The sequence below is a fragment of the Gastrolobium bilobum genome, unplaced genomic scaffold (genome assembly GCF_033153095.1).
Source record: "Gastrolobium bilobum isolate Gb01-03AN ecotype WA unplaced genomic scaffold, APGP_CSIRO_Gbil_v1 utg14646, whole genome shotgun sequence".
In the NCBI taxonomy this organism is placed as follows: domain Eukaryota; kingdom Viridiplantae; phylum Streptophyta; class Magnoliopsida; order Fabales; family Fabaceae; genus Gastrolobium; species Gastrolobium bilobum.
In genome coordinates this window covers 27222-132207 of record NW_026896570.1, presented here as the reverse complement: position 1 = coordinate 132207, position 104986 = coordinate 27222, and the positions used below count along the sequence as shown (strand labels likewise).

The 104986-nt window shown below is 36.3% G+C and overlaps 1 protein-coding gene across 1 annotated transcript; it reads right to left on the bottom strand.

The window, feature by feature from the left end:
* Positions 1 to 29224: 29224 nt before the first annotated feature.
* On the bottom strand, positions 29225 to 90943 carry LOC133300640 (187-kDa microtubule-associated protein AIR9). The gene is made up of 36 exons (XM_061500217.1): positions 90155 to 90943; positions 89625 to 89696; positions 88701 to 88766; positions 88540 to 88611; positions 88347 to 88412; positions 88171 to 88233; positions 88024 to 88089; positions 86397 to 86496; positions 85867 to 86201; positions 85665 to 85779; positions 67653 to 67773; positions 67350 to 67525; positions 66796 to 66931; positions 66464 to 66564; positions 66327 to 66374; positions 60983 to 61164; positions 60731 to 60848; positions 60431 to 60558; positions 59166 to 59334; positions 52441 to 52559; positions 49780 to 49948; positions 49546 to 49630; positions 49364 to 49437; positions 49154 to 49276; positions 48095 to 48287; positions 47885 to 48006; positions 47411 to 47618; positions 46695 to 46768; positions 46421 to 46559; positions 45349 to 45530; positions 44048 to 44203; positions 32569 to 32700; positions 31739 to 31797; positions 30802 to 30834; positions 29777 to 29908; positions 29225 to 29669 (listed from the first exon to the last, which is right to left on the bottom strand). The coding sequence occupies exons 1-36, from the start codon at positions 90941 to 90943 to the stop codon at positions 29493 to 29495; spliced, it is 5100 nt and encodes a 1699-aa protein (XP_061356201.1). The 3' UTR covers positions 29225 to 29492.
* Between the last annotated feature and the right edge of the window lie 14043 nt (positions 90944 to 104986).

Below are 104986 nucleotides of genomic sequence, written 5' to 3'. Positions count from 1 at the left end.
GAAAGAAGGGAGGGGGTTGTTCTTTTTTTTTAGATTTTTTCATTCTTTAATAACAGAATAATATAATAAATTGACCATTTAAATTTAAGTGGTCCTAAAAAATATAATAAATTGTTCTTTTAAATTTACAAATGCAAAATTTATATAAAAGTGTGCATCCAACAAATATAGAGTAGACGACCAATTTTCTTCCATGTCTCACTGACCAATGGCCAAAAGCCATTTCAGTCTAACTCAAATAATTAAATTTATGGATTTCTAAAAGAATAATCTTAAGTCTTATTTATTGGTAGTGTTCGTTTTTTTTTTTGGAAAATTGTAGTTAATATTCGTTTTAAATAGGCCTATTACGAAATATGAATGTTTAACTATGTCTGGAAAGATACAACCAAAACATTTTAAAAACATTAGTCTTGGATGAAAGGGAAAAAATGCCACAGCAGTCAAGGAATTGTGTGCAATGTTTAACCCCAAAAAAATAAAAACATTAGTCTTGTCGGACACGGTCAAATTCGCGTGTCGAAATGGTCAACGTGTCGGAAAAGTTGACCGCGTTCTGGAACCGTGTCGGAGTGTGTCGACGCGTGTCGGACACGACACTCCCTATTTGTTTAGGTGTCCATTCTTCCTTGTGCATAACCTTCTTCCCCATGTTGCCTTTGCACTCTCATCTCACTTCACCATTGCATAATTCACTCTCTCCCCTATGTCATTTATTTCTCTAAAAGTTCCTATATTTTTCTCATACTTCGAGAATGAGTTCAAATTCCCAAAATTGTCTATCATAGTAGGGGTAGCCATTCAGGTCAGGTTGTTGGAATCGTGTTTGGGTCTGTTATGGAATATAAAGATCCATATTCCGAAAAGAGGAAAATAGAGGAGATGTTTCTAAAAGATATTAGACCTCAAAATTCACCAATGCTTCAAAATTTCTCTACTCACATGTAAACTCTATAAATAAGAGGTAAAGCATATACGTACATACAGTTACTCTCTCTATTAGCTGGCACTGTGCACACACCGCACCAGTTACTCTCTTTATTAGCTGGCACTATGCACACACTGCACGTCTTAGCTATGCTTTTCCATTATTGTACACAATAATCTGTTAGTTTTTAAGGTATCTCCCTGATAGATATCTGAGATAGGGCAAACAAATGTTATATAAACTCACCAATCATCATATTGGACATCTCTATCCATAGGGTCCACACAAACATGAATACTCTTAATCTCAACACGACATAAATGTTGATTTAAGTCAAAACCCTCAACATTAGTATGACTCATTTACTATGCAGGAACACGGCACAAATAACCTTTTATTTTTACCCTTTTAGTGAAAATTATATAAGTAACCTTAAATTAGTAAATAAAAGTGAGATAAGTAGAGGTAAATATATAATTATATAATTGCTTAATTTAAATGGGTCAATTGTAGGTTAACAAGATACGAATACGAACACGACACGATTTTGTGTGTCGAATTTGGACGACACGAACATGAAAATTTCATGTCGTGTTCAATTCATGCTATTGTGTCAAGCTAAAATTTGCCAACCTATACCACAATTACAACACCTCGTATGTTTAAATATTATATTAAATGTTTAATTGAAGGTTAGAGGAGTTAATTAAGGGAAAATCCTGATATTTAGGTCAAAATACCCATCAGGGACAAATAGTAATTTGCCAATTGTGTAACCCTAGATAGTGAAATGATAAATTGGAGCATAATTTGAGGAAAATAATACCATAAATGGATTCAGAATGAAATTTGGAGTTCGTAGGAATGTTTTGAGAAATTTGATGAATAGTGACTTACACCGGGTAAAACACTGGTGTAATTTTACCGGTAAGAGTGAAATGGGAAATATTGACCTAGGGAATAAAAATATCTAGGGTTAGGGTAAAATTGATGGATTATGAATTTGGTGAATTAAATGGGTAAGTTTAAGCGAGTTAAGTGACAAGTGGGACCCACCTCCCACTTAAATGAGTTAAAACACATGTGGAGGGGTCATTACTCTCTCTCTTCTCTTCTTCTCCTTCACGCTGCCTCCCTCCATTTTTAGGCATTTTTGAGCTTCAAATTTTTACCTCCATTTCTAGCCACTTTTAGAAGAAACGCTTAACTACAAAGTTGTTCCCCACCTTCTTGTGAGTGTGTTTCATGTTGAGTTCATCTTGTGGGGTGCATTGTGTGCGAAGATCTTCTTCTACATAGCTTGGACGAGTTTGAGCTTGTAAAAGGCGATTATGGGTGGTTTAGCTTGATTGGTTGCTAGGAATCACCTTCTAGGATCATTTGAAAGCTATTGGTGGTAAGAATCCTTATTTTCTTTGAGTTTTTATGGAGATTGAAAAAATAGGTTTATGTTTGATATTGAGTAAGAGGGTTCAGGTGGTTGGGAGCATTAAATGATGTTGCTCCTTTGTAAATAAATGCTTAGAATGATAAATGAATGAGATTGAACCCATACAATTTATGGTGATGTATAACTTTGTAACTTAGTGAAAATTTGATGGAACTGTTGGTTGTAGTCTTAAATATGGTTGTCGAAGATTATGTGTTGATTGTTAGTGTCATCAATTATGGAATTAAATGGAAGGTTAAAGCTTGATATAACCATTGGAAATCACTAGGGATCATTGCCTTTACCTATTGGCTATATAATCATATTTGAGAGAAATTGTGGTAAGGTGCCCATTGGCTATATGGGATAGTTTAATGGTGTTGGATTACATGGTGAGAGTTGTTGTGTTATAGAGTTTTGTGACTTATTGATCAAATTGTTGATGATCATTATTGTATGATCATTGTAGGTTCCTTCTCACAAATTCAATAGAGGTGTACTAAACTTGGAGCTAACGTTGGAGAGCTTGCCTTAAGGAATTCTTAGAGATAAACTCTTGAAACTGGGGTTAATTCTCTTGTGTGTTCTATCATGCCCAAGTTAGGGGTGATGGTTGGATGTGTGCTCTTTGATAATGTGTGTAATAGTATATTCATGCACTATTGACATGTTGATTGACATGTGTGTGGTATGTTGTGTGATATTGCAATTGTGATCTATAGCTAGTAGATGTGTTGGTTTTGATTTCTGTCGGTTTATGCTCCTTTGGGGAGTTCCGATCGGGTGCTGTAGAGTCATCTCTGGGAGCGACATTAGGGAGCTCCAAACATGGGACTTTCACTGGATAGGTCTCCTTAGGAGTTCCAGTTGGGTTTGCCATGGAGTCTCTCAACCATAGGCGAGGCACCGGGAAGCATCCTGGGAGAAGTTTGATGGGGTCCGTGAACGGAATCCTTGTTGCAATGTTCTTAGATGGTGCCCAGTTGGTTATGTGATTTTATGTTATACTGTTCATATATGTATCGTTGCATGCACATTGAGTGAGTCATTGGGCAGAGTGATCCTTCAATGCCATTAGTTTATTGATACATATATATATATATATATATATATATATATATATATATATATATATATCTCACTCCTCTTTGGGTCACCATTTCAGGTTCAGGTGAGCACATTAAAGCTTCACGTAAGAGTCCACCTAGTGGTGGAGATAGATTTTGGTGCATGAGATTCATACGTCATTTTGGAAGATTTGTATATGCACATGTTAGCATTCATTGTGTAAAAGACTTAGTATATGAACATGGTATTGCATGTAGTTGTATTTACCATGCTTTTGTTGTTCATATGTAATTATAAGTCTCTTGATAATTAGTTGTATTTTGGAATCCAATTGCATATGCCTCATTTTATTATTTTGGAAATTGGTGAGCATGGGGGATGTCCATGTCATTTGGATTATATTTAAGACTTAGTTGTTGTAAAAAAATCATATAGAGGTGTATAAATTGATAGAAGGGTCAATGACCTATTGGATGTATTAAGTTGTGAAATAGTCTAATAAATATTGGATGATAATTGATTAGGTACATGATTGAAAAATTGGCAATGGTTGAATATATAAACAAAGTGCTGCCCAATTTTCATATCCCATATGATAGAATTGGACCCCTTGACCTTCTTGCTAGTTATAGATCTTTCTTTTATTTTTCCAAGGAGATCAAGATTGTGTAAATTAGATCAGTATAACTCAAGTTATGGGTGAAACACCAAAGTAGGTTGAAATCTTCTATTTTGATGCCTATCTCCAGACCCGCGGTGCTATTGGCGCCGTGGAGGCGCTTTTAGCGCCGCCAAATAGAAGGAAATCGTATCCTTGGCGCTGTTGGCACTCTACCACTATTTTGCGGCACTCTTGGTGTCAGACTGGCGCTATCAGCGTCGAGCTCCTATCGAATCAACACCCATTTTCTTACAAAATTCATAACTTGAGTTACGGTCCTCCAAATTGAGCGTGGTTTGTACCCACGCGAAGTTAAGGGGGAAATATATAACATAGTAAGATATGAGAATCATAGAGGAAGTATAAAATTCTTAGTATAACAAAAAAAAGTGAAGGCATTTAGTGTTGAACATGAACAAAATGATTATTAAGCTTTGTTGGTTTATGGGAACCACTTAGCAACCTTCAAATGCAAATTGTATGGTATTAACATACTGTATTCATAATTTCACTATAAGTTTTGAGTTATGATCATAGTTAGTATTTTGTCTGATACGGTTATTTTAAAAAGTGCAAACGATATTAAAAAGAATTTTTTTTCGTAATTTCAAATAATTGTTGTGATTGTGACTCGCTTAATATGATAATTGATAATAACAAACTGGTCCGGTAACGGGATGTTACAAAAAGGGTAGAAAATTTCAAGGTCATTAGTGATCTGACTTTTTAAAATGAAAAAAAAATAATGCAAATAAAACACGCACAAGTTACCATAATCTAAATAAGATAAATAAACACAAATTTGGGCTCCAAGTTGTAACACCCCCAAATTTCTAAACAAATAAAATATAATAGCGAAATTGTCAAAAATTGCATTTAATTTTTTTTTTTAGATCACATAAAATATTGCGAAAGCTAAAGTAAAACCTATTTGAGGAATGTTGCCTCACATGTAGCACGTACAAATGCAAGGCTAAACTTATCAAACTCTCATGCAAAAAATATGTCTAATTCAATTATTAAAATTTCTAACCATAATCCACACCAAAAAAAAAAAAAAAAAAATTTCTAACCATAGTCTAAGGTTTAGTGTGAAATATGTTTGATACAATTAAGTACATTTTCAAAATAGGAATTGCAATAACTCAAGAAAAATAATAATGGTGTATACCCTAGTATGTGTGTATACCACTGTTGTAAATATCATATTTTAATCATGTGTAGTTTTTAAAAATATTTAAAATAAGAAAATGCATATGACAAAAAGGAAATAATTCCCCATTTCAAAGCCACACGCTTTCTGAAAAGAAGAGGCTTAGAGGAATGATCCTCTTGCAATTATCTAATCATGAAAACATGATGAAAAATGGGCAAAAAGCTTAAAAATTGATATTAGTCTTTAAAAAAGCAAGAAATTTGAGAGGAAGAAGGACACCAGATCTAATACACTAGGAAAAAAGTTTAATAAAAATAATATTAATAATAATAAAGGGTAGGTAATATTTACAACTTTTTTTATTTACAACTTTTACAACCTTGCGGAGTACAAATAATTGAGAGTGTACTTCTCAGAGTACATAGTTGAGGTTGTAAACTAAAAAAGTTATAAACGTAACCATTCCCTAATAATAATAATATATACCCTTATGTATATTATTATATGATGTTAGACATATTGCCTTTGGCATAAAATGATGTTTTAGGAATAGACATTGATATTGGTTGAGTCTTCTTGTCATTAATTGTTACGAATGTGTCATTATTTGATTATAAAACTATAACATTAATTTGTGGTAATTTTAGTTTATAATGTTCAATATTTATTTTTGGTTATCATTTAATTTGTAACGTTCAACAATTATCTATATTTAATTTTGTAACCATTAAGATATGAATTAATGATAATTAAAATAATTATAATTACCATTAATATTTCCTGCAATTAATGCCATTAACAAATCAAATTATTTCCATATTCTCTTCAATTCCCAGCATCTTAATATTTCCCTTCTCATTTTCTGACCTTCTCTCAACCCTTTCAAATTCTATTGTGAGTATTTTCCCCTGTAACAACTCGTATGCATCCGGTCTATTAACATTACATATGATATTATGCGTAGTTACTATCACAATAATTGAATTAAAATTACAGATAAACTTTTATGTTTATATACTGTTTAAACATTAATTCTGTATTCACATAATTCAATTACTTAATAGCAACTCTTACTTTATGCGAAAACATAGTACGTTAACTTAATATCATTACCATGCAGCCTCTATAAGCTAACATGGTGTTAAAATTATTTTTCTGTTTCTGGAACAATTGGTGTTCTTGTTCCCGTTCCCAAGTGACTTTCTATATACGTAAGATGTTCCCTAAATGGGCATTCTCATTCCCTGAACAAAAGACATTCATGTTCCATACTTTCCAAAACAGGTCGTTTAATCCTGATAGGTAGCATATGATATTTTGACAGCATTTGGTTGTCCGGTGGTGTTAAAGGATGTCTCTCTAACTCAATGGTACCTAATTGATCATTCATTATATCTCATAAATCATCAAGCATCTACTTGCTTAGTCTTTCATCGACATCCTTGCATTTCAAGCAAGACTTTAACCTTCACACTCCTACACATTTTCACAATATATCATCCATCCTTGTGAATATCTAATTTCCATACTTACATCTTAACATAAATGTCCAATTATATCTTTTTAGTCTCTCGAACATAAATGTCATTAAATTTAAAATTACATTATCCACATACATTGTTCTCTAAACAAATATACATCGTTAGAATTATGCAAAATATACATAGCCATTCTCTAGGCCTCAAACTATACATTCTCATGTGAATACTCAAAATCTGATTAGATATGCATATATACATAAAAAGGTAATCAAATCTATATGTCATGCCATAAAATCTACATTGACTCTTTGCCATTTGCTGCTCTCTCTCCATTTGTGGAGATACCTGAAATGTGGTTCCTTAAACACGGGATGAGATAAAAATCTCAGTAAACTTAGGGTCCTTAGAGGATAACTCCACCATATAGTTCACTTCAGGTGCATAAATAGTAAAATGAACATAGCATATATACATCATATCATCTTATTTAGTGGAATTTCCAAGAGAGCTCTATTGTGCCTCTTAGGTATTTATACCCCTTAGATGTCCCAAAGGCTGTCCAAGGGAAGCTCCTTCTATTCTTTCTCTAGTTTAGCCAACCATTCATTTCCAAAAGAAGATGCAAAATACCTTACTAAGGGCTATCCTATAGGATGAAATCCCTAATGATGGTATACTTCTAAGAGTTATCCCAAAAGAGCAATCTACAAAGAAGTTATCTATACTTTATACTGTCTATTCTGTCTATTATATAGAACTTCCAAGATAATTCCACTCTGCTTATGGCTTTTAGGTATCTACACCCCGAGGAATTCCCCGTCGGGCTGGCTCCAAGGGAAGTTCATACAGTATGGTCCTTTCATGAGAGGTCCCGAAGGCTGTGTCTCATAAGAATCAAACCCTAAAGAATTCTGCTTATTCCAAGGAAAGTCTACACATATAGTTCACTTTCAAGAAAACTCTGCTTGTTTTCTTAGATATTTGATCTCAAGGATGTCCCTGTCGGGTCCCAAGGAAAGTGACTGTAAACATAAGCATAATCATCATTAACTTAATTCTCATTAAAATCACCTAGCAACCTTTGGCATAGGCTTTCTAGGACCACCTAGCAACCATTGGCATAGGCTTTCTGATGCACCTGGGTGACTGACTTGGATTGGGCTTTTCTATAATTTATTCCATAGTTTAGGGTTTTCAATAATTGTTAATTATTTCCCTTTTTGTTATTTTTAGATTATGTTTGAGTATGCGTTGATTGTGCGTTATCTCCTTTGATTGCGTATGATTATATTTATTTACTGTTTTTGTTATTTTGTTTTGCATATTTAAGGCTTGGAGAACCCTATTGTTATCAGGTTGTTTTTGGTTAAATAAAATTAAGAAAAGAGAATATTATTTTCTCGCAATCCTTGTGTTCGTTCTTCTTTCTGTTTAGCCAATTAGTTACTGCTTCGGCATTACTTTCCCTTACATAATTGCATCTCAAGCAATACATCAACACTTATGATTCATCCATAAGTAATAATATTCATCATAATAATTTTCATATTCTTTCTTCTATATCTTTCTTCTTCTTTCTTCTATATCTTTCTTATTCTTTTTTCTATCTTCTATATCTTTCTTATTATTAATCATTTATCTCATAATTCATCATGTTATATTATGCTACTATCATGCACAATGCCTCAATGCAACCATTCCTCCCAAACGAGCATAGTGGAGCACACAAGGGGATTAGCCCAAGGTTCAGAAGTTTACCTTTAGTAAACTTCTATTACTTGCTCTTTTCTTCTTCAAGAGCTCTTAATCATAAACAACTACAACCAAGAAACCTACGCCAAAATGTGGCAATGTGATCAATACATCACACAACACTTGAATACTAAGCTATTGGCTAGAAAATCCATCTAAAATCTCATGAATACAACCTACCCTCTTCGGGAAATTTTTCAAGAATCTTGGTCTTGAACAAAATTTGATTCCAATAGGTGGTCCCCCACCACAATGTCACTAAGATCAACTCTACTACATGAAGCAACACCAAACAACCATCATTTTTCACCCAAAATCACTATTCACGCTGTTATTATTATCCAAAATCTAGCATTCTCATTTCCCCATGAAAACTTGAAAGGAGTTTGATTTACTTACCACTAATCACCCAAAAAGGGAAGAAAGAAGATTCTTAAAGCTTCTATGATTCCAAACCACTCAAAATCCCAAAATTCAAGATTATATTTGTAACTTTGAGGTGGAGCAATCTCTTTTTACAATGCTTCCCACACAAAAATAAGGGTTGGACTTTGTTCCTCTCAAGATTCTAAGCAAGTTTGGTATAATGACCCTAGCCTATAAATAATGAATTTATGAATTTGTTAAAAAGTGATAGTAATTAATGAAGAATTAATTAGAAGAGAAGTCTAATTAGAAAAATTAAAGTCACACTGTGAAAAAGGTTGAATAGTGATAGTTAAGGGGTAAAAATGTGGGTAGGTAAAGTTACTCGAAAATTAAAAGTAAAATAATAAAAATTACCACAAAAATATTGTAAGTCAATATGTCAAGTTGTAATGAAAGTTAAGTAATTGGGATAGATAAGTTTATATCTAGTAGAATAATGCAACTCACTCAAAATTCCCTCACTTTCTCTCTTCCTCACCCGTGGAGTTGCCTCTCAAGACCGAAGGAAGCCCTTCATTTCCCCCTTCTTTGGTGCTTCATCAAATCCTTTGATAAACAAGAGAAATCACTCAAAATCTTCCTCCTCTCACACTTGTTCATCATCCCTATTTAAGAGTTGATTTGCAAGGAAAGAAACATTCATCTTTCATCACCATTTTCGGACTTAGAGCTTAGGGGAGAGTGTAGGACTTGGTTAAGTGCTTGGATTGTCTTCCACTTTGTGGATTGGAGCTCCCAAGGTAAATACCATAGATCCTTTTTTTTGTAAATTGATAAATACCATGACCTAGGGTTTGTAAATTGGGATTTTGAATAACATGTGAGTTGGGATGTGTACCCATGGCTAATAATAGCATGAAATATGTATAAATGCCAATTAGGTGATGCCATGGACTTGAAAAAGGGTTTAGTACCCCATTATGCAGTAAATAGGGTACTTTTAGCTTCTGTCCATAAAGTATTCGAATACTTTTAGGCAATATTCGAATACTTTTGTTAGGTTAACATGGTTCGGTAAAATGACCATATCTTGGGCTACGGATCCAAATCGAGTAAAGTTTGGACCTATGTGAAGCTATCACCCTATAAAATTCTAGAACCAATATATAAATTTATCAATCGTAGTTTAAGTTTAAAGTCACTACCTAGTTTCTGAAAATATAGTTTGCAGCAGTCAATTTACAGAAGACATAACCTGAGTTATACAACTCCAATTGAGACATATAATATGTCGTTGGAAAGTCTGAGAAGTCTATTTTAATATAGTGAAATCTTTATAATATAATAGACTAGTATATGTACTAACTGTCTTCATATCTTTGAAATAGGCTGTGATATTGGGTGAGATTGTGATCCCTTGGATACGAGGACTATATTGAAGGATATTGCTTGACAGGTAAGCTTTCGATCCTTGGGGTTAATATTCCATTTGTTCCACTAGACTCCAAGGGAGGATGGTTCTTTGATATGATATGTTGTAAATGAATTAAGATAATAATGCATGTATAAGTATGTATGTTTGTGTGCCGCACAAGATAGTTTATACTGTTTTATGCCTGAAATGAACCTGGGTGTGGAGGAGCCCTCCAAGGACCCTTAGTTTGCTGAGATGATTATCTCATCTCGCGTTATGTATAATCTCGTAGATTTGAACTACATATTTATAATTAAAATGAGGATTAAGAAGTAGGATTAGTAAAAATCCTGAATTCTAGGTCAAAATAGGTAAGAAGGGTAAAACAATAAATTAACAAATATATAACCCTAAACTGTAAAGTGATAGAATTAGGCCTCAAATGACAAAAATAACACAATAAACGGATTCAGAATGAAAAATTGAGTGGTTAGGCAAGTTTCTAGAAAATTGATGAATAGTGTTTTATCAGATAAAAATACTGTGGTACAGTTGCACCGAAAAATGTGTCAAGTGAGGTTAGTGCACTAGGTTTGGATATATGTTGGAAAAGGTACTTAGGACCAAGAAATATGATTGTTGATGAAATTTGATGGATTTTAGGGAAGCGTGCCAACGGTGCAGAAATCAGGCTAAAACAATGATTTCACCGAATTATCGAAAAACTCTAGATTCATTGTTCGAGGATAATTAAAGGACTTTAGTGAATGTTGAATTTTGGATTTTATGAATAGTTTATGAATTAATTGGAGATTAGTGGGTTAAGTGTATAATTTGAAATAATTTGAATTGTGTGAGGTGGCATGTAGGACCCCCCACTTAAACAACATAAGAACACATATGTGAGCCACTATTCATCATCTTCCTCTCTCTTCCTTATTGCAAAACCCGTGGCCAACACATCTAAATAGGGAAGATTTTTTCTCCTTCAATCCTCCATCAAATCCACTCAAGCTTCACATGAAATTTCAAGGAAAACACCCAATGAATCCAACCCACGCCTCCATTCCTCTTGAAAGTCCCTAGATTTTGAGATATCTCCCCACAAAACTTGCGAAAATTTGAAGAGTTTGGTGCCATTGGAGCTTGATGCTTGAGTTATTGCTTGGGGAACATTCATAGGAGTCTTGGGCTATGAATTCTGGTAAGTTTCCATGCCTATTGTTGGATTTTCTTTAAGATCATAAAATGAAAAACCTAAGCCTGTGTGTGGTGATTGGAGGTGGTTGGAGACCTCAAAATGACTTTGTGTATTAGATAATTAATGAACTTTGTTAAATGTTAAAAATTTTAATTAATGGATAATTCGTGAATTAAGTGGTGATTAATGGGTTAAATAAGTTGTTGAAGTGGTATTTCGTCTTATTAGAGCCTACGTGGCAATCCAAGTCACTTAAGCATTTTTCCCTTGCACTTTCTCTCTCCTGGCAGCAGCTCCTCCAACGTGAAAACAGCATCCAAAACGCAGCCACTATGGGAAGGAATGGGAAGCTTCTTGTTTCCTTGATTTCACTCACTTCCACTCATCAAATCGAAAATTGTTGAACATCAAAGTTGTTCCCCTCCCTTTTGTTTTGTGAACATTTTCGATGTCATGAAGTCCTCCTAAAAGTGAGTATGTGAGGAGATCTTTTTGTGGTGAGGGTTGCAGTTTTGGAGAATTTCAAGAGCATTAGAGCTTGTTTTGCTTGGTTGTACACTTGAAACTCATTCCTAGGAGCCTTGTGACTTGATTGATGGTGAGTTTTCTTGATTTTGATTGAGTTTTAATATGATCATAAATTGAAACCTAAGCTATGTGTGCATGGATTGATATGGTTAGAGACCTCAAATTGAAAATGTGTATTAGATAAAAGTGTCTTAGAATGATGTTTTATAGTGATTGAGCTCATAAAATTTATTGGTGAAAAAGTTGATAACTTAGGCAATTTCATGAGTGGTATGCATGACTTTGTGAAATGGAATGATTGTAGGATTGTGTAATTGAGTTGTGGAATATTTGTTTGAGATAATTATAGGATTGTATGATGTGTGAGAGTGTTGAATTGATATTGAGATTGTGGATTAGTTTTGATGATAGCTTATGCTTAGTTTTGATGATGGGTTATGTATATTTGGTATAATGGTGTTGAATTAGAAAGGGGTTCTTGATGATTGATAATTACAATTATAATACTGAATTTTCTGACTGAACATAGTTCATATTTTTGCTTATATCTTAAGTTATAGACCTTGGATTTGAACATGATTTAGTTTTTTGAAAAGCTTAGAAATATACCTACAACTTTCATGAAGAAGTCGAAATCTGATTGAGTAGTTAAGGAACCTTTATCGGAGCTCCAATATTCTGTAATGGTACTGTCACAGATTCTGCACTGCTTAAAAAATTTGAACGTATCTGGAGTTATAGATATGGGATTGGGATGTTCTAAATTGCTTTGGAAAGATAAGACCCTAATCTAAAACTTTTGTGAAGAAGTAGAAATCAAATTCTGATGTTTGTGTAGGTTAAATTAGTCGTGAAATAAAGACAATGGTGCAGTCATAGGCTTAGAGAGTAACGTACTGTAGTAAAATGAGCATAACTTGAGCTAGAGAGCTCCAAATTGAATGAGGCTTGAACCTATGTAAAGCTAACTCAAAGATGTTTAATTCTGGAGTGTGGTAGAATTTTTAGATTAGCGAATCAATCCCAGTTTATTTTTAATGTTCTGCACTGTTTCTAAAATTTTATTTTTGGAACATATTCATTTACTAAGGGCATAACATGGGATGTATAAATCCGAACGAGGATCGTAATATACCGTTGGAAAGCTCTTGACATGTAGATTATGTTGGTAAAATATAAAAATTTTAGAAGAACAAATTAAGTATAAATAATTTTATAGAAAGTATAGAAACTAAGGTTAATCTAATAATTTAGATTAATTGCCTATTATGTATGATTTGTAAGAATTAATGAGATTATAGTTATGACTTTTTGGATGGCATGAATTGGAAAATTAATCTGAAAGTTAATAAGGGAGTTACTTTAATTGAAGATTTTAAAGTACACAAGACATAATATGATTTCTTCAAGTTAAAGAAACATGTTTTTAGTGATTGTTAGTAGTAATGTGTATATATTGTAAGTTATGAATTAAGTGGGCAATGCCATTTTAATAGGCAACTTGGTTGAATCAAGTAAGCGTGGATAATCTATTGGTGTCTAAGCGAATTGGAAAAGGAAGCAAGCTTAAAGGTAATCCCTTGGTACTGGTTTTTGATCCCCGTGTGTGCTCCACCATGCCCATTGAGGGTAGTGGTTGGAGGTGTAAGTGAATAATGTAGTATAACATGTTCATGCATTATTGTATGTTTAGTGGTACATAGGATGTACCGAGTCTCTGGCCAGTAGACAGTTGCCTTCGGGCGTTACGAACTTCCACTTGATAGGTCTTAATGAGGGAGTTCCAGTTGACCTGGGGTCATGGTGTGTGATCCGTAGAGGAGCACACTAGGAAGTCTCGGGTGTATATGGATGGAGGGTGCCTTGGTTGATGTTCTGGGAACACTCTTTGGTTTGAAACCCGTAGGCTATATGCCGAGGCCAATAGGCTGGATGTTGCGTGGTTTTGGCATTGACCATTCCAGCTTCGTCGTATTTTGTTTCCCTATGCTTCCCTACTTCACTAAATCTCTTGCTTTATCCCGTTTCTAAATGTTATATTATGTTATTGATATGCATTGAAGTGAGCCATTGGACAGAGTATTCTCCAGAACCTCTGGGTTACTGAGATATATTCGTATATCTCACCCCGCTTTGGGGATTTTATTTCAGGTAGTAACAGTGGGACAGGAGCCGTGGGCAAGAGACCCATAAGATGAGCATTGGAGATTATGCACCTTTTAGCATTTTGAGGCCATTTTGACATAGGCTAGACTTAGGGCATGAACATTGTATATGGAGTGAAATTTATGCGTATTATCATATTTGTTCATGCCATCTTTTTGCCTAGGTCTAGTTGTACCTTGATTATGTCATATTTTGAAGTTAGAGTACTTATGTTGTCATTGGAGATTTATTTGTATTATGTTTTATCGGAGAAATGTAAATTGTAATATTGGATCTTGTGTAATATTGAAGCACATTATATGATGAAAGGGCTATAGGCCTATTTTAGGATTATGATTATGTGTATGTTTAAAGAATGCATGCAAATGGATCAAAGTGATTGAAATAGTTTAAGTTTGGGGAATGTAAGAAATGAAAAGTAAAGTGAGCAAATTGTATATAAATTGTGAAGGGTTGTAAGAACACCAAGGCATTGCTGGTCCTTGTGTGCCACCCATGATTATTAGGTACAAAATTGAGGTTAGATAACACATCTTCAAAGTTGGGATTTATTGGAAAAACAAAGGAAACTCTGGCAAAATTTCTAGAAATTGGCAGAATATAGGTGAACTTTGGGAGAACATATCTCCCCCCCCCACAGAAATCCGATAGGGACGTTCCATACGCCATTTTAAATCTTGAGATGTCCTCTACTTTTTATTAAAATTTGAGAATTTTCTGGTTTGCACGCAGCCCTATAGAAGCCTGTGAACACGAACTGTCCAGAACGCACCTGTGCAGGGGCTGTTTCTGGTAGTTGTTAGGAATTTTATTCCCGTTTCGTTTCTTGGTCAAATTAAGTGTATGATATGTCAAATTGAAGCTTGAGGTGTCAAGTTTACTGTATAAAAATTTTAGAGCAATTGTTTGAGTGGTGTTTCCAGAATCAATGATAGAGTGAGGGCTGTTTGGAGCCTGTTTGAGGTTGGCTGGCAGATTTGCTTGTCCAACTTCAAACGGCGATATCTGGAGCAAACGAGAACTTTATGATTTGTGCGATATGTTGTTAGAAAGGTATTTAAGTGTAGAATAACATATCAAAAGATGGGAGGTTCTTAGAATGCGGATTCTCTGCAGTAATTAAAATACCAAACCATGTTCGGATAGGTAGAAAACGTAAAAGTGAGATTTTAGCTAAGTGAGTTTATGGGAACCCCTTAGTGACGTGAAAGAAGTGTTTTATGATATCTAAGTAGTTTATAATATTATTCCACGAATATTTTACAGTTACGGTCATAGCTTTTATTTATTACGCTTTATTACTATTTTAAATGCTCGCGTAATAAAAAGGAAAAAGTTTACTCCCATTTTTATAAATGAATTGTTGTGATTGTAACTACGCTTAATATCATAATTAATGTTAACAATACTGGTGTACAACGGGCTGTTATATTTATGGTATCAGAGCAGTTTACTAGGGAACTCTGATGATTGTATGACTGTGTTCTGTGTTGTGTAGTTGTTTGTAGACTTGTTATGATTATTGTATATGTGATTCCTCAGTGTAGGTCTGATCAGCTCATTCCTTTGTGTCACATGTACAATTATCATGAGGAGACTTCAGGGCAATCGTGTGGCACGAAATGCAGACCCGCCATCGCCTGTTCCGGTTACTGCAGTATTAAATGCTCCGCAGACGGAAACGGCCGCCAATAGGACAATGACTGAAAACTTGATGAAAGCAAATCAAGAGTTAATGCTGAACTTTATGACTGAGATGAGGGACGAGAGAGCTACTCATAGGAGGGTTGATTCTCCTCCTCACAAAACTATGGTGACTCCTACATCTACGCCTTCTGTTACTCCCTAGCAGGGGGAGAGTGGAGCTAGTCATCACACTGGTGAGGCTAGTCAATGTACTATTTTTGTTGAGCTATCTATTATTGCTGAACAATATGATGAGGGTGCTGCTGAGGAGAGGAGACTTATTTCTTTTTGTAAACACAAGCCTCCTACTTTTCTGGCGTCTAAAGACCCGAAAGTGGTCACTACCCTTATTTCTTGATTTTGATTGAGTTTTAATATGATCATAAATTGAAACCTAAGCTATGTGTGCATCAATTGATATGGTTAGAGACTTCAAATTGAAAATGTGTATTAGATAAAAGTGTCTTAGAATGATGTTTTGTAGTGATTGAGCTCATAAAATTTATTAGTGAAAAAGTTGATAACTTGGGCAATTTCATGAGGCATGACTTTGTGAAATGGAATGGTTGTAGGATTGTGTAATTGAGTTGTGAAATATTTGTTTGAGTTAATTATAGGATTGTATGATGTGTGAGAGTGTTGAATTGATATTGAGATTGTGGATTGGTTTTGATGATGGTTTATGCTTAGTTTTGATGATGGGTTATGTATATTTGGTATAATGGTGATGAATTAGAAAGGGGTTCTTGATGATTGATAATTACAACTATAATACTGAATTTTCTGACTGAACATAGTTCATATTTTCGCTCATATATTGAGTTATAGACCTTGGATTTGAACATGCTTTAGTGTTTTGAAAAGCTTAGAAATATACCTACAACTTTCATGAAGAGGTCGAAATATGATTGAGTAGTTAAGGAACCTTAATCGGAGCTCCAATATTCTGTAATGGTATTGTCACAGATTCTGCACTGCTTCATAAATTTGAACATATCTGGAGTTATATATATGGGATTAGGATGTTCTCAATTGCTTTGGAAAGATAAGACCCTAAGCTAAAACTTTTGTGAAGAAGTAGAAATCAAATTCTGATGTTTGCGTAGGGTAAATTACCTATGAAATGAAGACAATGGTGCAGTCATAGGGACGTGCCATACGCTGTTTTAAAGCTTGAGATGTCGTCTACCTTGTGTTAAAATTTGAGAATTTTCTAGGTTGCACGCAGCCCTGTAGATGTCATAGACACCGGATTGTACAGAACGCCCCTATGAAATGAAGACAATGGTGCAGTCATAGGGACGTGCCATACGCTGTTTTAAAGCTTGAGATGTCGTCTACCTTGTGTTAAAATTTGAGAATTTTCTAGGTTGCACGCAGCCCTGTAGATGTCATAGACACCGGATTGTACAGAACGCCCCTGTGCAGGGGTCTGTTTCTGGTTGTTTTTGGGAATTTTATTTTCGCTTCGTTTCTTGGTTAAATTCGGTGCATGATATGTCAAATTGAAGCTTGAGGTGTCTAGTTTACTGTATACAAATTTGAGAGAAATTGGTTTAGTGGATTTTCCAGAATCGTTGAGAGAGTAAGGGCTGTTTCGAGCCTGTTTGAGGTTGCTGACAGATTTGCTTGTCCAACTTCAAACATCGATATCCGGAGCAAACGAGAACTTTATGACTCATGTGATATCTTGTTAGAAAGGTATTTAAGTGTAGAATAACATATCAAAAGATGGGAGGTTCATAGAATGCAGTTTCTTTGCAGTAATTAAAATACCAAACCATCTTCGGATAGGTAGAAAACGTAAAAGTGAGATTTTCGCTAAGTGAGTTTATGGGAACCCCTTAGTGACTTGAGAGAAGTGTTTTATGATATCTAAGTATTTTATAATATTATTCTGCAAATAGTTTACAGTTTCGGTCACAACTTTTATTTATTACGCTTTATTACTGTTTTAAATGCTCGCGTAATAAAAAGGAAAAAGTTTACTCGCATTTTTATAAATGAATTGTTGTGATTGTAACTGCGCTTAATATCATAATTAATGTTAACAATACCGGTGTACAACGGGCTGTTACAAAGTAACTTGTAACTGAAACAACCTAGCTCGGGAGCTTCAAAGAGATAGTCTATTGGTACTGGGGTTAATCCCCATGTGTGCTCCACCATGCCTATTGGGGTAATGGTTGGAAGTTGTTTGATGCAATAGTGTGAATTATAACATGATCATGCATGTGTATGTTGATGGGTATATGTGAGTTTATACCGTATCTATGGCCAATAGATAGTTTGTCGTATGCCGTAAGGGATTTCCACTAGAAAGACCTCCGTAGGGAGTTCCAGTTGGCCTGGGCCCCTAAAATTGTGATCCGTTGAGGAGCACTCTAGGAATGTCTCAAGAGTTATAGTTGTGGGTGCCTTGAATGATATCCCAGGGATATATTCTTGGATGAGGACCCGATTGATATGCCGTAGGCCATTGGGCCATGTGATTTGTATGTTATGGTTATAGTTATATTATTGTCATTTTACATCTGAGTGAGCCATTGGGTAGAGTGATCCTACAGAACCTTTGGGTTACTGAGATATATTCATATATATCACCTTGTGTTATGGGGCTATGTTTCAAGTGGATGTAGCGGTACCAGAGTTTTGGGCAAGAGGCCCATTGGTTGATGATGATGAGAGCATTTTAGAGTGCATGATGAAAGCTTGTCTTTTTGCATTTTGGGATTTATTTGATATGCTACACTTAGAGCATAAACATGTTGTATTGCATGAGTGATGTATTCCATGCATGTTTGTTGTTCATGTTGTATTTTGGCTAAGTGTAGTGTTATGTAATTATGGTTATTTGGAGCAATATGATTTAGTACTTATATTTGTAATGGATTAATGTAATTGAAGAATTATGGATCTTGTGTCAATTAATGATGAATGTATGTGATGGAAGGGCAATAGTCCTATTCTAGGTTATGATATTATTCATTGATGCTAAATGCATGTAATTGAATCATATGATTGAAATGAGTATCAAAAGGTTTAATGACTAAGTGTTGGAGTACATAGTGAATTAATCAAAGAATTATGGAAATGTTTTGTAGGTTGTAAGAGCACCAAGGTACGTTGAACCTTGTATGCCACCCTTGTCTGTTAGGTACATTTTGAAGGATTAGAACACACTTTTAGAAAATGGGATTAGTTAATAAAATAAAGGAGATGTTGTCAAATTTTTTAAGAAATTATCAGTTTTTAGGCTAACTTTGAGAGACCATATCTCCCTCCACAGATGTCTAAATAGGATGAACCATATATCATTTTAAATCTTAGGATGTCAGTTATATTAACCAAAAATTTGGTACCATTTAGAGTTGTGTAGCGTTCTATACGAGGAAGGGAGTGAGGACTTCTCAAACTGCACCTGTGCAGGGGCTGTCTCGGGTCCTATTTTAAAAAGATTATATCTCTCTAAATTCTTTCTCAAATTAGGCTTATGAAATGCCAAATTGAAGATGAAGGTATCTAGTATTCTGTATAAAAATTTGAGAGCATTTGGTTTAGTAAAACATTAAGAATCACAGAAATGGTGAGGGATGTTTGGTACCCTGTTTGTAGTTGGTTGGCAGCTTTGCTTGTCCAACTTCGAATGGTTATACCGAAGCTAGAGAACTCCAAATGAGGCGTGTGATACCTTGTTGGAAAGGTGAAAGAGTCTAGTTTAACATACTAAAAGATAAGAAATTATTGATGAGTGGATCACGCCCAGTATTGAGAAAATCGAAACGTACTCTGTTTTAGGAAAGTTGCAAAGTTGAATTTTATGTCAAGTTGATTTATGGCCTCTTAGAAACTTAAAATAAGTGTTGTATGATTATTAGGCAATTAGAATACTACTTCCGCCTTAGATTTCAATTGTGATCACAGTTGTATCATTATGTTTTACGGTTGTTTAAGTTGCATACATAATGAAAAGGAAAAAGTTTTTCAGTATTTTTGAATTAACTGTTGTGATTGTAACTGCGCTTAATATCATAATTAATGTTATCACATTCCGGTGTACAACAAGCTGTTACATTATGGGGATTACCATTTCAGGTATAGTAGTTGGTGCTGCTGAGGCATCGCACGACAAGATGCCGGAGAAGAGATATTATCTGACATGATAGTCATAACTTTGGCTGCTATTTTGATATGTACATGACATGTTATTATTTTGAGTTATATTTTCCATGTCATTCTTTTGGAGAGTATAGGGGATGCTTATGCCATGTTGATAATTTGTATATGTTATTAGTGATGCATACACCGGTCTATGTTACTTATGTAATTACATCTCTTTTGTGTAGTTAATGTAATCATTTAAGTAACATTATGGACATTATTTTGAGACTTGTTGGTTATGATATAGCCTAGGCTATGGGTGGCTAGGCAATATGATTTATGTATGTATGTTTATGTTTGAATTATATTAAATTGTTAATCAGGTTGAAATTATCAGGTGAGAATTACTCCTAGTGGTCCAAAATACAGGAGAAATGTCTTCTGTTACATTTTAACCAAAGAGGCGATAAGGATTGCAATACATAAGGAAATGGAAAAAGTTAATCACGTTTTATACTAGACTTAGTAGTGATTTAACAAGAGAGCTTCCACATTAAATTATTTGAAAATGTCATGCTTATTATCATATGTATGTTAATACACCAGGTACACACGGGGTATTACATTTGGCTTTGGAACCACTCGATTTCGTCTAGTGTAGCTCAAGATATGGTGATTCCAAGTTTTTCCCTCTTTCTCCCATGGCTTCCACGAAAATGAGGAAGAAAAAGACTATTGGTGAAATGTGTTTCATGACTTAATGAAGTGGTTTTAATCACTTAAAAATGCTTTGACAAAAGTCAACTAAGGAAAGTCATTTACTCATTCGACCTCACTTTCATATTCTTTTCTAGCCAATCCTTAATATTTTCTAAACATGTGTTCTAATCTCATAATCATCATAAAAATAGTCTTTCTATACAATATTTTTAGTTTTGGGTAACTTTTGTCTATTTGCCTTTTTACCCCAAAACTTTCTGTAATTGCACTTTTATATGAAAAGTGACCTATAACGTTTCCACTCTGGGATCGTTCCCACTCTGGGGTTGTTCCTTCTTTGGGTCCTAACTCTGAGGTGGTGTTTGGTTCAAGGATTTTCCATTGTTTCCCAGCAAAGTGATTCCCACATACCCAATTGTCCATGTTTGGTTCATCGATTTCTTCAATTTTACCCATCAAAGTGAGTTGCCTAGCTATCATGTTTTGCATGTAAAAAGCAACAAAATGACGGTTCCAGAAAGCATTATTGAAGGTGGTATTTGTCTTTGAAAATTGGATAAGTGAAAAGTGGTACAAATGGGTGACACAATTACCCCCACATGTGAAAAGGATAATTGGTCCTATAGGTAATTTCAATAAATTTTTTCATCAATATTTTATCCTCAACCAAACACACATTCAGGAATTTCACTCAAATTTTCCTAGTAAAATTTTGCCCAATAAAACAACTTTTTTAAAACTTTTCTATCTAACTCACTTTCCCTGCAGATCCCTAGTAATTACATTTTCCTAGTAAAAACAAATTACACCTGAACCAAACACCCCCTGAGGTCATTCCCACTCTAGGGTCGTTCCTACTCTGGGTCATTCCTACTCTAGGAACAACTTGTCGTACAAATTAGATTCTACATCCAAATAATCTCTTTTTATCATTGGGAAATTCCCAATTACTAATTATACAAGCTTGGGTTATTATATTAGCTTTCAATTACGCTTTCCCTTTTAAATCACTCTTCTCTTGAGGAGCCTTTGAACACGGAGTTCAAGTAATCGTAATACCTAGAGAGTCATAGATTATTTTTAGACGAATTTTGATAATGTAATCCTCATCTTCAGGGAGTAATAGATTAGTTTTATATGAATTTTGTTTTATGTAATCTTAATTCCTATGGTGTCATATGTTAGTTTTATTTGAAATTTGTTATGTGTAATCCTAATCCTTAGGGTGTCATGGGTTAGTTTTATTTAAAATTTGTTGTATTTAATCCTGATCCTTATAGTATTATAGGTTATATTTATATAGAATTTGTTATATGTAATCTTGGGTTCTTTAAATATGAATTTGTTATGGGTAATCCTAATTCGTAGGTCAATTTTATCTGGATCTAGATAGGGTAATATTAATCTCTAGAAAATCATAGGTTAATCATATAAAAATTTTGTTAGGAATTTTATTGGATTTAATATTAACCTCTAGAAAATTATAAGTTAATTATGTAAGAAGTTTGTTGAGTTTAATCTTAATCTCTAGGAAATTACAGAGTAATTATCTATGAATTTTCTTGAGTATAATCCTAATTCCTTAATGATATTAGATTGATGTGTTAATAGATTATGTGTGATAAGAATTTTTTTATAATTCCTTAATGATATGATTTACAAAGGATATTCATACAAGAAGAAATTCTAGATGCATCCCAAGTCAACAGTTCCAGGAGATTAATGGGGGGCTTCTGGTAATCGTAGAGGATATTATCATAATTAGAGTGTTCCTTTTTCTGGGGTCTTCTTGTTCTTCCCGCGTCAAGTTTATAGCAGCAATAGAATCGCATTCAACCTCCGCATTTCTTATCCCCGTTTCCCAAGCCAACTCCAAACCTTTTAAAATACCCTTGAGTTTCGCATCTAAAGGGTTACAATAACCTATATTATAGTTGAAACCACTCATGAATTTTCCAGTGTGGTCTCTGAGCAGACCTCCACAACTTGTTTTTTTGTCTAGGAAGGGATAATGCTCCATCAATATTGAGGTTGTGCCATCCACATTCTGGGGGCTTCTAACCACTTGAGTTGTGTTCAATAAACTCATTCTCAATGCGTCGATTATTCTTGTCCCGAGATTCCTTTATTTGGTTCATAAAGCTTGTGATTACTTCTGTTCTTCTACAGGGTCTACGAAAGTCACCTTCATGGATATGTTGGTTGCGCCAATTCCATAGGTATCAGCATGTCGGGTAGAAAACATCTCTCCAGTTGGAGGCTTCCTGAATCCTTTTGGACCTTTCCACGTTTTTATGCATCCACTCCTAGTCCTAGAGCTTCGTGTTGTAGCTTATGATGCACCGACACTGACACGGGACACGACACGACACGATGACACGTTAATTCTAAAAAATGTAATATTTCGACACGTTGGGACACGTTTTGATATTAAATAATATTTTTAATATATATAATATAATTTATATTTAATACATATAACAATCTATAATAAGTCATATAACTAATCAAATATTCAAATATTATAACATAAATAAAACAAAAATAATTTTCCGTACCTTGTTAATTTTTTATATAAATTTCATAACAAAAAAATAGATTTATAAATTATTTTTAGTTAATAAAATAAAATTAAGAAGTAAAAAAAAAAAACGTGTCGGAGCGTTGATCGCGTGTCGAAAAAAGTTAATTGCGTGTCAGAACGTTAACCGCGTGTCCTAAAATATTAACCGCGTATCGGAGCGTGTGTCGGATACGTGTCCGACACACACATTTTGAAAAAAGTAAGTATCGGTGCTTCTGAGGCTGTAGCCACTGGATATAAATTAAATATATCCTTGCATAGTTAGCGAGTGGTGTGTTTAAATTCCTATTTTTTTTAATCAATCTTGCTTTTATTTTGAGTGGCATCCTTTCTTTTTTTGTAGACTGAGTGGCAGCCTTTAAATTAATATCGTGAATAATTTAAATTCTTAGTTTAATTCATAAAATAAAAATCTTTCTTTATTATATTTAGGTAAATATTTAATATTAGTTAATTCCATCATTCTTTTTGCGTATAAAATCTTGTATTAATGAGTTATTTTTATTGATGGTGTACTTCTACAATTACGGGTTATTTTTATTTCTAGAAAATTATCTATCAAAAGCTATAATAAGCTCAAAATAGAAATGGAAGTCATGTATCTACCAAAAAAAGAGAAAAGAAATTGAAGTCATGTATTGAAATACATACAAATATATCAAAATCATTATTCAAAATTGAAATATTAAAAATAGGGATAAGATAGGATATGATATTATATCTTTCTTTTTATATCTATTTTACATACTTTTTTTTTCCAACAGTATTATATTATAATCTCGCTCTTTATGCTCCCGAACAGCAAAACTCATGCATTCAACCCACAACAGAAATACATGCTCTATGTCTATCCCAATACCATGTATATCCTCCTCCACGTTCTCATCACCAACAACCACACTTATCCTTCGTCTAATGACTACCACTACTGGGTTGCTGATAACATAAAGGACAAGGCTTTCCGCCATTGCTCCACTGTCCACAACTTCAGTGCCATGCACGTCCCCTTCAATGTGGTTTTAGTTCTTTCGAGCACTACTCCCTCGATAAGGTGGCTCTGCTCAACATCCAACACAACAAGGAAGCCTTGAAGAAGTTCAACGACGAATATTGGAGGTCATTTTTTGACTTGCATGTCGTGAAGAAGACTTGGCCGGGCCCATTGGCTCTAGCATGTGGATCAAGAAGGAGGGTCCCAACGAAGATAGACTCGGACAACATTATGAGCTTAAGAAGGTAACTCCTTGTCTTGGTCAAGCATTTCAACAAACAGTTTATTGGCATGAAAGGTTTGGGAATCAAACACCAAACAATTTTAACTTTATTTTAATTTTTTTATAGCTTATGTGTTGTCATAATTTTAAAATGGATCTAATGTGTAGGGTTTAAAATAATATTAACTTAAAAAATTCGGCCAAACTAGACCTATGAATATTGTGATGAATTAATTCTAACAAAAGAATTTAAAATACACAGCCAACTATTGTAATAGCAATTTTGGTTTAACTAAAAAATAAAATATGCAAAACCATGAATTGAATAAAAGCTTAACCATGATTTTCGGATTCTAAAAGCCTAAGATACCAGACATGTACTTCTTTGTAAAATATACGTGTGTCGAATACGTGTCGGACACCGACACGTTCCGACACGCGGTCAATATTTTAGAACACGCGGTCAACTCTCTGACATGTTTCGACACATTTTTCTCACACGTAATCAACTCTTTCCGACACGCATCCGACACGTTTTTTTTTACTCTTAATTTTATTTTACTTACTAAACATAAAAAAAAATTATAAATCAATTTTATTCTGTTATGAAATTTGACATTAAAAATTAATAAGATACGAAAAATTATTTTTATTTATATAAAATTTGAATATTTGATTGGTTATATGACTTATTATAAACTTGTTATATGTATTAAATATAAATTATATTATATATATTAAAAATATTATTTAATATCAAAACGTGTCCCAAAGTGTTAAAATATGACATTTTTTAGAATTAACGTGTCGACGTGTCGTGTCGTATCCCGTGTCAGTGTCCATGCATCATAACTGAAAGCTAAACCAAACCTTTAGTTATGAACGTTGACTATAATTCCCGCGAGCTATTAATGAAAATAAAATTTAGAGTAAAGACCCAAATTGGTCCCTGACAAAAAACTCGGTGCCCAAATTAGTCCCTCACAAAAATAAACTCGATAAATAGTCCCCAACAAAGTGAAACAGGACCCACGTTAGTCCTTCTGTCAATCCAAAACTGACGGTGATGACGTGTCACGTTAAGTGACATGCTGGAGGCCACGTGGGTTGAGGAACGACGTCGTTTTGAGAGACTCATCCATGTTGGTCAGTATGGTCCCTAACAGTTTTAACAAAGGGGACCAGTATGGTCCCTAACATTTTTATCGGGGGTCCTTTTTAGTCCCTGCTAAAGTTCTGTTAACACCAGTGCTACCATTTGCTATTAACACACCAGTAATGGCATTTCCCCTTGTACATGTTGATATTAGTCAAGCATAACACAATCAACTTCTGCATAATTCACACCATGACATTCTTAATTTAGTCTTTATACATTGTTTCCATTCCTTTTTTTATATCCATCGAGTTTATACAACATTTTGTGCCAATAAACATAACTTCAAATACATAAGCCATGCTACATACATTGCATTAACAACAATTCATTACACCAGCAAATCTCAACAGAACCACATTTTAAATTTCACTCCAGCCTACTTGCAAGATATATACATACTAGAAACACAACAATAATGGATCCAGCAAACACCCTAGCACACCTACACACATGCATCATTTCCTTCTCAACCCTTTCAAAGTCTGCCTGCATCTTCAATGATATGTCTTCAATCTTTATACAGTGCTCATGAAAAAATAACGATTGAAAAAACCCTAGCACACCTACACACATGCATCATTTCCTTCTTAACCCTTTCATGTGGCTTCATGATTGAGCTGTATTTGAAGTGTACACTTATTTAAAGCAGCTAACTTTGGACTTAATTGCATGCAATACATCATGCATTGCAGAGAATGTAGACAAATATGAGTTTGCTACGATAATCTGAGGAAGTAAGAAGGAATCAAAAAACTCTTTAGCACATTATAAAATGGCAACAACCAATGGATAAGTTTCTTTTTTATTGTTATGTCAAGTTGTACCGTTGCTTGCTTAGATGGATATCTCCACCAACCATTGTTATGTCTTTATCCTTTTTGTTATTTTGTTTACCCTCTAAAAAAGATAAATACTTATACTACTCTTTACAACTAATAACAGGGTAAATCAAATATAATGCTACATGATAATAACATGATATTCCTACACGCACAGTTATATAGTCTTATTCCTTAATTTTTTTCTCTCATCTCTTTTCTCTCTTCTCAATTGTATATGTAAAAACATCATGTAACATGATAATGTAACATGCTATTTCATTTACCCAATAATAAGGGTGTTACTTTTTTTTATGTTACAACGGATAAAAATCCTCTCATACACGATAAAATACAATGTGAATTCCACTTTGTGTTTTTCTCTCTCCTCCATATAGTGGAATCCATATTATATTTTGTGTGTCCACAAGAATATTTCTCTCCCATGTAGCAACAAAAATAGTCTATCTGTTTAGTCATATAGGCTTTTCAGTTGCAGTCTTGATATAAGTTCAAGTTTATGATAAACTCTATGCAAGTGGGAACGAAAAATATTATGGCCAGTGGCCACCAATACAAGTCTCATGTGATAAATATGAACACGCATTAACATATTCTTCGTGTATGAATGGTTTCTTTAATAAAATAGAGTAACCATTAACAAAATAATGTCACAGACTCACAGCTTGACTATGAAACCTTGAAGTTATTAACTAAACAATAGCAACCATTCATACATAAAAATATAACTAAACATTGACACAACATTAGAGAAAATAAAGTTATTGTTTTTTTTACGAGGTTTTTCATGTAATCGTATACGTAAGTTTCTATATAAAAATATATTTAGTAGTTTAGGGATGTAGTCTCTTTAGCATTGTCATTAATTTATCTTCACTTCTATCTTTATTGAGAATATATTAAAATCTCATGTAAATTGTAATGCCTTCTCCTTCACCACTATCTGGCACGTAAAATTCAATATCTTGACTAATTGAAGTGGCAAGATTCCTTTTAGTTTCTATGCTTGTTCAGATTTTTCTTGCAAGAAAATTTAAATGTTCCGTAGAGGTGACAGACTATTGATTATTTGACAGACTATCAACCCTTGCATGTGGACTTTGAAAGGGTTGAGAAGGAAATGATGCATGTGTGTAGGTGTGCTAGGGTTTTTTCAATCGTTATTTTTTCATGAGCACTGTATAAAGATTGAAGACATATCATAGAAGATGCAGACAGACTTTGAAAGGGTTGAGAAGGAAATGATGCATGTGTGTAGGTGTGCTAGGGTGTTTGTGTTGGATCCATTATTGTTGTGTTTCTAGTATGTATATATCTTGCAAGTAGGCTGGAGTGAAATTTAAAATGTGGTTCTGTTGAGATTTGCTGGTGTAATGAATTGTTGTTTATGCAATGTATATAGCATGGCTTATGTATTTGAAGTTATGTTTATTGGCACAAAATGTTGTATAAACTCGATGGAGATAAAAAAAAGGAAAGGAAACAATGTATAAAGACTAAACTAAGAATGTCATGGTGTGAATTATACAGAAGTTGATTGTGTTATGCATGACTAATATCAACATGTACAAGGGGAAATGCCATTACTGGTGTGTTAATAGCAAATGGTGGCACTGGTGTTAACAGAACTTTAGCAGGGACTAAAAAGGACCCCGATAAAAATGTTAGGAACCATACTGGTCCCCTTTGTTAAAACTGTTAGGGACCATACTGATCAACGTGGATGAGTCTCTCAAAACGATGTCGTTCCTCAACCCACGTGGCCTCCAACATGTCACTTAACATGACACGTCATCACCGTCATTGACACTGTCAGTTTTGGATTGATAGAAGGACTAACGTAGGTCCTATTTCACTTTGTTGGGGACTATTTATCGAGTTTATTTTTGTGAGGGAGTAATTTGGACACCGAGTTTTTTGTCAGGGACCAATTTGGGTCTTTACTCTAAAATTTATAACTATGATCTGTAACAGCTGGATGCAACCAGTTATTTGCTTGTTACTAAGTTGAAGGATAGAGTGAGCCAGATAGTTCCTCTGGCATAAGGAAGTGACCAAGACTAGCACAGTACAATAACACTTTAATGAGGTGGAAAGAAAGTCAAACAAAGTCAAAGTAGGCTCAACTCAAGTTCAATTTAAAAAGAAATCAATCTCACTTTCTTGGCTTATGTTTGATTCAGCTCAAGCTCATAATTATTTCAGCTTAATGAGTCAACATTAAATCTTATATTAATTGAAATTTTTTAACTTCAATGAATTATATTCAAATTTTTACTTTCATAATATTTAAACCCAGCTAAAAAAAATAAAATAATCAATAAAAAATATAACTCAACGCCATTATAGATTAAACTAAGGCATTGTTCTAATTAAAAAACTATGTTTATATATCGGTTCAATTTACAAGTTGATGAAACCAAAAAATTGAACTTCTTGTATTGATAATGAACCATGCAGAAACAGCAAACAAATTCACTAGTTAACTCACTTCCAGCGCTATTAAGATAAAAAATAAAATAAAATAAAGTTAATTTTTCTCTTAATGAATAGATAAAAACATATCTATTCTTACGTTTTAATAGATTAAAATTATAATAAACTTTAACAAACTCACTTTTCTTTCATAGAAATAGTTAACTTAGCTTACCAAAAAAAAAAAAAAAAATAGTTAACTTAAACTCAAGCATTGTCATAGGCACAGGAATAAGAAACCTGTAGCTAGTCTGCAAACCACTACTGAATAAACCCTACTCGCGTCTCACTCAATTGTAAATTTTAATACCATTCTAAGACGTCCAAAATATACATGAATTTCTTAATGCGAAATCCTTAAATGGTTATTCTCTTGCGTTAAAACGCGCTCGCGCGCGCACAGAGAGAAAGTGTGTGTGTAAACAATGACCTGCAATGATTATGGCATTAATAACTGTTCTCTCACCATAACAATAATGGCACTCAGGACAAGCAAAACGTGAGATAACTGGTCTCAACAACCGGGTTTCACAGATCAAATATGAGTATAAAAGAAATAATTTATGCCTCTATCTTGAGAAGGGAATTGAGCGAAGTACTGTTGAATCGCTGAGCAAGTCCTCGAATCACAAGAACAATAACATCCCGAATGTGTCGGGAGTGCACCATTAAGTCTGCTTCATTCTCACTATCCACTACAATCTTTAGACGGTGTTGATCATTCCTGAAAACCTCCACCTGATACATTTTAAGATCCACACAAGTAAATCAAGGATATAATAATCTGGCAATAAAATTACATAGTGGATGAGGGAAAATTAGTTTTCTAGGTCACCCAAACTTACATGAAATGGAGGGGCATAACTACCACGAATTTCTGTAGTTGGAAAAGAAGTCTTTGTAGCAGGCTTTACCACCTTGATCCTTTTCCTGTTAACTTCAAGGATTCGTCTCTCATATGTGCCCACTGAAGAAATCTAAAATAGCAATAAAGTAAAAAATAGGATTAGTCCTTCTTTTTTTTGGCTTTTGCACCTTTTTAAAAAGGGAAAAGTTAAAAAAATGGTTTCTCTTAAAGTAACTTACCCCCATATGCTTTATTTTTTATCACCTCCCTCTCCAATGGTTTTTTCCAATCCAAATCCAGTTTTAACACCATTAAAATTTTAATTAATTTGTCCATTTTGTCCCGTTAAAAATATACATTGGAGTTATTTTTGGTATGCCTTCTTTCTTTCCCTTATCTGGTGAGGACGCTCTAATTGAATTTTTACACGAAAGAAAATTGGCTCCCAGTAGAAAATTGTAGACTTATGTATTCTTTCTCATTAAAAGGGCTTTTTCATGCTCTTATCAATGTACAATCCCAATAGAAGTGTCGTAGGGCCTTGGGTTTCTTGTTGGTATCTCATTTAGTTGTTTTTGACTTCTCGTTCTCGGACTGAGAGTATGTTCTTAGACGCATTTTATTTTAGTGTTATTTTCTGGTTTTTGGATGAGCTGACAAAAATCATTTGGGCAAACTATATCCTTGCAAACCCTAACATGAACGAGAAAGAAGATGAAAGAATAAAACAACTCCAAAGTGATTTTTTTAAGGGGGAAAATGGACGAATTAGCTAAACTTTTAACCTTGTCAAAGTTGAACCTAGATGGAAACAACCATAGTGGATGTAAATAATCAACATTAACATCAACAACACCTTTATCCCAAATTAATTGGGGTCGGTGGAGTGGATGTAAATAATAAAAAATAAAATATAAGGGATAAGTGATTCTAAGAGCAACTGCATGGTAATTTTGAACTTTTCCTTTTAAAAAGTAATACATTCTAATTCCAAATAAAAACATCATAAGACTATTCAGGTACCTTTTTTGAGGTTAGGTCCTTGTCGCACAATACCTGCCACATAAGACAAGCAATGAGCTGATGAAGGATAAAAACATAGGTAATGACAGGAAAAGAAAGTGTAAAGAACCAATTCAATCCAAAAGTTTAAACTATTAGGTGAAGCTACGTTAATGGTTTTATATATCTAAACACGCCCCCTCACACGAAAGCCCACTGGGCTTGAAGGGTGGACAATATACAGGCTCACCTACCTGTGCGAAGAAAGAAATTCCACTTGAAAGAAAGTAAGGGGCGGTGAGGATCGAACTCGGGACACGAGGCTCTGATACCATGTAAAGAACCAATTCAACCCAAAAGCTTAAGCTATTAAGTGAGGCTACGTTAATGGTTTTATATATCTCAACAGAAAGGTTAAGAAAAAAGTATGGCATAAAATTGAGGCGAACCAAGATTATGATGCAAAGCTATCAAATTTTCGATGAGATTATTCAATGAATAGCATCTCAAACAAAACTAGTCAATGAGATACAAGAGGAACTCCAAAGTTAAGTTTAACATTTTAGATACTTGAACAATATGGTTTTACTGACAAGGCTTATTCTCCCAACTCCCAAGAATTATGAAAGGTTTCCTTCAGACAACAAAACAGCAGCAGAGCTACAACTTGGAATATTAAACCATAGATATGGCTACACTCAAGTCACCATTTATATTCTTTTTCTTCCTGTTTAACTTTAAGATATTTGTGACATATATATAGGTTTTTGTTCTAATAAGCGCAACCCTAGATGGACTAGAATCCCTGGATAATAGTTAATAGCTAATCATCCAGATAAGTATATCACAGTTTTTATTATATTGTTGTACCTTGTGGTAACGGTAGAGAGAACATAATCAACAATAGATTTTCATAATATGGTAATGACAATAAAACAAACGTATAGATATATCCCACCTCAAACTTGACTGAACCAAGATCAAGGTTCTGCTTCACTTCTTTAAGAACATCAGGCTCTGCATGGAATTAAAGGTCAGATATAATTTCCAAGTTCAGTGTAGAAAATCCCAGAATAATGCTTTAACCCAAAATTCCAAACTATATAGTGTACATTGTACACAAACCAAAGAAGCCAAACTGCAAAAGAGAGCACAAAAAAGGGACATGAAAAGATATGCACAGAAAGAAACGCACATGTATTTTGAATAGTTTGCAATTACAATAAAAGACCAGCCCACAGTTTTCCCCGCCATTATTTGGAATTTCCATACCTTGTAAGTTATAACAAGGATTATTACCAACTGTTTTACCCAGAAACCAGATATTTGAGGGAGAGCATCAACCCTTGAACACATAACCCTAATTGGTTTTGGGTTACAGATGATATCAGAAGAGAATTGAAGCAATACAACCAAAGAAGATTTAACAGATCAAATTCACAATTTTCTTAAGAAATAGAGATTAGAGGAATTGAAGTCTCATACAGGACATGTGGGGTGAGGTTGGTTAGTGCAAAAGGTTAGGGATTTAAAGGTATTAGTTTGGGTACCTGCAAGAATAGGATTTGATGGGAATACTCCAACACCCATTTTTTTCATGGGTACCGAATCAATTGTTAAATACTTATTACTTATTAATTCTATTTAATGCTTTCATAAACATTTATTAAAAATTAGCAATTAATAAATGTTTGACAACTCACCCTGAATTATTACATAATAAAATGTCAAAAGATAATTTACGTATACATTAAACCACTATCAATTAGATAAAGAATTTCAACTTACCAACTGCAATTGGTTCTGTCGATACAGAAATTGATTGGCCCTCTACTCCATCCTCTCTTACCGGAGTATAGATGGCCACCAACCTATAGCCAACATCATCAACATTTGCTTCATACATTCTGCTTGTTTCTCCTGGAATTTAATCATCGAAAAAAAAGCAGTTGGATTAATGAAGATACATAACAACATAAGCAATGGAACAAAATAGGGTTCTTGTATGATTTATCCAGGAAGCACGGGTATATCTTCGGGGCTGCCATATGTTTTCTTGGTATGTATGTATATGATACCAGTATGCATGCCAATATATATGCAACAAAGATAAATGCTAAAACTAATAATGATTAAGTTAACCAATTAGTAGGTATAAATAAAACCACCCTGCTATCAAGCCCTTTCAATGCACTGAACATTGATTATTTGCTCCACAACTGTGATGGATCAGTTTTAATAAATTAACGAAGAATACGAAATAGATATTGTTTAGATTTGCATATTCTGCATATATTTTTCTCTTCTTTTTGATGTAAATTGAAAAAGAAATATTATCAAACAGAAATTGGTAAAGTACAATGTTAGAGATATATAAAAACCATTAATGTAGTCTCACCCACTAGCGTAAGTTTTTGGGTTGAATTGGTTCTTTACATGGTATCAAAGCTTCAGTGACCACAAGGTGACGAGTACGATCCTCACTTCCTCCACTTTCTAGTTGAATTAAATAAACACAAGATAAATAATAAATTGGACTTGTGCAATATCCACGCTTCAAGTCCAAAGGGCTCTTGCGTGAGAGGGTGTGTTAGAGAATAATATAAACCATTAAAAAGGCCGTCACCCAACACCTTACGATTTTGGGTTGTCTTGGTTCTTTACATGGTATCAGAGCCTTGGTGTCACGGGTTCGATCCTCACCGCCCCCATTTTCTCTTGTAGAATTTCTTAACACAGGTAGGTGGGCCTGTGCATTGTCCACCCTTTAAGCTCAGTGGGCTCTCGCGTGAGGGGGTGTGTTAGAGATATATAGAAGCCATTAATGTAACCTCATCCACCAGCTTAAGCTGTTGGGTTGAATTGGTTCTTTGCATACAACTAAGAAGAGTAAGATATCCTCCAAACTAGGAAAAGGAAAAAGCAAGGAATAAGAAAGGGTATTTGTGTTAAGGGCCTCTGATTTTTCCCCTCCTCCATGCCATAAGGGCATTTGTATAACAGGTCATGTGAGAAATAAAAAGACTTACAATTCTTTAACCCAACTCAAAAGCTCACTTCAGCAAATGGAGGTATTAGGACTTCAGAGTCTCTTTATGATTGTAAATTCTTTTTCGTATTTCTAAAACTCTCTCAGACAGGCAATTTCTGAGGTTTTTAAGAACTCAGGTTCCTTCTACGGCATGGTCTTTTATTTGGAAAGCAATAAAATAATACACATAATTCGCAGCAAGGTCACTGACCGCATGACTTTCTCCCCTTATGTTTCCGTTTATGGGTTATTATTTGAGACTAACAGACACTGCTCTACTATGTTCACAACTAGATATCTTTGGTATAGACTTCACAGAATCTTTAGTGAATGTAAAATCCCCTCTGACAACGAGGAGCATTTTCTGTAAAATAAATTTAGGAGAAGGAGAGCGATTCTTTGGCATTTTCCAGTGTTTCCAGTTAGTCAAGTCAGAGTTAACGATTGGAGTAAAATGCCAGAATTTTCAAGCACAATTTTCAGCTGCTCCTCAATGTAGCACTCAACTAATTTCTTTTCAGAAGATGTTTCTTCCCCATTATTTTGAAGTACTAATTAAAAGGATTTCTTAGTTCTGCCTTATTAGAGTTCATGATACAGACGGAAAGCGAGAGAAAATGAAAAAAATAAAATAAAGGAAAGTGTAAAGAACCAATTACACCCAAAAACTTAAGCTGTTGGGTAAGGTTATATTAATGGTTTTATATATCTCAACACGCCCCTTCACACGAGAGCCCACTGAGCTTGAAGGGTGTACAATGTACAGGCCCACCTACCCGTGCGAAGAAAGAAATTCCACTAGAAAGAAAGAGGGGGGCGGTGAGGATCGAACCCGGTACACCGAGGCTCTGATACCATGTAAAGAACCAATTCAATCCAAAAGCTTAAGCTGTTGGGTGAGGTTACATTAATGATTTTATATATCTCAACAGAAAGTCAGAGAGAGAGAGAGATACAAGGAAGGACATGTGTTCTGAATCTGAACTGCAATTCTGTTTTGAATCACATATACAGAGAACAGCTCTATAATATAGATCAGACAGATAACTATGACTGATAACATGCACATTAGATACAAACAGAATCCACTAACAGAGTTTGACAGTCAAGTCTAACAGCTAACTGTTAACATCAAAATAGCTACACTAACATGTCTTCGCATCTATTTTTTTCCTGTTCCATTAAGACAAAAAATCATGGGATCTATTGCTGTAATAATAATAATTATTTTATTTATTTATAGTTGTATTCTAGAATCATCCTTGGGCTTAGCCCATTAGGTCATTTAGCCTCTTTAAATAGAGAGCCCTTGTATAGTTGTAATACACAATTTGTCAAATAATATTATACTTCCTCTTATCAAGTTGGTATTAGAGTTCTCGATTATGAGGGCTTTGCTTTTGCGACTGCCGCCTTTAGAGCGGAACTCTATAGGTTTGCCTCTCGCCGCAACCAAAAAATTTTCTGGGGACCTTTTGGACTGAAAGGACCTTTGTTTGACTCTCTTTTCTACGGATGTTACTGTTCATCGCCAGAGTCAGAAGTTGTTTGGGTGTACATTTGGTTGATTTTGTAGCTGTTTTTGGCTTATTCTTTGCATTATGGCCGATTTCGATGTTGATTTGACTGTTACACAGCCTACACATGTCTCTCCATATGTGAATATTCGGCAAGGGGAGTTGGAGCAGCTTAAGACCGCTATTGATAATCTGTGTAAGCCATCTGAAAGTTCTTTGATCTTGTCTGGAAGAATATACATTCTACATCTCTTCTTGCTTCTTGCACTGATTTTAAAACCTCGTGGATTTTGGATTCTGGTGCAACTCATACTATGACTTGTCTTGCTGAGTCTTTGTTTCTTATCATCCTATTGTTGGTCGTCATACTATAACCGTAGCCGATGGATCCCATAAGTCAGTTATTGGTTCCAGTAACATTCAAATTCAACCTTCCTTATTTCTTCAAAATGTTCTTTATATTCCTCAGTTTTCCACTAATCTTATCTGTAAAGAACCATGGGATACACCACCCTAAAAGCTAGCTCAAAGGGTGAGAGTGCCCAAGACCTTATAAAATCCACATTAGTTGCTTATACAACCAATGTGGGACTATATTATATCTCAACATGTTAGAAATAATATTAGTTTTATTATTATTAATTTATTATTCTAGAAGGTTATTTGGGCTTAGCCCATTAGGTCATTTAACCTCTTTAAATAGACGACTCTTGTACAGTTTTATATAATTGAATACAATACATTCATACATTATAATTTGGTACCAGAGCTCTTTGTTCTGGGGATTTTTCGCTTCCGCTAAAGCCCTAAGCCCACTGCTTAGGCGTTCTCTCCTTCCTCTAACGTTGTGCTTCCCTCCGGCTTGGTTCTACACTGTTCACGCGGGTTTTCAAAAAAAAAAAAAAACTATTGTCCACCGCGTCTGTACATATTTACTGTTCATCGTCTGTACGATCCACTGTTCATAGTGTCCGTACAGATCTATTGTTCATCGTCCGTATGGGTTTGCTGTTCATCGCGTCCGTACGGGTTTGCTGTTCATCGCGTCCGTATAGTTTTACTGTTCACGCGTCCGTACAGGTACTGTTCACGCAAAAAAATAAAAAAATAAAAAAATTCGGCCATTCCGGGACAGAACAGCTCGCCTTCCTCTCCTATTTTCAGATCTGGTAATCTCCTTTATTTTATTTTGTGATGTAGGGCTCAAGTAATGCATCCAAAAACACGACTGGCATCATCTCCAGTACTACCCCATCTCCATTCTTTTCTCGAGCCAGTGATTCCCATTGGAACAGTGGACGCGGTCACAGACATGGCCGCCGACAGAGGCCTCGTTGCAATTATTTCCAGAATCTTGGGCATTTTGAAGAACGCTGCTATAGGAAGTACCCACATTTGAAGCCATCGACTGTCAACTTTGCTCAAACTGATGCTACACCACCTACTGGATTAGTAACTCTTTCTAGTGCCGACTATGAGACACTTCTCAAGAAGGTTTCTTCTCAGCATCCTACTCAAGACACTGGTAATCATGTTGCTTGTTTTTATCAATCATCTCTTGGACCCTGGATAATAGACTCAGGTGCTACTCATCATCTTTGTGGTAATAAAGATCTCTTCATTTCACTTTCTTATTCTAATAACCTACCCTCTGTCACTCTTGCTGATGGCACTAAGGCTCTTGCTCGTGGAATTAGGGAAGCCAATCCAACTCCCCTTTTAACTTTGCGTTCTGTTTATTATATACCTGGCATTCCTTTTAATTTAATCTCAGTTAGCCAGTTGATTCATTCTCTTTCATGTACTGTTACCTTCTCTAAACAATCCTTTTCTATGCAGGATTCGGATACGGGGAAGACGATTGGAGCAGGCATTGAGTCACAAGGTCTCTACTATCTGATTGCACAACCTTCTCCAGTAGCCTGTTCTCTCACAGAGTCTCCTGAGCTAATTCACAGTCGTCTGGGTCATCCAAGCCTCTCCAAGCTTTGGCATATGGTTCCTTTTTTATCCAGTCTTAAGTCTTTAAACTGTCATTCTTGTCAGCAAGGAAAGCACGCTCGCTCCTCCTTTGCTAATAGAGTCAATAAAAGAGCTGATGCTCCTTTTTCTATTGTTTATTCTGATATTTGGGGTCCGAGTCGAACAATGTCTGTTTTGGGTTTTCAGTATTTTGTCACCTTTATTGATGATTTCTCTCATTGCACTTGGGTTTATTTAATGAAAAATCGTTCTGAATTATTTTCAATTTATCAAAAATTTTGTGCCGAGATAAATACTCAATTTGGTGCTTCTATTCAAATTTTGCGCAGTGATAATGCAAAAGAATATGTGTCTCTTGAGTTTTCTAATATTTTGGAGAAACGTGGGACTTTACACCAGACCACTTGTCCACACACTCTATAACAAAATGGAGTGGTCGAACGTAAGAATCGGCATCTGGTTGAAACTGCTCGTACCCTACTAATTCATATGAATGTTCCACTTCGTTTTTGGGCAGAAGCTATAATCACCTCTTGCTTTCTCATCAATCGCATGCCCTCTTCCGTACTCAATAACGAAGTTCCACTTAGTGTTTTATTTCCAGGAGCACCTTCCTATACTCTACCTCCACATGTATTTGGATGTACCTGCTTTGTTCATGATCTTACTCCAGGAAAAGATAAATTAACATCCAAAGCCTTCAAGTGTACTTTCCTTGGATATACACGTTTTCAAAAGGGGTATCGTTGCTACTTTCCTGATCTCAAGCGTTATATTGTCTCGGCTGATGTCGCTTTCCTTGATCAACAACCTTTTCATTCTATCCCATCTCAGATAACACAAGTTGATCAAGTTCTTCCTGTTCTTTTTCTTGATTTGTCTTTACCAGTTGCAAGGGACTCTATCTCGGAATACTTGCCTCCATCCCCGCGGACCGTCCTTTTCTCACCTATCAGCGTTGTCAGCCTGCGCCTCCAGCGGATTTGACCCTTACTGACTCACTGCCTGCCGCTGTCGACACTTCCCCTCTGGATCCTCCATCAGAGATTACTCTCATTTCCCTTCGCAAAGGTATTCGATCCACTCGTAACCCTCATCCACTTTATAGTTTCTTGAGTTAAGATAGACTTTCTTCATCACATTTTACTTTTGTTTCTAGTATTTCATCTATTTCTATTCCTAAAACCTCAGGTGAAGCACTCTCTCATCCGGGTTGGCGTCAAGCAATGATTGATGAAATGCAAGCACTTCAATCCAGTAGCACATGGGACCTTGTTCATGCTACTCCTAAAAAGTCAGTTGTCGGTTGTCGATGGGTATTCACTGTCAAAGTTGGTCCTGATGGCACTGTTGATCGCCTCAAAGCTCGTTTGGTGGCCAAGGGATACACTCAGATATTTGGTCATGACTATGGGGATACTTTTTCTCCTGTTGCCAAGATGGCATCTGTTCGCCTATTTCTTGCACTTGCTGCCATTTATCAATGGCCTCTTCTACAACTTGATATCAAAAATGCATTCTTACATGGTGACTTGCAAGAGGAAGTATATATGAAGCAACCACCAGGTTTTGTTGCTCAGGGGGAGAGTTCTGACATGGTATGCAAGCTTCGTAAATCTTTATATGGCCTGAAGCAGTCTCCTCGGGCCTGGTTTAGTCTTCTATCGGCATAGCTCTTCTGGCCAACGCATCTATCTCCTGGTCTATGTTGATGACATCATTATTACTGGCAGCGATCAAGCTGGGATTGATCAGTTAAAGAAGTACTTATTCAATCAGTTTCAGACCAAAGATCTTGGCAGACTTTGATATTTCATAGGAATCGAAGTAGCACAGTCTAGGAAGGCATTTTCATTTGTCAGAGGAAGTATGCACTGGATATCTTAGATGAGACTGGTATGTTGGGATGTAAACCCATTGATACACCTATGGATCCTAATATTAAGTTATTACCTGGACAGGGGAGCCATTTGCAGACCCTGGTCGTTACCGCCGACTAGTTGGAAAGTTGAACTAACTTACTGTGACAAGACCAGACATCTCTTTTTCAGTTAGTGTGGCAAGTCAATTCCTTGACTCTTCTTGTGACTCTCATTGGGATGCAGTTATCAAGATTCTTCGATATATCAAAAAGGCACCAGGAAGAGGTTTATTATACACTAATAAGGGGAATGCAGAAGTGTCTAGCTATTCAGATCCTGACTGGGCAGGTTCTCTTTCAGACAGACAATCCACCTCGGGATATTGTGTTCTCCTCGGAGGAAATTTGATCTCTTGGAAGAGTAAGAAGCAAACTGTGGTTGCCAGATCAAGTGCAGAGGCAGAATATCGGGCCATGGGAAATGCGACCTGTGAGCTCATCTGGCTAAAGCAATTGCTTAAGGAATTACATCTCTGTAAACAATGGCCCATGAAACTCATTTGTGACAATCAAGCCGCATTGCACATATCCTCTAACCCAGTCTTTCATGAGAAGACTGAACATATAGAAATTGATTGTCACTTTGTTAGAGAGAAGATTCAGTCAGGTGAGATCGAGACAGCATTTGTCAATTCCAGTGATCAACTTGCAGATGTTTTCACCAAGGCTCTTAGAGGTCCCCGAATAGATCATATATGTAACAAGCTGGATGTTATGATATATACGCACCAGCTTGAGGGGGAGTGTTAGAAATAATATTAGTTTTATTATTATTAGTTTATTATTCTAGAAGGTTATTTGGGCTTAGCCCATTAGGTCATTTAACCTCTTTAAATAGAGGACTCTTGTACAATTTTATATAATTGAATACAATACATTCATACATTATAATTTTATCTCCACTCAAAAAGCCTTACAACTGATTTGAATTGTTCTACCACTTTTTGCCCTTCTCATTCTGTTATTCAAGATCTTACCACGAGGAAGACAATTGGAGTTGCTGAAGAGCAGGGTGAGTTGTATTATCTCCTTCAAGAACATGTTACAAATGATACCAAAAATCAGCTATTAATGACATGTCATACTTCTACGGCAAAACCTATGATTTGGCTCCATCACAAGTATATGTGGCACCCACAATTTAGTCTATTGAAATCAATGTTCCCTTCTCTGTTTCTAAATCAATCAGTTGAGACCTTTCATTGCGATGTTTGTGAATTTGCAAAACACCATCGAGTGTCTTTTCCTTCTCGTGCTATCAAAAGCATTGAGCCTTTTTCTCTGATTCATTATGATGTTTGGGGCCCTTCTAAAGTGCATAGTATTTCAGGTGCAAAGTGGTTTGCTTCTTTTATTGACGATTGTACTCGGGAGACATCGATATTCTTGATTAAAGACAAGTCTGAAGTACCAGATATATTTATCCGATTTTATCACATGGTCAAGACTCAGTTAGGTAAGAATATTAAAAGATTAAGATATGATAATAGTACTGAGTACGTAAACTAATGTCTGTCGCAATTCATTTCAAACAAAGGTATAATTCATGAGCTCACATGTGTTGATACCCTCAATAAAACGGAGTTGTTGAAAGAAAAAATCGTCACCTTCTTGAAGTCGCTAGAACGCTACTTTTCCAAACATATGTTCCTAGTTCTTATCGGGGAGAAGCTGTGTTAGCTGCAGCCTTTTTGATCAACCGCTTACCTTCACGGGTCTTTAACAATACCTATCTTATTCATTCCATGACTTTCTTCTTTCCTTTTGTTCCCATTTTACAGAGTTTTCCGCCACGAGTGTTTCAGTGTGTTGCCTTTGTTCATGTTCATAAACAACATCGTAGAAACTTGGATCCTAGGGCTGTTAAGTGTGTCTTCCTTGGTTATGCCCCTGATAAAAAAAGCTACAAGTATTATCATCCTCCAAGTCAAACTTTTTTTTGTTTCTATAGATATCACCTTTCATGAATCTAAGTCTTTTTTCCAGGGTCCTCAACTTCAGGAGGAGAGCAGTTCTTCAGAAGACTCGTCCCCTTTCTTCTTTGAGTCTGGGTCGTCCTTGTCTACTCTCACACCTCTCCCCCTAGTGTCTACTCCTGATGACTGATGTGTCAGAACCTTCAAGTACACCTGATATATGAAAAATTTTGACACCTGAATTGGTATATCAGAGGAGGAAACAACTCATAATGCTTCACTAGCAAACTCGATTGTCTGAATCACTAGTAAGTCCTGAATCTCTTGTTTCTGAACATTATATCATTGTCTCTGTTATGATAATTTACCCAGTGTCTCTGATGACTTACCTATTGCCTTAAGAAAAGGAAAAAAAATTTGCACCCAACATCCCATCTCTCAATTTTTTTCTTCTGCTTAACCTCTCTATGCAGCACAAAAGCTTTATATCAGCACTATATTCCATTTTCAACCCAAAATCAGTGAACGAAGTATTAAAAGATGAGAATTGGGTTTGGGCCATGCAAGAGGAGATGAATGCCTTAAAGAAGAATAAAACACGGAAGATTGTTGATAAACCCAATGAAAAAAAAAAGCAATAGGGTGCAGATGAGTTTATACCCTAAAGTACAAATCTGGTGGAACTCTTGAGAGATATAAGGCTCCATTAGTCGCCAAGAGTTAGACTCAGACCTATGGCATTGATTATGAAGAAACTTTTGCCCCAGTTGCAAAGATGAATACTGTGAGAGCCAATGTTTTCCGTAATGATGAGTTAGAAGAAGAGGTCTACATGAAAATCCTGCCTGATTTTGGCTCTATGGATGGAGGAAATAAAGTTTGCAGGTTAAAAAAGGCCTTGTATGGATTGAAACAGTCTCCCCGTGCTTGGTTTGGTAGATTTACTAAGGTTATGCTGAGATATAAACAGAGTCAAGGAGATCACACACTTTTCTTTAAGCACTCCCAAGATGGGAAGCTCACTGTGCTCCTTGTGTATGTTAATGATATTATTATAACAGGTGATGATATGGGGAAGAGACATATTCTGCAAGCAAGACTAGACTCAGAGTTTGAAGTTAAAGACCTTGGAAAATTGAGATATTTCCTAGGGATGGAGGTAGCTTATTCAAAGAACGAAATTTTTATCAGCCAGAGAAAATATGTCCTTGATCTTCTTAAAGAATCAGGAAAACTTGGGTGTAAACCTTCTAGTACACCTATTGAGCAAAATCACAAGATGGGTTATGAAGAGGAGAGTCCTCCAATGATAAAGGACAATATCAACGGCTAGTTGGGAGGCTGATATATCTGGCTCATACTAGACCAGACCTAGCTTATGTTGTTAGTATTCTCAGTTAATTTATGCATAACCAACGGAGAAACACATGCAGGCAGTGGAGAGAATTCTTCAATATCTTAAAGACACTCTTGGTAAAGGACTATTATTTCGGCGAGATGGCAATCTTTCTTTAGAAGTTTATACTGATCCGATTATGCTGGATCTGTGACTGATCGCCGATCTACCACTAGTTATTGTATGTTTCTATGTTGTAACTTAGTTACATGGAGGAGTAAGAAACAAGATGTGGTTGCCAGGTCAAGTGCAAAGGCTGAGTTTCGAGCCATGACTCAAGGCATTTGTGAGTTATTGTAGTTGAAAATCATACTGGATGATCTCAAAATAAGATGTGAAGGACCTATAAAGCTGCTATGCGATAATAAGTCTGCTATTTGTATAGCTCATAATCCAGTTCAACATGATCGGACTAAGCATATTGAGGTCGACCACTATTTCAATAAAGAAAAACTTGATAGCAGGTTAAATGTCACTCCATACATTCCCTCTGGGCGTCAATTAGCTGATATTTTGACAAAGGGACTTCTCTCAGATAGATTTCAAGAACTTACTAAAAAGCTGAGAATGATAAATATCTATTCCTTAGCTTGAGGGGGAGTGTTGCAAATAATTATAATTATTTTATTTATTGTTGTATTCTAGAATTTTCCTTGGGCTTCGCCCATTAGGTCATTTAGCCTCTTTAAATAGAGAGCCCTTGTACAGTTGTAATACACAATTTGTCAATATAATATTATACTTACTCTTTTCAAGTTCTACCTATAAGCTTATGGCTCTTAGGTTTATTGAGAGGTTTGATTATCAAAAAATCTTTTTTCTGCAAGAAATGATATGTTGTTAATTCTAAGCAAACAACTGAGTAACAATATATATGTAGCTAGACAGCTTTATCTTGTTGGATGATAATATACCAAGAAATGAGTGGCAACAAACAAGGAGAAAATTCTAATACATATATATAGGGGCAAGATTCTTTGACACCAGTGTCAAACTAAAGTTTGATACCAAATCTTAACTGTTCATTTCCAAAAATCTAACTGTTATAATTTATTGGGTCGCACTTATTAATTAATTATTAATTTTCAATAAATTATAACCGTCAGATTGACAAAAATCAACGATTAAGATTTGGTATCAAATTTTTTAATTTGACACCAGTATCAAATGATCTTGCCCCGTGTATATATATATATATATATATATATATATACACACACACGAAGACCATTTAGTTTATTTAAGTTTGTAGGTCAATTAGGCAAAAAAAAAAAAAAAACTTCTGCGTCAATCAAGATATTCACAGCAATAACACCAAATATTCTCAAAACCAAGTGATCTTTAGTTTGATCCTTGTCAATCCCTCCAAGTTCCAATTATCAAACAGCAGGACAAGGTAAAATTTCAAAATATACAGAGGATGTATTGAAATTCAATCGCAGTACTACTCAACACCTTTAACAGGAAACAGATATCAATTTTAAGGTAAAGGATTCAGCGTACCTGGTATAGAGATCAGGTCAGGACTTCCAACCATTGATCTAAGCCACTGGACTCTACTTTTACCTTCTTTACCACCACTATAAATACCACGAACAGCATAGAGATTGGTATGAAATCCCCTTCCCTCGATTTCTAGCTTGTGTATTCTAGGAATCCCTAAGAATGCACATATAACATTTACAGGGAGGCAGAAAGCACGACAAAAAATGTAAGAGAGAATTAATCATAAAAAAGGGAGAATCCCATGGTTTGGCATCAGTCAATCCAATATCAATTTTCAAATGGTAAATCCATTGCGTATTTCCGTTGAGAAAGGAAGAATGCATGAAACCTGAATGCCCATAAAGCATTTCAGAGCACCTAAAATCTGTTGTAAATATAAATTCTAGATTGGTTTTTTTTATTAATAGGACATATTGGTAGGGCAAATTCATTTCTATTTGTTCCTTTAGATTTAGCTCTATATCAGGCAAGTAGTTATTGATATAGGTCTATATAACGTAAATAGATTCTGCACATTTATACCAATCTATTTCCCACTTAGTTTTGTTTTATTACTTTCCCCCACGGCCCCAAGCATGTTTTGGCCAACCTCTTCCTTTCTCACCGAAGCATCTAAAGTTTTCGAAGAACATTTCCAAACCATCTCATTCTATGTTCTCTCATCTTTTCTTCCATTGGCACTATTCCAACTTCTTGTCGAATGTTTTCATTTCTTATCTTATTCTTCTTTTATGATCACACATCTACCCACACATCCTCGTTTACCCTACTCCCATTTTGTGCTCATGTCGTTTCAAAGCTGGCTAACATTAAGTTTCGCACAGCATTGCCAATGTCTTTGTGTTTGTTTGCATGTTGTGCACAACTTATTCTTTATTGTTCTATACCATTAGAGATGTAATATAAAAATCATTCATGTCTCATCACTTAACAACTTAAGCTTTAAGGATAATTAATTCATGATATGATATCATAGAGTCACTATGACAAAATGCTCTAAAGTTTGATTCTTGTCATCCCGATTCTCCTAATAAAAAGTTGAATTTTAGCATGACGTAGGTGGATATGTCCATTATCCACGTTTCAAGCCCAAAGGACTATTGCATGAAGAGCGTGTTAGAGATGTAATATAAAAAGCATTCATAAGTTTTAACCTAACAACTTAACTTTTGGCATAGTTGGTTCATAACATAGACAAATTATGCACAAGCCGACTTGAAAAAGGGGAGGGAGTGTTTGAAAACACAAAAAAGGATACAATTGCAAAGCAAGAATATTTATGTAATCAAAGCAATTACCTGGCAATACAGGTGTCGTCTCAATGCATACCGCCTCACTTGACCTTCCAAACACATCAGTTACAACACACTCACATTTCAAACGATGACCAATGTCCTCTAACCGCACCCTATAGGAGCAAGAACTCTGATTGGGCAATGGATCACATGAAAAATTGTCTCCCTCTTCTGATGAACAAAACCTGCATAATCATTTGATGCAAATAACGAGATTTGATTAGAAGCATTACAAGTTTGCAACTAGTATTCTCCTCATAATAAAGAAACAAGTAAGACCCCAAATATAATTGTTACATGAAATTGTAAAGAACCAATTCAACCCAAAAGCTTAAGTTGTTGGGTGAAGTTATATTAATGGTTTTATATATCTTTAACATGTCACATTATACGAGAGCCCATTGGGCTTGAAGGGTGGACAATGCACAGGCCCACCTACCTGTGTTAAGAAATTCCGCAAGAGAAAGTGGGGGGGGCGGTGAGGATCAAACCCGTGACACCGTGGCTCTGATACCATGTAAAGAACTAATTCAACCCAAAAGCTTAAGTTGTTGGGTGATGTTACATTAATGTTTTTATATATCTCTAACAGAAACTATTCCCGAGCCATCACCTAACAGCTTAAACTTTCAGGAGAATTGGCCATTGACATGGTATGGAGCATCTGACATAGTCAAGAGTATGATCCTTGTTGCCCCACATTCTTTTAAATAATAAGAAATTGAAAACAAGGTAAAGAAAGCATGTATATCATACACACTTCGATTGTCCTTTTTGTTAGGTAATTGACATCGTTGTCCTTAAACTTCTTAGTAAATTTTAAGCTTTTTCTTGTTCAAACTTTGTTTTTTGTTCATTTATTTATGGTACAGAATTTTCAAACAACCACGATTACACATTTTTTTTTGAATTATTATCATTCTAGCTGCTATCTCTAGTGCAGCAGCCACTCCAAGATCTTTTGTACTGCAATAGTGTTATATGGTAAATGAATTTCTCTCAGGAAATAAAAAGTAAATTTGTTCAATGAGATAAGTATTACAATGCTGCATCAATGTAAAATATAAAACCATACCATTGGTATCTTATATCTTTCTTGTACTTGCTCCAAACATCATGTTGAGTCTCACTATTTGGAATCACTTCAACAGCTGTAAGTATGTCGCCTTCAACTGCTTTTCCTGTTAGAGCAAGCATCTCCACATATGGAAGCTCTAGAAGGCAATGCAGGAACCACATTTAATTTCCAAGAACAACTTTAAAATCTTGAAGGAGAAAGGAGCTTTATTATTTAAAAATAAATGCAACTTAGAAAAGCACAGGCTTGCACAAAGATGGAAAATGGTTACCTGGGAGAACAATGTCAGTTGGGTCAGATAACCTGGGTTCTCCCACAACTGAATCTGAGCGAACTGGGGTATATCTGGCAAAAGAAAAAGGAACAGGAAGAAAATGTTAATATCAACATGATATAAATTATGAGATACATCTTAATTGTTTTGAAATTACATGGCTTAGGTGGGGAAGAAGGATAAGAGACAAAGGAGGCACTCAAAAATATGAAATTTGATTTATATGGTATGTAAAGATGTGATACAATACAAATACAATCATCCTCTTTATAGTGATAATTAGGTGAAGCACTACTTTAGCAATACTACTACAAGTCCAATCCACTAATAGAATAAGACTATTAACCCCAATTAACTGAAGAAACAAATTAGGAAACAACTACTATGATTGCTTCTTCAATTGATTCCACAACGTATGCTAAAGATATTCTAATTATTAATTATTTTAGATAATATGGTAATTTGAAATTTAAAAGGTGAGTTTAACTAAGAATATCTAAAAAAGTTTACACGTTTGAAACAATTCCTTCAACAATCAATTCTCTAATAAATTCTCGAAATCTAAAGAAACAAGGACTTGTAAGATGAAAAATTCTCTCTTCTTTCACACTTAGAAGTTGAAGTTTAAACAAGCGATTATGTTTATCATGGCATATCATACACTATCTTCACAGTAAAACCTGAAAAGCAAAAGAGTAATACAGAATAATTACCCAAACAACAATCGACAATTGTAATCCGAATCAGTAACTTGGTAGGTTTTAGAATTTGCCCCATTAATCAGTTGAATGGTTCCCTCATTATTTTCTCTATACCAGCTAAAGAGGCTTTCTCCTTCATATCCACCAAAGTATTCACCTTCTCCGGAATAAATTCCCGAAGACAACTCTTTCACGCATACATTAGATACTATTGGAGGAGCTGCAAATTATTATAGGAGTAAGACAATAAAATGTGCTAAATAACACAGATATCAAATGTCAGTATAGGAAAAAGGACTAAAAGAAATAAAATCTAGAACCTAGTCATGGTCATCACTTGCCCATTGCGCAGAAATTACAGTGGGCACACTCTACTTCAGATGAATAGGTAACGTACACAGCACTCCCATCAAAATCATTTTCAAAGACAAAAAGGTATGACCAAAGATAATGAATAATGAACTTCCAGCTGAACTGCATTGATACCTGGGGAAACTGGGGTACTGCAAATTGCAATCAATGGCTCTCCACATTTGCTGTCAGCACGAGTAGGCATCCAATACAAAGCCAAATAAGCTCCAACGTCTTCAAGTGATGGTTTATACATTCTGCCAAGAAAATGAAAATTATCACAAAATCCTCAATTTCGAGTAGATATAATTTGTTCCAAAGAATCACAACACAATATGGACTTACGGCTCTGTCCCACATATCACAACATCAGAAGCATTAGATATATCTAGTAGTGCAGATCCTTCAAGCTTATTCTTTGTCTGATACCAAATATATTCTCCAACTCCTTCATGCCCACCAAAATATTTTCTCAGTGGGGTAACCTCTCTGTCTTCGCAGCAGTCAGGGATTACAAGGTCCATTCCCTTAGGATCCGCTGTGCACAGAAAATAAAATTAAATTCATGTCACAAAAAAGAATAGAATTTAAAAAAAAAAAAATCACATTAACAAAAAACTTTGTTATGAGTGTACCAGAACTACACTTGATTAACTCCCCAGTTCTGTTAGTCAGTTAACTTGTTAGCTAACCAGCTGCTATAGTTAGTTAGGAAGTTAGCTTAGTGATCACGGTATGTTCCAGAACCTTAGAAGGTTCAGCTCAGTTTTTCAGGTATAGAAGAATAATCCAAGAAAACTATTATATCTGTTCTCTCAACATTTTCCTAATTTCTCTCATTTTCTCTTTCATTCTTGATTTCTAATAGCAATGAACAAAAACAATGTCAACAGCTCTTTCCAAAATGCTTCCTGATTTCCAAAATGCTTCCTGATTTTTGAATGCTGATTTATTCTAAATTATTTCCAGATTCATAGCTTCCTTATTTCTTGCGGTTTTACTGATTTTAAGGTCTGTATTTAATATAAATTTTCTTGTGTATATTATGTACCTAGTCATCTATATAAACATGTACAGTGATCTTCATTAACTCATCCATAGACGGTTAATATAACTGATCAATGTACCTGGAGCAGTGTTAAAACTACTCTTTTGTAACCAAAAATCACGGGTACAAATTCAAGAAATGGCCTCTTTAAAATCATGAAAAGGCAAAGCTGCGTATAAAAATTTCCTCAGGTTTCATGAGCAGATTAACATTTGGTTAAAGTAATCAGTGGCACTGATAACCCTGGTTGTATCTTAGACTCCACATACCAAACTAGAGCATTACATAATTTTAACAAAGTAGCCACCAGTAAAATCCATAATATCTTTCCAATTTTACATGAAAAACAATCTCACCAGGAGAAACCGGATCAGATACTATGCTCTTGGGGCTGCCTTTGATTCCGTCATTGCGCACAGGAGTATAGATTATTTCAATGCACGCACCAACATCATCAAGAGTCAAATCCAAAAAATCTGCTTATCATAAATATCAAGCATTTAGTTTTGCCATAATGAATAAATTACAATACTACTTATCTGATAACACTACTACACAAAACTCACCATGACTACTTATTTTCTCTCGTACACTATTGTCTTTTACCCTAAACCACTCGTGGGTACAATCTCCTTTCTCCCTGAAAAGCAAGCAAAGATTCCATGTCAGGAGAGGTACCACAAGGACAAAATCAAAAGCTCTGAAAGTAGAGACAGAAAATATAAACAATGGATAGCAGAAGCCTGACCCTCCACTATACACAGCATTAAAGTTCAAGTGCTGCCCTTCTATCAATGATCCAGGAATTTCTAGAGAGTGACAAGTTGGGGGACCTAAATTGCAACATAATAAAACAAAAAACAAGAATTGCATATTAAATGTCTCTAGCCCTGAAAAAAGTAAATGTTTGAAAAAAAATCTTCATATCATCAACAATATAAAACTTCCAGAGCATACAAAGAAAATAACAACTGATTTGTACCAGGAATTATAGGTCCAATTTGTTCAGAAATAACCATGGGTCCACGAGCCCAATCACTTCGGACAGGCTCGCATGATACAGAAATAAAGAATCCAATGTCATCCATTGAGGGCACATACGATGTAGTGGTAGCACCCATAATCTCACTTTTTGTGCCATCAAAACTGGTCTGCATAAAGCCATAAACAATATGTTCAACTAACAATCTATAGTAGCATCAAGACAGTAAAGTCAATAAAACAAGGTGTATACAGGAATGCGCTATTTATGCCACTACAACCACAAGAAGAAGTTTTTGTCCTTGCCCCTGGTTTATTATTATTACAATAAATTGACATGTTTACTTCACCTCCCATGTTCAGATCATGATTTATTAAGGGAGTTTCTACACTAGCAGAGGGAATGATGACTAACAGAAATGAATATGAAGGTGAGAGAGAGAAGCTATTGAAGAATTTCTGAAATGTTATCCAAGTGACAAACTGATACACTGCTAGCTCTATTTATAGAGCTAGAAAAGCTGACTCAGCAAATAACAAACTAACAATAAAAGAACTGATCAGGTGTAACACACCATGTAACACCCCCAATTTTCTATCAACTTTAAAATATTATTATAATAACAGAATTGGAAAAATTTCACATTTGCTTATCTATTAGGATCTCATAAATATTGCGGAAGCTAATCTAAAACTAATTTGGGAAAATGTTACCAACGTACCAGTAACAGAGACAAGTGCAAGGCTAACTTTATCATACTCTTATACCAAAATATATTCAATGTAAATATTTAAAACTTCAAAATATAAATCCAAAGTCTAAGGTTTAACTTAAATATGTCTTATACAGTTATTAAATTCTAAGCATAGAATTTATGATATTCAGGCCTAGCTTGAAATGTCTTGAGACGTTATCCTCACTGCCCATTGCTATTCCCAACATTCGAAACCTGCTTCACTGAGGGTCTTTGCTCCCCCGATGGATCATCACAGCACACAAACACAAACACAAATAGTCAGGTGCAGCGGTAACATTTCCCCAAATAGCTTAGCTTCCGCAATATTTTATGACATTCTAATAAATAATTAAATGTGAATTTTGGCAAATTCTGCTATTATAAGAATATTTTAAAATTGTTAGAAATTTAAGGGTGTTACACACCATGATCAAAGAATGCACAACAACAACAACTAACTAACAGTCGAGTGATATACGAATTAAACAAATTACAATTACAAAGCATTTATATGCTAATATGCCCCCTCAAAGTCAGGAGTTGTGGAGTTGGAGAACATCTAGAACTCTGAGTTTGGTCCAAAGTTCAGCAAAGTTAGGAGCAGATAAAGGCTTTGTGAGAGCATCAGCTAGCTGTTCTAAAGCTCGAACATGAGAGACAAGAAGATCTTAAGATAAAACTCGTTCCCTGACAAAGAAGATGACCAACTCCATGTGCTTGGTTCTAGCATGCAAAACCAAATTATGAGATAGAACAACAATGCCGAGATTGTCACAATAAGCCTGAGGAGTAGCCAAGGGAACATGAAGGTCACAAAGAAGGGACTAAATCCACAAAACTTCTGCTAGAGCCATGGCCAAACTTCTTATTCGGCCTCTATACTAGATCTGGCCACCAAAGTCTTCTTTTTGGACCACCAAGACACCAAGTTGGGACCAAGGAAAGGACAGGCTCCTGATGTAGACCTGCGATCATCTAGGTCACTCAGTCAGCATCACAAAAGGTTATTAACGAGAGTGGCAATGAGCAGGAGCTGGCTGAAGAATGAGTCTATATGTAACAGTCTCCTTGAGATCCCTTAGAATGCATTTAACAGAATTCCAATGATCAAGTAAGGGTTGAGCCATGAATTGACATACTTTGTTGACAACAAAACTGATTTCTAGAAGGGTAATAGTGGCATATTAACCCATAATAAATCGATAGTGATGAGGATTATCAAAGTAATTGGAGCCATGTTTTGTTAACTTGCAACTAGTAGCCATATGTGAGGCAATACTTTTAGCATCAGACATATTAGCTCGAGCTAAGAGATCTCGAATGTATTTGGATTGAGAGAGAGAGATATGACCATAATGATGCTTCTTGACTTCTATTTCCAAAAAATATTCCAAGTCACCAAGATCTTTAAGAGAAAACTTGGAATTCAAGGCAGTGATCAAATTTTGAATAAAAGGAGCATCATTTCCTGTGACAATAATATCATCAACATATACTAAGACATATATACATTTGTTATCATGATGAAAAATGAAAAGAGATGGGTCACAACTGCAGGACCGAAAGCCAAGAAGGAGCAGGGCCTGTGTTAGCTTGTCAAACCAAGCTCTAGGAGCTTGTATAAGGCCATATAGAGCCTTATTCAGTTTGCAAACCAGTGTTTTAGTATCATACTCTAACATCTACAAATACTAACACCAAGGAAAGCAAGAAAATGGCCAACAATCCACAATTTAATTGGAAACATAGGACCAGTAATAAATATTCTTAGTTAATAAATGTAATCCAAAATCTTATCTAGGAAGAAACAAATTTTAACCAAAGTTTAAACATTGGCAAAGTGGAACATAAGATTTTAGCCAATCCAAATTAAAATTCTGATCAATAGACACTGACAATACAAAAAAGTTTGAGATTAAAAGTACCCTAAGCCAGCGGAAAACTGAATCTCCCTCTTCACCACCCCAGTACTTTTTTTCAATTCTTAATGTTGTTCCTTCAACAGCATTTCCAACCATGTGTAAAGAAAGCAATCTCGGGCTTCCTGATCACCAAGAAACAACTCCACCATGAGAATGAAAATATATTGCAAACAAAATGATCTCAGATGCAACAGAGGGAAACAATAAATCATGTGATCGAAGACTTATTTATTGATAGTCTTACAGTGTGGATGAGATCTTTTGGTGGGATTGCAGAGATAGAGGTGTCTTATTTACAATTTGCAGATAATTACTTTCTTTTTCTTCTGGACGATGACAGTGACTTTAGAAATGCCTTGTCTTTGTTGAAGGTTTTTGAGAAATTCTAGTCTCCCTATCAATTTGGCTATGAGTGATGTTAATAAAAGCTTCAACTATTAGGTTAAGGCATGTGAATGATTTAATATTATATCTCTAAACGTCGCCTTACACAAGAGCCTTTTAAGTTTGAGGCGTTAACATACACTGGTCCACCTATCTTATATTGAAGCTAACTTTTTATATTGAAAAATAGAAGTAACAAGGATCAAACTCTAAAATATTTAGTCATCGAATCTTGATACCAAGTAGAATTAAAGCGGGTTTGAGGAAACACCGTGTGACAGATCAGTGAACACATGCATATATTTATACTATTTACAGTATTAATTTATGAGAAATCATATCCTAAACTAAAGTTGATCCACGCTAATTACCTCTGAGTCAGTAACAGCTAATACTACTCATTATATATGTGCTTAATTCTAACATTTTTCATCAATTTTTATTGCTTTGCATTTGATGGATATGGGAATCAAGGGGTCTAAACCGTTGAAAGTGTATAGTACAAGGTTGAAATAAATTCAGGCTTATGCGGTTAGAAGTGTATCTGTGAGGTACTTTGTTTTAAGGTGGTAATTTGTTATTTAGACAATGTCTGACCAATGTCAGTTACTGGAAGTTAGGGAACTACAATAAGAGAACTTATCCTCAATTAGGGATTCAGTTAGTTATTATGTGCAGAAGTAGAATGATCATTGCAGAGGGAATACCTCTTTTTACTTTCTTTAGGTTTGAGGTACCATTTTCATTGTGATTATAAGATTACTAAACCCAGGGACATAACAGCATTCTCCTCAAGTGGGGAATGGTTCAAGTTCCCAGTTATGGGAGGATGGGTAGTTAGTGAAATACACCATTTTCTCTTCACAATTCTGTATCACATTGCTGTCTTGCATAATGCTCCAATATAATTTCTGTTCTTTGTTTTTTTTTTTTTTTTGGACGAATCCATGTCCAGGATTTTCCATATTTTAAACCTGAATGATCGTGAGGCTTCTGATTTTGTTTCCTTGTTTAGCATTCTTGGCTTTCTAATCTACAGGACGTTTGTATTGGTACTTTAGATCATTCAGGACCCTTTTCTACTAACTGTTCTTACCTGTTTCCTATATCTAATTCTTCTCCACTACATTCAACCTTCCCATGTTCTTTTTTGAAGGTCTAAGCTCCTTGATGGTCAAGGCTTTGTTTGGACATTGCTGTTCAGTAGATTAGGATTAACACTATTGACTTATACAGTCAAAAAACCTAGAGGCCACCACTACCAATTTTTTATTTAGCTCAAAAGCTCTGAAAAAAAGCCCAACCTTAGCAGCTTTTGCTTAAACTATTCAGGTTTCTTAAATGCATATGTCTGCCTAATAGTACATCTTTTTCTCAAATCATTGTAAATGTTTTCTAGGTAGAAACGATAGGGAGCTTTGGCATTGTCTGCTTTTTGCTGGTGTTTGGTGTATTTAGAAGGATCATAATTCAAGAATTTATAGCAATAGTTATTTGTAAAGAACCAATTCAACCCAAAAGGTTAAACTGGTGGGTAAGGGCTTTTTAATGGTTTTTGTTAGAATATTAGATATGATATGATTAGATATGATTGGATTCCGTCTTATCCGTAAATATTCTGACTGTATTCTGACTGTATTAGGATTAGGTTTGGGCCTTTCACTTAAGCCCATTAGGGTCTCTATATATTGTAACTCTCTGACACAGATCAATACACAACATATTATTTTATATTCAAGTTGGTATCAGAGCTCTTTCGTTCTGGGAACCCTCGCTTCCGCTTAGAAACCTTAGGAGTCCTCTTTCTTGCCGTGCGTCCTTCCGGCAAGCCTTCTAGGGCTGTAAACAGCCTCTGAGTGATTTTTCCAAACGCGTCAGCACCTCCGACGGCCACGGGACCACCGCCCGCCGTCAGAATCACTGTTCAGGCAACCGGAGACTTTTTCCGGCGACTTTTCCGACCAAACTTCACGCGATCAGGACCTTCTCTTCCTGGCGACCAGGTCTGTGGTGGTCCGGTCAGCAACGCAGCTCCCACGCGCCGTCACGCGCCATCTGTCTTCTCTGCGCGTGGGATTCACGCGCCACCTTCTGCCGGCGCGTGAGCACTATTCCGGCGGCTTTTTCCGGCCGGTCTTGGACAGAGAAGCTCGCCTTCTCCTCCCCTTTCTGGATCTGTGATTGTTTCTCTGTGGGTCTGACCTTAGACGCGTGGTTCTTCTTGATTGGATATCGTTTGCCTTCGTTTACGGCTTTTATATTTTATCTTTACATGGCAGCAGCATCTCCTGATCTCTCGGAGGTTAACTCTCCTTCTATTGTTGCAAATATAGCTCAGTCAGACAATGCATCATTTGGTTCAGGTTCGGACTATGCTGCACTCCAGACCCCTCTCAGGAAGGCTTCTCCTCAGTCTCAGCCTTATACTGGTAATCCCGTTGCTTGTGTTTCTCATTCTACATCACTTGGCACTTGGATATTTGACTCTGGTGCTACCGATCATCTCTGTGGTAATAAGGAACTCTTTACATCTCTTACTTATTCTGATCATTTACCGTCTTTTACCCTTGCGGATGGAACCAAAGCCTCAGTTCGTGGGATTGGACAAGCTCGTCCGACCTCTACCTTGGCCCTGACATCTGTCTATTACATTCCTGGCATCCCTTATAACTTAATTTCTATTAGTAAGTTGATCCACTCCCTCACTTGCACCATTACTTTCTCTAACTATTCTGTTTCTGTGCAGGATCCGGGTACGGGGAAAATGATTGGAGTGGGTCGTGAGTCACGGGGGCTTTATTATCTGGATGTGCCTCGTCCTTCAGTAGCATGCTCTCTCACAGAATCTCCACAACTTATCCACAGTCGCCTTGGTCATCCAAGTCTTTCAAAGTTGCAGAAAATAGTTCCTCTTTTGTCCGGTCTTCAGTCTTTAGATTGAGCGTCATGTCAACAAGGGAAGCATACACGCTCCTCTTTTGCCAGTCGAGTCAATAAACGAGCTGATGCCCCTTTCTCTCTTGTTCATTCAGATATCTGGGGTCCAAGTCGTACCTTGTCTGTCTTAGGTTTTCGGTATTTCGTTACCTTTATTGATGATTTTTCCTGTTGCACTTGGACCTATTTAATGAAATATCGTTCCGAGTTATTTTCCATTTACAAAAAGTTTTCTACTGAGATCCATACTCAATTTAGTGTTTCTATTCGTATTCTACGTAGTGATAATGCTAAGGAATATGTTTCTATTGATTTTTCTAATTTCTTGGCCACACAAGGTACTTTACATCAAACTACTTGTCCTCACACTCCACAAAAAAAATGGGGTGGCTGAACGTAAAAACAGACATCTCATTGAAACTGCCCGTACCCTTCTTATTCATATGCAGGTTCCCCTTCACTTCTGGGCAGATGTTGTACTCATCTCTTGTTTTCTCATCAATCGCATGCCTTCATCTGTGCTCCACAATGACATTCCTCATAATCTATTGCTTCCAGATGTTCCTCTTTATCCTCTAACTCCACATGTCTTTGGTTGTACTTGTTTTGTTCATGATCTCACTCCTGGTAAGGATAAGTTAACATCCAAAGCCTTTCAGTGTATCTTTCTTGGTTATTCTCGTCTTCAAAAGGGTTATCGTTGTTATTCTCCCGACCTTAAGCGTTACTTAGTTTCCGCTGATGTCACTTTTCTTGATCAACAACCCTTTAATTCTATCCCATCTCAGATGTCACAGGTTGATCATGTACTTCCTGTCCCTTTTCTTGACTTGTCTTTGCCAGCTGCAAGTGTTTCTATTGCAGATGAGCAACCTATTGCTTCTATACCTGAGGACCGTCCACTTCTCACCTATCAGCGTCGCAAAACTGTGCCTCCTGTCGACTCGACTCTTGCTGACTCATCGCCCACTGCTGTTGCTTCTTCCCCTCCGGATCCTTCATCAGAGACTCTTCCCATTGCTCAAAGAAAAGGTACACGTACTACTCGTAACCCTTATCCTCTTTATACCTTTTTGAGTTATGACCGTCTTTCTTCACCTCATTTCACCTTTGTTTCTAGTCTTTCTTCTATTTCTATTCCTAAGACCACAGGTGAAGCACTTTCCCATCCAGGATGGCGCCAAGCAATGCTTGATGAGATGACTGCACTTCATTCCAATGGCACTTGGGACCTTGTTTCTGCTCCTCCAGAGAAGTCTATAGTTGGTTGTCGCTGGGTTTTTACTGTGAAAGTTGGACCTGATGGCCATATTGATCGTCTCAAGGCACGTTTAGTTGCCAAGGGTTTTACTCAAATCTTTGGCCTTGATTATAGCGATACATTTTCTCCGGTCGCTAAGATGGCGTCAGTCCGCCTCTTTCTTGCCCTTGCTGCTGTTCGTCACTGGCCACTCCTTCAACTTGACATCAAAAATGCCTTTCTTCATGGTGATTTACAAGATGAAGTTTACATGGAGCAACCACCTGGTTTTGTTGCTCAGGGGGAGTCTGGAAAGGTGTGTCGTCTTCGGAAATCCTTATATGGTCTCCAGCAGTCTCCTCGAGCATGGTTCAGTCGCTTCAGTTCTGCTGTTCAGGCGTTTGGCTTAATCCGCAGTAAAGTTGACCATTCTGTGTTTTATAGGATTACATCTCCTGATAAGTGTATCTATTTGTTAGTCTATGTTGACGACATCATTCTCACCGGAAGTGATCAAGACGGAATTCGTCAGTTAAAACAGCATTTGTTTAGTACATTTCAAACAAAGGACCTTGGGAAGCTACGTTACTTCTTGGGAATTGAGGTGGCGCAATCCAGACAGGGCATTTCTATCTGTCAAAGGAAATATGCCTTGGATATCCTAGAAGAAACTGGTATGTTGGGGAGTAAACTAGTTGATACATCTATGGATCCTAATGTCAAGTTATTGCCCGGACAGGGGGAGCCGTTATCTGATCCTGGACGTTATCAGAGGCTAATTGGAAAGCTCAACTATCTTACTGTGACTAGGCCAGATATTTCTTTCGCTGTTAGTACGGCTAGTCAGTTTCTTGATTCCCCTTGTGATTCACATTGGGATGCTGCTGTGAGGATCCTCCGATACATCAAAGGAGCACCAGGAAAAGGTTTGTTGTATTCAGATCAGGGAAATACAGAAATTTGTGGTTATTCAGATGCTGATTGGGCAGGATCACCCTCGGACAGGCGCTCTACTTCTGGCTATTGTGTCTTCTTTGGAGGAAACTTAATTTCGTGGAAGAGCAAGAAACAACCTGTTGTTGCTCGATCTAGTGCAGAAGCTGAGTATCGTGCAATGGCAAATGCTACCTGTGAGTTAGTCTGGTTAAAGCAGTTGATTCAGGAGCTTCATCTTTGTGAACAGAAACAACCCATGACACTCATTTGTGATAATCAAGCTGCGCTATATATATCCTCTAATCCTGTCTTTCATGAGAGGACCAAACATATAGAGATTGATTGTCACTTCATTCGAGAAAAGATTCAGTCAGGAGAAATCAAGACTGCTTTCGTCAACTCCTCTGATCAACTAGCGGATGTTTTCACTAAAGCTCTTAGAGGTCCTCGGGTTGAATACATTTGTAACAAGCTTGGTGCTCATAATATATACGCACCAGCTTGAGGGGGAGTGTTAGAATATTAGATATGATATGATTAGATATGATTGGATTCCGTCTTATCCGTAAATATTCTGACTGTATTCTGACTGTATTAGGATTAGGTTTGGGCCTTTCACTTAAGCTCATTAGGGTCTCTATATATTGTAACTCTCTGACACAGATCAATACACAACATATTATTTTATATTCAAGTGTTTTATATATCTCAACATGCCCCCTCATAAGAGAGCTCATTGGGCTTAAAGTGTGGACAATGAACAGACCCACCTACCTATGCTAAGAAACAAATTCCATTAGAAAGAAAATGGGGGGCGATGAGGATCGAACCCGGGACACGAAGCTCTGATACCAAGTAAAGAACTAATTCAACCCAAAAGCTTAAGCTGGTGGGTAAGGGCTTTCTAATAGTTTTATATATCTCAACATTATTTCAATACATGTAATTTATGGGATAGCCTGGATTATCAGCAAATGGGTTTTTAAAGTTTTTGCTACGTCAGACTTGCAAAAGGATTGTGTTTCTCTTCAGAGCTCCTATGTTCTTGTTTTGTTTTTTTCTTTGGAGTTTATGGAACATTCTTGGTCCTCTAGTTTTGTTACCTTTTTATCTTAATAGATACTTCTAGAACCAGATATCTCTAGTATACATGCCATTAATGTGAATTTTCTCTTTATATATATTATTCAAAGTAATAAACTAAATTCTTATTCAAATCCATATGTGTTACCAGGGCGAACGCTTTCCTGGCCCATGCAAATTCTTAGGTCACCTACAACACCATCATCACGTACTGGAGTACACTGGAATGAGACAAATTTTCCAATGGCTTCTTTGGTGATACGATATTGCAGAAGTCCTGAAACCCCTGGTATCAAAGAACCAAAATCACCTTCAACCTGCACAATCCAAAAGATATTTTAGCACATAAATTTTCCATGCAAAGGATAATGGTTACAAATAGGAATATTTTTGTAAAGAACCAATTCAACCCAAAAGCTTAAGCTGATGGGTGAAGTTACATTAATGATTTTATATACCTCAACGCATCCCCTTACACGAGAGTCCATTAGACTTGAAGGGTGGACAATGCACAGGCCAACCTACTTGCGCGAACAAAGAAATTCCACTTGAAAGAAAGTGGGGGGTGGCGAGGATCGAACCCGAGACACGAGGCTCTGATACCATGTAAAGAACCAATTCAACCCAAAAGCTTAAGCTGATGGGTGAGGTTACATTAATGATTTTATATATCTCAACAATTTTATATTTATTTCTAGTAGGTAAAATTTATACTTATTTTTTACCCATTTTACTTTGATAAAATATCTCAATCATAACACTTGATTTTAGTGATATTGGTCTGGACAGTCACCCCAAACATGGTAGTGGAAGATAAAGTACCACAAAAAGGACAAGAAAACATTTGTTGAGCACCACAAAAAGGACAAAAAAGAACCTCTACCAAAGCATCCCTAAGCGCAGACATCTTCCTTCCTTCAAATATTCAAACATCCTTTCTAGCCAGACACACCAAATGACAGCAAACATAGTATAGTGAAAATCAAAATGAACCTGCATTTTCAGCCCATTTTCCACCTTATAGCAAGCATCGGGGAGTGAAAATCAAAAAATTTCCATCCCATCACATTTCCACTTTATTTTCTACATTATCAAAGCTTTATTTTCTTTTTAATTGTTTATTGCTTCTTCTTTTTTATTTCTCTACTCTTTTCTCAATCTTTTAGTACTTTTCATTTGGGTTCATGTGCCACGATCCCAACTAGTTTGGAATAAAGGTGGTTTTGATGTTGGATGTTGATTATCATATTCCAAATTCACTACCAGACATAGCCTTAATCTGTCACAAACAATATACATTTCTACTCAGCGAGGGATAGATAAAAATACTCAGCAAACAGTAGGGATTACAATCCCATAACATTTATTAAATAAATTAAACATATTAGGTGGAACTTTGATGCAAGTGCACACCTCATGAATATACCAATTGTATATACTTTTTCCTTCATGACCTCCAACATATCCATACGAAGCTGTCAATATTCCTCCTTCACTGTAATCTCCAATGATAGATAAGAAATTCAAGCTTGGGGGAAGAGCTGCAAAAAATGCAGAAAGTTATTATGTCAAACATAATATAGATTTTGTTTTGAGGAGAAATATATATGATAGTAAAGAGATTTCAGCTTATATAGATTATTGGATTTTTATTCATGATACCATGTCACAGAACAAGAACACTGGGGAGTGACAAGAGACAAGTAAACCTACTCTCAACTGCTCTATCAGATATTACAAATGCTGGTTCACCCGAATCACCATCGGGAGTCATTGGCGTAAATTTTGCAACAACATAAAAGCCAACAGCTCCAAGAGGTATGCGGAATGCCTGACCAGATCAAGACCCAACAAGAAATTGGAATTAGATGTATAGAGATAAAATTGTGTGCGGTATATGAAAAAACATTTTGTAATGAACTATGAATCTCCCTCCCTCCCCTAAGAAAAAAATAAAAAACCTACTTTAGCAATTTTGGAAGTACTTAATGCTTCAAGACTGTTTTCATCCAAAGTTGACAACAATGTTTTATACCACTGAACTCTGCTAGATGCTTCAGTTCCTCCAGTAACAGTACCAGTCGCAGTGACCTTGCTATTCTCCCGTAGATCACCAATTATTTTGACATTTGTTACTTTTGGGGGCGCTGAAATTGAGAAAGATATATCATAAGGCCACATGCAAATTGTCTGTATAAATTAGCTACAATTTTATTGTGTAAAATAATCATCATTAGACATTTCATCATGTTAGCAGAAGAATGGAAAAGAACCAAACACAGATGCATAATTAAGCAACATAGTATGCACATAAAACGTTTAGAAAAATGAATGGTGCTGCATGAAATATGTATAAATTTTGTAAATAATTGTATTTGTTTATTTCATTATTTATTTATTTCCATTCTAAAATCTTCTTTGGGCTTAACCCATTAGGTTATATAGTCTCTTTAAATAGAAACTAATTGTACAGATATAATATACAATTTTATCAAAAAGATTATCTCTTTTTTCAACTTGGTATTAGAGCTCTCGATTCTGAGGGCTCTACTTCCATGACTGCCGCCTTCAAAGCGGAACCCTATTTGTTTGCCTCTCACCGCCATCAAGCTGCCACCGAAATTTATTTATTTTTTTAAGAGACCTTTTGGACCGAAAGGATCGTTCTTTGACTCTTTTTCTACCGTGGTACTGTTCATCGGTACAGTTCACTGCGCACACTATTCATTCGTGCTATTCATCGGTATTGTTCACGCAAAAAAAAAAAAAAAATTGTTCCAGGACAGAACTGCTCGGTTTTGTCTCCTCTTTTCAGATCTGTGTTTTCTCTTCGGTCAGACATCATTTGGATTTGCGTTTGTTTGATTTTCACCTCAACATTATGGCTGGTTCAAATTGCGCATCTTCGGAATTTATTTCTATTCGCCGAGATGAGATGGAGTGGATTCGGACTATGCTTGATTCTCTTAGTAAGTCATCTAGTACTAGTGCTTTGGCTATGACTGGTATAAGCTCCACTACTCATTCTTTTCTTACTTCTTGTACTAATCTTAAACATTCTTGGATTATCGATTCTAGTGCCACTGATCATATAGCTTGTTGTGTTGACTCCTTTCTTTCTTATAACCCTACTATTGGCACCCATACAATAGCCGTAGCTGATGGCTCACACATATCAGTTGCGGGTTTCGGTAACATATATTTACAGCCTTCCTTTATGTTCCCAAACTCTCCACTAATCTTCTTTCTATCCATAAAATTACCAAAGATTTGAATTGCATTGTAACTTTCTTCCCTACTCATTGTATTTTTCAGGATCTCGCCACGGGGAAGACGATTGGGGGTGCTAAGGAGCAAGGTGGGTTGTACTATCTGGTGCCAGAATCTTCTGCAAAATATGCTAAGGGTCACACCTTATTGACTCAGTCTCAGTCTACTGCCAACTCGTTGATTTGGCTCCATCATAAACGCTTGGAGCATCCTCCATTTCGTTTGCTTAAGTCTTTATTTACATCATTATTTTTGTCTAAGTCTGTTGAGCGTTTTCTGTAAAACCCGGCCGCTTCAAGAATCAATGATTATCCCCACACACTAACACGAGACTTTTCAGTGTGCTTTTATCCTCACTCACACACTTCCTGGGAAAACTTCTCAGGAGGTCACACATCCCAGAATTATTGCAAGTCAAGCACGCTTAACTATGGAGTTCTTTCGTTCCGGCCTACCGAAAAATAGATGCATCTTGTTAGTATAGGTAGTATCAATTAATTCTTATAAGTTATCCACAACTGTGCAGTCTCATACTTGCACAGTCTTTGGAATCTCTCTCTTTCGGGTGTTGATTCGATTCATTCATGTAACCTCGCTGGAAGCCTGTCAAGAGTCGCTCCTTGTCTGTGCCCTTTCGCACTAGCAATCACTCCCCGCCTTCGTCAGCGCCCGAGATGTTACATTTTCATTGTCATGTTTGTGAGTTTGCTAAACACCATCGTGTCTCTTTTCCTTCTAGTACCATTAAAAGTGTTTAGCCTTTTCATCTTGTTCATTCTGTTGTTTGGGGTCCTTCTAAAGTTCCTCAAGCTTCTAGTAATAAATGATTTGTTTCTTTCATTGATTATTGCAATCGTGTAACTTAGGTTTATTTAATGCATGAAAAACCTGACGTACCACAGTTATTCTTTTGATATTATAAAATGATTGAGACCCAATTTAGTAAAAGACTTAGGTCTGACAATGGTACCGAATATGTCAATCAACGTCTTTCCAATTTCATCCAAGATCAGGGCATGATTCATGAACTTACTTGTGTGGACACCCCTCAACAAAATGGAGTTGCTGAGAGGAAGAACCGTCATCTTCTTGAAGTTGCTCGTGCCTTATTTTTTCAAAATCATGTACCCAAGTGCTACTAGGGAGATGCCATTCTTACTACAGCTTTCTTAATCAACTGCTTGCCCTCTCAGGTCCTTGACAATGTAAGTCTTATTCACTCAATGACTTCATTCTTTCCCTCTGTTTCCTCTATGCAGAGTCTTCAGTCACGAGTGTTTGGATGTGTTGTCTTGGTCCACGTTCATAAACATTTTGGCAGTAAGTTGGATCCTAGGGCTCTCAAATGTATCTTCCTTGGTTATGCCCCTGATAAGAAAGGATACAAGTTTTATCATCCTGCTAGTCGAAAATTCTGTCTCAATGGATGTCACATTTCATGAAGTCCTCATCTTCAGGGGGAGAGAAGTTCTTCAGTAGATTCATCACCTTCTATCTTTGACTCTGGACCTTCCCTGTCTTCTCCTACACCTCTTCCTCCTGTTTCTGATTCTTCTGTGTCTGACCCATCTGATACACCGGAAATACGGAGGATTGTGACACCTGAGTTGGTATATCATAGGAGAAAGAAGCCCACACTGTTTCACCAGCAACCTCAATCGTCTGAACCACTGGTAAGTCCTGAATCTCTTGTTTCTGATCCTAATATATTACTTCTCCTGTTTCAAAACCTAATATTGTTGCCTCTAAGGATTTGCCTGTTGCTTACGATAACTTACCCAGTACCTCCGATAACTTACCTATTGCCTTAAGAAAAGGGAAAAGATCTTATACCCAACACCTTATCTCTCATTTTGTCTCTTCTATTAACCTTTCTGTGCAGCACAAAAGCTTTATTTCAACACTAGATTCTATCTTAATCCCAAAATCAGTATATGAAACTTTAAAAGATGAGAATTGGGCTCGAGCCATGTAAGATGAGATGAATGCCTTGGAGAAAAATAAAACATGGGAGGTTGTTGATAGACCTGATAGAAAGAAAGCAGTAGGGTGCAGATGGGTTTATGCCTTGAAATATAATTCTGATCGTACTCTTGAGAGATATAAGGCTCGGTTAGTTGCCAAGGTTACACTAAAACCTAAGGCATGGATGGAGGAAATAAAGTTTGCAAGTTAAAAAATGCCTTCTATGGATTGAAACAGTCTTCTCGTGCATGGTTTGGGAGATTTACTAAGGTTATGCTGGCCTTAGGATATAAACATACTCAAAGAGATCACACACTATTCTTCAAGCACTCCAAGGATGGGAAGCTAACTGTGCTCCTTGTATATGTTGATGATATTATTATGACAGGTGATGATATTGCGGAGAAATATTTTCTACAAGCACGGCTAGCCTCTAAGTTTGAAATTAAAGATTTTGGGAGATTGAAATATTTCCTAGGGATAGAGGTAGCTCATTCAAAGGAGAGAATTTTTATCAGGCAGAGGAAATATGTTCTTGATCTTCTTAAAGAAGCGAGAAAACTTCGGTGTAAACCCTCTAGTACTCCTATTGGGTAGAATCACAATATGGTTTATGAAGAGGAGAGTCCTCCAGTTGATAAAGGATAATATCAGCTGTTAGTTGGGAGACTGATATATTTGGCTCATAGTAGACCAGATGTTGCTTATGTTGTCAGTAGTGCAAGTCAGTTCATGCATAATCCAAACGAAACACACATGCAGGCAGTGGAGAGAATTTTTCAGTATCTTAAAGTCAGTCCTGGTAAAGGACTGTTGTTCCGGCGTTATGGCAATCTCTTTAAAAGTTTATAGCGATGCAGATTATGCTAGATCTGTAACTGATCGTCAATCTACCACTGGTTATTGTATGTTTCTTTGTGGTAACCTAGTGACATGGAAGAGTAAGAAGCAGGACGCGGTTGCCAGGTCGAGTGCTAAGGCTGAATTTCAAGCTATGGCTCAATTTGTGAATTATTGTGGTTAAGAATTATACATGGTGATCTTAATGTGAAGGACCTATGAAACTGTTTTGTGATAATAAGTCCGCCATTTGTATAGCTCGTAATCAGTTCAACATGATCGGACTAAGCACATTGAAATCGACAACCATTTTATCAAAGAGAAGCTTATTAGTGGGTTGATCGCCACTCCATACATCCCTTCTGGACGTCAATTAGCTGATATTCTAACAAAGGGACTTCCCTTAGAAAGGTTTCAAGAGCTTACTAGAAAGCTGGGAATGATAAATATCTATTCCTCAACTTGAGGGGGAGTGTTATAAATAATTGTATTTGTTTATTTCCATTCTAGAATCTTCTTCGCGCCTAGCCCATTAGATTATTTAGTCTCTTTAAATAGAGAGCAATTGTACAGATGTAACATACAATTTTATCAATAAGATTATCTCTTTTTTCAACTATAGATTATTTTCAGAATGCCAAAAGTAAAGGTGGATTAAATAATTATTAAATAATCCCTTATAGTAGAAGGATTAAATAAAAATGCAAGTCAATATGCTGCAATCAAAGCAAGAGAAGAAGAATAACTATCCTATCATAAAATAATGTCAAGAGGGCCAAAGACCAACTATCTCAAAAGCTTATGTTGTTAGGTGGAGGCTCAAGAAGATTTTATATCTCCAAAACACCCTCTCAAGTAAAAGTCATATGGGCTTGATACGTGGACAATTCACAAGCCCCCTCCTTGTGCTGATATTTAAGATTGGGAGAGCAAGGACCGAACTCTTGACCACTATCCATAGAGACTTTGACATAATGTCAAAGACCAATTCTCCTTAAAGCTTAGGTCGTAATATGGAGGCCTAGCAATGGATTTATTCCTCTAAGAAAGAGAAATTGATACATCATGACAAAGAATTTTATACCATATAGGATTCCAATAATCAATATATAGCCCGCCATGCCACTTACAACCAAATGCCACCTGCCACTACTAAGAGTATAATATAATGGCAGTGACAGAGAAAACAGAAGATCGTAAGTAGAAGAGACATTGCTAATAAATATTAAGATACCTTGTTTAACAACAGGAGACATTACTGACAAAGATTTTCCTTCCTGACCTGAAAGATATACCAACGAATATTTTACAGAAGGATGTGAAAGGTAAAAGCAAAGGATACACTGATCATATTAAGCCCAGTTACCAAACCTTCAAAATTAATAGGTATGTAAACAAAAACCAAAGAACAACCAACATCCTCTTTGGTCAAGGAATACTCAGATGTACCAGCTGATACTAACAGAAAGAGTCTGCATAGATTTGCCACAATGAACCAAGAGCAAAGAGCTTAGTAAAGCAAAATAAGGGTATAAAAGAAAATAAAGAAAATAAAGGCAGGAACTATCCCCAACATTGTAATGAATGCAACAATTCACTTTCCAATTTGCAAAAGCACAAATCACCAGACTAGAATAGAGACTTTATTTTTTAACATAATACTCCCATGCCCTTCAGTTAAGCATTATGAAGAGAATACTGACCCATCATCCCTGTTCTCCCTTAACCATTCAAACCTGCTGGGACCCTCCCGTCCACCAAAATAATCACCAACTCCTTTTATGGTACCTCCTTCGACAGCATCTCCAACTATTCTAACATTACTGACTGACGGAGGAGCTGCCATATGACAAAAAATGACAATCAAAGAACAGTTAGACTGTAGCATAAGAAGTAGTTCAAGAATACTGGTGACTCCATGATCACACTTCTCAAATTTTTAATCATTGCCATATTTCCACACGTGGCATATATCTCTAACATGGGATAACTTGTGTGTCTCTAGGCTGTATCCATCCATAATGCAACTATAATCAATTCAATCAAGGAACTAATGAACTAAACAATGGCGAACTTAAAGCCAAATAACTCACCAACCATGAGCAATCATCATAGATATTGTCGACCATATATTCTAACAAATGCTAAATACGATGATGAATTTAGACTAGTATTCTGGCAAAGGCTATCAAGCAAATTCCAAAAGGAGATAGAAGAAAAGTAAAGAAGATAAAAATGGACAAAAGTCACTGCTTACCAGCTCTTACAAAGTCTGTATATTTATATTGAGGTTCTCCTTTGGCACCTTCTTCTGTGACTGGTGTGTACATAAAAACTAAACTTGAATCAACATCATCAATGGTTAGACGATACTCCTCATCCTCAGCCCCCACAATGACCACAGGACTACTGTTCCACTTTCTCCGCAGCCAGCTAAAGTAATAAAGGAGACAAAACAAATGGTGTAGTTATATTACACAATATTTTGAACAAAATATATTTTGTAGTATACACACGATGCAAACAGACAGATATACAAATTTAAGGAATGTCATCTCACCTAGCAACACCTTTTCCTGGAGTCCCACCGCACCATGCAACCTTAGCACAACCCCTGATGATACTTCCCTCTACCAGTTCCCCATGCACTTCAAGATTTACAACCTTCGGAATTCCACTCCCTTGTGAAAAGTAGAAGTGTAAATAGGAAAATCATGAGGAATGCATGAAATATAAACGCATTAAGAAATTATTAAAAGAACATAACATTTAACACAAATCAGAGAGTTCCTTTTTCTTTGGCCAGTCAGAAATTTTAAAGGTAACCCAAAAATAATTAATTCAGAGATGAATATTGAACAATATAAAAGAGTTTAAAATTAGACAGCTTATATTTTTTCTTTTTTGGATTTATTATGATCCACTAACAGTATAAAGAGTTTCACACTATCAGTGAACGTAGTCCAACCAATTTAAAAAGGTTGCTAAAATATTTTACAAAAAGTGGAAAATTATCGCTATTAAAAAGACCGGGCACCTTATTTTTCTTTTTATGAAGACAGTGAATCACATTTAAACTCCTCTACCAAAATAAATTTGGATGATTAACACCTCTTTCCTAGATAAAGATTATCACTTGAAGTTAGATACTACCAGCGTATAAATACATACACATGTTGTAAATAATAATTTTACTATTATTTTATTTATTAATTTATTCTAGGTTACTCTAGAATCTTCTTTGGGCTTAGCCCAATAGGTCATTCAATCTCTTTAAATAGAGAACCCTTTATACAATTAAATATACAATTCAATAATATAATCTTTCTTTTCAAATTGGTATTAGAGCTCTCAACTCTAAAGGCTTTGCATCCATGATTGCCGCCTTTACAGCAGAACCCTAATTTTTTGCCTCTCGCCGCCACCGGAAAATTTCCAGGGACCTATTTGCACCGAGAGGACCACTGCTTGACTCATTTTTCTCATATCTATCATTCTACGGAAGTTTCCTAGAAAGAAGACGAGCAAAGAAGCTCCAAAAACCCACACCTATTCTCATCGATACAGTACTGTTCTGATGACTTTTGAACTCCAAACAGCCATAGACAGGATCGCGACCGCCGGACGAACCCGCCGTGAAAGGCCCAGCTCTGACCGACCCTCCACACGCTCTCAAGTGCCACCTTCACCTCTGAATGTGACGCCCACGCGCCGACAACCTCACCAACGCGTGACGGCGAGTTTTTGCCTCAGACCACTGTTGTTCTGCTTGTCCCTTCTTGCACTTTCTGGATCTGTGCTTGGTTTTCCAATCAAACATCGTTTGGTTGTGCATTTTTTTGCCTCAAGTCGCAGTTTTGTTGGCCTTTTTTTTGTTCTTTTTGGCAAACTTGACAATTCTGCTTCTATTTGAACTCTCCAGATACCTTTGAGGTAATTTTTCATCACTTGTTCATATTCTTTTTTAGACTAATTTGTTCCTTTGAGGTTGCTTTTACATCAGCATTATAGCAGATTCCGATGGTAGTTCGATTGTTACCCAGCCTTTAACTCAGTCTGTTCATACCCTACTTGGTCACAAATATGATCTTCCTACTCTTCATTAGAGTTATCGGCTTGATGGGTCAAATTACTTGTCATGGTCTCAGCTTATTCGCACTACCATCAAGAGCCACAATAAGATTGCTCATCTTGATGGCCCTGCTCTTGCCACCACTGATCCTAAGTTTGCTGGGATAATGAGGATTCCCTTATCATGACTTGGTTAAGGAACTCAGTGACTCCTGAAGTGGGTCGTCTCTGTATGTTTTTGTCTTCTACTAGCGAGATTTGGGAAACTAACCGCTCAACCTATTCTTTGACACAACATATGGCTGCACGCTATGAATTGCGCAATAAAAATTTTTCTACTAAACAGGGTTCCTTATCTATGACAGCATATTATGGATGGTGTTAAGAAGGAGTTATGGACTGAGTTCAACCAATTTCAGAGTTTGTAGATGCAATGTAATGCGGATGCTACTTCCTTAGCCAATGAGGTAGAAAAAAAGCGTAATTTTTATTTTCTTGCCGTGTTGAATTTCGAATATGATCATATTCGGGTTCAGATAATTGGCAAAGACACATTACCATCCCTCTCTGCTGTTTTTAATATTGTTCGGAGTAAGGAGACTCGTTAGGGAGTTATAATGCACCCTAACACATCAGATAGGTCTGTCATGCTATCATCCTTTGAGGTGGATGTTGTTTCTAAACCCATTGATGGATCTGCTATGATCTCAACAAAAAAAGATGGCTCTTCGCAAGGCGATTCCTTTACCAAATCTGTTGATGGTGCATCTTCTAAATCCAAGAAAGATGATCGCAGGTGTTCCTATTGTAAAAAGGGAGGTCATATCAAGAATCTATACTTTCGCCTCAATGGGAAGCAAAATGTCTTCGAAATGATGGGGTGTATGCGTGGTCAAGCTCATTTGGTTTCCTCTGATGTGGCTACTACACCTAACGAGGTCCAACCTGCATCTTTGGAATTTAATTCTATTCGCCGAAATAAGTTGGACCAGATTCGGACTATGCTTGATTCTCTAAGTAAGTCATCTGGTAGTAGTGCTTTAGTTATGACTGGTATGATCTCCACTACTCATTCTTTTCTTGCTTCTTGTACTAGTTTTAAACATTCTGGGATTATCGATGCAGGTGCTACTGATCACTAGGCTTGTTATGCTGACTCTTTTCTTTCTTATAACCCTATTGTTGGCACCCATACAATACCCGTATTTGATGGCTCACATACATTAGTTGCAGATTCTGGTAACATATACTTAAAGCCTTCCTTGCATCTCCAAAATGTTGTTCATGTTTCCAAACTCTCTACTGATCTTCATTTTATCCATAAAATTACCAAAGATTTGAATTGCATTGTAACCTTCTTTCATACTCAATGTGTTTTTCAGGATCTTGCCACTGGGAAGACGATTCGGGGTGCTAAAGAGCAAGGTGAGCTGTACTATCTTATCCCAGAATCTTCTGCAGAGTTTGTTAAGTATCACACTTTGTTGACTCGTTCCCAGTTAGTTGCTGACTATTTGATTAGGCTTCATCATAAATGTTTTGGGATTCCTCCATTTTGTTTGCTTAAGTCTTTATTTCCATCATTATTTTTGTCTAAATTTGTTGATTTTTTCTTTGTGATGTTTGTGAGTTTGTTAAACACCGTCGTGTATCATTTCCTTCTAGTACCATTAAAGGTGTTAAACATTTTTATCTTATTCATTATAATGTTTGGGGTACTTCTAAAGTCCCTAATATTTTTGTTTCTTTTATTGATGATTGTATTCGAGTACCATGAATTTACTTAATGCATGAGAAGTCTGAGGTACCACAGTTATTCTTTCAATTTTATAAAAAGATTGAGACCCAATTTTGTAAAAGAATTAAAAGACTAAGGTCCGCAATAGTACAGAATATGTCAATCAGCGTCTTTCTCAATTCATCCAAGATCAGGGCATGATTCATGAACCTACTTGTGTGAAAATCCCTCAGCAAAATGGGGTTGCTGAGAGGAAGAATCGTCATCTTCTTGAAGTTGCTTATGCCTTACTTTTTCATACGCATGTACCCAATTGCTACTGGGGAGATGCCATTCTCACTGTAGCTTTTTTAATCAACTACTTACCCTCTAGAGTCCTTAACAATGTAAATCATATTCACTCAATGACTTCATTTTGTCCCTCTGTTCCCACTATACAGAGTCTTCAGCCATGAGTGTTTGGGTGTGTTGTCTTTATCCATGTTCATAAACAACATGGCAGTAAGTTGGATCCTAAGGCTCTTAAGTTTGTCTTCCTTGGTTATGCCCCTGATCAGAGAGGCTACAAATGTCATCATCCTCCCAGTCAGAAATTTTTTTATCTCTATGGATGTCACCTTTCATGAATCTGAGTCTTTTTTCCAAAGTCCTCATCTTTAGGGGGAGAGTAGTTCTTCAGCAGATTCATCCCCTTCCTTTTGTGAGTCTATATCTTCCCTGTCTACTCCTACATCTCTCTCTCTTGTCCCTCTTGTGTCAGATCCTTCAAATACACGAGATATGGAAGATTTTGACACCTGATTTGGTATATCACAGGAGGAAACAACCCATACTGCTTGACCAAAAAAATCTCATGTTTCCGAACCTAATATTATTGCCTCTAATGACTTACCTATTGCTTCTAATAGCTTATCCATTGCCCTAAGAAAAGGAAAAAGATCTTGTACCCAACACCTTATCTCTCATTTTGTCTTTTCTACTAACCTTTTTGTGCAACACAAAAGCTTTGTTTCAGCACTATATTCTATCTCAATCCAAAAATCAGTTGATCAAGCATTAAAAAATAAGAATTGGATTCAAGCCATGCAAGAAGAGATAAATTCCTTAGAGAAAAATAAAACATAGGAGGGTGTTAATAAACCTAACGGGAAAAAAACATTAAGGTGCAAATGGGTTTATGTCTGTTAGAATATTAGATATGATATGATTGGATTTGATTAGATATGATTGGATTCTGTCTTATCCGTAAATAGTCTGACTGTATTCTGACTGTATTAGGATTAGGTTTGGATTAGGTTTGGGCCTTGCACTTAAGCCATAGGGTCTCTATATATTGTAACTCCCTGACACAAATCAATACATCACGTATTCTTTTACATTTAACTTGGTATCAGAGCTATTTCGTTCTGGGAACCCTCGCTTCCGCTTAGAAATCTTGTTCTTCACTTTAAAACCTAAGCCCACTGCTTAGGAGTCATCTATTCTTTGCTGTGCGTCCTTCCGGTAAGACATCAAGGGTTGTAAGTCCTCTCCAGGCATCTTCTGCACGTGTCCACATCCCCAAACAGTCACCGGAGCACCATCAGCCACCGTCAGCCACTGTTCAGGCTGCCGGAGTACTTTTCGGGCGAGTTTTCAGTCTGGAACGAACGCGAACAGAACCCTCTCCTCCCGGCGACCTGCTCTGTGGAAGTCCGGCCACCATCGGAGTTGTCACGTGCTCTCACGCGCCTCCAGTCTTCTCTGCGCGTGGGCTTCACGCGCCACCTTCTGCCGGCGCGTGAGCACTATTCTGGCGGCTTTTTCCGGCCGGTCTTGGACAGAGAAGCTCGTCTTCTCCTCCTCTTTCTGGATCAGTGGTTGGTTCTTTGTGGGTCTGACTTTTTGTGCGCACCTCTTCTTGATTGGTGATCAGATTCGTTTCTTTTTATTCGGTTTGTATCTTTGTGATTTGATACTATGGCAGCAAACCCTCCAATTCATTCGGAGGTCAAGTCTCCATCTCCTCCTCTGAGAAATTCTCCCAATATCATCTCTACCAATATTGGGTCCATTACCTCTTCAAAATTGAAGGGATCTGTTAATTACAAGAACTGGGCCACCTCTGTTCGAGTTTGGTTCTTTGGACAAGGATATGGGAACCATCTCACAACTAAGTCTACTGATGTCCCTAAGGAGGACAAGTCTGATTGGGAAAAGATTGACAACCAGCTTCTGAGTATCCTCTGGCAATCCATTGATCCGATTGTCTTGGATATCTTTTATTCATTTCAAACTTGCACTGAAGTGTGGGAGGAAGCAAAAAACCTCTACACTAATGATGTTCAGCAGCTCTATTTCATCATCTCTCAGTTTATGGAATTGAGCAAATCATCCGACATTCAGATGGAGACATATATTGGCAAGAGTCGCTCTTTAATGCAGGCATATTTGGATATGCTGCCTTACCCTACTGATGCTACTGCATATCGGAAACAGGTGGAACGTCTCTTTATGGTTGCCACACTTTCTGGCCTTCCCGAAGAATATGATAATGTTCGTGATACGATCTTGACTAGTGGGGAGCCTGATCTATCCATGACGTATCAGCGTCTTCTGAATTTGAATAAGAAATCTGCTCCTGCATCGTCTTCTGCTGTTGATTCTACTGCTCTAGTTTCCCGTACTGATTTTCGCGGGCATATTGGAGGTGGACGTGGTCGTGGTAGAGGCCCAGGAGGTCGGGGCCCAGGAGGCCCAGGAGGACGTAGCCCAGGAGGTCGTGGCCCAGGAGGTCCAGTTGGACGTGGTCAGCGACCTCGTTGTCATTACTGTCAGCAACTTGGTCATTATGAGGAACGCTGCTACACAAAGTATCCTCACATGCGACCTTCTTTTGCTGCTAATGTAGCTCAATCGGATACTGCTTCTAATGGTTCAGTCTCTCTCTCCTTTGAAGAATATGCAGCATTCCAGGCCCTTCTCAGGAAGTCCTCTCCTCAATCTCAGGCATCTGCTTCAGAAACTGGTAATCCTGTTGCTTGTGTTTCTCATTCTGCATCACTTGGTCCTATGATATTTGACTCAGGTGCTACTGATCACCTCTGTGGTAATAAGGAACTCTTTTCTTCCCTTACATATTCTAATAATTTACCCTCTTTTACTCTTGCTGATGGAACTAAGGCCCCCGTTCATGGGATTGGACAAATCTGTCCAACCTCCTCATTGACCTTGACATCTGTCTATTACATTCCTCACATCCCTTATAATTTAATATCGGTTAGTAAATTGATCAATTCTCTTAATTGTATTGTCACATTCTCAAACCATTCTGTTTCTGTGCAGGACCCGGGTACGGGGAAGATGATTGGAGTGGGCCGTGAGTCACGGGGTCTGTTCTACCTTGATGTGCCGAGTCCTTCAGTTGCTTGTTCTCTCACAGAATCTCCACAGCTCATCCACAGTCGTCTCGGGCATCCTAGTCTTGCGAAATTGCAGAAGATGGTTCCTCTTTTATCCGGTCTTCAAACTTTAGATTGTCAGTCATGTCAGCAAGGAAAGCACATACGCTCCTCCTTTGCTAATCGAGTCAATAAACGAGCTGATGCTCCTTTTTCAATTATTCATTCAGATGTTTGGGGTCCTAGTCGTAGTGTGTCTATTTTAGGTTTTCGGTATTTTGTCACCTTTATTGATGATTTCTCCCGTTGTACTTGGAATTATTTAATGAAAAACCGTTCTGAGTTGTTTTCTATTTATCAAAAGTTTTCTGCTGAAATTCATACTCAATTTGGTGCTTCTATTCGTATTTTACGTAGTGATAATGCTAAGGAGTATGTTTCTGTTGACTTTTCTCATTTCTTAGCCACACAGGGTACTTTACACCAAACCACTTGTCATCACACTCCACAACAAAATGGAGTAGCTGAACGTAAGAATAAACATCTCATTGAGATTGCCAGGACTCTTCTTATTCACATGCATGTTCCTCTTCACTTCTGGGCTGATGCAGTCCTTGCTTCTTGCTTTCTCATCAACCGCATGCCTTCATCTGTGCTTAATAATGATATTCCTCATAACTTATTGTTTCCAGATGTTCCTCTCTTTCTCTATCCCCACATGTTTTTGGTTATACCTGTTTTGTTCATGATCTCACTCCTGGTAAGGATAAGTTAACATCCAAAGCCTTTAAATGCATTTTTCTTGGTTATTCTCGTCTTCAAAAGGGTTATCGTTGTTACTCTCCTGACCTCAAGCGTTACTTAGTTTCCGCGGATGTCACCTTTTTTGATCAACAACCCTTTAATTCTATCTCATCTCCATTGTCATAGGTTGATCATGTTCTTCCTATTCCTTTTCTTGACTTGTCTTTGCCAGATGCAGGTGCTTCTACTCCAGATAAGCAATCACCTATTGCTCCAGTACCTGAGGACCGTCCACTTCTCACTTATCAGCGTCGTAAGACAGTACCTCCAGTCGACTCGACCCCTGCTGACTCATTGCCCGCTGCAGTTGATTCTTCCCCTCCGGATCCTTCACCAGAGGCTCTTCCCATTGCTCAAAGAAAAGGTACACGTACTACTCGTAACCCTTATCCTCTTTATACCTTCTTGAGCTATGATCGCCTTTCTCCTCCTCATTTCACCTTTGTTTCTAGTCTTTCTTCTGTTTCTATTCCTAAGACCACAGGTGAAGCACTTTCCCATCCAGGATGGCGCCAAGCTATGCTTGATGAGATGACCGCACTTCATACCAATGGCACTTGGGACCTTGTTTCTGCTCCTCCAGAGAAGTCTATAGTTGGTTGTCGCTGGGTGTTTACTGTAAAAGTTAGACCTGATGGCCATGTTGATCGTCTCAAGGCACGCCTAGTTGCCAAGGGTTTTACTCAAATCTTTGGCCTTGATTATAGCGATACATTCTCTCCAGTCGCTAAGATGGCGTCCGTCCGCCTATTTCTTGCTCTTGCTGTTGTTCGTCACTGGCCACTCCTTCAACTTGACATCAAAAATGTCTTTCTTCATGGTGATTTACAAGAAGAAGTTTACATGGAGCAACCACCTGGTTATGTTGCTCAGGGGGAGTCTGGAAAGGTGTGTCGTCTTCGGAAATCCTTATATGGTCTCAAGCAGTCTCCTCGAGCATGGTTCAGTCGCTTCAGTTCTGCTGTTCAGGCGTTTGACTAAAGCAGTTGATTCAGGAGCTTCATCTTTGTGAACAGAAACAACCCATGACACTCATCTGTGATAATCAAGCTGCGCTACATATATCCTCTAATCCTGTTTTTCATGAGAGGACCAAACATATAGAGATTGATTGTCACTTCATTCGGGAAAAGATTCAGTCAGGAGAAATCAAGACAGCTTTTGTCAAACTCGTCTAATCAACTACCAGATGTTTTCACTAAAGCTCTTAGAGGTCCTCGGGTTGAATACATTTGTAACAAGCTTGGTGCTCATAATATATACGCACCAGCTTGAGGGGGAGTGTTAGAATATTAGATATGATATGATTAGATTTGATTAGATATGATTGGATTCTGTCTTATCCGTAAATAGTCTGACTGTATTAGGATTAGGTTTGGATTAGGTTTGGGCCTTACACTTAAGCCCATTAGGGTCTCTATATATTGTAACTCCCTGACACAGATCAATACATAACGTATTCTTTTACATTTAACTATGTCCTAAAGTATAATTCTGATGATACTCATGAGAGATATAAGGCTCAATTAGTCGTCAAGGATTACACTCAAACCTATGGTATTGATTATGAAGAAACTTTTGACGCCGTTGCAAAGATGAATACTGTGAGAGCCTTGTTGTCCCTTGTTGCCCATTCCAATTGGGATATAAATAAATTTGATATGAATAATGTTATCCTTAATGGTGAGTTAGAAGAAGAGATTTACATGGAAATCCCGCCTAGTTTTGACTCTATGGATGGAGAAAATAAAGTTTTTAGGTTAAAAAATGCATTGTATGAACTGAAGTGGTCTCCCCGTGCTTGGTTTGGCAAATTTACTAACGTAATGATGACCTTAGGGGTACAAACCTATGTTGCACCGACGCTGGACACGGAATAAGACACAACACGATACTCTGACACATTAATTTTAAAAAATGTTAGATTTCGACAGGTTAGGACACATTTTGATATTAAATAATATTTTTTATTTATATAGTGTATATTACATTTAATATTCAATAATTAACAAAAAAATGAAGTTAAATTTATAATACCCAACAATTTTTTAAATAAACATAAGATATCTCAAATATTTATATTAAACTGAATAAAATGATAATCGTATCCAACGAATCAAATAGTTGGAACAAAAAACGCAACGCAACCTTTGAATCATTTTTTGAGTCTCTGTAACGTGTGTAGGAGGGTCGGGAAGTGTCAGGAAGTGTTGGACACAACACGTCAGGGTTTTTGAAGTGACGGTGCATCATAGGTACAAACAAAGTCAAAGAGACCACACACTTTTCTTTAAGCACTCCCAAGATGGGAAGCTCATTGTACTCCTTGTGTATTTTGATGATATCATTATAACAAGTGATGATATCATGGAGAGACATGTTCTCCAAGCACAACTAGACTTTGAATTTGAAATTGAAGACTTCGGGTGATTGAGATATTTCCTAGGGATAGAGATAGCTCGTTCAAAGGAAGGAATTTTTATCAGTCAGGGGAAATGTCTTGATCTTCTTCAAGAAGCAGGAAAACTTGGGTGTAAACACTCTATTACTCCTATTGAGCAGAATCACAAGATGGGTCATGAAGAGGAGAGTTCTCCAATTGATAAAGGACAATATCAACGGATAATTGGACGCTTGATATATTTGGCTTATACTAGACCAGACCTAGCTTATGTTGTTAGTATTGTCAGTCAATTCATGCATAATCCAAAAGAAAAACACATGCAGGCAATGGAGAGAATTCTTCAATATCTTAAAGCCACTCCTGGTAAATGACTGTTATTTCGGCGTGATGGCAATCTTTCTTTAGAAGTTTATACTGATCCGATTATAATGTTGTGACTGACCGCTGATCTACCACTGGTTATTGTATATTTCTTTGTGGAAACTCAGTGACGTGGAGGAGTAAGAAACAAGATATGGTTGTCAGGTCAAGGGCAGAGGCTGAATTTCGTGCCATGGCTCAAGGCATTTGTGAGTTATTATACTTGATGATCTCAAAATAAGATGTTAAGGTCATATGAAGTTGCTATATGATAATAAGTCTGTTATTTGTATAGCTCATATTCCAGTTCAACATAATCGGACTAAGCATATTGAGGTCGACCGCCATTTCATTAAAGAGAAACTTGATAGCGGGTTAATTTTCACTCCATACATTCCCTCAGGGCGTCAATTAGCTGATATTTTGACAAAAGGACTTCCCCTAGATAAATTTCAAGAACTTACTAGTAAGCTGGGAATGATAAATACATATTCCTCAGCTTGAGGGGGAGTGTTGTAAATAATAATTCTACTATTATTTTATTTATTCATTTATTCTATGTTACTCTAGAATCTTTTTTGTGCTTAACTCAATATGTCATTCAGTATCTTTAAATATAGAATACTATGTACAGTTGAATATACAATTTAATAATATAATCCTTCTTTCCAAGCATGTTAGAGATATATAAAACCATTAATATAACACCACCCATCAGCTTAAACTTTTGGATTGAAATGATTATTTACATGGTATCAGAGCCTAAGTGACCAAGTAGTCACAAATTCGATTCTTACCGCCCCCTATTTTCTATTAATAAAAATAATTAATTATTGTGGAGCTTCTTAGCACAGATAGGTTGGGTCTGATACATCATCCACCTTGTAAGCTCAATGAGCTCTTGTGTGAGGAGGCATGTTAGAGAAATATAAAATCATTAAATGTAACCTCCCCAACAACTTAAGCTTTTTGGTTGAATTGGTTCTTTACAACACACCTATCTAAGAAAGGAAAATCATAAAGTACCAAATTTTGACACAAGGAAACAAGAAAGTTTAGGGCGTTTGGTTTAACGAAATGTTTTGTTTCTGTTTTCTGTTTTCTGTTTACACTAATAATTACAAAATGTGATAGAATTGGACCAGAATTTAGGAGTTTTATGTAGAAATAAGAGGAAAATATCAAACTAATCCTTAGAGGAAGTGGAAATGAGAGCTCTCCAGTTAACAAAGGACAATATCAACAAATAGTGGGCAGATTGATATATCTAGCTCATACTAGACCTGATCTAGCTTATGCAGTTAGTGTTGTTAGTCAATTTATGCATGATCCGAGGGAGAAACACTTTCGAGCTGTGGACAGGATTCTCTAATATCTGAAAGGCACACCAGGTAGAGGACTATTGCTCCAAAGAGGAGGAAACTTATCCTTAGAAGTTTATACAGACGCTGATTATGTTGGATCTGTCACTGACCGACGGTCTACTTCGGACTATTGTATGTTTCTCTGTGGAAATCTTATAACATGGAGAAGTAAAAAGCAAAATGTGATTGCTAGATCAAGTGCAGAAGCAGAATTTCGAGCTATGGCTCAAGGTATCTGTGAGTTATTATGGCTGAAAATCATTCTAGATGATCTCAAGGTGAGATATGAAGGATCTATGAAGTTACTTTGTGATAACAAGTCAGCTATCTGTATAGCCCACAATCCAGTTCAACACGATCGAACCGATCGAACCAAACATATTGAGATTGATCGCCACTTCATTAAAGAGAAATTAGACAGTGGACTGATCACTACTCCATATATTCCTTCTGGTCGTCAATTGGCTGATGTCTTAACCAATAGATTTCAAGAACTTACAATCAAGCTGGGAATGATAAATATCCATTCCTCAGCTTGAGGGGAGTATTGTAAATATTAGAATTATTTTATTATTATTTTGCAATAGTTAGAAAACTCTATAAGTGTATTTGGGCTTATCCCATTAGGTTTTTTAGTCTCTTTAAATAAAAAACTCTTGTACAAATATTGTACAATTCAATAATATACAAATCTTCTTTTCTAGTCTTTGACTAGAAGACTTGAGAGGTGGTTATGTTCGCATTGATTCCTGCACAGGGGAAGATGGAAGGATAAGTTTTTATTAAACATGTACTTCATGCCATTGCGGCAGAGTTGGCATTGTAGAGAGGAAGAAGATCTTGCATTTCCACGCCCTCTGCCTCGAGGACCACGTCCAAACTTCCACGTCCTCGTAAACCACCACAGGTGTGGTTTTTGTATTACCTTGAGCGCTCTATGCTTGAGCAATAAAAGCATAGGCTAACAAAGAGCCTAGTTTCTCAGCTTGTGCAAGACATTGATTGCTCTGTTTAGAGGTACCCAAAAACAAAGGCTATCAGAGACGCAAAAGACCAAAGAAGAAGAAGAGGAGGTTGCACTCTGTTTTTGGGAAGAAGATGAATGTGTAACATTCACCGACATAGCATAAGTGATTGGGACATTACAATGTTCTTCTAACCTCATTTTTTGTGCTAGCAATTCTAGTTCAAGATCTTCAAGAGAAACAATGTTCTTTTGCCAATGAACAATAGTTACGAATGGATCGAATTCATCTGGCAAACCATCAAGCACCAGATCGATCAATTTTTTATCAGAGATTGGATCACTGATTGCTAGTAAAGAATCTGCGAGAGATCTAGCTTTGAGGAGGTATTATGCAATTGTTTGTCCTCCTTTGTGAATGCTTAGAAGATCTAAACACAATTGTCGAGCCCTAGCTTGCATCACACCATGAAATTGTTTGAGATCTTCTCCCATGCTTTGTATGAGTGAACTACTCCAAGGATTTTATGAACGATTTGTTCTGAGAGTGTCATTTGAAGCAGGAGATAAGTGATTGATCTTGTCGTTCCCATTCTGAATATGCAGAATTGACTTGTTGATTAACATGATCCTCCTCGAACACAAATCGTGGTGGAAACCTAGGATTGACAAGAAAGCGATGCACATCATGAGATTTTCAAAACTGTAAGCTTCACTGAGATCTGATGCTCAAAGAGCGACGATGTCTTGTTCTCCATCACAAAAGGTGTTATAGCAAAATACATAGATGGACAAGATGGATCAAGCCCTCAGAAAGAAAGCTCTAATACCATCAGAGAAAAAGTGGGAAAGTGTGAGAAAGTAGAAAAGAGAGATAGAAAGTTAGAGTGAGGAGGACTCAAAGACGGGGAGGAGGCTGAGACATTTGGGGAGTTACTGCTAAGAACAATATTATGAAGAATAGGAGAAGAAGCTTGAGAAGGAACTTATGACTGATTTGAAGTCTAAGTGGTAGGAGGATTGCGAGGACTATTATCAGGGAGGATTGGGAATTTGAAGAAGAAAGAGGCGTAGGAAAGGAAGTAGATAAAGAAGGAGCAAGAGGTATAACAGAAGTAGTAGGACAAGAAGGAGGACAAATAAATCAAACTAAACAATACAAATGTTTATTTAAACTATTACCCAAAAGGACTTCATATGGAATTTGTGACATTGATGGCTAGAACCTACGGAACACAACTCCTCTACAATCTACCCAAGAAGGGTTTGTTGCCGCTAACTCCCACAATTGGAACCAAGAAAGCACCTTCCCTTCTATGGCTACCATTACTGCTTGCAATCTTTCTTCTTCTAACACCCCTTTCAACTCAAAGTACCATTCCACACAGTTAACCCACCACTAAAAACACGAATTTTGAGCTTCCTCAATCTTTCATCCTTTCTTTCTATTCTTGAACTTTCATCGAGCAGCTCGCTCCTGATGAGTTTGCCCATTGCCTTTACCCCATGGATCTTTGTGATAGTTATTCATGCAGTTCATCAATCCTTAGGAAGTGGGCTTCTTGGACCCCCTTCTCTTTTCTAAAGTATGTTCACTCTTCTCTCATTCTTCCTCCATCAGTTCTACACACCAGTGAATCTACTCTTGCCTCCATCTTTGTGTAGAGACTATAAAAGAACTTCTAGATTTGAGAGCTCTAATACCAGTTGACAAAATTTTAGAGATTTATGGAGAAAACAGAGGAAAATAGAATACTGATATCCAGGATTTCAAGAGCTTGGTCTCTCCCCGTAACTCAATTTTAATCTCATTGTGCCTCCCTCTCCGCCCTCTATTACCTTTTATCCTACTGATAACCTAGATGAATAGCATCCCAAATCTTGAAATCTTAACTGTTGAATCTATTAATATCTCCTAAAAATCAAGTAACTTTATCTACTACATCTAAGCATATCAATTAATAACAAGTAACCATATCTACATCTAAAATTAGGTTGTCAGTAGTGGCCCGTAGCGCCGCTAAACCGCTATAGTAACAAGTAGCGACGGCCGACCATTACTGTAATATATCCCAGAAAAATAATAGTAATTTATAATGATAATAAATTAATAATAATTATAATAAACTATAAATTCGTAGTAATAAAATATATATATATATATTATATTAATATTTATATTTGATGGTGATTAATAACAAATTATAATATAAATTTTATCTTTGATAAAATTATTATGTGCAATATGAGTGCTATTGAAAATTGATTTTGATACTTTGTAATACTCTAGGTTATTAATAATAAAATAATATTAATATATATATATTAGATGATAAATTATGATTGATGATTTATGCATTAATGTTTGATTGGTAATGTTTGATTAGTAATTTGATTAGATATGATGAGTCAATCATGAGTCAGCCTTGAGTTAGCAAATAAGTTAGTTGTATTCTGAGCCATAAGAAATTAAGAATAAAATAGTGTATGAAGCCAATATCTGAGCCAGATACATCAATAAAGAATAAGGAAATAATTGCATAAAACCTATATTCGAGCCCCAAAAACTTCAACTATAAATAGAGCCTTAGCCTAACCAAACCAATTCACTCTTCAACATTTCTCCTCTACTACTCTCTCTCTTCTTACTTCAAAAGTTTATTTTATTTATTTTATTTTGGTTACCAACCGGTTCTCTGCCCCAAATTATTCTCTTCTAGAAGTTAGCAAAAAATGGAGACCAGGTAATCCTAATCTCTAGGTGGTTGTAGATTTGTTGTATATGAAATTTGTTGGGTATAATCCTAATGCTTTAGAAATAATAGATTAAGAGGTCGTTTGTTTCAACTTTAAAAAAAAGTAACTTTTATCACTTCCTTATTTTAAAAGTACTTTTTACAAAAGTTAAAGCTATTTATATTTTTATAAAAATATTGTTTTTGAAAAAAATATTTGGCTTAGAAGTTAAAAATTTTAGCTTCTGAAAAAAAGTAGGTTTTTGACTTTTTTTGTGACTTCTCCTTTTTTTAAAAGCAGACATCCAAACGAACTAAAAACGAGAAGTGCTTTTTTTAAAAAAAAAAGCAACTTTTGAAGAAAAAAATGCTCATCCAAACGGGCCCTAACTTTTATAAGAAAATTTGTCTAATGTAATATTGATCCTTAGGGCATATTAAATTAGTTTTAAATGAAATTTGGTATACGTAATGCTCTAGGTGAATGTAAGATAATTTTATATTAAATTTGTTGAATGTAATCTTAATCCTTAGGAAATTTTAGGATGTTTTTATATATTATATGTAACCTTAGGGTATTTAAATTAAATTATTTTAACCTCTAGAAATTAATTGGATTAATTATTGGATTTTGGATAATGGATTTGAAAATTATGATGGATTTGGAAATTATGATATTCTTGAAAAATTGAATTTGGAAATTATACTCTTGATTAATTGATGTGGAAATCATGAAAATTATTTGACAATTATGAGAATCGTGACAAGATTGAATTAATTGTGTGTAATTAATTAATTAGTGGGAGGATAGCTTTGGGATGGTACCTCCCAAAGTGATGAACACAACTGGGCTTTTATGCCTCTGATAATTATGTGATGTGAAAAGAGAATATTCGTTCTTCTCAAAGTGGTATCTGGCAGGATATCCGGGATACTAGTAGCAACTTTGGGAAGAGGTGTCTGACAGGATATCCGGGACACTAGGAAGAGATGTTTTTGATAATGGCCAAATTATTGATTTGTGACTGGCAGGATATCCGGGTCACAGGGTAGACTGGCAGAATCTCCGGGTCTACCATGGTTCTCTTCCACTAAATGGACTAAATAATCTTAAACATGATTAATAATGATATTAATACTTGATTTAAGTTATGATTAAATGACTTATTTGAATTATTGCTTGAGTTATGATTAAATTCCTTATTTGAATTATTACTTGATTATGATTAAATGACATATTTGAATATTGCTTGAGTTATGAATAAATGACATATTTGGAATATTAATTGAGTTGATTATGTTGATTATTCTTAAATAAATGTCTTGATTGATATTGGGTTATATTATCCTAGTTTTGTATCTTGATTGGGATTACCAGCTTTGCAGACTGTTTGTGTTTGTTCGACTGCAATGATCCTTCATGGGGAGCAGATTTTCAGTAAATCAAGTTGCAAGGAATCGGGCTAGCAGTGGGCTGTGAGGATAACTACTCAGAGATTTTTTTTGCCAATCCTAAATTTTATGTATAAGACATCTCTGATTTTATTGAAATATTTATGAAAGTAATAAAGAGCCTTGCACTTGTCCATGTACAGGTGCTGCGGTAAATTTCCCCAAATTAGATTTAGATTAGCTTCCGCAATAGATATAAGATCTTAATAAATAATTAAATAAGGAATGTTTTATTGTTGTAAAAATTGTTAGAATTTAGAGGTGTTACAATTACAACCGCGACGCGAAGCGACACTAGCCAGTGGCAGCGTATACAGGTGTGCAACGCGACGCTACCCGCTATTTGACATTGATTGTGGAATGATATGTTTGATTTTGTTGAATTCATTGTTCATTTGTGTTTAATTTTGGATCCTTCCTTTATGTTCCTTGTATTTGACATTGATTGTGGAATTATGTGTTTCATTTTGTGTAACTTCTTATGTTTGAGCATTTATCTTTGTGTAGTATTAGACTGTTAATATAATATATGTGGAATTAATACTTCACCGTAACGGCAATACCGCTACACTGCTATACCATTTTCGGGGTCGACCGCTAACTACAACTGACAAGTATGATCTAAAAATATCAACTATCAGGTAACATTATCTATTATATCTAACAATATAAATTAATATCAGGTAACTATATCAAATATATTTAATAATATCAATTAACTCTAATTACCATTACTAACAAGGCCTACCCAACTAGATCTAGATCCTTAGGTCCATCCTTATTTCTTCTTACATTCACCTTAATTACAGGCCTAACAAAATGCTGCCTTGCTTTCACTCAGTTTCCTTGTGCAGGAAACTGAAAACAATGTGGCATTTTTGTAATTATTAGTCAAAACAGAAAATAAAAACATAAAACATTTCCTTAAACCAAACAGGCCCTTATTTGATGTTATGTTCATACATCTCGATGCCTACTACTTACACAATAAAAAAGGTTGCCTCTAACTCCCTCATTCATTTAAAATAACTCAGCAAGGATGTTTTAAGGCAGATTTGGGAAAATAACACAGGCAATAACATAAAGAGAATGAGCAAGTTTCGTTTTCAAATATCAATAAAAGCATACCGGCAAATGAAGAATATGAATAAAAAAAGGAATCCATAATTCATCACTTAGTAGATACCACGTACTTCCACATCTCTCTGATGCTAAAGTAGGAGGGTTTACTTCTTCCTGTCGGTCTAACTAAGATCTCAAAATTTAGTTGTTCATCTATAAGGACACAAGACAAGCCTACCTGGTGAAACAGGAGAAGAGATGGCAAATATTGAAGGATAGTCTGTTTCTCCCAGAGTGGGAGTACATTCCACTTTCAGAATTTTTCCAATGTCATCATGCTTTGGCCAGTAAATCTGGAAAACATACTCATGAACACAAATAATATGAACAACTATAATAAAAAAATTTGAAGCATGATAATCATATAATCAACTCATTACCTCACCGGTAGCATCTGGAATTGGAACAAAATTTGAAAATGTTACATCACCACAAAACCATTGATATTTCAAGACTAACGGAGGGTCTGTACTCACTGCACCATCACGAGTAATTGTGAAGTGACAGCAACACACATCTTCTTCCAAAGGTTTATCTATGGAGGCTTCTTCAAGGAAAAACCCAGGAGGAATATGGTCCTTCCATTTCTCTACTAGAAAGTGGAAAGTTGACTCTACAGCGTGCTCAGGGCGACTAAACTCCCAACCATCTCTTATGCACAAAGCCGTATGGGCAGGATAACGCTTTGCTAATGCCATTTCCTCACGTGAAAGATCTGAAGAACTTTTTATATTCAATAAACTATCTTAATACATAACATAAGAGTTCAAAGATGCCGGTAGAAATCACTAGAAGAATTTCCATACAATGGGTACACCTAAACCCTTAGTTAGATTTAAGATGCATTTTACTATCTGTTCGGCCAACAATTAAAGATGCCAAAGACTAAGGATAACTTTACTACTCATACCTCTATCGTTATATTTTTTTAAAGTAGGCCCAACTAGCAATATTGAGGCTGCTTCCGAATGAGGCATCTTAAGTATAGGATTCTCCTCCACTCGCAAATGCTACAGTACAAAAAATCATTGAAAGTAACAGCAATCAGTCTACATTTAAGTACGCACCTATGGATGTGTAAATTTTACACTAATTTGAGTCTCTGAGTGCTAATTGAAATTTTGAAGTTTAATTACTAAATCATTATTGATAGTTTTATCTACTTTTTAAATTAATAACTATAATTTAGAAGTTTCTAATTGGGTTGCACAATTACCAAATGTTTCTAAATGGACCACCAACATGACCAACTGTCATATAATTGAGTTTTGGCCTTTAGGAGGACAATATCACCTGCATCACATGACTAAATTAATTGATGCCTAACGGTCATGCAAACACAACTAGAAACTTTTGGTAATTGTAAGACTCCAAATAGAAACTTCTAAAAAGTAAGGAGGTGTTAAGAGATATAAGCCACGGGAGGGGCTGATTTAAAAATCGGGTAAGAATATAAGAAGCAATGAAGTAATTAAACCAAATTATGACTGTATATTTCCGTAGGAAGAAGTAAAATAAACAAAAGTATAATGTGATTAAAAACCACTCCCCGTTAAACCCGACTAGCGAGTGTGAGGTGGAGGAAATCCTTGTACGCAGCCTTACCCTTGCATAATTGCAAAGAGACTGTTTCCTGGATTCGAACCCATGACCTTTCAGTGATTATCACATATAAATATGAAGTGAATAATGTTTATAGGAAACCTACAGCAAAACTAAATATATGAATTAAGCCAAAGTCATAATGTTAATCCTAAAATATATCATCACAATGGTTTTGGTTCAATGGAAATGAACAGTAGAAACAAACTAAACTTTTATATACCGCATTCACATTATTATACATTCAATTATTTCTTCTTTTTAATTTTATTACTACCTCTTCAATCAAATGCTTAACAGTTCTGCAGAAAAAGAGAAGAAACCTTAGTCTGAATACACAAGTTTATTTCCCCCTGGCATAACAGGTATATTTCTAATTCTATATTGAAAATAAACTTCAATAGTGAAAACAAAATTGTGTACATTGAATGTAAGGCTATCATGTCTACAAGCTGACTAATATAATGGCTAACATCTGCCAATAATCGAGCTAGGTCAACAAGTTCAATCCCTGAAACTTCTGACATAACAATTAAAGTGAATCTCAGCACAAGCTAAGGTGGGCATGTGTTTTTTCCACCGTCCAAACCCAAGAGGGCTTTCATGTGGGTGGGGGGGGTATTCAAGAACAAAAATGAAATATATAATTTCCTTGGTGCTTTTCTCATAAAACCAGCAATTCATCAAAACAGAAAAACACAAACTAAAAAAATAAATTAAAGAATATAGTGTCTAAAAATCACTAATCTATAACACTTCTCTATATGCTTTAAAGAGATAAATAGACATCTCCCACAATGACTAGGAAATTTTATAAGACAACGACACAAAATGAATAACTATATCCATGAGAGAGTCTACTAAGATAAAAGCACAACGATGTCTGATCACTTGTTTACATTAGGCCAACCAAATAAAAATGAATTCATACTAACCTCCAGAACTGGTAAATATGGGAAACCCTTAAGAGTAGAAATTCTGTTTTTGCTGGCAGCTAAGACCTGCATCAAATTACTTTTTCTAATAAAGCATTCAATTGTACACACAAAATACATGGTCAAAACTCAAAACAACAAAACCACCTGGAGTCGAGGTTGACTTGCCATCGTGAGAGATTTCAACTTATTTTGAGCTACTGAGAGGAACTGCAAAAAAGAAACATAACAAATACCAAAAATAAAAAATGAACAGTGAAATTGAAGACCATAATAATATCTGAAATAAATATCAGAAAGCAGACTGGGATTTTAAAGCTTGCCTCCAAATTAGGAAGCTGCGGGAGACTTGCCAACGATGTGATTTGATTTCCAGCAAGATAGAGTTGCTGCATAAAAATGAAGGATTTCATACTGTTATTAATAAATAAGTATTCACACTCTTTAACATTGTTATCACAACCATAAGACAAAAGCATTCGCGCACCCATACACACATATATAAAGACAACATACCTGCAGTACTTTGCAATTCTGAAGAGGCTCAAATCCTGGCCCCTTAAAATCATTAAAACTCAAATCAAGAACCTGACAAGGTAAACAGATTTTTGCAATTAGTTAGTAAGTGTACCTGAAATTATTCAAACATAACACCCAAATGTAATTATATAAAATACCTTCACTCTCGTCAATATCTCAACTCCTTCCAGTGTAGATAAAAGATTGTCTCGGAGATAAACAAACTGTCAAAAAGGATCATATGTTAAATGCTATAAAAATACTCAAAACACAAACTAACTAGAGTAGATTAAAGTACAACTTGAAATTCTCTCCTTTACACCATGCGGTCCTTGGAATAAACTAAGGCAAAACAAAAAAAAATTATTTTACAATCTTAAAGAACAAAACCTAAAGCAATTGACAGAAGCAAAAGCAGCTAAACCAACATCAATTCACTTGTCAAAGTATTTCAAAGTGGGGCCAACCAGCCATGTGTCTTGAACCATTTAGGAAAATAGTATGCCCTAAACAAATATAACCGTTCAGTAAAATAAGAGTAATACAAAACGGAGCACCAAGAAAGATGTCCACTTTATTCACAATTGTTCTTCTTGCAAATGAACAATCTTCCCAACTGCTTTTCAATAGAGACTACAGAATGAGCTCAACCATAGCAAACAATCTTCTTTCCCAAAATCACACTTACACAATAAATAAAGAGAAAAACAAAATGGTAGCAAACAGATTGTATGCCTGCCATGAATTAAATTTATTAAAGAGTAAACACCCTTTTTAGTCCCTGTCAATATCTACGAAGTCCTTTTTAGTCCTTGGTAATAAAAAAGGACCAAATCGGTCCCTGAAATTACAGAAAAAGGGTCATGTTAGTCCTTATGTCAACTCCCAAATATGTAGAGTGGCCCTTTTCTTGTACTTTCAGGGACCAATTTGGTCCTTTTTTATTGCCAAGGACTGAAAAGGACTTCGTAGATATTGTCAGGGACTAAAAAGGGTGTTTACTCTTTATTAAAAAATTGCCAGAAAAACTTTTGAACAGGTTGTATAAAATAAATAACAAGCTAAACAGAAGATACATTTACCTCTAAGTTTGAGGATAAATTTAATCCACTGGCATTGAGACTGCGAACTCTGTGTCCCCTAAGATCCAATCTCTAAAAAATAAATAAGAATCACAATTAGATAATAAAAGGGGCTGAAAATTCCATCACATTAGCTCACTAATAATAGATGTTTAGCTTCACATATGTGAGACATTGCAACAGGGAGAGTTCATTTTATGATACCTACAGCACATCAATATGTCAAACATCAACAGATATTATTTGTTAAATAGTTAATAAAATATGCAACCGAGTTAGTGTCAATTTTCAACATGTTTGACAGTGCAAGCTTCTAAGTTAACTCCACAATGGAACCCTTGCTCTACTGAGATTCCAAAAAATCATCCAACAACCACCAAATATTTCCAATGACAAAAGCATATACATCTATGTATATATAATTCCCCCTTTTTCGGCAACTGCTTCACTACCACATGAGAATCAACAATAATTCACTAATGAGATTCCGAATGGTAAATTAAAAGTGTTGCCATAATCACTAAGCTTACCAAATCATCATTGGCCTTAATCTCAACCTGAGGAAGAACAATAAACCTTGAATCCCGGCTATCAGGAGTCGCCCCTTTCCTCCTTCCAGACAGAGCAGAACTCCGATCCTGTGACGACGACAAAGACCCCGCTCTCAGCCCGCTGGAGATAGACGGCGACCGTGCCGACGAAATCTTTGAAACCGTCTTCCTAGCAGAACCGCCACTGCCGCCGCTACTATCCACAGACGGAGAACCAACCTTCCTCAACGAAGAAGAAGAAGAAGCAGCCGACAATGCCGGCTTACTTAACGGCTTCTTCGCAACCTCTACCTTATTAGCACTCGGCGTCCTCAAACCCGGCCCCACCGGCGAGGCCACAGCCGGCCTCCCGGGAGCTCCGGCACGCCCAGAAGTTATCGAACTACGCCGGAGCTCCGGGAGAGACCTCCGCGCAGGTTCGGTGGCCAAAGAAGCGCTGCTCTTAGTGCCGGCAGCAGAGTCAGCACCGGTTTTCCTTCCTCCGCCGGAGATTGACGGCCTCTGGAGCAATCCTCCGGTACTGCTTCGTCTGGATGCAGAAACTGAACTTGCAGAACCGACAATTGAACTCGATCTCTTCGTCGCAGCCAGACCAGAACCCGAAACGTTTCGAGATTCCACTCTCTTTCTAACAGAAACGGAACCGCCAGGGTTTGCAGCGGTTGTTTGAGCAGCTCTTTTAGCATCTTCTGACGAGTTCTTCTTCTCCGGAATTTTGCGCTTTTCTGGTGTTACGTCTTCACCTAACTGCTCCGAAGCCACCTCCATTTAAATGGAGCTTCTCCGAAACTTTCAGGTTAACAAAAATAAATAAATATATAAATAAAAATAGCTAGTTGAGTAACTAAAGGCTTGTCAGTGGAACTGAGAATGCTGCATTTTTTTTAACTAAACATCAAGCGTTCTAGTTTGGATCTACGTGAGGGGGGGGAAAGCGAAGAGGAAGGTGAAGCGAGTAGCAAAATGTCGGTTACATAAGGGTGATTGTAAAGATCTAGTAGTGGAAGGAGACAATGGAACTGAAAGCGAAGCTGAGTTTAGAGAACATTGAGAACAAACAAGGAAAGAAAGAGAGAGAGGGAATTTGCACAGGCTGGGACAGTGTGTAGTGGGTGGGAAAAAGTAAAAGGGGTCAAGGGCGTGGAGAGGGACAGAGGAGCATGAGCCAATAACATGAGAGTGTAGAAATGGAGCAAATGGGGAAAGTGACAACGGTGGGGTAGGGTTGGGTTCGAAGAAAAAAATTTAAAATATTTTTTGTCGATAAGACCCGCGAACGGAAGGAGTGATTTGAGATGATAGAGTTGGGGAGCTTAATTTGGTCTCAAATTTAGCACTGGATAAACCGGATAACACCCTTTTTTTTGTCCCTTTCAGTTTGGGTCGGCTTTTATTTTGGTTCAATAATTTTCTTCCCTGTTTTAATGCTAACCTTTGAATTTACAAAACGTCATCCGTTTTTATTGATCTGCACCAAAATTAAAACATTGTCTGTCTTTTTCTTTTTTCTTTTTGGTGAAGATTGTCCGTCTTAACTTTGTACAGAGACCATTTGGTAGAAGAGAAAATTATTTTAATCAGGTAGAAAAATGGTGACAAAGTAAATTTGTTGGTAAAATTGAAAAAAAGTTATTTGGTAGAACGAAATATTACTGAAAAAATTAATTAAATTTTCTAAGTCTATGTTTGGTTGAAGGTAAAATATATATGGTAAAATTGATTAAAATTACAAAAGTAACCCCTTTAATTTTTGAATCTCAAATAAAGGAAAGAGACTGATTGACAATATTACATCTCAGGTCATTTTCGTCTCCATTTCGTGCTCTTTTTCTCCGTTTCCTAGCAAACCCTAAAATACCACATCACAAGTGATTTTTTGGAAGAGTAAATTTCTTCAAATCTTGCAAAGAAACCAAAGTGTTGGGCAAAGGATTTGCCTGGTTATATTTATTTTTACTCTTATACCAAACATGGTTAAAAGAGAATACCAGTGAAAGTTGTCTGGCCATCTACAACAAAAACCTACCTTTACCAAACGCCCCCTAAATTGCTAAAAGAAATCGTGGATGGTGCCTAATGGTCCTAAAAAATTGAGATTCATTAATTGTTTGAGTGCTTTTTAACTTCAATTTTTTGCTGAATAATTACTGTTTTATTTCAAGTTTATCCCCAGGAGCATTTTATTGATGAAGTAGGTTGGAGCAACACTTAGATGTGGGAATTAGAGCAGTATTGGAGCATTTTGAATTGATCATTTCTTCATGAGCTTAATGGGTAGAATTGTGCTCTACATAAAACCTAAGGACCAACTGAAAGAAAACTTAATCCAACAAGGGAGAAACTTGGAAGAATAAAAGCAGAAAAATTCAAAAGGGGACAGAAAATCAAGCAGCAGTACTGGAGCAAAAAAGCAGTCAATCGAGCGCCTCTACGTCAACAACAGCAGAGAATATGAGAGTAGCACCTCACCTCTGCAAATTCCCTACAGAATATCGTAAAAGGAGGGGGACCACATCAGAATAGGCTGAGTTGGCAGGGAACAGTGCTCTGATTAGAGAGGATTTGAGGAAATATCGTAAACCGTAGATTCGAGGGCTGAGTTGGCAGGTACCATATCGCAAATCATAGATTTGAGGAGCGGTTGAAATCATAGACCAGAGGAGTCAACATTCATCACTACAAAAGGGAAATACCTTTGTAGAGATCGTCTTCTTTGTGGAGTCCCATTTTAGTCCTTCTATGTAATTTTTTTGTTTTTATCATGCTCTTTATTAGCTAATTTTTTAAGTTGGTTAAGGGTGAAGTTGAAGTACCCCTATTTGTCTTAGGATGAACTTGTAATGGAACTATGTTTTATTTAATGAATTATGAGCTATTTCTTGGTTTAATGCTCTGATTTTGTAACACCCTTTGGTTTGTAATCTCATCTCAAGACCACTTGGTCGATGAAACCCTCACAAAGCAGTGTAGAACAAGATTAGAAATCTTAGGGTATTTTGCTATGAGTCAAGGGAATACCCAGAAGGAGGAGCACCGTTATGTATACATCACTTTTGCTAGTGATTCCTTCAGCCTTACTCTTATGATAAGGTAACATAATCTCCTTGAGTTTTTAATTTTAGGAATTCTTAGTATAATTTGATGTAAAGGGCCTTTTGCTCCAAATTACCTAGGATTTAACTCAAGCCGCTAAAGGTGACATGAGCATAATTCGTTTCTGAGATACTGCGTTATAGGAACAACCAAGGGGGCAAAAAAACTGATCCCAAGACCTATTGTTTCTTCTATTGAGTTTTTTCCTCTTAAAACAATGCATCACTTATTACTTGATACTATCACATCCTTACAATTGCTCTTGATAATTCTGGTTACAGTACTCGATTTCTCCAGTTCTTGATGGTTTTGTTACTTTTAAGTTCCTTGTTAATTAATTTTTGCTTCAACTTTGATCTCTATTGATTTATCTTACTTCGAGTTCAGTGAAGTTAAGAGGACACCCAGTACTACCCTATTCAGATTTGTTAACTTTGTTTAACTAACTGATATATAGTGCTCCTTGGTGAATTCTGACTAAGAACGATTGCTCTTTATTTAGTCTTTCTTGAATTCTTTTTTTCACTTCTTTTAACGTCATTTATTTCAATAGTTCCCAGAGGACGATAATCTAGGGCTTATATGAAATCCTATATTACTTGATGCGCTTGCGCAGTTTGGGTAGATTTATTGTACAATTGATTAATTGCTCTTTGGAAAGAATAGTTGATCTGAACCACTTTTGCTTCCATATTTTCCTAAGGAAATTTTGGCCCAACAAGTAATTGACGTTGTTGCCAGGGATCATTTAGGAAAAAGAGGCATTTTAAACGAAGTGCCAATTTCATTTTTCAATATTTGCATCTTTAGATTATTGTTGTGTATTGTTGCTCCTATTGTATAACCATTTTATGAACACTGACCCCGAAGAACTTGGACTTGAATTAGTGTTATTTGACCCAGAACTTGAGAGAACATTTAGAGACAGGAGGAGAGTCCAAAGACTTAGGAGAGATAGAATGGTTGAAGTTTTAAATAATGGTGAAAATGGGAAATAAAGGAGGACCAAATGAAGAAAGAAGGTAATCCTTGAATGATATGGTTGCTCCCTTCTAAAATGGTTCTAACAAAGGATACATACCACCGTCATTGAATGTTCCTAACTTTGAAATAAAACTTGTCCTATTTCAGATGATTATGAATGCTGGGTAATTCCACGGATTACCCATGGAATATCCTCATAGTCATTTAGAGAACTTCACTGAAATGGTTGATAATTTTAGAGCCCAAGGCATTCCTGAAGAAAACATGCATATAAGATTGTTTCCTTTCTCTATAGCAGGAAAAGGTAAGGAATGGCTGAGAACCTTACCTCCAATTTCGATCATGAATTGTGAGCAACTCATAAAATAATTCATAGCAAGAATTTTTCCTCATATGATACAAGCTCAAATAAGAGCAAATATAGCATCCTTCAATATGTTTGATAGGGAAAGTCTGTACGAAGCCTGGGAGCGGTATAAGGACTTGTTGCGAAGATGTCCCAACCATGGGGTATCAGATTGGGGAGCCATCCACACTTTTTACCATGGCCTAACACCACCACTGAAGACAACTGTTGATACAACTGCTGGTGGAGATCTTTTGGACTACAATTATGATAGAACTATTTGTTTGCTTAGAAAGTTGTCCAAAAAGCATGTTCAATGGCCTTAGGAGCGAAAGAGTGCTCCCAAAAAAGTAGGGATTATAGAGTTGGACGCAGCCAATTCTCTATCCGCACAGATGGCCCCTTAACAACGCCATAAAAAATTGGAAACCTCCTGAGCAATCTATACCAACAAATAATTCTGAACAACTTTATTTGACTCAATTTGCTCAAAATTGTTCTATTTGTAATGGACCCCATGAGCCTAGAGAATGTGGTAATGAAATAGCTACTGTTTAATATGCAGGAAATTACAACAACAGGAGCAATAATTAGTACCAGGGGTACAATAATCAAGGATAGAGGAGTTAGAACAATGTTAGGAGCAGTGGAGGAAATTACCAGAGCAAACCCCATTTTCCACAACAGCAAAAACAGAATCTAGATCAGAATGAGGGCAGAAATCAATCTCTGAAGACTATGTTAGAAGAATATATGAATCATAATAATGTGGCCATGAGAAACCTGGAGACACAAATGAGACAGATGGCTAAAGCTCTCAGTCAGAGACCCCAAGGAGCACTCCCTAGTTATATAGGGTAACGATTCCAAGATGGCCAGGAGAAATGCAATGGCATAAACTTGCAAGATGGAAAAATCATTCTGCAACCTGAACCAGTGATACACCCCCATAAACAAAAGCTAGAAAAACAGCTGGAAAAATGAGTGAAGGCAAAAAAGAAGTTAAAACCAGAGGGGAGCAAGTAATCCAACCTATTGTAACTAATGAAGTCTCTAAAGGGAAAGGCGAGGAAGAAGCCAAAACAGAGCCAGAAGATGTTGCTCAATAATTGAAAGATGAACTTCAAAAAAATGACATTGAAGGAGCGATACCAGCTATCACAACTCCTGACAGTGCACCAAGAGCGAAAGACATTGACCAACTAGCCCTTCCACCATCATACATTCCACTGAACAAGATAATGAATGAACCAATTGAACCTCATTTCCCATAAAGATTAAAAAAATGGCATGAAGATAAGCAATTTAGGAAATTCTTGGATTTGCTGAAACAATTCCACATAAACATACCTTTATGCTTCACAGTAAGGCAATTAGGAAGGATTTTAATGTTCAAATAATTCATCGTTATGCTTTTTAATAACCTTGAGTTAAGGTATGACATAGCTTCTTCATAGAGTTCATTAAAAGCATTTTGCAACTCATCATGAGAAGGATTGTAAGAAGAGCAATTGGAACTTACCTCACTTTCTTCATCCCTTTCTTTTGTCATTAAGCATAGATTAGCTTATTCCTCACTTGATGAAGAACTTGAGTTAGAGGAGTCTTCATCCCAGGCCATATATGCTTTTCTTTTTTTCTTCTTGCCTTTACTTGATCTTTTTTCTCTTTTAGGCCTAGACTGAAGTGTAGGACAATCATTCTTGTCTTACTTTCCACATTCGAAGCAAGTAACTCAAGCATTTTATGAGCTTGAATCTCCTCTAAACTTTCCTTGGACAGCAGCTCCTTGTTTGCATTTTAGGAAATTTTTCTTGTTAAAGAACTTGCCAAATTTCTTGATAAAAAGAGTCATTTGTTCAGGGTCAAATTCTTCCTTATTAGAATCATCATCTGCTTACTCATTGGAGGTGGTAGATTTAAAGGCAATGCTTTTGACCATCTTTTTAGATTGATCTCTTAAGGCATGTCTCTTCATCTCAAATTCGTATTTTTTGAGCTTTCCAAAGAGAGTGGCTATTTGCATTGTCTCCAAAATCTTTGATTCATAGATGGCCAAAACCTTAGCATCCCACTCTTTGGTCATACACCACAAGATCTCGTTGACAAGTTGTTTATCATTGTAGTGGATACCTAAAGCATTCAATCTTGTAATGATATGAGTAAAATATTTTTGCAAATCATAAATACTTCCATCATCAAGTATCTCAAAGGTTTCATATTCTCTAGTAAGAGCATTTTGTTTAGACCTTTTAACTTCATTAGTACCCTCATATGTGAGTTCTAAACTTTCCACATCTCCTTAGTAATTTTAAAAGAGGAAATTCTAAAATACTCATATCTTCTTGGAACATTAGTTATGAGATTTTTTGCTTTAGCATTCCATTGGGCTTCCTTAAATTCTTGATCATTAAACTTTTAGCCTTTTTAAGAACCCTATTACCATCCTCACCCAAAGTACTGGAATTTCATAGCCCTCTTCAACACTAGTCCAAACCCTAAGATCAACCAAATCTAAAAAAGATATGCATTCTTGATTTTCAATAAAGATAATCAGTTCCATTAATATAAGGTGGCCTATTGGTTGAACTACCTTATTCAGGCAAATCATTATTAAAGCTAGCCATTATTTATGGATCTTTATCTCTAGGTAGTTAAACCTAAAATAGAGAACCTAAGCTCTGAGGCCAATTGTAAAGAAAGAATGACTAAATAACAACACAAGAAGGGGTGAATTGTATTTTTAAAAATTTTCGCAAATAGCAAAGAAAAATTAAAAACCCTTTTTTAAGAAAGCATGCAAGAGAGATTTAACAATTAACAAAAATTTCCAAACCCTTAAAAAAATTCATATTATCAAGAACAATGAATCAAAGAAAAGTAATATGCAGCGGAAAACAAAAGAGTAAGGGAAAAGAAGATAACACCGAGATATATCCTGCTTCACTCTCTACCACTAAGAGCTATATCCAGACTGAGGCCGATCGTTCCATTATCATCAAGCTTCAAACCGGTGCTTGAAGAAACTGTTTTACAAGAGAAATTTTACAAGACTTGTGATCTACCTGATCACGCTTAACCTAAACCCTAGGACCACTCCCCTTGAGCCAAAAATCAAAACTCAAATGAAATTTTACAAGACCGTGTTCAATCCCTTGACCACTCTTAACCTAAACCCTATGATCACTCCAATTGAACCAATCATAGAAGCAGAACAACCTCCCTAAATTCAAAATTACAAAGAAAAATAGAGGAAACAGAAGATTAAAGAGACCTCTCTCTAGAATATCAAACTTTAAGCATAATGCATGTACTTGGGTGATTCTTACTCTAATGCATGTTATAATTTGCTCTCTTATGTTTATGAACCCTAAAGTACGATTTATAGCAACCCAAGTCGGTTTAGAAAAGATATATAAAGTTTTGATTCAGATTTCAAAAAATATTACGTGATTCCCGACAAATATCCGGATAAATGAGAAGTTGTATTCGGATATTCTGGGTTCTGATATCCGGATACCATATCCGGATATGCAATATGCGGATATACAACTGGCATATCCGGATATTTGATTACAACAATCCAAAATGCATCTGAATTTTATTCAAATCATTTCTAATTAATTCTTTCTCATCTCTCACACATGAATGCATGCTTCTACCATCAATATTACAGTGTTTCCCGCGTGTGATACTTGTATGCATGAGTTTATATTCCTAAATGCAAACTAGAGAGATATAGCTCAATAAACTCAACTTCATACAACCTAGGACTCTAAAAGTACATGACACTTTATCAAAATACAAGTCTTCAATTATCTTCAAGTGTCTTCATACTTTGAGTCTTCTAGGTCCTTTCTTCACTTGAATCATTGACTTTGATGTTGGCTTTGCATATTTGAATTACTTCTTCACTTTTCCATGCTGCATTGCTCTTCAAGTGCTATTTGGGACTCTTTGCACTGCTATCTAACTTGTACATTGATGAACCCTTAGTTCATCATGGTTTTTAGCAGGAATTAGGATCAAATTGTATGATTAAAAAATGAAAAACAAGGTTAATGTCCTAAGATGTCCTCAATTACAAGTTCAAGAGCTTTATTGGAAATTTGTATGATTCTTGTAGGAAAATCAAGCTTGAAAGGCAACTGGAGAAGGAAGAAGATTCTGGAGCTCAAGAGGAGAAAAATTGCCTAAGTGTTGAGCGCTAAAACGTCCACACTGAGCGTTTTAGCGCCCTGCTACAGGAAGAGGCAAAAACTTGCTGGTGATGAGCGCTAAAACGCCCACACAGAGCGTTTTAGCGCGCTGCTGCTCTTAGAAGATGGAAAATTGCTGGTCTTGGGCGCTAAAATAGCCTGCAATAAGCGTTTTAGCGCCCTGAAGTGGAAAAAGGACCCTGGTCTCCACCGCTAAAACGTCCAAATCAAGAGTTTTAGCGTTGGAGTCAGTTAAAGTCAGTTGAGCATCCACCAAGTTTGGACGCTAAAACGGTCATTCCTTAACGTTTCAGCGTTTTTGTCAGTTAAAAGCAGTTGAGCATACGTAAAGCATGGACGCTAAAACGGTCACTTATGGACGTTTTAGCGCCCACATCAGTTTTCTGTTTTTAATTGTAACACTATAAAAGGCAAAGCCTTCACACTTAGTAAATGATCTGGAATTTTCTCTCTCTCTCTCTCTCTTAAACTTTAGTCTCACTTCTCTCTAAATTCTCTTAGTGTTTTAGTTTTTGTATTAGGATTTCTTTGTAATAGTTTGGAGATTGAAGACCTTCAACATGGAAATGAAGTTTGATTCTTCTTTTCTTGTCTATTCCTTAGTCATGTCTGAGTAGAGTCTTTGTAGTCTGAATGCAATAGAACTCCATGATAATATTATGTTGATCTGATTAATATGATGAAGTATTTTTCATGTGTTGATTTGAGATTTTCTGATTTAATTATTTCTATCAAGGAAGTAGTGTAGAACAGGGACGTTTATATGACTTCTGTATCTGATAATCTCAACATCAGAATTCTAGTACTCAAGGGATTGATGCTAGAGTTCTGATGTAATCTTAAGACTTTAGTATTTCATGCATGTATTAAGAAAGAGATCACCAAGGGATTGGGGTTTCTGATTAATGTATCTATCAGGGTAGTAAGGGATTACATCTTGATGATAAGTAAAAGGTTGATTAACATCACATGGAAAAGAATTCATAATATGATCATTTTTTACATGGGTTATTATGGAGGAAAGTTGTTTTCTGACTACTTGTTGTTTTATTAATTCTTAATCCATATTTATTTCGTGTCAAATTACTTACAATCAATTTTCTGGTGACAAATTATTCATGACTTTTACAAATTCTTATCTGATTCAAATTAGTTTTCTATGGTTTATTGGTGCTTGAACACAATTCCTCGTGGAAACGATCTTTACTCATCATTTTATTACTTGTACGACTAGTGCACTTGCTAAACGTCTAACATGTTGAAATTCGGATCAAGTGTTGAATTACTTCTTCACTTTTACATGTTGCATTGCTCTTCTAGTGCTATTTGGGACTCTTTGCACTGCTATCTAACTTGTACATACATGTTGAGCTTGTTGGTGCTTTGTAATCATCAAAACTTCAAATGTATAAACTTGAAAACCTATGGAACAACAATTTATATTGATTATGAGTACTGGATAAAGTCCTTGGAGTGAAACAGGTGTCACATTGAGGATCTGTTATAGGGATCACGATCAGAAGAGCTCAATGGTACCACACGTGCATTACCATAAATATGTTCCTAATTTAGAGATATCGAGAATGACATTGGTGATCTCGGATAAGACTAGCACGACTCAGCTACTTGCATAGAGATGCAAGGTAAAGTCCTCGTGAGCTGCAGACATAGAGATATCTTAACTGACTTATGGGTGAACCTATTGGTGAATAGCTAGCATTGAATTGACCCACCAAGAGACACTATAAAAAAGTCTCACATATAGTATCAATAGGTTATGTCTCTTATTATTTGGGTGTGTCTTTCATTAGACCTGACGTTGTCACATAGACCTATGCTCTGGAAGGGTTGCTTTGATTGTATACTCTGTCTGCCTGAAACATGGAGACTCATAGTTATACTTTTGTGCATGCCCTAAGGACTCAGGGCTAGTGTGACAAGCTGAAGGAATTCATCAATCTCTGTGAGAGATTAGGTTATTTTTGGACCGGTGAAATTGAGATAACATTTACGGAACTCGAGAATCTATGCATAGTAAATGAGTCATGAGATAAACCGCTCTTTAGAGTCTGTAAATGAAGATTCCTTGTTTCAGTAAAAGCTAACCCTAGACCCCAGGGGATGATACATTTCCTTGCCCTAGGTCAATGGGTCAGAGAACTGAGATGAAAAGACAATTTACATGGTAACCAAATAATATAATAAGTTGATCATTCAATGAATTCAATTAACTATGGGACAACAAAGCATTATTGGTGCTCTATGCTGTCATTAGATGGATTTAGCCCAAGCCCATTTATGTCAACAGCTATGTTGGGCCTGACGGGTCACACACACCCACCTTAAGTTGTCTTGAATTCAAGCATATGTAGTTTGGACCCAATAAGGGTTAATGAGCCTAAGTTGGTAAAGCCTGTATGTTGGGCCAAGATAAGGTAGGTGGCATCATGGGCCAAGTTGGACTTGATCCATGATGTAACCTAATTACTTTGAATGTTAAATTAATAAAATTAATTTGAATTCTAATTTATAATTTTGAATTTAAATATAGTTACTAACTTAGATTTAATGAAAATGGAGAAAATTACGGAAACCAATCAAGTAGATTGATTGATAACCAATCAATTAGATTGATTGTGTAAATTAAGGAAACCAATCAATTAGATTGATTGAAAACGAAACAATTAGATTAATTGTCTAAAATATTGGAAACTAATCATTTGGATTGATTGGATAAAATTAAGAAAATTACCCAATGAGATTGAGATTTGATTTGGGCACTGATTTGACATAGTTTTAAGTTAATTAAGCGCCACATATATTGTTCCCTTATTCTTTATTTTTCGTAAGTCTTCTTTTCTCCACCGAAGCCCAGCCAATAGACACATCAGTGTGACAGCTATCTCTCCCTCTCTTTGAATCACCATAGGCACCACTCACCATCCTCTCTTCTCTTGAGTCGAACGACCACCATTAAAGTGCATTGGGTGTTCGAAGAAGCATTTTTCTCTTACAAGAAAACAAGGTGGTGTGGATTATAACACCTCACATTTCTAAATTAAATATTTATAATATTAAGTGAGTATTTAAGTGAAGGATTAGTGAAAATCCTAAAGATTAGGCTAAAATACAAAGAAAGGGCAAAACGGTAATTACCAACACGCAACCCTCAGATGATAAAAATAACCCTGGAAATGGATTCAGAACGAAAAATCGAGTGGTTAGGCAAATTCTGGAAAAATTGATGAATAGTGATTTTACTGGTGTAAAATACTGCGGTATAATTGTACCGATAAGCTTGAATTTTTATCAGTATTTTTAGGAAACAAAAATATGACATGGACGAGAAAAATACGTAGGTCATGAATTTGTGGTTGGAATTAGATGATTGATTAAAGTTAAAACGCGTGTGGGACCCGCCTGTGACTTAAGTGAGTCAAACTCACTTTTTCTTCACACTCTCTCTCCTTCCCTCCTCCCACTTCCCGTGGAAATAGCCCCCCCATGGAAATGCACCAAGTTTTTCTTCAAAACCTTCTCCTCACTTTAATCACTCATTTCTCCACCAAATCCAACAAAATTTATGTTGAAATTTGTTGGAAAAGACATTCTAAACACATTGGTACCATTCTTGAACCTTGAAACTGCTTCCTTGAGGAGATCTTGCCAATTTACAGCTGCGGTTTTGGGGAGAAATTTTGTGTTCTTGGAGCTTCCAAGTGCTCCAATGGTGGAGTATAGCTAGGAGGAGCCTTGTACCTTCCATTTGGGTGAGTGTTCTTGCATTTTAATTGGTTGAATGTGATGATTTGATTTTGAGACCTAAGCCTTGCATTGTTGATGTGGGATGTTAGAGAGCTCAATTGGAAAATGTGTATTAGATGATAATGCCTTAGAATGATATATTAAAGCTAGAAATGCAATGATATGTACGTGGTTGTATAGGTTGCCGTACGTCGACTTGAATCCTGAAATATGAATCAATGGATTGCCCTTGGTCCTGGACCAAGTGGATTGAGGTAAGTGATTGAATCAATGCATGTATAATTGTGAATTAGCATGTATTGTTTGAGTTTTGAATGATTGGGAATGTCCTCTGTGTAGGCATTTTGTCGTGTACCAAGTTGGAAGATAGCTGCTGCGGAGCTAAGTGAAAGAACAAATTAAGGTAACCTCTTGGTACTGGGGCTTGTTCCCATTTTCTGTTCCACCTTGCCAGTTGATGGCAACAGTAGGAAGTGTATATGAGTAGCGTAGAACAACATGAGCATGCATACATTATCACTGTGGGTACTTATGTACCGAGTCTCTGGCCAGTAGACAGTTTTTTCCTTCGGGCGTTTCAGACTTTCACTGGATAGGTCTCCGAGAGGGAGTTCCAGTTGACCGAGGGTTGTGGTGTGTGATCCGGATAGGAGCACACTAGGATTGTCTCAGGTGTTATGGATGGTTGGGGCATCATGGTTGTGGTTCTTGGAACACACCTTGGATGATACCCGAGCCTATATATGCCGAGGACGTTGCGTGGTATTGGTAGCTACCATCCCGCTTCGTCGTATTTTATATCCCGATATTCCCCAGTTTCTCTAAACCCCTTGCTTTATCCCGTTTTGAAAGTGGTTGTTTTATACTATTGATATGCATCGAAGTGAACCATTGGGTAGAGTTTTCTCCAGAACCTCTGGGTTACTGAGATATATTCGTATATCTCACCCCGTCTCGGGGCATTTATTTCAGGAGGTGGCAGTGGGCAAGAGGCCCGCAGAGTGATCAATAGAGTGCTTTAGTACTTCGCATTTTGTTGGCCATGTGGCCTAGGCTAGACTTAGGGCATGAACATCTCATATGTTTGTAGGATGAGTTTCATTAGCATATTTGTTCATGTTATTTTGCCTAAGTCTAGTAGTTTATGTTATTCAGTTTATGTTGTAAATTGTCTTTAAGTTGTAATATTGGAAGATTGTAAGTTAAAGTTTAAGTTTTAAGTTGTAAATTGTAAAGTAAATATTGTAATTGTACTTGATGCATGACATGATACGATGGAAGGGCTTTAGGCCTATTTTAGGTTATGAGTACTTGTATGATGAAATATGCATGAAATTAGAATTAGTGATTGAAACTATGTATGGATTTTAAAATAAGCTGTTGGTGTAATAAATATAAACTGGATTGGGTTGTAAGTGCCCCAAGGCATTGTTGGTCCTTGTGTGTGCCACCCATTGGATTATTACTAGATTATTATTGGATTAATAGGTACCTTTGAGGCATTAGTGAACTTGTACAAATTGGGGATTTTAAGGAAAAACAAAGGAAACTCTAGCGAATTTTCTGTAGAATTGGCATATTTGGACGAACTTTGGGAGAGCATATCTCCCTCCATAGAGGTCCGATAGGGATGTTCCATACGCCATTTTGAAGGTTGAGATGTCCTCTACCTTGTGTCAAAATTTGGGAAAAATCTGGGTTGGTATTCGACTTGAAAAAAATGAAGGAACGAAGACTGCTCATGTGCCTACTGCACATGTAGCAGTTCTGGACCAGTCTTGGGAAATTAATACCCGCTTCGTTTCTCAGTCAAATTAACCGTATGATATATCAAATTGAAATTTGAGGTGTCTAGTTTTTAGCATAAAAATTTGAGAGCAATTGGATGAGTGAATTTGCTGTAGTAATTCAGAGAGTGAGAGAGGTTTTGAGCTGTTTTGGGGTTGGTTGGCTATTTTGCTTATCCAACTTCAAACGTCGATAACCGGAGCAAATGAGTTCCGATTAAAGCGTGTGATAGCTTATTAGAAAGAGAATTAAGTAAGAAAAAAAATATAACTCGAAAGGATGGTGTGATCACGAGCGATGAGTTCGCAGAAAATTAATTAGTGAACCATGTTCGGAAAGGTAAAAATGAAAGTTTGTGAAATTGGCTAAGTGGGTTTATGGGAACCCCTTAGTAACTTATAATAACTAAAGTAAGAAGTAAAAGTAGTTAAAATAATTATTCCGCAAAAGTTTTCAGTTACGGTCAAAGCTTTTAATTATTACGCTTTTTATTGTTTTAAAATGCTCGCGTAATAATCGGAAAAAGTTTATTCGCATTTTTATAAATGAATCGCTGTGATTGTAACTGTGCTTAATATTATATTAATGTTAACAATACCGGTGTACAACAGGCTG

Excerpts from the sequence above, each read along its gene's own strand:
- LOC133300640 (XM_061500217.1), bottom strand. The coding sequence starts at position 90,943 with ATGGAGGTGGCTTCGGAGCAGTTAGGTGAAGACGTAACACCAGAAAAG. Across the intron at positions 46,560-46,694 it reads AACTGACATTGTTCTCCCAG|AGCTTCCATATGTGGAGATG; the intron begins GTAACCATTTTC and ends ATTGCCTTCTAG. Across the intron at positions 29,909-30,801 it reads AGGACCTAACCTCAAAAAAG|ATTTCTTCAGTGGGCACATA; the intron begins GTACCTGAATAG and ends TTGCTATTTTAG.